This window comes from Ranitomeya imitator, chromosome 7 (genome assembly GCF_032444005.1).
Source record: "Ranitomeya imitator isolate aRanImi1 chromosome 7, aRanImi1.pri, whole genome shotgun sequence".
Taxonomy (NCBI): Eukaryota; Metazoa; Chordata; class Amphibia; order Anura; family Dendrobatidae; genus Ranitomeya; species Ranitomeya imitator.
In genome coordinates, this window is record NC_091288.1 from 70497052 (window position 1) to 70641230 (window position 144179).

The 144179-nt window shown below is 41.7% G+C and overlaps 2 protein-coding genes across 2 annotated transcripts; one reads left to right on the top strand and one right to left on the bottom strand.

Annotated features, from left to right (window-relative positions):
• The first annotated feature begins 1415 nt into the window (after nt 1-1415).
• Nucleotides 1416-2874, top strand: LOC138645863 (uncharacterized). The gene is made up of 3 exons (XM_069735369.1): nt 1416-1634; nt 1917-2076; nt 2155-2874. The coding sequence occupies exons 1-3, from the start codon at nt 1601-1603 to the stop codon at nt 2735-2737; spliced, it is 777 nt and encodes a 258-aa protein (XP_069591470.1). The 5' UTR covers nt 1416-1600; the 3' UTR covers nt 2738-2874.
• A 3577-nt stretch (nt 2875-6451) lies between these two features.
• On the bottom strand, nt 6452-117673 carry CPS1 (carbamoyl-phosphate synthase 1). The gene is made up of 38 exons (XM_069735370.1): nt 117458-117673; nt 113589-113698; nt 109111-109255; nt 108758-108847; nt 102769-102825; nt 101121-101213; nt 96435-96524; nt 94461-94589; nt 94257-94363; nt 93100-93241; nt 92944-93021; nt 92740-92838; nt 92391-92486; nt 88904-89093; nt 85300-85457; nt 83177-83305; nt 82176-82320; nt 80925-81135; nt 80636-80834; nt 80217-80393; nt 79990-80108; nt 68813-68954; nt 56071-56136; nt 55562-55625; nt 46356-46537; nt 37955-38149; nt 37765-37832; nt 37608-37683; nt 33821-33898; nt 31926-32033; nt 26175-26264; nt 22705-22875; nt 22557-22631; nt 20362-20460; nt 18439-18498; nt 15446-15555; nt 14677-14806; nt 6452-7971 (listed from the first exon to the last, which is right to left on the bottom strand). Exons 1-38 carry the CDS (start codon nt 117566-117568, stop codon nt 7873-7875), a joined length of 4488 nt encoding a protein of 1495 aa, XP_069591471.1. The 5' UTR covers nt 117569-117673; the 3' UTR covers nt 6452-7872.
• Between the last annotated feature and the right edge of the window lie 26506 nt (nt 117674-144179).

Consider the following 144179-nt stretch of genomic DNA (forward strand, 5'->3'; position numbering starts at 1 on the left):
AACGCGCCCATAGACTTGCATTGTCTAACGCATCGTGACACATCCCTAAATTGGTATGCGTTTGTCACATAACGTTTTTTTTCTGACGGACCTTCAACGCGGCTTGCAGCGTTCTCGGGTCCGGCCAAGCTAACGCACTACTAACGGAAGCGTTCATTCTGCCATAGAAGGCTATGGCAAACGCAGTCAGACGCAAATCATGAAAAATTTCCAAATAGGACCACACGTTTTAATAGCGTTTGAGGGTGGTCACATGTGTCATGTGACAGGAAATGTGATTTCGGCCATTAAAGGAGGAATATACCACTCACACATTTACTGCACGTGACAGAGTGTTGCAATAGCTCTCCTGAAATGTAAGTATATTTCTATATATATATCTCAGTATACATCATGGGAGTCTGTAATGTCCGTCGGATGTGTGTGTACTAAACATGTATTGCTTTGTTGCACACAGATGTCAGATACAGATGTCAGCAGCAGCAGCAGCGTGTCTGCGATTTTTTCGTCACAGTCGGTAGGCTTGCACTTTAAAAAACCACAATAATGTTGTGTGAAACTCCATTGTATTGAGCTAGGCATAACAATCCCGTTTATTGTTTTATTGTGAATAGGAGTCTTCTGAGCCCGAGGCTGCTAGACCACCCCCCAAAAAACATGCTAAAAGCACAAAGGTACATAGCACACATGTTGAATTTTTCATGCATAAATTTATTGATCCAATGAATACATTATTTAATGTTAATTTTTTTTTTTTTACATTTTACATACACAATAGGTTGTGGCACACGGAGGACACAAAAGAAAAAAGGTCCCTAGCCGTCTGTCATCGCCACAACTGCCAGTGGTAAATATAAAATTAGAAATATTCTATCCAATATTTATCAACAATCTATCTATTCACTTTCTATCTACTATACCTATAAACTATCTATCAACTATCTATCGCTCCATCTATTTGTCTATCTATATCTATGTATCTATCTATCTATATCTATGTATCTATCTATTTATCTATCTATCAATATCTATGTATCTATATATCTATCTATATCTATCTATCTATCTATCTATCTATATTTATGTATCTATCAATCTATCTATATTTATCCATCTATATTTATGTATCTATCTATGTATCTATCTATCTATATCTATGTATCTATCTATCTATATCTATCTATATCTATGTATCTATATATCTATATCTATCTATATCTATGTATCTATCTATATCTATGTATCTATATATCTATCTATATCTATCTATCTATCTATATCTATGTATCTATCTATCTATATCTATGTATCTATCTATTGCTATATCTATGTATCTATCTATCTCTGTATATATGAATATGGGCATCCAGTGAAATTGACACTATCAACATAACTTTTTGTGTTTACATAGTCCAAGTCAGCGGCCAAAAAAAAAAGGATTGTCGTTGACGAAGAGCCATTGACTATCCACAACGAGACACTGATCAACCTTGTGGAAGCCAACCCCTCCATATGGGACCAGAGCGACAGCTCCCACCATGACATCGTGAAGAACCGGAAGTTGTGGGATCAAATAATCTGTCACTTTGATCCCCGATACATGGAGAAGTCGACAACCTCAAAGAAAAAAATTGGTAAATATTGGTGCCGTAACATCGGAAAATGTTAACCAAAAAAAAAATAATAAAAAATTCTATCCTATCAACCTATCCACTTGTTGTCTATCTCTCAATTATCAACTATCTGTACACTATATATCTATCTATCTATACACTATTTCTAAACTATTTCTTAACTATCTATCTACTATTTATATGTCAACTATCCTAGCAAACTATGAAAAATATTTCCTATATCTTAAAACTATCTATCTACTATTTTTATATATATATATATTTTTTTTTTTAAATTTAAAGCCGATGCTGTCCATACCCGTTGGAAGTCCATCCGCGATCGCTTTGTCCGTGACTACCGGAACAGTCAGAATGCACCAAGCGGATCCAGTGGTAAACGGGTGACCCCGTATGTGCATTACGACCAACTGCTCTTTCTTCAAAAAACATTGTCTCAGCGCTCGTAAGTACAAATAGGTCTGTGTGCGAGACAAAATTGTTTAAAGGAAACTAATTTACTTTTTTTTTGGGGGGGTTACAGCACGATATGCAGTACCGCTGCTCCTAGACCGACAGAGGAACTGGAGCCTTCTCCAGTGGAACCAACGCAACCTGAAGATGTGTCTGGCATCAGCGAGCCACGATCTGCGGATAGAAGCACTGTTGCTGCAGGTGTGAGTGCCCGGTTGCAATCACAGCGTGGACGCAAGCGAGCATCACAAAAAGATGAAGCTGATGCAATTATCGTGGATGGACTCCAACGGGTAGAGGACATGTGTCGCAGTGAGCTCAAAGACCTGAGGCGAGAAATTACCGAGCTGCAAGCACGCGAGTCTGTATACTCTGCTAATGAGTGGAAGCTACTTTTCTTGTCCTATGTGCCTGTAGCACAAAATATCCCGGCACATAGAAACCTTATGTTTAGACAAAGACTGAACGAGCTTCTAGAGGAATTTGTGGGCCCCCAGGAACCCGCTCCATCGGGAACAAGAAGACTGGACATGCCGCCCTACAACCCTCAATATAGAGGCCGGGGTGAAACGAGCGTGGAACCTCAAAGACAATGTAGCAGTCCATCATATAGTTGGGCAGACAATACTCCCGTGCAGTACCAAAGTCTTTAGTACCGTTCACTGTCCCCAGCCAGGTGCAATTACCGCGTTACAAGTTTTCTTTTTTTTTTTTTTGTTATGTTTTTTGTTGTAAATTTCTATTTTCCTTTTTTTTCATCCCTATGGGATATCATATGTTAAACCTGTGTACCAACAGTTTGTTGGAAAAATCCATAAACATTTAGTAAACTGTTTCAAATTTAAGATTATTGTATGACTAACTTTTAACACAACATAACTTTTTACACGACATAAGGTAACTTTTTACACGACATCAGGTTAAACAACTTTTTACACGACATAAGGTAACTTTTTACACGACATCAGGTTAAACAACATAACTTTTTACACGACATCAGGAAGACTTTACAATATTTTCACACGTATCTGTCTTGCCATGGAACTTGGCCTTCATGTGTGAAATAATGTGCAAATTGATCACGAATCCTCATTATTTGTGCTGTTGACCGAACTGCATTCGATTCAATGCTACTGAGGTTCGACTCGCAATCATCGGGGTCTACCACCTGGGGTTCATGTCTCGCCACAAAATTATGCAGACAGATGCACGCCTTCACAACACGGTCCACATTTTCAGGTTGCAGTTGCATGCAGGTTAGTAAAATCCGCCATTTTAATGTCAAAATCCCAAAGGCACACTCCACATAACGTCTGGCCCGGCTCAAGCGATAATTAAAAATGTGCCTGCTGGAGTCTAGACTACGGCTTGAGTAGGGCTTGAGGAGATTTTGTGCTAGTTGGAAGGCCTCGTCACCAACTAAAACATAGGGCAAACTTGGGCCTTCGGTCCCCGGAAGAGGTCGTGATGAGGGTATGTTGAAACGTTGGCTGTACAAACATCGGCCCATGTTGGAGTCTCTGAATACTCTGGAATCGTTAGTCCGGCCATAAGCACCAATATCCACAGCAACAAAACGGTACCTGGCATCCGCAATCGCCATCAATACTATAGAAAAGTATTTCTTATAGTTATAGTAGAGGGAACCACTATGCGCAGGTTTCTGAATCCGAATGTGCTTTCCGTCCACGGCACCAATACAATTGGGGAAATTAGCCACATCCTCGAACTGTTGGGAAATCGCTAGCCACATTTCTGATGTTGGTGTTGGTAGCACAAGTGGTTGCAAGTTGTTCCAAATGGCATCACAAGTTTCCCGAACCAGTTGACAAATTGTTGACTTCCCAAGTCTAAACTGATAATGCAGTGACGCAAAAGTTTCTCCGGTAGCCAGATATCTGTCGACATTCAAAAACAAAAAGCAAAAAAAAATTAGGATTTTAATGATCATCTAATGGCTAGTTACAATAGAATATACAATTGCTAAATGAACATTAGGCCACACGATACCGAGATCTAGTCTTTGTCAATATAATGATAAAAAAAATGTATAATTACCTCACAGTCACTACTAAACGTTGCTCCGCACTGATGCTTTCACGAAAAGTGCTGCGATGATGATGTATCTCATCCTTCACATGCGAGAGCAGAACATCAAAGGTCTCAATAGACATCCGTAGATAGCGTTGGAATTTGAAGGGATGATCCCGAAGCTGCACATACAGGGTGTGAAAGGCACCATATGTACTCCGCAAGAAATTCACTTCGTGGATCCAATATCTCCTTTGCGAACTACGCTTTCTCTGCTGAAGTCGCAACCGCATCAAGCGAAATCTGACGAGCTCACACAAACATCTTGCTAGCAGAAGTTCACTCAATGCTTTCAAAATGGAGAATGAGTCTGTGCCCACACCCGACAATGACAAAAGGGAAAAAAAAAAAAAGAACAACTTTATTGACAGTGACAAACGCAGACAAACGGATACTTCGTAAACGGACATCAAAATGAAAAAACGCGATCACATGCGTTAACGCTAGCGTTACCGTGACGACGAATTTCACATATTTTTGCTCCTTTTCTGTACATGCGTTTAACGCATCCGTTTAACGCCATGTACTTGACGCAATGTGAACCTAGCCTTACAAAAACTGATGGAAAATCCTGACCAAATCCTGATGCAATCCTGAATGTGGACACATACCCTTAGAGGAAAAGTATAATAGAAACATATTTACCACTTCTGCATTTATCACCCACTCCTGGTTTTGGCTTACAAATACTGATGTAAAATACTGACCAAATAGTGCTAGTGTGACGGCAGCCTTACACTGATGCACCCTGAGCCTGGAGGACAGCTTGAATTTTGGGGGAATTTGATTGGGGCTGCTTATCCACCATCCAGACTATTCTGTGACGTAAACTTCCATCAATTTTTCTCTGCCGTTCACATCCATTGAGATTAGCTACAGTGACATGGGCTGTAAACATCTTGATTAAGTTATAAAAAATGTATCTAGTGGTGCTTGTGTATGTAAACTAGCTAACAGCATTATGATTATGTTGTGCACTGTGGACAAAAGAACATCAAGATCTCTGGACATGGACTTGTAACCTTGAGATTGTTGATATTTTTCAACAATTTTGGTTCTCAAGTCCTCAGACAGTTCTCTTCTTTTCTTTCTGCTCTCTGTGCTTAGTGTGGCACACACAAACATAAACGAAGCAAAGATTGAGTCAACTTCTCCCCTTTCCATATTGTTTCAGGTGTGATTTTCATATAACTCACACCTGTTACTTCCCACAAGTGAGTGTAAACAATTATCACCTGTTTGAAACAAAATTGTTCATTCACAATTTTGTAAAGGTGCCAACAATTTTGTTTGACCCACTTTTTAGGTTTTGTGTGAAATTATTTTTTTTTTTCAGTTTTTTTTTTGTATTATTCCAATTCACACAAAGGAAAAAAACGTGTTTTACAAAACATGTAAATTCAATAATTTTCTGGGAGAAAAACTAAATTTTCTGGAACAATATCAAGGGTGCCAACACTTTCAGCAAAGATTGTGCAAGCAGCAGATAAAACAGGGTACTTTTTATCAAAACTTCAGTGGGCAGCCCAGAAAGTGACACATTGCTGGGATTAGACGCTCAGACTCTGCATTATGCTGCTCTCAGATAGGACAGAAAAAAAACTGCTAACAAATTCCCTTTAAAGGAGACAGTACATATTACTCATTAAAAGCTCTTCTATCTAGATTTTTGAGGATGGGCCCTACTGGAAAGATATTGGACATCTGGACTTTTGCAGTAATCCAGCACCAAGATTCCTGAGAAGCAATCCTAGTTAGATAGATATTTAGATAGATGGATAGATAGGCTTCACTTTAAATAAAATGTACTTTTTTGGATGTGACGGTCAGTTTTTTTAAATTTGTATTCACTAACCTTCTGACTGAGCACTCCGTCTCTTAGCCACAGGTGTTTTAATCGCAGCAGGTCCATTACCCCTCCACAGAGAGAGAGAAATTTAGCCTCAGAAGAGGTTTCACAGGTACCCATTCAAATGAAGACGTTTATTCTCAGCGAGGAAAGGAAAGTGTAGGACCTGGTATACAAGAGATGCCCTAAGGTGGCAACTAGGTACACATGAATTGGCCAATTTATGCGCTAAACGCTCTCATTTGTTCATATTTCTAGTGCAGTAATGCAGTTCAATTTTCATGTTTTAGCACCGCAGTGTGCTTCCTTATTTTTTTGACTGTATATGAGTTGGCGACTCTAGGTTCAGCACCTGTTCACACTTAGTCTGTGTTTGGATGTGGCGGTCAGTTTTTGAAATTTAAATAAAATGACATGAGACTTGAGATGAAAAAGACTCGGCTTTATTTCTTCACATTATTAGAATCCTTCATCATTTACTATTTATTTTTTTTATAGCAGTTGTGTTTAAAAAGTTGGTTTACAACATATCCAATGTCTCACATCACAATTTCAATGCTTCCAGTTCAGTACAACCATTTTCCAGAGTTTTTACTGTAACTGTATGTGATCTTTATATTACAAGCTCCAGACTTGTGTTACTCCCTGATTCTAGACAATTAGCATTAGTCACATTTTTGGAGTTAGGTAGAACTTACTTTTGTTGTACTCTCCTTCTGAATTAGATAGTCTTTGTAACTTGAGCGCTTTACTTTTATTTCTAGGGGTTGCATGATAGAATTATTTACTGATGGTGTCCTACATTGGGCAGGTTTGGGCCAGGAAGACTTAACCAATGATAAATATCATTTAGATTTCCACCATTCATACTTCAGTTTTTTGGACAAACTTGCCATACTCATATACAATTGGATTTGGTCAATTTCAGGCAAAGAATGAGAAGCTTTATACTGAGAACACTGTATGTAAAGTGGTCGTGGTACCATACAGTCTCATTAATGGTGTACCAAACAAGCTGTCATGTGCTGTAATGGTGGTGTGTCTTTTACTAACTGTTTGTGGGGAAGCTTTGTATCTATTCTTTACCTGTTTATTATTTTTTACATCGGAGATGCTAAGTAATTTAATTTTTGTCCATTGAAAAACAGACTTGGGTTATAAAATCCTGAACTAATGTAATCACAAAAGATACCAATAAATCCATAATTATAATAATGTAAATAAATACAAATTAGCAATATACTGGATTAGCTGTGATTAATTAAAAGTTGCAGGATCGGTACTGGCATCTGTTTTAATCATGTATAATATTTAGTTTTTACTTTGGTGGCAATATAATTTATTACGCCTCTCGTAGTTTTATGCTTTTTTTTCTCTCAATTGGAAATCTGTTTGTTATCTTGTCTATTTCTTTCTGGTTTTCAAAAGATATAGTTTTAATTATTCATGATTTGGCATTTTTTTGCGATTATATTATTGGTTCAGCATGTGACTCTGTGGTTCTTCTGATCATTTACATCCTTCATTTTGATTGCTCAGGTTGTTTTTTGTTGTATTCATTAGGTAATAACTGCATTAAATATGCGATGGCCTTAGTTATGTTTTTATGTTTTAATATTTCATGGTGGCATAGAAAATGTAGAGGCGATTCTAACTTGTAATTCCTGCTGTATACTAAGAGTTACAGATTTCACATGTTCAACACCACAAAGACATTATCAAATTGACATTTGCCTCCTTCTAATAAAGTAAAATACAATTGAAAGTAAACAAGTGACCAACAAAAATCTTCATTCAGTAAGATGGTCCTATGGGTCAGAAGAGCGGGTTCAGAAACGTTAAGGCTTCTTATGTAGGCCTTGCCCCTCCAAATTGTCTGTAGTGGAAAAGACTCTTAGCATCCAGGTCTCCAGAATATTTCATAGCTTCAGCAAACATTTTCACCACCTAGAAAATATATTCAAAATTTATGTAAAAAACATGATTTATAGTTATGTAATCTTTACAGAATTGTGAATGTGCCGGTCTGATGACCTGACCCCATTTATTTGCTGCTTCTCAATTGTTAGCAGCACAGTAACTTATATTGATTAAATGTTAATTTACTCGAGTATGAGAGAGAACATTTTACGCAGTCTCCATTATGTGAGAAATGAATGGTTGATGCAACGACGGAAGTAGGTGTTCATATTGAATGTAAGCGAGGAGTGAATGACATGCGAAACACCAGATTACCGTTCTATAGCTGTCCACATTATAATACTGTTACATAACAGACACGCTATTGACAAGTCATATACAAGCATATGCACTAAAAGCAAAGGTATATTAAATTAAATTAGAAGTAGCTGTTAAAAAATGATTTGGTCCTGCATAAAGCTTATGTCTAGCAGGAGGCTGCCTTTAACCCCTTCCCGACCTTTGACGCATACGCTGCGTCATGAAAGTCGGTGCCATTCCGACCCATGACGCAGCATATGCGTCATGGAAAGATCGCGTCCCAGCAGATCAGGTGAAAGGGTTAACTCCCATTTCACCCGATCTGCAGGGACGGGGGAAGTGGTAGTTTAGCCCAGGGGGGGTGGCTTCACCCCCCCGTGGCTACGATCGCTCTGATTGGCTGTTGAAAGTGAAACTGCCAATCAGAGCGATTTGTAATATTTCACCTAAAAAAAATGGTGAAATATTACAATCCAGCCATGGCCGATGCTGCAATATCATCGGCCATGGCTGGAAACACTAATGTGCATCCTGTCCGCTCCCCCCGTGCTCCAATCACAGCCCCCGTGCTCCAATCAAACCCCCCCGCACTCCGATCCCCCCGCCCCCGCACAGCGATCCCCCCGCACAGCGATCCCCCCCGTGCTCCGATCCACCTGCCCGCACAGCGATCCCCCACTCCGTGCTCCAATCCACCCCCCCGTGTTCCGATCCACCCCCCCATGCTCCGATCCACCCCCCCCGTGCTCCGACGCCCCCCCCGTGCCCTGATCTCCCCCCCTTATACTTACCTGGCCTCCCGGGGTCCGTCCGTCTTCTTTCCTGGGCGCCGCCATCTTCCAAAATGGCGGGCGCATGTGCAGTGCGCCCGCCGAATCTGCCGGCTGGCAGATTCGTTCCAGAGTGAATTTTGATCACTGAGATATAACCTATCTCAGTGATCAAAATAAAAAAAAAGTAAATGACCCCCCCCCTTTGTCACCCCCATAGGTAGGGACAATAAAAAAAATAAATATATCTTTTTTTTTCCACTAAGGTTGGGGTAAGAACTAGGGTTAGGGTTAGGGGTAGGGTTGGGGTTAGGGTTAGGGGTAGGGTTAGGGGTAGGGGTAGGGTCAGGGTTAGGGTTCGGGATGTGCACACGTATTCTGGTCCTATGCGGATTTTTCTGCAGAGGATTTGATAAATCCGCAGTGCTAAACCGCTGCGGATTTATGGCGGATTTACCGCGGTCTTTCTGCGCATTTCACTGCGGTTTTACAACTGCGATTTTCTATTTGAGCAGTTGTAAAACCGCTGCGGAATCCGCACAAAGAAGTGACATGCTGCGGAATGTAAACCGCTGCGTTTCCGTGCAGTTTTTCCGCAGCATGTGTACAGCGATTTTTGTTTCCCATAGGTTTACATTGAACTGTAAGCTCATGGGAAACTGCTGCGGATCCGCAACGTTTTCCGCAGCGTGTGCACATACCTTTAGAATTAGGCTATGTGCACACGGTGCGGATTTGGCTGCGGATCCGCAGCAGTGTTCCATCAGGTTTACAGTACCATGTAAACATATGGAAAGCCAAATCCGCTCTGCCCATGGTGCGGAAAATACCGCGCGGGAGCGCTGCGTTGTATTTTCCGCAGCATGTCAATTCTTTGTGCGGATTCCGCAGCGTTTTACACCTGTTCCTCAATAGGAATCCGCAGGTGAAATCCGCACAAAAAACACTGGCAATCCATGGTAAATCCGCAGGTAAAACGCAGTGCCTTTTACCCGCGTATTTTTCAAAAATGGTGCTGAAAAATCTCATACGAATCCGCAACGTTGGCACATAGCCTTAGGGTTGGGTTGGAATTAGGGTTGTGGTTAGGGTTAGAGGTGTGTTGGGGTTACGGGTGTGTTGGGGTTAGGGTTGTGATTAGGGTTACGGCTACAGTTGGGATAAGGTTTACGGGTGTGTTGGAGTTAGAATTGAGGGGTTTCCACTGTTTAGGCACATCAGGGGGTCTCCAAACGCAACATGGCGCCACCATTGATTCCAGCCAATCTTGTATTCAAAAAGTCAAATGGTGCTCCCTCACTTCCGAGCCCCGACGTGTGCCCAAACAGTGGTTTACCCCCACATATGGGGTACCAGCATACTCAGGACAAACTGCGCAACAATTACTGGGGTCCAATTTCTCCTGTTACCCTTGAGAAAATAAAAAATTGCTTGCTAAAACATCATTTTTGAGGAAAGAAAAATGATTTTTTATTTTCACGGCTCTGCATTGTAAACGTCTGTGAAGCACTTGGGGGTTCAAAGTGCTCACCACATATCTAGATAAGTTCCTTTGGGGGTCTAGTTTCCAAAATGGGGTCACTTGTGTGGGGTTTCTACTGTTTAGGCACACCAGGGGCTCTGCAAACGCAACTTGACGCCTGCAGACCATTCCATCAAAGTCTGCATTTCAAAAGTCACTACTTACCTTCTGAGCCCCCACGTGTGCCCAAACAATGGTTTACCCCCACACATGGGGTATCAGCTTACTCAGGAGAAACTGGACAACAACTTTTGTGGTCCAATTTCTCCTGTAACCCTTGGGAAAATAAAAAATTCTGGGCTAAAAAATTATTTTTGAGGAAAGAAAACGTAATTATTATTTTCACTGCTCTGTGTTATGAACTTCTGTGAAGCACTTGGGGGTTCAAAGTGCTCACCTCACATCTAGATAAGTTCCTTTCGGGGTCTAGTTTCCAAAATGGGGTCACTTGTGGGGGGTTTCTACTGTTTAGCCACATCAGGGGCTCTGCAAACGCAACGTGACGCCCGCAGAGCATTCCATCAAAGTCTGCATTTCAAAACGTCACTACTTCACTTCCGAGCCCCAGCATGTGCCTAAACAGTGGTTTACCCCCACATATTGGGTATCAGCGTACTCAGGAGAAACTGGACAACAACTTTTGGGGTCAAATTTCTCCTGTTACCCTTGGGAAAATAAAAAATTGCGGGCTAAAAAATCGTTTTTGAGAAAAGAATTTTATTTTTTTTTTCATGGCTCTGCGTTATAAACTTCTGTGAAGCACTTGAGGGTTCAAAGTGCTCACCACACATCTAGATTAGTTCCTTTGGGGGTCTAGTTTCCAAAATGGGGTCATTTGTGGGGGATCTCCAATGTTTAGGCACACAGGGGCTCTCCAAACGCGACATGGTGTCCGCTCAAGAGTGCAGCCAATTTTTCATTCAAAAAGTCAAATGGCGCTCCTTCCCTTCCAAGCCCTGCCGTGCGCCCAAACAGTGGTTTACCCCCACATATGAGGTATCAGCGTACTCAGGACAAATTGGACAACAACTTTCGTTGTTCAGTTTCTCCTTTTACCATTGGGAAAATACAAAAATTGTTGCTGAAAAATCATTTTTGTGACTAAAAAGTTAAATGTTCATTTTTTCCTTCCATGTTGCTTCTGCTGCTGTGAAGCACCTGAAGGGTTAATAAACTTCTGGAATGTGGTTTTGTGCACCTTGAGGAGTGCAGTTTTTAGAATGGTGTCACTTTTGGGTATTTTCAGCCATATAGACCCCTCAAACTGACTTCAAATGTGAGGTGGTCCCTAAAAAAAATGGTTTTGTAAATTTCGTTGTAAAAATGAGAAATCGCTGGTCAAATTTTAACCCTTATAACTTCCTAGTAAAAAAAAATTTTGTTTCCAAAATTGTGCTGATGTAAAGTAGACGTGTGGGAAATGTTATTTATTAACTATTTTGTGTCACATACCTCTCTGGTTTAACAGAATAAAAATTCAAAATGTGAAAATTGCGAAATTTTCAAAATTTTCGCCAAATTTCCGTTTTTATCACAAATAAACACAGAATTCATTGACCTAAATTTACCACTAACATAAAGCCCAATATGTCACGAAAAAACAGTCTCAGAACCGCTAGGATCCGTTGAAGCGTTCCTGAGTTATTACCTCATAAAGGGACACTGGTCAGAATTGCAAAAAACGGCAAGGTCTTTAAGGTCAAAATAGGCTGGGTCATGAAGGGGTTAAAAGGAATTTGCACTGCAACAGTGTGTTAGGCTACTTTCACACTAGCGTCGGAATCTGCCCGTCGCAATGCGTCGTGCCGAGATTCCGACGCTAGCGTTTGATGCGCCGCACTACGGGTGCAGCGGATGTATTTCTCCGGCGCATCCACTGCCCCATTGTGAGGTGCGGGGAGGTGGGGGCGGAGTTCCGGCCACGCATGTGCGGTCGGAAAAAGCGGTCCGTCGGCAGCAAAAAACGTTACATTTAAAGTTTTTTGCTCCCGGCGGTCCGCCACAACACGGCGCAACCGTCGCACGATGGTTGCTATGTGTGGCAATGCGTTGCAGTGCGTCGCTAATGTTAATCTATGGGGCAAAAACACATCCTGCAAACAACTTTGCAGGATGCGTTTTTTGCCATAAATGACGCATTGCGACGTATTGCAAAAAACGCCAGTGTGAAAGTAGCCTTAGCTGTAGATAGGGTTAATTTTTGGAGCCAGCCCAGTATGGGAAGAGTTATGTATGCACAAGGAAATGCTGTTTCCTGTTGTTAGGGAGATAGGAAAAACTATTGAGAAGTGAAAAGACCTATGGGCTTGTTCCTCGTAGACCTGCATTGAAACAGGTATTTGTGTTCCAAGAAAGGAGGACATATCGGATAGCATGTTCTGAAGGAAATAAGCACTAAGTGGGTGATGGATTCACAATCTCAGACAAAGGGGCCTAGCAAGTACTACACTGAATGAAGGATTCCTTATCTCGGGCAAGTGGGTCTAAGGCAAATGATTATCTCAACTATGTAAGAAGCTACGGTATAACCAGACCTGAGGGTCGTAAAGGAGAAGTTGGCCAAGCTGGAACACATGTTCTCCTATAGGGAATTGAAGATGCAGTGGCACAACAAGGAGCCTGTGATCTACATCAAATGGACTCAGAGTAGTGGTGTCGAGACATACCTCAGTCAGTGAGGTCCTCCTGAATCATCTGGGAGTTGAGATCAGCTGTGAGGGGCCTGACCTTCTCAACTGTTACATCATTGGGCTCCGTGAATTTGGTACAATACATCCCTTAATATATGAACTACACATGTCTGCTACATCACAAGACTCTGCTACGTCATTGATCAGTGCCACTCAGAACCCTGGTGCATATTCTGCCTTGCCACATCATCAAGTCTACTCAGCTGTGCCATTGACTCATCTCCACTTAACCGGTCTCTTTGTTGAGCTTCCTACTTTCTTCTCAATTCATATACAAGCATACGCACTAAAAGCAAAGGTATATTAAATTAAATTAGAAGTAGCTGTTAAAAAATGATTTGGTCCTGCATAAAGCTTATGTCTAGCAGGAGGCTGCCTTTAAAAGGAATTTGCACTGCAACAGTGTGTTAGGCTACTTTCACACTAGCGTCGGAATCTGCCCGTCTACTCCACATCTCCTGTTGCTGTCCAGCCATTACAGTCTCCCTTGCTTCCACCTGTTCACTTCACTGCATCAACATCATTTCTTCTTTCTGCACAAAAACTGCTCACCCAAACTGAGGGCTTCAAGAATGTGACTCACCATAACATGTAGCATGACTGCCTCATCTGTAACTCTAGTAAAATCTGTCTCTAGGCAGCAAGAACATCCTTCCTACGAGCTGCCATTGCAAAGTCTACCCCTGAGGCGAGAGACTGGTTGGAGCAGTTACATGTTCATCCAGCTGTATCAGGGAGTATGGACACTGGCAGATGACCATGAAACCATTATAAGATAGGTGGCAGTGAATTGTAAAGGTGAGTATACTTTATTTAGTTATTTTAGAACATACTGGATAGTTTTTTTTATTTAAAATATGCAGGTGGATTGCCACTCTAATTCTGATTCTGAGTTCTGTACCCCTGCATTTATTTCACAGCTATTACTTTTTTCAAGATGGTTAGGTACATTATTTTACCAAATTTTCTACTGAAAAAGCCCAAGCCAGAGTGAAGGGGTTGGGTTTACATTGAAATCTGCTGTATCTAATTGATGCAAATTTGTTCAGCCAGCAGCTACTCTAAAGTCCCCCATATACAAAAGACTAACGTCAGTTGAATCCACTGATATCGACGAGTTTGGCTGACAGTCAAGTGTATGGAAGTGTATGGAAGCCCTAGACAATTTGTTATCGGGGGGGAGAATTAATCTGGCATTTTGGATTTTGAACTGTTGATCTTATTGTCTCCTGGAGATAAGCTGCTGCCGGACATTTTTGGCAATGGCTCTGTGATAAAGAACACAGGGGCACTCGGCTGATCAAGCGCTCCTCTGTATAAAGGAGGGATGGCCAAGATGGCTTATCAGATGAACCATCGTTCGGCTAACAACCATCAAGTGTGTACATGGGGCTTAAGTGTGTGGTCAGTTCTGCTTTTATACATGTTTATAAAGATAACTGTCACTGACCTGGAAATTGGTGAGTAATGCAAGTCCACTGTCCACTGCAGCCCTCCTTATTATAAAGTTGTCGCGCACGTACTTTGTGTTGCTGTTTGGTAAGTTAATTACCATGTCAATGTTGCCTTCCTTGATCAACCTGAAAAAAGAAGAGTATTATGAGCTATGGCAGAAAATTACTTTGCATCCCAAATTTGAATGTTAACGCAGCAATTATTTATTTTTCTAGCCAAAATAAAGTTTGCCTTAAAATATATTTTGCCTTAAAATATATTTTAAAGCACTCCAATACATTGTATCAGTAAATTCAGTGCTAAATCATCCAGGTAAAGTAGATTAGACATAAAAGAAATCTGTATATTAGCTATAAAGTAACACTGGTAGGGATAAAGCCAAGCTACAACATATTTTATCAATCTATTTAGTTTAGTTGTGTTTTTTAGACTTTTGCTTAAACACAACGCCATAGTAGAGACGGCGGATTAACTGCACAATAGGACCCACTATAATAGATTGCTGTTGTTCAGGCAATCATGAAAACAGACTCAAATGCCAATATTTATTATCCAGGTCTCATCCACAACATATTACTTTGTTTTCATTTTCCCTGTTTCATTGCATTAGAATTGACCACACTATTCCAGCCACAATGCAGTGTTTGTATAGTAATTATGTTTTACATTTACTGTACATAGTGTTCCAGTCGTGTTAACCAGTTACTGTGACACAACATGCACTCTCATATATAAATTACAATTATTGGGATTTTAGAACATACTTGGAGATTGAGGGAGAACTGGACTGTCCCTCCTGGGAAGGCCAAGCAACAGCTGTAGCGGGAACATCGTTTGCATTGAGCCAGTCTGCAGTGGCCTCAGTAGCATACAGCTGTATAAAAGGTGAGAAAAAGAAACAAATATAAAGTTTAGACTATGCCTGGTATCTGTGGCATCAAGTATGACTTGCAAATATGTTAAAATGGTCAATAAAGATGAAATAACTATTAGTACATGTATAATATACATGTCTGTCTTTCTACAATGGATATAAAAAGTCTACAAAAATTGTAAAAATTGCCAGGTTTTTGTCATATAAAAGCATACCAAGAAGAAGAATCATTTCTGAACTTTTTCCATTTTTAATGTCAATAAACTGAAATTATTTTGAGGGGGAAAAGAAAAACAACAAATCTAGAATAATGTGGTTACATAAGTGTGAACATCTTATAATTGGGGAAGTGGTTGCCTTCAGAATTAGAAAATCACTTTAAACACGTTATATAGTAGTATGTACACAGCTGTCATCATTTAAGGCAATTTTTATTAACTCCATATAAAGTTTAAATGTTCTAATAGTATTTTCCTGATGTTTTCTTAGTTGCATTTTATATAAAAAAAAGGCCCATAAACAGCTTACAACACAGCAAAGGGATCTCAATGCTGAAAGTTATCAGTCAGGAGAAGGGTATAAAAATGTTTTCAAGGCAATAGATATATCATAGAACAATGAGAAGGCAGTTATCAAGAAGTAGCATAAATTTTGCACAAATATGTCATTACTTAGAATGGATGTCCCTCACAAATTTATGAAAATACAAAAATCCTTTTTCTTCTTCGAGACTACCAAGAGGCCTACAGCAACATAACAGGAGCTGCAGGAATATCTGACAAGTACTGGTTGTGCACTGTATGTGATGACAATCTCACATATTTTTCATATATATGACCTATTTTATACATGACTGACCTGTGGGTTAGGGCGGCAATACAAAAGCATTTTCTAACAAAGAAAAACTACCAGGTTTGCTATGTTTGGGAAAACATGGTATATTGAGACCAAGGCTGAATGTTTTAGCCAAAATTCCAAAAGGTATGTTTGGTGCAAATCCAACATTGCACATTACCAAAAGAGCACCATACCCACAGTGAAGCATGGTGGAGGCAGCATTATGCTTTGGGGCTGTTTATCAGCATCTGTAACTAGGGTTTTGGTCAAAGTGGAGGGAATTATCAACAGTTCTAAATATCAATCAATTTCTTCATGCCTCTGCTAAAATTAGGAGGTTGAAAAGGAATGTTACTTTTCAGCACAAATAACAACCCTAAGTATGAAATCTGACAGACTTGGAGCTACTAAAGAGTGGTCAATGGTTCCTTATTCTAGTTGTGCCATGCCGATAGACTCCTACCCAAAAAGACTCAATGTCGTCATAAATTCAATGAGTACTTTCGTAATGTATTAGTTTAAGGGAGTACATTTTTATGCAAACATAATACTTTTTATTTTTATTTTTTTCACCTGAAAATATTTGTTTATTTTTCAATTGGATTGTACAGATTATGGGTGACATTAAAGATGCTATATAGCAAATAAACACTAGATAATAAAAACAGGGGGTGATCAGTGACCAGTGTCCAAATTCCCAAAAATCTCACTAAATCAATTATTTTACAGCGAGGTGAGTACCAATATTATGGCAAGCAAGTAGTGTTTTTGTTGGGCATTTTTCCACTTGGGTGAGTTGTGGATTGCCCTTGTAAGGGTGGGAGTCTTGAGGGCAAAGGACCGTTAACTGCTGATTAGGACACAATAGGGCCAGGTCCGGATCCCCCTACCCATCTATACAAGAAAGTGAGCTGCTGGTTGGATATTTAGCTGAATGATATAGTCGCTAACAAAATATTGGTGAGAGCATTCCACTTATATATTATATTGTATTTTCCATTCAGTAAGCATTCATATAGAGGCATGGAAAAGATTCTGATTACTGAAGTATAAACCCTGGGTTTAAAAAATGCCTTTGATCTGATGACCACTGTCATAGTAGCCCCTGGAGATGGGGCCCTCACTATCCCTGTCCTAAAGGTACTCTTAAAGGTGGAGAGGCCTGAGTCGCTCACTTTACTATGCTCCTGAACGCACATTGAAACTATTCCCTCTCCCACCCAGGGAGGTATGGGACAGCTGTGAAATGGATAGCACAAACCAGACAGGCAGGGAAATGAAAGGAAACTGCAATCAAACAAATATGCTCATGAAACACCAAAATGGAATACAAGGGCACAATAGGAATGACCAACCATATGGGAGAGGATAAGGAAATACACACACAACCAAAATCACACAGATAACTCGTAGACTACTCCTTCACTACCAAAAAGGGTAGTTGTAAGCTATCACCAGCAGAGAACAGAGGATGTAGTGAGGTTTGCAGAAGTAGAAATAGAAGAAGCAGAGTGATAGGAGAGGCCAAATAGCAGAAGGAAAACACCTGCTGTAAGAAAGGAGTGGACGAACAAACAGCAACCAGATCTCCAGCGGATAGAGACGCCGGCAGACAAACACAAGACTGCCTGATTGAATCCTGAGGCATGACAGTTAGCATAATTCTTACTTGATTCATTTTTTCCTCCACTACTGTGGTCTAAATAGAATCCAAAACTGTGAATAGGAGCTTTTAGTGTTTTTAGAAATGTGTGTTTTAGTTATATATTTTTTTCATATTCAGTTTGATTTAAAGTCATGTTTTAACATTGGTGACATTAAAGAAGGAAAACATTTTAAAATGACTATTCTTCATGTGATTTTTTACATTTATTTATATAATTCTTGTTTGAATATTTAAATATCAAAAAACAAGATTTACTGTAAAAATACATGAATTCACGTATCTTCTGCTATTTAGTAGTCAGTCACACTTTGAAAAACTGCTCCATAGACAATGGCGTATTTTTCTTGGCTAATGATTAGTAAAAGAAAATGTTTTTCTACCTTGAATCCTTCATCTTTCAGTTGCTGGGCAGTGCCAAGGAAGTGGGGACGGAATGAATGCTACAATACATCAATGAAAGGAAAGAAAAGTTAAACTAAAACATAAGTTTTATTCTACTTTTTAAGCATTGATTATATAGCACACAAATTATATGGAAAAGTTGTGTAGACGACAGCATTATAATCCAATTATTATATTATGAGCACAATTATACAGCAATTATCAAGCTTCATACCGGAAAACATGTACATTATTTTGTCGTGAAATTACCTTTTATCTTAACCATAAAAATATTTATATTGTTTCTATTTTTTTTTTTAAAGGACTTGTTTTATAAATACAGCCTCTACTATGTAGATCGGCGGATTACTGCAGGTCGGACTTCTGGAAGACTACTTCACACTAGGTTTTGTGATAACCATTGGATGCATACACCGGGAAGATTCCCTTACGCAGTTTCTCCTCCAATGTCACAATATAGGAAAGCAGCAGCATCTGTAACTCATAGTCTCCCAAACTTTAAAAAATTTAGGAGTACGATTTCCTTGTTAGGACTCGTGATTAAATCAGGCGAATGCTATTCGATTAAAAATTGGATTGCATTCGTACCAATTTAATCCTATGGTTCTGTTCTCGGTGGCGTTTTTTTTCCTGCTCGCTATTGGACAGGCAAAATTCGGCAGCATGCTCAGATTGCATGCCAAATTTGGATAGCACCCAAAAAAGTCTATGGGAAGGTGTGAAACATCGCACTGCACTCGGATATCAACCAAGAGCAGTAGGATTCCCGCCGACCCGGGCAGCAGAGGAGATGGAGAAATTACTTTCTCCATCTCCTCTGCACCTGCAAGAGGATTGGAGCATAGTAGCACTGATACTCGGCGCACACTCGTAGCAGAACAGGAGCCAAGTGTCAGTAGCATATCGGATGATCTCACAACAGATGTGATGCGCTAGTGTGTCTACGGCAGGGCTGTCAAACTGCATTCCTCGAGGGCTGCAAACAGGTCATGTTTTCAGGAATTCCTTGTACTGCACAGGTGATAATTTAATCACCTACACAAATAATGAGTTGGTGATTAAATTATCACCTGTGCAGTACAAGGAAATCCTGAAAACATGACCTGTTTGCAGCCCTCGAGGAATGCAGTTGGACACCCCTGGTCTACGGCCTTTTATTAAATGCCTCAGTACATTTGCTAAACTATTCCATATAGCAAGAAAAGTATTGGGACACATATTAGCCCAACAACGGCCACTTGTTTGGCCTCCATCAGTACAATATGGGTCTATAGATATGTATGATACATGCGCCAAGAGCTTTCTCATCATGTATGGCAGAAACATTACCAGAAACACTATGTAGCAGCCTATCAGTCCTTGTTTAGTTGTTATTTCTGAGGAAATCTAAATATGACCGTACATTTTCCCACCAGAGAGGAACTGCAGTATGACATGCAGGCCATTTAAATGAATGGATGACTACGTAAATTAAGTGCATGCCCAGATTATGTCCACCAAAGAGACTTTCTTTGCATGTGCATCTCACTCTCCCTCTCTGATGCTTTATCGGAGCATATGAAAATGTTTTATCCCTACAGATTACCCCTTTTAAGAATATTTTTCGTGCTATTTATATTCTGAAGGGGATTAAGTGCAAATATAAAAATAATGTTAAAATATAATTTCTATTCAACTGCAGTTCATTACTTTATACTATTTTTCATTATTTTTGTTGCATCGCTGGCCAGCTATACAGTTTTCAATTTTGCCCATTACCGGTACTTACTATAAATCATTAACAAATGTTGCAACCCTTGTGCGTAAACTGGTACATATTCCACTGTGGAGCGGTCATGCTGGTTTTTACTTACAATATAGTTATGCTACAGAGTTAGTATATCAAGTTCTGTTGTACTGACCTGGATTCCAATCAGAATTCCCTTTTGGGGCAGTTTAAAACCAGTAGAGATCATGGCCTTCAGGAAGGCAGAGTAGATGTTTTGTCCATAGCAAGCCACCTGAAAAGAAAAAAATGCTTGTTAATCAGGTGAAAAGATCTTTTGGTCTGGATAAAAGATCATCGTTCTCGGCAGCACATCACTCAGTGCTAACAGGATCTGCGCTGCCGAGAACAATGGTAGCCCATGTGCACAGAACCAGGTATTAGAGATCGTTGATCGCTCATCATTGCTGCAGTGGTGCTTTAAATTAATTTTAATACATTATTGTGGTGTACAATACCAAATTCTGAAAAAATGATATTAGAGTACCGTGTTAGCTTGAAATATCTGTGTAAATACTTTTATGCTCAAAAGCGACAAAAGTATTCAAGGAATTACACCTTTAAAATAAATCAGACAGCAGTTTTTTGCTGTGTAATCTGAGATCAGCACGAGATAGTTGCTGAGACACTGATTTCAGTGATGAGTACCTTATTAGGCTGTGTGCTCTTATTTAAATAAGATGAGTGTTTTATCATCAGCAGAGTAACGCTAGAGGACTGGACGCTCTCATGCATCCTGGTCCAACCAAGCCCCCCAGTACTAATTAGCATATGACTGTCACTATACAATGTGCACAGAAAGCTGTGTTGTGGGCGAGTGCAGCTTTCTGAGCTCTGCTAACTGCTATATCTGAAATATGTGATCGTATCACAACTGCTGCACCCAGTAAACTAAATGACATATCGCTGGAACCAGGGTCTCAGTCTCCACATTATGTTGTTTTCAGATAGCAAAAACTAATAACAATAACTAACTAGAAACAATATTAAAATGTTTTTCTATCATATAGAAAAATATTTAGAATTGAGAGTCCTCAGTGGTTGATGCCTTTTAATGGCTAACTGAAAAGATGGTAACAAATTGCAAGCTTTCGAGACTACACAGGTCTCTTCATCAGGCAAAGACTAAAGCAAATTCTGAAGAATCACATATTTATACACAACACTGCACAGAACTGTCATTATGGGAGAGTGATAAGTGATAAACAGTTGTGTCCATAAATATTGGAAAGTATAAATATGTGATTCCTCAGAATTTGCTTAAGTCTGTGCCTGATGAAGAGACCTGTGTAGTCTTGAAAGCTTGCAATTTGTTACCATCTTTTCAGTTAGCCATTAAAAGGTATCAACCACTGAGGACTCTCAATTCTAAATATTTTTCTATCTATTGGCTAACACGGTACCAAGATATTTATCTTTCCTGTTTCTATCATATAAGAACCAATTATTTACCAATTTTAGCTGTTCCTTTTTTATTCTAGCTCTGTCTTCTAATATCAACCAAATTAAACGTCACTTTTCTACCTTTCAGTCTCGTACATCCCATTTAGGAGTCACTTATCCCTTATTTGCCAACTTCTTCCATATCTACTGCTCCTCTTATCTGAGTTTATCTAGTTGTTTACTAGAGTTCCATGTGACGGAGCTGCCGTGCTTTACTGTTCGTTGTTGTTTATTCTGAATGCTTATTTGATCAAATTCATTTTGTGCTTCAAACTTTTTCATGTGTTTGTCTTTTTTCAAATACGATAAAATTAGGAGAACTCAAATAGGATCTCACCTTAAATTTGGTATTATTTATTGTTAAAAGGAACCCATCAGAAAACTCTACAACACCAGAATCATTTCAGGAGTGAAATTGAAAACGCATCCATGCTCGGGTGACGTAGGTATCTGACGATTGAACGCCATGCTAACCGCTATCATATGTATATGGCAAATATGGCCAGCTTAAAACAGGAGTTTTTTATTTTTTTTATTGTTTAGGCCAATAGTAGAGTTGAGCGAATATGTTCAGAATCGGTCTCCGAATCTGAATTTGCCATATTTGTGCCATATTGGCACCCTATTTGTGCCGAATTTATGTTTGATCGATTCTGATCATATTCGTTCATTTCTCCAATTGACTCCATTGACGTTCGGCTGTGTTCGGCAAATATTGCAAATACAATATTTGCCGCCGATCGTAATCGGAACTGATTTGTGAAATATTAGCTCAACTCTAGCCAAGAGATCACAAATTAATATCTTTTTTGATTGTAATACCTAGATAGTTCAATAACAGCCATCAGAACTTCCAAGTATGGAAATTATTTAGGATGTGAAACTTACCTCACCAGTAGACGCCATCTCACAACGCAGAACTGGATCAGCTCCTCTCAAGCGTGGCCAGGAGAACATTGGTGCCTGTGTAAAGATGGTGATCATTAGCATGAACATGGTATTGTGTTGCCATATAATGTTCCTCTATGATGCTCACCTTGATGCCAACATAATCTGCAGGGACGATGGGTCTCTCTAATGTTGGGAGAGGACTCTCATCAATTTTTTCTCCAATCATGACTTTGGTGGCCACATCGATAAAGTCAACTCCCAAAGTCTTGGACACAAATGGGAATGAACGGGAAGCTCTCAGGTTGCATTCAATCACCTAGTCGGGAAGAGACTGTGCAAATTAACTGATCAAATAAATACATTTCTCAGCGTATAGGTATTTATTATGGTAATGATAAAGGTTTAAAGGTTTCTACGAGTAATGAGTGTTCTTAGAAAAGCGTCTAACTTGCAAAAAATGAATATCTTGCAGGTGGGTCAATATGTTCTTAGGATGATGAGTCTATGACTCAGAAAAAAACATGATCACGTGGGGTCTATACACAAGAACCCTTCTGGCTGTCATTTTGACTATCCAATCCAATTTCATACAGATTGATACTTTTGATTCACAGAAACTACTACAACCTTTTGAGTCTGTAATTTTGGTGGCCCTTCGCTTCCACTTCACTGTGCAGTAAATGTATTCCCTAAAATAAAAAAGTATCCCTAATCTAGTGCTGGAGTAGGAGTTAAAGTCTGCAATTTTCTATCCATTCTCAACCACTAATGGATACTACTATCTGAAATTGAACGATCTGTAAAATGTTGCGGTGACTTTTATGAAACAAAAGCTCTATTGCCATCAAATTTATGGACTGTTATGTTTTATAGTCCTGATTTCTGTTTGTTTTTTTCACTCAAGATGGGGTGCAGAGTGTACATTAATGAGAAAAAAATGAAGTTTTTTGAATTTACCAAATGTCTGCAATGAAACAAAGAGTGAAAAATGTAAAGGGGTCTGAATACTTTCCGTACCCACTGTATGTCTAGTTCATAAAGGCAATAAACAGGGTGTTGGCTTTGTTTAAAAGTGTTGTCGCATTGAGAGCTTTTTTTATGTTATTTTTTTGGGGTAGCTAGCTTAATCCATGGTTTGCAGCCTTTTCTCTTGAAGATTACACATTCTTTTTAGGTAATGTACTAAGTTATTCCCTTTTTTTTCCTGTAGGTGTAATAAAAACTGGTGTCTTGGTAGCTTAGAGCAGACAAGCCTTGTACACTGACAAATACTGGTTGTGTGTGTTCTTGTCCCCGATGACTCTCCAAATTGGACCAACACTGGAAAATCTAGAGACCCTTTTAGTCCCACCCCAAATTAGCTCTCCAAAGAAAGGGGTTTCCACGACACTTTTCTAAGAGCTTACAAATAAATGAACCTGCTAAGTAGAACCTAGAGTACGCAGTGTGTAAGTTCAGGGGTCTAATCTACAAATAAGTTTTAGGTGGACCACTGGGGATTGTGCTGATGGGGATTTATTTTACTTACAATGCCACCCAGTGGAAAATAAGCCGCTAAGAGCAATTTCTCCAAAAACAGATGTAAGGAGTTGTCAGCAGCGAGACGACCAATGATAAGCCTATAAAGCTGGCATCTGTTTGCAGGAGAGCATATCATGTAAGTATGTGAGTGTTAGTATGTACACATATGTTTTTAATGCACTGCCACTTTAAACAGAACATTTTGCAAAAAACAAACAAGCACCTATAGGATTCTTATCTGTATCTAACACCAACGCACATAGTGACAGGTGACACGTTCTCTTTTGTGACAGCACCCTGGTATTACTGTATTATACAGTCTGATAGGGGCTCTTTACTTATCAATGCCTTGTCAAGCTCCTCACAGAATGGTGATTGACAGATCAATAGTGTAGTGACGGAGCGCAGAGAAGCTGGTATTATGCAGGCAGCCCACATACATCTGTCTGCAGACGAAGGAGAAGGAAGCAACATGGAACTAGATTGCTTTAGAAATTGAGATTATCCCAAAAGACTTGCAGAACTCACTACTGAATGTTTCATAGTATGAATATTACTTGGCTACCCAGCCTTAATAAATCAGAGTGGCAATTGAAAAATGAGGATTGTAATCATTCTTAAGAAATTATGTCTGATTACTAGTGAAGATTAGTCAATTTCTGCAATTTCTGAATCATCCCGAAAAGAGGATGTGAATTTTTTCGCAGACACAACAATTTGATTGAAAGCTATTTTCCTTTCTCATCTGCAAAAAAAAAATCCAAAAAATATTTCTCTTTCAATCAAAAAACTGCAGAAAAGTATGACTTCTTATAGTTCAGTGGTTTCCAACCTTTCTTAGTCGTGAGACACATCCAGGGCCCCCCACCGCAGTAATCGTGACACTCAGAGCCCACCATTACTGGAAAGAAGACATCCAAATATTCCCCACAGAAAGCACACTGAAACCATATACCCCTTCCCATATAGGCAGTATAATTACATCCAAGGGTCCCCACTGTGCCCCCACTCGGTGTTCTCATACCAAGGACGTCCTCCACACTGTCTCATCCAATTTCAAGCTCCCCTCTAACAGTATCATCCTATGTTTAGCTTAATATTTATTTCTCTCCTCCTTCCACCAACACCCCACAAATATATGTACATACAGATCTGCTCCTCTTTGCAGGACTAGTCATAAATGTCACCATCCGGAGTCCTTCACTTCATAACTGTTTGTTAAACCAGGTGCTAATGCACCAAGGTGTCAGACTGCCGCGAGCCGCACATTTAGGGTCCACGATCCACATGTTGCTCCAGACCCATAGGTTGGAGACCCATCTTATGAGTGAAGCATTAGCTTTCATATTTGTCGCTTTATTTGTCATATTCGTTTCCAATCCATGCCAACATTAAAGCATTAAGAGACCGTTTATGTGTGAGGTTGTGTTTCATCTAAAGGAGCGGGCTCACGCACAGTTTTGCCTAAGAGCAATGCCGTGAATAATGAGTGGGATCTCTACATCCTCCAAGAGCAACTTGTCCCAAAGATACAGAAGAAAGTTAGTAATGAATAATACTTTTTCCATATAGAACAAAGTCAGAAAACAAAAGCAATTACTAAGTGGCTTGGTGAGCATAACATTAAAAATTGTGGGTCCATCACAGGACACTCCCAAGATTTTGTGCACGGTGCCCAAACTTGGATGACTTAACCATTGTCTTAGGTCTTTTCTCACAACTTTTGAATCGTTCTTTTTCTCTCTAGCCTACCATATACAGTATCCTCTGATTATCACATAGTGTTCTCCAATAAGAATTGCAGTGGGGTCTTCATGTTTTGATTTGTTTGTCTTTTACACTTTAATTTGAGGATTAGATTAAGCCTGGCTAACTGCAAACAATCCTGTCAATATCCAGCCAGTTGAATTGAATCATTAATTAAATTTGGACCAATGGTTAATTGTAAAGAGATAATAGTATTTTCTAATTAATTCAAGTGGCTTCATTCACAATGTATCGGTACATTCACTGTTGGTATTTTGTTATTTATTGCTCTAACAATCAGCCCGCATTGCGTAGAATGCAATGTGTCTCATGACTTTATTTACTCACCAGAACATCATTTCCTCTCACAAGGAACTGCACATTGAATGGTCCAGAAATTTCAAAAGCATTTGCAATTTTCTTGGTCGCAATTTTCACCTGCAAATGACAGAAAATGTATACAGTATGTTCTGAAGTTCTACATTCCAGTACCGTACATAGAGATAAATGTGATGTGATGCAACCAGATAGCTTTATCGATGTCTTAGATGTTAGATTTAAAAGGGGTTTTAGTAGGCTAAAATATTTGCGTAAATTACTTACCAGACAAATCTGTTAGTGCTCCAGTCATGTGGGTAGGAGTGGTCAGGTGGACACATGACTGATGTGGCTAATCACAGGCCTGGGGCTGTACAGCATGACATTGCAGCAGCCAGTGATTGGCTACACGAGTCACAGAGGATAACGGCATGTGACTGCAGCCGGTGAACAGCAATCGAAGCCATTGTACTGGAGTGGCAGGGGACTTAATAGGGACGTAATGGTTCTTTTGATATATATATATATATATATATATATATACACACAGTATATATATGCGCTATTTATTTTCTTTAGTCTAATTTTTATCAATCATAGAGAACTCCTTTAATCACTAGATTCCAACTCATGCCGTTTAGTCCTCGTGCACACATCCATAATATAGCTCCATTTTGGACAAAGCTGTAATCAAGCTTATGTATACTTATACTTATATATGCCCTCTAATGTTCTTCTAGATGCATTTGATTTCACAAATACACATAAGGAGCTTTTTTTGTACAATTCGAAACACATTTGACAGAACTACAATTTTGTCATACTACTTGTGTTTAACTATTCTCAACTAGAAGCATTGCCACAAGATTTAAAAAAAAAACTGCACTTACGATGCCTAAAGCTACATTCCCATGATGAGCATTTGGTGCATTTTTGATGATTTTCTGAATTCCTGCACCTAGTAGGTTGCTTGCGTTTTTTTTTAATGCATTTTTTTTTGCTTGTGTTCTTATCACATTATTTATGCATTTTTTTTTATATATCAGTTTAAATTCAGCTGCTATGTTTTTGATATTTTATGGGATTAGGCATTGACAAAATTTTAGTCGTGTGTGCATTACACATACTGTGAAACCTTACTAAATCTGAATGTGTATTTTTTTACCTGCGGATTTTCCGCATCTAATGCAGCAATTCTATTGGGAAAATTTGCACATAAACCTCAGCATAACCGCAAGAGAAATTGAAATGTTATGGATTTAAAACACACACAGGTCAGTACACGAAGCATAAGATAAGGAACAGTGGCCAATAGATTTCTATTAATTCCATCCACTTTTCTGCAACTGGAAGACGCTGCACAAGAAGCAGTGAAAATACACAGCATTGAAAACACACTGAAAACTAATCATGGGAAGTTAACTCAAGGGTATGTGCACATGGAGTCACTTTTTGGAGTGGAAACTCGGCAGAAATTCATTGTTTTTAGGGAGGATTTAGAGTTTTTGCTTAGTTCCTGCTCCAAATCTTTGTAGTGTGCATATAGCTTTTAGTATGTGTTGTTTTTTTTTGAGGTTTTTAGAGCAAAAACTGAGCAGAGAGTCTCCAAATCCTTCCCCAAATGCCTCAAAAACATGGAGGTTCTGCTCAGTTTCTCCTCCAAAATTTCTGCAAAAAGACTTTGCATGCACATAGCCTTACAGAACAAGCACAGTTTAGCATGGGAACATGTATAGACGCCTGCAAATGATTCTGTCTTTAAAATTATTGTAGAGTTATGAAGACATAAGGGGTAATTCCTAGCTATAGAGGACATCGACTTTCTCCAGTAGCCCCATGGACAACGTATAAAGTAGAGGTTGAGCATTTGCACCTACACTTCATTCAGAATGGGATGGCAGAGCCCCATTCTTAGGATCACTGGGGTCTCAGTGGTAAGACCTCCAGCGATCAGCAAATTATCCCTTATCATAGGGGATGGATTACTTTTTTAGAAATAACCCTTTAAGATGCCATAAAAGACTAGAAGAAGATCTGTACAGACACTGAACATGCAGGACTTGGGATTGACGCTCAACAGCCTGTGTATTTATAAGTGTAGCTATGCTTTAAAAAAAGCTCTTGTGATGTGATGTTGCTATTGGCGAACATTATTAATTCTTGCTCTAAATATAAATTATGTATAAAGAAAGTTGGTGTATTTTGGAACCTAATCTCCAAAAAACACAGTTTAGTTTTTATCATTTCCTGATGATAACTATAATTTATATTGGCACGATTGTGTGCATTTCACATTTTTAAGAGGTTGGTTTACAAGTGCCAAGTAGCTCTACCATGGGTAAAGTCCAGAACATCTGTTAAAGTCACTATACATCTGTTGGCTTCCTCAGTATGTAATCTAAATGTCATTATTTCTGCCATCACTGTGTGTCTAGGGGAGGTAAATAAACGGTGATTGTGACATGACAAGCAGAGTAATATTCTACAGGTTTCTACTGACCATAACACAGGAGCAAATGAAGACACGAAACAGCATCACTCAGTGTGGGAAAGTAATTGAGCCGTAGTGTTGAGATTGCTCACTGAATCCATAATGACTTGGAAATTAGCACTGGGGGAAATGTGCTCAGTTTATGTTTTTTTATATTATTGTGATATCAATGTACTGTATATTCTATTGAATTATCTTTATTTATTAACATTTATTTTTAAGATGCAGGTTTAGTAATCTGAATCAAATTACTAAACCTGCTTCCTTAAATTACTTGACCTGGTATTACATTACTAAAAAGGGTAGGTTTGTGTCCATAACCCTGTAAATTTTTTGCCCCCTTCCTCTATGTTTGCTATTGTGGTCGTGCTTCCGGTTTTAGAACAGTGCCCTATACATTATTCACTTATGAGAAAGGGGAACGTGTCTACTTGGAGCTGAGCTCGACTCCCCAGTCACATTTGCGAGTAGATTACTCTACCGCTATAAAGACAGATTCTTCTAAAGGTACCTTCACACTCAGCGACGCTGCAGCGATACCGACAACGATGTCGATCGCTGCAGCGTCGCTGTTTGGTCGCTGGAGAGCTGTCACACAGACAGCTCTCCAGCGACCAACGATGCCGGTAACCAGGGTAAACATCGGGTTACTAAGCGCAGGGCTGCGCTTAGTAACCCGATGTTTACCCTGGTTACAGCGTAAAAGTAAAAAAAAAAAAAAAAAAACACTACATACTTACCTTCCGCTGTCTGTCCCCGGCGCTGTGCTTTCCTGCACTGACTGTGAGCACAGCGGCCGGAAAGCAGAGCGGTGACGTCACCGCTGTGCTTTCCGGCTGGCCGGCGCTCACAGCCAGTGCAGAGAAGCACAGCGCCGGGGACAGACAGCGGAAGGTAAGTATGTAGTGTTTTTTTTTTTTTTACTTTTACGCTAGTAACCAGGGTAAACATCGGGTTACTAAGCGCGGCCCTGCGCTTAGTAATCCGATGTTTACCCTGGTTACCAGCGAAGACATCGCTGAATCGGCGTCACAAACGCCGATTCAGCGATGTCTGCAGGAAGTCCAGCGACGAAATAAAATGCTGGACTTTCTGCAGCGACCAACGACATCACAGCAGGATTCTGATCGCTGCTGCGTGTCAAACTGAACGATATCGCTAGCCAGGACGCTGCAACGTCACGGATCGCTAGCGATATCGTTCAGTGTGACGGTACCTTTAAAAGGGAGCCTGCCAACAGAAAATGACTGTATAAACCAAGCACTGGGGCTCGGCACACCCTTAGCATGGCTGAACAGCACAATGAACCTTCACACCTACTTGTTTTTTATATTTCTTCTTCCTTAGTTGACAGTTCTGGATTTACAGGAGCTAAAGGAGGGCAGAGATAGCTGGAAATCAAGTGGGTGTGGAGGTGTACTGAACTGTTTGGCCACACATAGGGCTCGTGCACATGACTGATTTTCTCAGAGAAGTGCTATCCATGGTTTTCATGGATAGTACTCCTACCTATGACATTCTATTGGGCTGTGCGCAAGTCCAATTTTTTTCTTGGATCAAGTGATCCATGGAAGAAATGTGGCACATGTCCGATTTTGATCCTAGTGTCTAACGGTGACATCCAAGTGCAGTCTGGTTTTCACAAACTGGCGGAATCGAGAAGGTGGAGAAACTCTTTTTTTCCTGTTTCCACATCTGAGAAAATTCAATGCCACTCTGATCAAAGTCTGACTGTTTTTCTTGGATGTGGGAGAAAATGGGCTTTGACCCTACCCTAAGGGTGGACCGAGCACATGCGCTTTGTATGGACAGTCATTTTGTGCTGATAGATTCCCTTGAAGGCCGGGGTCACACAAATAGTATATTCTCTATGCAAGAGTTGGATTGATTGTGTTAATGACACTCTGATCAATCTCCGATCTGAGCTTGAGCAGAGTGTCAGTTTCGTTTGATCCGATTTTGTCATGTGAGAAAATCAGAGCACAGGTGTGGAGAACTTAATTTCTACATATTCTCCATTGTTTGAGTCTGCATAAATCAGACTGCATCTGAGCGCAGTCTGATGTTTTACATGCACCCATAGGCTTGAATGGGTGAGTGTCTTCTGATTTGCGTATCCACTCGTAGATCTGCACTACCGCAAGCTATAACATTAGTCCAAGTGCTATCCTATAAAACATCAGATAGCGCTCATCTGATTTATACGCTTGTGTGAGCGAGCCCTGAGAGTGTGCTCACATTGAGATTTTTACTGATTTGTTGGAGCGGAAACTGAGTGGAAACTCAATGTTTTTGAGTAGTTTTGATATTCTTAGAAAGATTTTGTAAAGTTTCCACTAAGTTTCTTCTCCAAAACCTCAACACAAGACTCAATGTAAGAATACCTTAAGCCTTACTTCTAACTTTATTTTGTCAGGCAGGGTTGAGGAGAATGGACAAACGTAAAAAAAAAGTCAAATGGGAACTAATAATGCTATGCTATGGATACATGTGAAAGGGGAGGACAAAGTTAAATGAATGGTTTTTCATACAAAATGAATGATCATTGCCCATTGTAAATGGGCCCAGCAATCAAGTGACAAATTGTAAACCATTTTTATTTATTACATCTTTTCTGTTGACCCACAAGCCTTTATTTGTCGTCAGCACATCCTCTAATGTACACAGAGGATGTACTGCCAACAATAATGCAAAAAGCTTTGTATGAATGAACGTATGAATGATTGTTCATATAAACCCTCTTGACTCATCGAAGGATAATACTAATCGAGCACCTACCCACTTGCCATATCAACAGCCGGCACTCATTGTGGCAATGCCGTTGTATGTGACCCGTAGATAGAGATGAACAAATTTGTTCGGAAAATGATCACCAAATCCAAATATGCCATATTCGTGCCATATTTGTACCATATTCGTGCCGAATTTATGTTTGATGATCAGTTCCAAACATATTAGTAAATTTCTGCTTCCATAGACTCCAATGACGTTCGGCGAATATTGCAAAAACAAAATTTGGCGCTGATCAGAATCGCAACTGGATTTTGAAAAATTTGCTCAACTCTTCCCTGGGGTAATGGGGCACATTCTGAATTCTCTACTATGGGATTAAAAAATTTGTCCAAGTCCAAATAGTAGTTGAATAAGCAAAGCCACATTGCATAAATACAGAGGTATGTGGACACTGCCAGATGCACAAATGAGTATATTTGGAGCTGGACTAAGTTTGCTTTATAGTTATTAGATTGTCAATTTTTCTTTCAATCACAAGGAAATAAATGCCACTTTACCTTTTCAAGTGCCCCTTGGCTGATAGTCTGTGTGGGAATCATAAGAGTAGCATCTCCCGAGTGGACTCCGGCATCCTCCACATGCTCTGAAATAGCATTACAAATGACCTATACAAATGAAAATAATTCATGTTACAACTGACTTTCTGGCTCATCATGTGCACGGTTGTCCAACTTGCAATCTGGAAGCCACGTTTTGCCTCTCAAACTACATTCCCTAATGAAGCTTTCACAACTGTAAGAAACCTTGTAATTACAAAACTGAAAATCTAACAGTTCCAATTGGATAACAGAACGCGATGCCCGGCCAGCAGTTAGTGATCTGCAATGAGAGAGCTCCTCCAGACGACATGAATAACATTACCACGAGCCATCGGAGATGTTCCAACATGCTCCAGGTTCCAACTTTTAATAAAAGCGATGGTAGGAACTACACATATAGGTTGGACATAAGACCTTTAAAATATTTTATGGGTAATTAGAGCTACATCTTTCTTGTCTATGACTCTTGGGTTGATTCAAACATTAATGATATTAGGGCAATATCCAAATTATTTTGCATTAATTACTACTTGCGTTGTCCAATCATTTTTTATTTCTACTGAATATTTTTTTGAATTTAACAACTGAATTTTACCATTTCACTACTTGATGGTCGTGTCTCTGCACAGCCTGAGACTGTTTGCGCTGATTGGATAGTGTCATTGTGTTACCTAATGAGTAACATCCAGTTGTCAATTTATTAATATATTTCTAACAGGAATAAAATAAAGTAGAATTCTAAGATAAGGGGTTTACAAAGAGTCAGAATTGGTTTCATGTCATTAACACTGACATGATCTCTTGGATTTAGGTTGGTAGAGCCCTCATCCTACTTCTGTGATCCATATCTTGCATCAAGAGTTGCAGCAGATACGTGCCGCATAGAAGCATTAGCTGATCATGGACATGGCCCTCTCCTCTGAAGAATATAGGAGGTTAGAAAACAGACAAGCCAGTGATTCCTTTAGACTTCAAAACTGAAAGCCACATGGATTCACTTCCAACTCTCTACCATGTACTGGCTGGATGGAGAGGATTACCAAATGTCCATCCCTGATTGTTGGCGTGGTATTTTTGGTTCTTAACCCTGCTGTTGTCTTCGGTCTGGGGAGACCGATTTTGACGTTTGGTATTTTTGGGGGTATTCAAGATGTGGTTCTGAAACTTGTGGTTGGTTGATTGACTTAAATGAGGATGGGTCGGTCGGCCACGGGTTTCAGAGCCGCATCTTGAATATTTTAAAGAATATTGAAGTTCAAGGTCGGTCGTTTTTGACCGAAGACAACAGCAGGGTTAAGGTGCTTGGATGTCCTAAAGTATCTGCTGTAATCTGGCCCTGAGTAGGAATGAAATGTTTGATTCCTACTTTAGATACACAGTCCACTTTCGGCTGGTGATTACCACGTCATAATTATAGCTTTGTAGTAGATTTGTAGTATGACCCGAGAGTTGCTCTGCTACTATAACTGGACACAGGAAGATGCAACTATTATAAGACATTATGACAACTATACCAATGAATTAATAGTAGTCGTAATCTCTATTTGGTATAGTTTCTCCTTTCAGAGAGTGCCAAGTTGGCATAGGGAGACTTCTACGTCATGCATTGCTCCCATGGAAATTTAAACATGCAAATGGACTCTTCATAGAGGAAAAGAGCAGGAACATAGGATCCAAAGTCATTGCATCTCTTTAGAAGGTTGATATTGACTTTTATGATAGCTACTTCCAAATGATGCTATCTTCCTATGAGAAGAAGATACTTCCATATTTAACTCCTATGTGTCCCATTAATGTCTTGCAGAAAAAAAAGCTTTTACACTATACTCTATAACATTAGCATAACTACTTACACGGCCTTCTTTTGCAACAGCATCCATCTCCACTTCTCGTGCTCCTTCAATGAACTTGGTGATCACCACTGGGTGCGCCTGCAAAGATAATATTCCAACAAAGTTTAGTTTTTGCCCCAAATATATGCAGGATCTGTGATATAAGAAAATCTAACACTCTTGCCTAAAAAAAATGGCTGAAAAATAAAGTACCCAGATGTTACTGGGAAAGCTGCCATCTCCTTTCTCAGATCTTCTGATAGTTGATCTTAGTCTCCAGTTGCGGAGAGCTTACATCACTCAATATAAGTCTCAGATCAAACCTGCTTCCACAAAAATACTTTTCTTCCTACAAACCACCCTGAGAGTGTTTAAAGACACTTTCATCTTCTGAGTTACAACTACACAGGATGTTCTTTAAATGCATAAAAACCCCTCACTCGTACCAAAAAAGTGTAATAAGAAGATAAGATACATTACGTTAAGAGCTGGCAAGATGTGAACATTTTGCTGCCAGTCAAGTATGAATTATATATAAGAGTTTAAGTCATTGATATATCAGTACAAACCATTCACACGTGGGTATTTCAATAGGTACTTTCCAGTAATATTTCTCGGTGTATTTTGATTGAAATATTTCTCCAAAAAACAAGTGTGTGTGCATGTGATAGATATATGTTATTATATATATTATATTATATATACAGTACAGACCAAAAGTTTGGACACACCTTCTCATTTAAAGATTTTTCTGTATTTTCATGACTATGAAAATTGTACATTCACACTGAAGGCATCAAAACTATGAATTAACACATGTGGAATTATATACTTAATAAAAAAGTGTGAAACAACTGAAAATATGTCTTATATTCTAGGTTCTTCAGAGTAGCCACCTTTTGCTTTGATGACTACTTTGCACACTCTTGGCATTCTCTTGATGAGCTTCAAGAGGTAGTCACCGGAAATGGTCTTCCAACAATCTTGAAGGCGTTCCCAGAGATGCTTAGCACTTGTTGGCCCTTTTGCGTTCACTCTGCGGTCCAGCTCACCCCAAACCATCTCGATTGGGTTAATAATCTTTATTTTATTTTTATATAGCGCTAACATATTCCGCAGCGCTTTACATTTTGCACACATTATCATCACTGTCCCCGATAGGGCTCACAATCTAAATTCCCTATCAGTATGTCTTTGGAATGTGGGAGGAAACCGGAGTGCCCGGAGGAAACCCACGCAAACACGGAGAGAACATACAAACTCTTTGCAGATGTTGTCCTTGGTGGGGTTTGAACCCAGGACTCCAGCGCTGCAAGGCTGCAGTGCTATCCACTGAGCCACCGTGCCGCCCTGGGTTCAGGTCTGGTGACTGTGGAGGCCAGGTCATCTGGCATAGCACCCCATCACTCTCCCTCTTGGTCAAATAGCCCTTACACAACCTGGAGGTGTGTTTGGGGTCATTGTCCTGTTGAAAAATAAATGATGGTCCAACTAAACGCAAACCGGATGGAATAGCATGCCGCTCCAAGATGCTGTGGTAGCCATGCTGGTTCAGTATGCCTTCAATTTTGAATAAATCCCCAACAGTATCACCAGAAAAGCACCACCACACCATCATACCTCCTCCTCCTCCATGCTTCACGGTGGGAACCAGGCATGTAGAGCAGGGGTGTCAAACTGCATTCCTCGAGGGCCTCAGACCATGCGTGTTTTCAAGATTTCCATTGCCTTACACAAGGTGCTGGAATCATTCTGTGCAGGTGATTAAATTATCACCTGTGCAATACAAGGAAATCCTGAAAACATGACCTGTTTGCGGCCCTCGAGGAATGCAGTTTGACATCCCTGATGTAGAGTCCATCCGTTCACTTTTTCTGCGTCGCACAAAGACACGGTGGTTGGAACCAAAGATCTCAAATTTGGACTCATTAGACCAAAGCACATATTTCCACTGGTCTAATGTCCATTCCTTGTGTTCTTTAGCCCAAACAAGTCTCTTCTGCTTGTTACCTGTTCTTAGCAGTGCTTTCCTAGCAGCTATTTTACCATGAAGGCCTGCTGCACAAAGTCTCCTCTTAACAGTTGTTGTAGAGATGTGTCTGCTGCTAGAACTCTGTGTGGCATTGACCTGGTCTCTAATCTGAGCTGCTGTTAACCTGCGATTTCTGAGGCTGGTGACTCAGATAAACTTATTCTCAGAAGCAGAGGTGACTCTTGGTCTTCCTTTCCTGGGGCGGTCCTCATGTGAGCCAGTTTCTTTGTAGCACTTGATGGTTTTTGCAACTGCACTTGGGGACACTTTCAAAGCTTTCCCAATTTTTCGGACTGACTGACCTTCATTTCTTAAAGTAATGATGGCCACTCTTTTTTCTTTACTTAGCAGCTTTTTTCTTGCCATAATACAAATTCTAACAGTCTATTCAGTAGGACTGTAGGACTATCAGCTGTGTATCCACCAGACTTCTGCTCCACACATCTGATGGTCCCAACCCCATTTATTAGGCAAGAAAACCCACTTATTAAACCTGACAGGGCACACCTGTGAAGTGAAAACCATTTCCGGTGACTACCTCTTGAAGCTCATCAAGAGAATGCCAAGAGTGTGCAAAGCAGTCATCAAAGCAAAAGGTGGCTACTTTGAAGAACGTAGAATATAAGACATAATTTCAGTTGTTTCACACTTTTTTGTTAAGTATATAATTCGACATGTGTTAATTCATAGTTTTGATGCTTTCAGTGTGAATGTACTGTATATATACATTCTTATATAATGTTTTATATATAGAATATTGTATATATATATATTTTTTTTTTTTTATTATTTACAGGCAGCATGTTGTGAGTATTTTATTAAATATATATATTATTTTTTGTATACTTTATGTATACATTTTATTATATATACAGTATATGTGTGTGTGTGTGTGTATGTGTGTGTGTACATGCATACATCTAGATATCTAAAATACAAATATATATTATTTTTTTTAATATATATGTATACATACAGTCAAATGCATATGTACACACACATATATATTTATACATATATATATTGTATTTATATAATTACATGTGTATATATATATATATATTTATATATATATATATATATATAGCTTATATGGACAGTATATGTCACAAATGTTCGGTAGAATGACAGAAGTCCAACTCTCAGAACTACATCTATCTCAAGAACAGATGTGGGACTCTCCATCCATTTGTATTGGAGTTTTTGAAAAGTCCCCAGCATACTTAGAAGTCAGAAATAAAATGAATGTTTAATGAAAGTACCGTAAATCATATATAATTTCATTTTATGTAGATATATATATATATATATATATATATTAAAATATATCATATATATCAAATAAAATTATACAGTGTATATATTTTTCAAAGCTCCAATACAAATGGATGGAGAATCCCACATCTGTTTTTTCGAGATAGATGTGGTTCTGAGAGGTTGGACTTCTATCATTCTACCGAACATTTATGACACACACTGTCGATAAGACCCAAATGTCCAAGACAGGATAACGGATTCAACATTTAAAATAGCCAATTACCAGGATAAGAAAAGATTATAGACACTAATTTCATTATTTTGTTCCTCTTAAATAAATGCAGGCTTGGCAGAGCTACGAGCAATCTATGTGCCATCCCTTGCACAGTATATTACAGCAATGCTTCTAGGGGAAAATACTGTATCTGTGATGACCCAGACGGAAAGACGGAACCCTCCACAAGAAATCAGTGTCAGGCAGAAAAATGTAAAGGACTGACTGTATCAGAGGAATCTTACCTGCGACACACGAGTGGCCTCAGCTAGGAAGTTCTTCAGTTCTTCATCTCCATATACCACATTCATTGCTGAACCACTAGAAGCACATGAGAAATATACATTAAAGTGATTCATTATAGCAGAAAAACTACACAGTATTTCAGGATTACAAGGTTACCTGAGCACGTAGGAAGGACGCAGTAAGCATGGGTAACCAACGGTCTTTGTAAACTGCAGAGCATCGTCCTATGAAGGCAAAATAATTATTGAATCATGAATATTACAGGATTAATTTCACAAAAGTATTAGCTCTTCCGAACCTTAATAATTAGTCAATCTGTACAATATATTAGAAATATGGTGGTTACCAGAGAATTAACAGCTTTCCATGGTGCCTGGGCAATCTTGAGCTCGTCCAGGATAGCAGAAAATATGGAACGATCTTCAGCCCTATCAATTTGCAGTGGGCTGGTGCCCATGATCTTCACTCCATTCTTGTGTAAAGGTACTGCCAAATTATTGGGGATCTGCCCTCCTACTGAGATGATGCAGCCATCACATTGCTAAATATAAAGAAAATAACCATTTTTCATGTATCCTTTTAAACGTTTTTAACATATACACACAACGACTTTTACACCATTTAAATGCTTGATGAAGGTTAAAGTACAGCTGAAATGTTACATTTTGGATTTGGCATATAGTGTTTGAAACGTTCTTTTGGATCACTGCTTCCAATTTTATTTTTGAATCCATATTTGTGTGTACCTGGGACTGAGTTCACCAGGTATTGTGCACCCGCTCACCAATTGATACTGAGAGGGCTGCCCAATAGTGATGAGCGAGTACACTCGTTGCTCGGGTTTTCCCGAGCACGCTCGGGTGATCTCCAAGTATTTGTTAGTGCTCGGAGATTTAGTTTTCCTCACCTCAGCTGCATGATTTACAGCTGATAGACAGCTTGAATACATGTGGGGATCCCCTAGCAACTAGGCAACCCCCACATGTACTTAGGCTGGGTAGTAGTCGTAAATCATGCTGCTGCATCAACAAAAACTAAATCTCCAAGCAGTTACAAATACTCAGAGACCACCCGAGCAACGAGTACACTCGCTCATCACCACTGCTCAACCAATTGCTATATCTACATTAAAATGCTCCTGTCATCGATGGACAGCGGGTGGCATCTAAATGGTTAATATCAGCAAATGTATCTCAATGTTAGAGAGACATGTCAGCTATGACTCATAGTGGGCATATGTTGCGTATGAAGCCACTCCATACAGCCCTCAGTGACCTGTAATAAAAATGTATGTCACAGTACATTACATTGTTAAAGAGGTTGTCCACTACTGAACAGCCTCTTTAAGAATGTGCAGATTTATGGAGCTGGTTTCTAGTTTTGTATTTATGTTATCATCTTGGTTTTGATACTGAATTTATGTACTGAGCTTTGTTCTGGTAATATGTTTATACATTTATATTACGAGCTTGGTTCTTGTACTATATGTATGCTATGAGCTTATATTTTTATGTATGCTATGAGCTTATGTTATGAGCTGGGTTCTTGTACTACTGTATATGTATGCTATGAGCTTGGTTCTTGCACTATATTTGTGCTGTTAGCTTGGTTTTGGTACTATAGTTATGTTTTTGATTCAAGCACTCTACTATTATGTGCTTGATTCTGTGTTATAGTGTGCTATCAGGCAACACAGTGTGCAGTAATCAGCGCACATACAGTGATATGGCAATAACCCAAAAACAATAGAACAAGCTCTGAGACGTGGAATCTCTGCAGACTGCAATACCTGAACCTATCCTCACACAACTAAAAGCAGCAGTGGATTGCGCCTAACACTACCTATGCAACTCGGCACTGCCTGAGGAGCTGACTAGCCTGAAGATAGAAATACAAGCCTGACTTGCCTCAGAGAAATACCCCAAAGGAATAGGCAGCCCCCCACATATAATGACTGTTAGCAAGATGAAAAGACAAAACGTAGGAATGAAATAGATTCAGCAAAGTGAGGCCCGATATTCTAGACAGAGCGAGGATAGCAAAGAGAACTATGCAGTCTACAAAAAACCCTAAAGCAAAACCACGCAAAGGGAGGCAAAAAGACCCACCGTGCCGAACTAACGGCCCGGCGGTGCACCCTTTGCGTCTCAGAGCTTCCAGCAAAAGAGAATAGCAAAGCTGGACAGAGAAAACGGAAACAAAAACAAAGTAACACTTATCTAGCAGAGCAGCAGGCCACAGGAAAGATGCAGTAGCTCAGATCCAACACTGGAACATTGACAAGGAGCAAGGAAGACAGACTCAGGTGGAGTTAAATAGCAAGGCAGCCAACGAGCTCACCAGAACACCTGAGGGAGGAAGCCCAGAGGCTGCAATACCACTTGTGACCACAGGAGTGAATTCAGCCACAGAATTCACAACAGTACCCCCCCCTTGAGGAGGGGTCACCGAACCCTCACCAGAACCCCCAGGCCGACCAGGATGAGCCACATGAAAGGCACGAACAAGATCTGGGGCATGGACATCAGAGGCAAAAACCCAGGAATTATCCTCCTGAGCATAACCCTTCCATTTGACCAGATACTGGAGTTTCCGTCTAGAGACACGAGAATCCAAAATTTTCTCCACAATATACTCCAATTCCCCCTCCACCAAAACAGGGGCAGGAGGCTCCACAGATGGAACCATAGGTGCCACGTATCTTCTCAACAACGACCTATGGAATACATTATGTATGGAAAAGGAGTCTGGGAGGGTCAGACGAAAAGACACCGGATTGAGAATCTCAGAAATCCTATACGGACCAATAAAACGAGGTTTAAATTTAGGAGAGGAAACCTTCATAGGAATATGACGAGAAGATAACCAAACCAGATCCCCAACACGAAGTCGGGGACCCACACGGCGTCTACGATTAGCGAAAAGCTGAGCCTTCTCCTGGGACAAGGTCAGATTGTCCACTACCTGAGTCCAGATCTGCTGCAACCTGTCCACCACAGAATCCACACCAGGACAGTCCGAAGACTCAACCTGTCCTGAAGAGAAACGAGGATGGAACCCAGAATTGCAAAAAAATGGAGGGACCAAGGTAGCCGAGCTGGCCCGATTATTAAGGGCGAACTCAGCCAACGGCAAAAATGACACCCAATCATCCTGGTCAGCAGAAACAAAACATCTCAGATATGTTTCCAAGGTCTGATTGGTTCGTTCGGTCTGGCCATTAGTCTGAGGATGGAAGGCCGAGGAAAAAGATAGGTCAATGCCCATCCTACCACAAAAGGCTCGCCAGAACCTCGAGACAAACTGGGAACCTCTGTCAGAAACAATATTCTCAGGAATGCCATGCAAACGAACCACATGCTGGAAGAACAAAGGCACCAAATCAGAGGAGGAAGGCAATTTAACCAAGGGCACCAGATGGACCATTTCAGAAAAGCGATCACAGACCACCCAAATGACCGACATCTTTTGAGAAACGGGAAGGTCAGAAATGAAATCCATCGAAATATGTGTCCAAGGCCTCTTCGGGACCGGCAAGGGCAAAAGCAACCCACTGGCACGTGAACAGCAGGGCTTAGCCCTAGCACAAATCCCACAGGACTGCACAAAAGCACGCACATCCTGTGACAGAGATGGCCACCAGAAGGATCTAGCCACTAACTCTCTGGTACCAAAGATTCCTGGATGACCAGCCAGCACCGAACAATGAAGTTCAGAGATAACTTTACTAGTCCACCTATCAGGGACGAACAGTTTCTCGGCCGGACAACGATCAGGTTTATTAGCCTGAAATTTCTGCAACACTCTCCGCAAATCAGGAGAGATGGCAGACACAATGACTCCTTCCTTGAGGATACTCGCCGGCTCAGATAACCCCGGAGAGTCGGGCACAAAACTCCTAGACAAAGCATCCGCCTTCACATTTTTAGAGCCCGGACGGTACGAAATCACAAAATCAAAACGAGCAAAAAATAACGACCAACGGGCCTGTCTAGGATTCAAGCGCTTGGCAGACTTGAGATAAGTAAGATTCTTATGATCAGTCAATACCACCACGCGATGCTTAGCTCCCTCAAGCCAATGACGCCACTCCTCGAATGCCCACTTCATGGCCAGCAACTCTCGGTTACCCACATCATAATTACGCTCAGCAGCAGAAAATTTCCTGGAAAAGAAAGCACATGGTTTCAACACTGAGCAAACAGAACCTCTCTGTGACAAAACCGCCCCTGCTCCAATCTCAGAAGCATCAACCTCGACCTGGAACGGAAGAGAAACATCTGGTTGACACAACACAGGGGCACAGCAAAAACGACGCTTCAACTCCTGAAAAGCTTCCACGGCAGCAGAAGACCAATTAACCAAATCAGCACCCTTCTTGGTCAAATCGGTCAATGGTTTGGCAATACTAGAAAAATTGCAGATGAAGCGACGATAAAAATTAGCAAAGCCCAGGAATTTCTGCAGACTTTTCAGAGATGTCGGCTGAGTCCAATCCTGGATGGCCTGGACCTTAACCGGATCCATCTCGATAGTAGAAGGGGAAAAGATGAACCCCAAAAATGAAACTTTCTGCACACCGAAGAGACACTTTGATCCCTTCACGAACAAGGAATTAGCACGCAGTACCTGGAAAACCATTCTGACTTGCTTCACATGAGACTCCCAATCATCAGAGAAGATCAAAATGTCATCCAAGTAAACAATCAGGAATTTATCCAGATACTCACGGAAAATGTCATGCATAAAAGACTGAAAAACAGATGGAGCATTGGCAAGTCCGAACGGCATCACCAGATACTCAAAATGACCCTCGGGCGTATTAAATGCCGTTTTCCATTCATCTCCCTGCCTGATTCTCACCAGATTATACGCACCACGAAGATCAATCTTAGTAAACCAACTAGCCCCCTTAATCCGAGCAAACAAGTCAGATATCAATGGCAAGGGACACTGAAACTTAACAGTGATCTTATTAAGAAGGCGGTAATCAATACACGGTCTTAGCGAACCATCCTTTTTGGCTACAAAAAAGAACCCTGCTCCCAATGGTGATGACGATGGGCGAATATGTCCCTTCTCCAGGGATTCTTTCACATAACTGCGCATAGCGGTGTGTTCAGGCACGGACAAATTAAATAAACGACCCTTAGGGAATTTACTACCAGGAATCAAATTGATAGCACAATCACAATTCCTATGCGGAGGTAGGGCATCAGACTTGGGCTCTTCAAATACATCCTGAAAGTCAGACAAGAACTCTGGGATGTCAGAAGGAATGGATGACGAAATAGACAAAAATGGAACATCACCATGTACTCCCTGACAACACCAGCTGGTTACCGACATAGAGTTCCAATCTAATACTGGATTATGGGTTTGTAGCCATGGCAACCCCAACACGACCACATCATGCAGATTATGCAGTACCAGAAAGCGAATAACTTCCTGATGTGCAGGAGCCATGCACATGGTCAGCTGGGCCCAGTACTGAGGCTTATTCTTGGCCAAAGGTGTAGCATCAATTCCTCTCAACGGAATAGGACACCGCAAAGGCTCCAAGAAAAATCCACAACTTTTAGCATAATCCAAATCCATCAGATTCAGGGCAGCGCCTGAATCCACAAACGCCATGACAGAATACGATGACAAAGAGCATATCAAGGTAATGGACAGAAGGAATTTGGACTGTACAGTACCAATGACGGCAGAGCTATCGAACCGCCTAGTGCGCTTAGGACAATTAGAAATAGCATGAGTGGAATCACCACAGTAGAAACACAGCCTGTTCAGACGTCTGTGTTCTTGCCGTTCAACTTTAGTCATAGTCCTGTCGCACTGCATAGGCTCAGGTTTACTCTCAGACAATACCGCCAGATGGTGCACAGATTTACGCTCGCGCAAGCGACGACCGATCTGAATGGCCAAGGACATAGACTCATTCAAACCAGCAGGCATTGGAAATCCTACCATGACATCCTTAAGAGCTTCAGAGAGACCCTTTCTGAACCAAGCCGCCAGTGCAGATTCATTCCACAGAGTGAGTACTGACCACTTCCTAAATTTCTGACAATATACTTCTACATCATCCTGACCCTGGCATAAAGCCAGCAAATTTTTCTCAGCCTGATCCACTGAATTAGGCTCATCGTAAAGCAATCCAAGCGCCTGGAAAAACGCATCAACATTACTCAATGCAGGGTCTCCTGGCGCAAGAGAAAACGCCCAGTCCTGTGGGTCGCCGCGCAAAAAAGAAATAATAATCAAAACCTGTTGAATAGGATTACCAGAAGAATGAGGTTTCAAGGCCAGAAATAGCTTACAATTATTTTTGAAGCTCAGGAACTTAGTTCTGTCACCAAAAAACAAATCAGGAATAGGAATTCTTGGTTCTAGCATAGATTTCTGATCAATTGTATCTTGAATCTTTTGTACATTTATAACGAGATTATCCATTGAGGAGCACAGAGCCTGAATATCCATGTCCACAGCTGTGTCCTGAAGCACTCTAATGTCTAGGGGAAAAAAAAAAAAAAAAAACTGAAGACAGAGCTGAGGGAAAAAAAAAAAAAAAAAAAATGATGTCCGGACTTCTTTTTTTCCCTCTATTGAGAATCATTGGTCTGGCTCCTTGTACTGTTAAGTTGCTATCAGGCAACACAGTGTGCAGTAATCAGCGCACATACAGTGATATGGCAATAACCCAAAAACAATAGAACAAGCTCTGAGACGTGGAATCTCTGCAGACTGCAATACCTGAACCTATCCTCACACAACTAAAACCAGCAGTGGATTGCGCCTAACACTACCTATGCAACTCGGCACTGCCTGAGGAGCTGACTAGCCTGAAGATAGAAATACAAGCCTGACTTGCCTCAGAAAAATACCCCAAAGGAATAGGCAGCCCCCCACATATAATGACTGTTAGCAAGATGAAAAGACAAAACGTAGGAATGAAATAGATTCAGCAAAGTGAGGCCCGATATTCTAGACAGAGCGAGGATAGCAAAGAGAACTATGCAGTCTACAAAAAACCCTAAAGCAAAACCACGCAAAGGGAGGCAAAAAGACCCACCGTGCCGAACTAACGGCCCGGCGGTGCACCCTTTGCGTCTCAGAGCTTCCAGCAAAAGAGAATAGCACAGCTGGACAGAAAAAACGGAAACAAAAACAAAGTAACACTTATCTAGCAGAGCAGCAGGCCACAGGAAAGATGCAGTAGCTCAGATCCAACACTGGAACATTGACAAGGAGCAAGGAAGACAGACTCAGGTGGAGTTAAATAGCAAGGCAGCCAACGAGCTCACCAAAACACCTGAGGGAGGAAGCCCAGAGGCTGCAATACCACTTGTGACCACAGGAGTGAATTCAGCCACAGAATTCACAACAATTCTGGTACTATATTTATGTCTGGAGCTTTGTTCTGGCACTGTGTTCATGTTATATGCTTAATTCTGATGCTCCTTTCATGTTATGAGCGTGGTCCTGGTATTATATTTATGCACTGAGCTTGGTTCTAGTGCTATATTTATGCACTCATCTTATGTTCTGTATTGTTGTTATGAACTAGATTCTGGTGCTCCTTCTGTGTTATGAGCTTGGTTCAGATGCTGTATTTACGTCATAAACTTGGTTCCAGAGATGTATTAACATTTTTAGCTTGGTTCTAGTGCTCGTTTTGTGGTATGACTTGGATACTGGATCAGTTTATAAGAATTTTCAGAAGAGAAGAAATAATGACCACATACATAAGCCATCAGTCAAGCTAACTGACATAATTCTCTGTGAATGATATTCTGCAGCTGGCTATGTACTGTGATACATAGAAGCAGCAAAAGTCAAAATAAGCTATATTTTAATAAATCCATATTGAAAAAGACAGTACTTTTCAGCAAAAAATGCATTTAATTAAACAAAAAGCCCCATAGGTATTTATAATACTATGTTTACATTTTGAGTATGAAAAAAGTCTGAGCTTTAATGTTTTGTGTGCAATGCATAACTTTTATCCATTTGTCGTAGTCCACATGCTATATGAATGGGCTACACACACTTATGGATGCGCTCATATCTGTGTAATAATAGGTAATAGGTAGTGATGAGCGAGTGTGCTCGTTACTTGAGTTTTCCAAACATGCTCGGGTGTTCTCCGAGTATCTTGGGCTTGCTTGGAGATTATGTTTGAGTCGCCGCAGGTGCATGCTTTGCGGCTGCTAGACAGCTTAATACATGTGGGGGTTGCCTGTTTGTTAGGCAATCCCCACATATATTCAGGCTGTCTAGCCGCCACAAATCATGCAGCTGCGGGAACTCAAACATAATCTACAAGCACGCCCAAGTTACTCGTAGAACACCTGAGCATGCTCGTAAAATTCGAGTAACGATCACACTCGCTCATCAATAGTAATAGGTTAAATTATCAATGCAAGTCTAGTAGGATGATATGCATATGTTATTATATCAAATGTGTGGCAAATGAGTTTTTTAACTTCTAGACTGGGAAGGCAGAGAAGTTTGGATAATGTATTAAATATTATGGTTATGTACAAGTACATAGATATATATTTGCTGACATTTAAAAGTGGTCTTATTCTGCTTAAAGTTATATAATTTTATTTTTTCAACTTTGAACTCTAAACACAAACTACAGATATAATTACCCTAACCTAGTTATTATGACATTACAGTTACCAGAAATCTGAGGCTACATCATACATTTTCAAGACAACGGAAGCTGGATCACTCACTTCTTGTTGGTAAACATCCAAAATTCTTTCCTGTGACAGCTCCTCAAAGTAAAGTTTGTCACATTCATCAAAATCTGTGCTGACGGTCTCAGGGTTGCAGTTCACTACCACAGTCTTCTTGCCAACCTCGCGTAGGGAACGGATGCTGGAAACTGCACACCAGTCAAACTCAACACTGCTGCCTAAACGATAGAGGATGCGAGTGTAAATGAAGAAATCAAACAAATAGAAGAAAATATATCGGTTTAAGCATTTGCAAATATTCTGCGGTTTTCACCATCAGACTGCAAGGTGACTCCTGTAACGGTGCTATACTTTACGTGGCTGGTAAGGTGGTGATATTAACAGAATGGAGATTTCAAAGTAGAGGTCAAGAAGTAACGTCCATTATTCAGGCTAACATTTCGTTCTTACAATGGACATAGATATAGTATCCAAATAAGATTAGGATCAGCAGAGTTGGTTTCCAGTTACATGATGGCCCAATTATAGAAGGTGCTCCAGTGTAGCTACAAGATGGCAGAGAAGCAGTCACTCCAAACCCACTCTTACGATGAGGCCCACTTTCAGCTTTATTGGTGTCCACGGGACACCGGTATTATTAAATCCTGAGCACTCTAAGCTGCAGGCCACTTTAGGTCCGAGGTCCTCAAGACAGAGTGGTTTTACAAAAAGTCAGTGTCTTGCCAAAGGTGGTACTAAGACATAACCGCACATGCCACCAGTGCTCGGATGCTGATTGCGCAGAGGAGGACTGCTGCGAGGTCGGAGAATCAAAGTTTGATTTGAGACCTTACTACTTGTAATAAAGAACTAATTAAGAGGGTACTTTGGGCAGTGTTATCATAGAATAAGGGGGAAACCTTGGCATTATTAATATTGATTAAAGTGGCGATTATTACTATGCATTAAGGGCGCACTGGGGGCATTTTCATTCATTCAGGGGGTAGATTATCATCTGATAAAGAGTCACTCTTGGTATTATTGGGCATTGGTACATATTATTAAGTGGGCATTATTACTTTTCCAGTTGGCAAAGCAACAACAGGCTCAGAACAAAGTGGGTATCATAAGGATGGGGAAATGTGAGAAGGGACATCAAGGCAGTTTGGGCAAGATGGAAAAGACAGAAAAATTGTACTCATCAGAAAGGACATCAACATTAAGTCACTATATATCTCCCCTATAATCAACTATAGGGTCTGCAGAGCTGGTGTCTTACACTATACGGACACTGAAGAGTATAGTCTATTTTATATGTAACAGCTTTGTCATCTGCTGAGACTCCCCATGCGCTACTCAGATTGAGGGCCTACTCGGAAGTGTTTCACTCCTTCGGACCCTCACCCCTCTCCCCAGCTATGCCTCTATTCAGGGCCCCAAGAACTTTGAGCTGTACTAATTAGATAGACTTAATATTAAAATATGTAAATTTCCCACTATAAAGAATTTGGTTTGTCTTAACTGAAAGGGTTAATCTGCCCAAATGCTACCACCACCTGTGCATGCAGAGTTGGTATATTTAGCCAGATGTCTGTTCATAACTGTATCTCACCAGTTCTGGAAATGTGTCTCATTAAAGGTTGAGGAGCCCTAGACAATTATCCATATAAATGGGAAATAAAACCCAAGGAGGGAAGCCGTTCATGAATCAGTAAGGTTAAAACTCTTTTATCCGCTAGCGCAGATTAGTGTGAGAGCTCTCTCTTTCTTATTAAAAGTTAATGACATTTTTTTTTTCCTGGAATCCTTAGAATGTTTTGCATTATAATGTATTTCTTTTGAACTTACATTGCGGGCATTAGGTATATTATTATACAAATTCGCATAAATTAAAATGCAGTTTATTAATTTGCTAGGTATCAATGACTATGTTGTAGACCCCATGGCTTAACTATATCACCACTTTTCAAATAAATCATTTCCTATATTTTCGCACTTCAAAGCAGTAACACACTTAGGGAAGGGTTGGTTTTGCCCAATGTGGTCCTAAAAACTCCTCCAAGTACATAGGGGATGATTAACGGTAATCAGTTTGTGCCAGAACTGCTTGAAATGTTGCAAAAACATTTTTACGCCAGCTCGTGGTATGGCCAACCCTGTTACAATAAATTCATCATAATTTACGCCACAAAAGTGAGCTGGCAGACATGATGCCGGCACTCTACAACTGAAAGATGTGCCAAATTCATTAGGACGGACACACGTGCTAATGACTTTGGTGCCTCTTACTTCATTGCACCCAGTATCAAAACTAACATACCAAAACGCCAGTCTTAATGACTCATGCCCTTTATATGTGTGGTAAGAAATACAGAACTCCTAGGTTTCCTTTTCGAGTGATCGCGTAGGGTCTAACCCTTAGTGTCCAGTAATGAAAAATATTGAGATCTGTATCTCCAGAATAGAGTGAATGAGGATACATTTTATTTAATACATGTGATCCATCTTGGGTACTGACCGAAATGTCACGTTAAGCTACCAAGATGGATCACATGTATTAAATAACATTTATCCTAATTTGCTGTATTCTGGATGCCCGGTCTCTATATTTTTCAACCCCTATAGTTCCTAGTTCTCAGAAATCAGAACCATTATTTCCATTGCTATATTTAAAAAAAAAGGAATAACTTTGGATTAGCTTAGTGAGTACCCTCAGCATAGAAGTCTTACAACAATCTTGTTTTGTTAAGGCTACGTTCACACATTGAGCTTTTGCTGCGTTTTTTCTTTGCAGGCAAAACCTGCTCTCTGCTGCTAACAAAAAACAGGTTTCGCTGCTTTTTTTCTGCATTTTTTGCTGAGTTTTTTTTTTTTGCTGTGACTTATGTGTCATTTGTCTACAGTACATGTTTAATAAAGTATGTTTTATTCACCAAAAAAAGCATCAAAAATGCATCATTGCGTAGTCTTGCAGTTTCTCATTGTTTTCTATGGTGAAAAATGTTGCAAAAACAATTAAAGAATTGACATGCCTCAGTTTTCAAAAACGCAGCAGTTTTCCAATTTCAGTGAGAAAAAGAAACAAGCGTGTGCATGAGATTTCTGAAATCCCATAGCTTTTACCAGTACTGTGAAAAGCAACTTTTAATTTGCTTTAAAAAAATGCAGCAAAAAAAAGTTGCAAAAATGCAACGTATGAACATAGCCTAATGGCATTAATATCCTCCTATAATATAAAAAGCCAATATGCTCCATCAGTCACTATGAATATAGCTTTACACACTTGAGATTAAGGCCACGTTCACATGTTCATTATATGGTGAGTATTTTACATCATTATTTGTAAGCCTGAACAAGGGGTGGGTGAAAAATACAGAAGTGGTGACGTGTTTCTATTATACTTTTCCATTTTTGGTTTTGGCTTACAAATAGTGATGTAAAATACTGACCAGATACTGAACATGTGACCGTGGCGTTACACCCCTGCTCCTCAGCTACTGTAACTAACAGATTATGCTATGGTAAAGATGTCAACTGCTGGTCACAAATAGATGGTGACGTTCATCGCAGGATTTTTTTAATTTATGCATTACAACATATATCATAAATTTTATATATTTTATATGTGACTCTAATGACTGATCTCAAATCAATGTGGTTTACTGCATCACACCTCCGATAATTACAGAATACGAAAAAAAATAGGAACTTTCCAACCCTAAGTCCTAAATCACTAATAAATCCAATCCAGAACACCCATATTTCAAAATGGCCTTCCTTTTTACAAAGCCTATCAATTTCTTCATTTAATTTTTTTTAATAGAGTTGTGGAAATCCAGAGGGTACTGAAAGTGCTCTACTATGTGGACTTTCATATTTGATTATTCTAAAGGAATTGATTCTATGTATTTTGTTGTAAGGTTAAGTGCAGACGACCACGTATTCTCTCATCCGATAGAATCGGGTCGATTATGCTATTCACACTTTGATCAGAGTGTGATCATAGTGTGATCGTAGTGGGATCCGATTTTTTTGGAGGAAGAAAAGATGGAGAAAAAAAAACTCTCCATCTTCTCCATTGTGTTAGTCTGTGGAAATGAGACAGCACTCAGATGTCAACTGAGTGCAGTCTGATAATTTCCAAATTCTCATTGACTTGTACGACCACATAGAATAGCATTGTTCTGAAAGGGATTCAATGCTTTTTCAGATCCCTCTTGGGCCAAAAATACAGCCGTGTGCACAAGCCCTAAGATTTAGGGTGACTTCCTATGCAGCTTCAGTTTGGTGTAGTTTTCACACTGATTGCTAATCGCAGTTTCAGAAGTAAATAGCAGTTTAAGGCCTTATTTTTGGATGGAAATAACTGACCGATTTTCATCAGCATTTTTAATCAGCCTTCATGGGTGTTTAGTCGGTGTGTTAGTTTTTATCATGAGAGTTTTATCAGGTTATTTTCATACTAGATGTTTTACCTATCTTCTTCTATGATACAATCATAAAAATTGTACAACACATGGATGGCTGATGGATGGCATCCAAGTGCTGCTAGATTTTTTTTTAGGCCCATAGACCAGCATTGGTGAATTCTATCAGTGACTCCTATCAAAATGAATGTAGAGGAGCTGCGGAGACACCATCACGTGTTTCTCAACGCAGGCAGTGAATAGCCAGGCCTTTCCCCGGGAAGGAACAACCAAGGGAAGGGCAGCATCCAATAAAGGAAAACATCCAATAAAGGAAAACCACCTATGCCAAGCATGGTATCCATCCACAGACAGCTGTTTCAGGTATTTGCCCCTCATCAGTGTGGAGTAGGAAACTGGCTATCAGGAGCAGTGCCTAGTAGAAAGTCTATAAAGGCACGGATGATTGAGCTCGTGGAGACCAAAACATCCAACACCGCGGAGACACCATCACGTGTTTCTCAATGCAGTGATCCAGAACACTGCCCCCGAAACAGCTGTCTGTGGATGGATACCATGCTTGGCATAGGTGGTTTTCCTTTATTGGATGTTTTCCTTTATTGGATGCTGCCCTTCCCTTGGTTGTTCCTTCCCAGGGAAAGGCCTGGCTATTCACTGCCTGCGTTGAGAAACACGTGATGGTGTCTCCGCAGCTCCTCTACATGCATTTGCATATTTGGGGGCAGTGTTCTGGATCACTGCATTGATGGTGTCTCCGCGGTGTTGGATGTTTTGGTCTCCACGAGGTCAATCATCCGTGCCTCCTATCAAAATGAGACATGTCTTCATGTTTTGGTGTGGACCGCTTGGTCCACAAAAATACAGGGGCAAGTGACCAACATCATAGACTATAATGGTTACAAGCTCCATCAATTAAAAACATAGATAGAAGTTGTATGTGGAAATCGGACATCTAAATACTTGCAAACCCATTTAGCCATTAGCAATCAATGTGAAAACTATGCCAATCTACCGCAAAATCAATTTGTGGCGCTCACCCAATCTTGGACTTCCATCTGTCCTTACACCAGGGCCATATTTTTTAAAATGGAGGAGGTTCAGAACTACTCTACATACAGGTTGGAATTGCAAAAGTAATTTATATTTTGCTAGAGCTATAACAGCCAGTTTTATTTTACTGCATTGAAACGCTACAACAACATGATTAATGATCACATTTACAAGAAGCAGTAATACAGAACTGGTGGTGTAATATTCTACTTTCCATTTAGTTTCTTTTATATTCTTTTTTTTTTTTAAATATTCTAACGTTATGCAACAAGTAAAGTCAGAATAAAAGGTGATCTCAGCTGATACACGCTGCCTCATCTGCAAGCAGCCTGGATCAGACACACGGCTGTATGATTCCAGCCAGGTATGTTCAACTCTAAATCGCTGCAGTGTTTCAGACAAAAATATGCTTTAAAAGCCACCGGGGACCGAACAGTACGGCAGACTAATCATACAATAGGGTCCTGAATAGTGATGAGCGATTAAACTCGTTATTCAAAATTTCTCGAGCACGCTCGGGGGTCCTCCGAGTATTTTTTAGTGCTCGGAGATTTAGTTTTTCTTGCCGCAGCTGAATGATTTACATCTGTTAGCCAGCATAAGTACATGTGGGGGATTCACTAGCAACCAGGCAACCCCCACATGTACTTATGCTGGCTAACAGATGTAAATCATTCAGCTGCGGCAAGAAAAACTAAATCTCCAAGCACTAATAAATACTCAGAGGACACCCGAGCACGCTCGAGAAATCTCGAGTAACGAGTATATTTGCTCATCACTAGTCTAGTCCTGAACTACTCCGTCCCTGGAGTGACAGATCTCTGCCTATGCCCGGGATCACACATGCAAGAAATACGGCCGTGTCTTGCATGTTAATACCCGGCAGGTACGGACTGGGGCTGAAATTAAGCTCTGGCATTTGAAATCACACAGGCCCATGTTGTCCCCGTCCCCATGAACCAGATGGGATATATTACCTCGGATGGAGGAAGGCAAGATTTACTACAAGACCAATATTTCTAATGATACTTGTGACCTGCTGGGGTAAGTGACGGAGTCAGCGACTTTGTGCTCCATCACAACTCTTAACAGTATGGGTGTCTTTAGAACACCAATTCTGCTAACAACGTAGCAGACAAGGCAGCCCATGACCAAACAGGCCCTTCTGGCATTTGCCAGAATTGCCAGATGGCCAGTCCGGCCCTGATACCCGGCATTGCCGTCATCACTCAGGAGCGGAGCGTGCTGAGCATGTATTGCTATGCGGCCGCAGGCTCCGCTCCTGAGTGACGGCGGCAATGCCAGGTATTAACATACTAGACTCGGCCGTATTTCTCACATGTGTGATCCCGGCTTATGTGCGTGTAGAGCCAGAGACTTGTCACTCAATGGGATTCAGAAGGGAGAAGCCACTGGAGACCCACATGTCTGATTAGTCTTCAATGCATCTTGGTCAACAGTGGTGATTAAGGGTATGTGCATACACTGCGGATAACTCTAATGGTAAATCCACAGGTAAACCGCACTGCGGATTTCCTGCGGAATTACCGTGGATTTACCGCGTTTTTTGAGGTTTTTGTGTGGATTTCACCTGCGGTTTTACACCTGCGGATTCCTATTATGGAGCAGGTGTAAACCGCTGCGGAATCCACACAAAGAAGTGACATGCTGCGGAATAAACAACACTGCGTTTCTGCACGTTTTTTTCCACAGCATATGCACTGCGGATTTTGTTTTCCATAGGTTTACATGGTACTGCAAACTCAGGGTAAACTGCTGCGAATGTGCAGCGGCCAATCCGCTGCGGATCCGCAGCAAAATCCGCAACATGTGCATATAGCCTAAAGTATGTTTTTCTCTGAAACCCCACAGTGATTAAAAGCCAAACATGGCAGAGATCATACAGCCAATGTCTGGTACATGCTACAGAAAAAAAAGAAAATTAACGAATATAAATTACAGAACTGTGACGGAAACCCAACAATCAAAAGATTAAAGGAATTTTCCTATGAAGATAACCCCTTCCATATAGCAAATTAGGGCATAGGACATCATAGACAGATATTTCCTCCTCAAAATCCAGTTGCCCACAGCAGAAAACTGCTGCATAACACGACTTTCTTTGGCATTGGGGAATTTAGCTGCACATCAGCAGGTCCTTATTTAGAATCAGCTATTATATATAGGGGGAATATATAGCATCTCCAAGGAAGTTTTTTTTTGCGCTTTTTTTTCTTCAATTAATGTGATTATTTTTACCACTTGGTCAGACATTTATCATCCTATTGAAGCACCTTGTTGGTTTCCACCTCTTCATGGGATTATCTTTCAGATAAACATAATAACAGTGACCTTGTTTGATCATCAGTGAAAATGGGGCTCATATTACAATGGTTACTCTCTTAGATGTGTTCATGCAAAGTGATTTTTTGTTTAAGTTTTTCAAATTTTCTAGTTCTGTAGTTTTCAAGTTTTGTGCTTTTATAATGAATGTACAATTAATAAATCAGGGTGGGGCCTTTAATTACTCCTTGTAGTGCGAGCATGTGAATGCAGCATGACTACTCAATGCTGCGGCGCATGCAATAAAGGATTATGTCCTCATGCTGCCCTGTGCTAGCCTGAGAGCGAACGATGATAGCCCCAGCCTTTCATGTAATGTATTTGGCCCAAGACCATCCCTAGACCCTCCCGTGATGTATATGCCTCCAGCCTTTACTGTGATTCGTGTTCTCCCAGCCCCTCCTGTGATGTATAAGCACCAGCCCCTCCTGTGATTTATAAGCACCAGCCCCTCCTGTGATGTATATGCCCCCAGCCCTTCCTGTGATATATATGTCCCAGCCCCTCCTCTGATGTATATGCCCCCAGCCCTTCCTGTGATATATATGTCTCAGCCCCTCCTCTGATGTATATGCCCCCAGCCCTTCCAATGATATATCATATATATGCACCAGCCCCTCCTGTGATGTATATGCACCAGCTCCTCCTGTGATGTTTATGCACCAGCTCCTCCTGTGATGTATATGCACCAGCTCCTCCTGTGATGTATAAGCACCAGCCCCTCCTGTGATGTATATGCACCAGCCCCTCCTGTGATGTATATGCACCAGCTCCTCCTGTGATGTATAAGCACCAGCCCCTCCTGTGATGTATATGCACCAGCTCCTCCTGTGATGTATATGCACCAGCTCCTCCTGTGATGTATATGCACCAGCTCCTCCTGTGATGTATATGCACCAGCTCCTCCTGTGATGTATAAGCACCAGCTCCTCCTGTGATGTATATGCACCAGCTCCTCCTGTGATGTATAAGCACCAGCCCCTCCTGTGATGTATATGCCCCCAGCTCCTCCTGTGATATATATGTCCCCAGCCCCTCTTGTGATGTTTATGCCCCCAGCCCCTCCTCTTATGTATATGACCCCACCATCTTCTGCGCTCCAGAGCTGCACAAATCTATAAAATCAATTGCGAGCAGCACCATCAATACCACCTAACATCACAGCCGCACCATAGAGAAGCAGCTCCATTAGGGGTGAGACAATTACAATATATCTTTATAGAGCAGGATAAATATCAATTTTCTATGCCCCCCTAATGATGGTATAAATTAACTATATAAATGGCCCTTGGCAGAAAAAAAGGTTCTCCACCCCAGGTCAGTATAAATAATGGCATTATCTTATGTGTCTGCTCTTGTCCCTATTTGAAGTCCCATTTATCTGCTTGCTTTATATTAACTGTTTATTATAGACATGAGGGGATGACGGGACTCAGACAGTACCTATATGATACGGGCCACAGCCAAGAACCATCATTCCATGGTCATCAAACTTTATGTCATGCTCCTGGGGAAGAAATGAGTAAAGGCATTAACCATAGCAAAGATATATAGATCATAAAAAGTCATATTAAAGGGTACTCGCTACAGCTGTTAGGAAATGTCTCATCAAACCTTATCATTGTATCACATTTCTAATGGACAACACAAAAGTGTGTAACCATTATTCTTCTGGGAAGATTACTCTGTGTTTTGGGGGGTTTTACGCAATTTTCCTTCAATATTTCCATCAAGAAATTCTAGAAGAGGGTTACTAAATATAAGACTGGCCAATACTGTTCTTACAGGTTAGGGCGATTTCGACTTTGGCCTATTTGGCTACAATTGACAGTGTAAAAAAGTTTATCTTTGTACTAACTTTGAAATAATGTGGATAACTAGTGTTTTTGTAAAACTGATCACTAGAGCTAAAGATATTTCACCCCTGGCGTTCAATAAGTAAAACATAGTACCTGTCCATTGTAGGTAAGGTAGAGGTAGTTAGTTATTGCAGGATATTCAGCAGCCAACGTATCAATCTGTAGAATGAAAAAATGTGCAATTTCAATTAATCCTGAAATATTAAACTCTAATATTCTCCCGTTCACACAGGGGCAATGATGTTAAAAAATGGTAACAACCACCAACTCCTAAAAATAATTAAAAAAAAATGTTTTTAACAAAATTTGGACTCAATTGATTACATTTGATGAGTTTTTAGTGTTATACGACATTTTTCTTTGCACCAAATTCATCTTTCCATTTGCACCTTTTTTGAAATCTGTTTTTTTAGCTCCCCATTGTGGGTGTAGTTTAGGATTTCCTGATATTTTTGCCTAATTCATTATTTACACCCTAACATGACAAGCATGACTAAACCCGTAGATAAATGCAAAAGTGAAGAAAGAAAAATAGATAAAAAATAATAATATAAATAATACAGTACACGGCATCCATACAAGGTTAAGAACCAGAGAAAAGGAAAAATGCCGGACACTAGAAGCCCGAAGTGATGGCACATTACATAGGGGCATTCATGAGGAACTGATGAGTGGGCAAAAGATACCAGTAATAATAATAAGGTACAATTACATATATGTATAAATATATATATATATATATATATATATATATATATATACTGTATATATATATCCATTGGGCCATCCCTTAGAGCTATCCTGTCCTGTCCATTTTTCTATTTTCCTGGTTCTTAACCTTGTATTGATTCCTTGTAATGTATTTTTTTATATGTTTTCCTTGTTTTATATGTTTTTATCTATTTTTCAACAAAATTGTTCACTTACGTTCTTAGTCATGCTTCCCATGTTAGGGTCTTTATGATGTGATCTATACGGTACTTATACGTAGGCCTATATTGGTAGCCTAAGTCATAATTTGCTACTTTTCGGTAAGTCCAACATTTGTTGTAAATGTATTCTAGCCTCCCATCCCCCGCAGTGATTTTATGTACGCTAGATATTTCGGTGTAATTTTTTTTTCACCTAAAATATGACAAAGAAATAAAGACCATTTTTTTTACTCTGTACACCTCATGCGTCATTTTGAAGAATTTGGTGCAAAAAAAAAAACCTAGGCTTTTTGTGTCCAGATGAAGAAGCCTGGTACTGCGAAACGCGTTGAGTGAATGAAGAAATACCGATCTTTTGGTCTGGATTTGGATTTATTATATGGGATACCAGAAGTGCAGATTATCCGCGAATCCTCCTTCCTTATCTCTGCAAAGACCATTTTTGGACTCGGCACAAAACGTATTCACCTCCTGCATCATTTTGAAGAACGTGGTGCAAAAAGAAAACGTCATTGAATATCACAAGACAAAAAAAACAAGGAAAAGTGACAATTGACGAATCGGGGCTTATAGTTTATAGAATCGGTGAACCAGCATTCTCGATTATCAGCCGGTGTAAAAGTGCAATATGGCTACAAAACTATATGAGACATTTCTGTAAAATTTCATGTCTACAATCTGCAAAGCATTGGACACAAATTCTATTTTATTGTGAATATTTTATAAGAAATAGCGGAGATGCAGCCGCCATAAAATCCGTTTACAGCGCGGATATACGGTGTCGAGGACACAATAATATCGCAGGACATTCGCAGTGATTTTTATAGAAACACTTTGGAGTTTAAATAACAATACGAGGCTGTAATTTATATGTCCATCCACTCCAATTATAGAAGAGTCACTTTTTTTTAATGCTGTTTTGAAAAGAACAGAATATGTTAGCGCTATGTAAATAACGAGTTATTAATGATAATGACGATAATAATGTCCTTATCCATAGTTTATTAATATGCATGGCTCAGCTACTGCGGTGATGTACTATATTGTACGGCCTGTGAGTGATCATAGACTGCACAACCTCGTTTGTGGCTAGCCACCCAGCAATGAAAGGGTGCCGCATTAATTAGCTCAAACCAGGATTCTATTGCTTCATGGCAAATGACGGGATCAAGCGTACAAATGCATCTGTGTCACAACGGCGCATACCAAGTAACTTCATTAAAACAGAGGCGCTCGCCATGAATGCAGAATTACTTTGGTAATGATGGGGCACTTAAAATAAAGTATTAGCCCATAAAACAATGTTAGCACCTCGGGAGATGGCTGTGAGGCTAGTTTTTTTTTTCGAGCCAGATGCTGCACGTTTAAACCAGGTCTGCTCCTGATGTTTCGTGATTACAGGTTTTTATATACTGTTTAATTGCCACTTCAGCGGAACGCCGCCGCCGCAGTTTCAACGGGAGCTCTCAAAGAGCAAGCGTCGAAATTGCTTTGTGGGTGAAATAAGAAATGATGAAAATGGAAAATGAAACTGCCTGACAAAGAGCAGGTTAATCTGTCAGATGATATAACAAATATCAAGATTTTAATAGCAATATCGTCTGAGCCAATCAGAATTTTCCATTCGTGCTTTTGCTTAAAAAAGATCCAATTGGCTCAGATAGGAAGAGGATTCTAGGCGGAAGACTTTCATGGATTTACAAAGTAAAATAAAACATCACGTAACTTTCAAGGAGGAAAAAAAAAACTCGGTATATTTTTACCTTTGGACCACGTTCACACTAGCAGTATTTGGTCAGTATTTTACATCAGTATTTGTAAGCCAAAACCAGGAGTGGGTGATAAATGCAGAAGTGATGCGTATGTTTCTATTCTACTTCTTCTCTGATTGTTCCACTAGTATCTTGGCTTACAAATACTGATGTAAAATACTGAATGTGTGAACTTGGCCTTAGGGCTCGCTGGCGTATAATATGGAGGAATACAATGTGAGAAAATCTTGCATTACACTCTGACCAGTGTTATTTAATGAGGCAGAACAGATCTGCAATTTTTTTCTCATGTCGATTCGTCATGAGTTAAAAAAAAATCGCAGCATGCTGCTACTGCTGTTGGCAGCGCATCTTGCACGGCGTGTACCCAATCAAGTCACTGGGTGCGTACAAAAGATCGGACCGCACTCGAATGTCATCAGAGTGCAGTCCGATATACACTAAGACATCCAATGGAGAAGAAGGAGAGATTAATTTCCCCTTCTCACTTGTGATCTGTTTCTCGCATAGGAGAGGATCGGATCACAGTAGGGCGTTGATCCAGGGAACTAGTCTGATTGCCGTATGTGGAGTCGGGAAGGAATTTTTTCCCCAATGTGGAGCTTACTCTTTGCCACATGGTTTTTTTTTTGCCTTCCTCTGGATCAACATGTTAGGGCATGTTATGTTAGGCTATGGGTTGAACTAGATGGACTTAAAGTCTTCCTTCAACCTTGATAACTATGCAGAGTTTGAGTCAAGTGTCATTAGTATATCACATTGGATGCTCTCACATACTCACATATGATGCTATATACTAATGTGACCCCAGCCTCAGGGCTCACACTGGCGTATAAGGCTACTTTCACACTAGCATCGTACGACGCACGTCGCAATGCGTCGTTTTGGAGAAAAAAAACGCATCCTGCAAAGTTGTCTGCAGGATGCGTTTTTTCCCCATAGACTAACATTAGCGATGCATTGCGACGCATTGCCACACATCGCAACCATCGTAAAACGGTTGCATTGTGTTGTGGCGGACCAAAAAAAGTTACGCGTTGTAAAGCTGCATGCGCAGCCCCCGTTGTGCTGCGTTTTCACAGGATGCGTCGGTACGTCGGCCTGACGCACTGCGACAGGCCAATGCTAGTGTGAAAGTAGCCTAAAAGGGATGAGTGCAATCCCTTTGAACCAATGTTGTTCTATGAAGCGGTGCAGATATGCAGATTTTTTCTCAGTTGTATTCGGACTGAGTAAAAAATCTCAGGCTGCGATTTCACTCCGAAATCTGATGGGTATGAGAAAAAAAATTGGATGCCTTAAGGACCATCAGTTTAGCATCTGATTTTTATGGCTACATTACAATTCTGTATCATAGGAAACTGTAAATGATTGATAGCCGCTGAGTGCAAAAATGGATCGTACACGGATGAGAAGTGAGAAAAAAATCGTCCGACTCTCCTGGATGAGAATGGGACCGATTTTTTTATACACTAGTGTGAGCGAACCCTTATTCTGAAAGGAAAAAATCCAGAAGAGACTTTGTAACCTCATGATATTCCGTGATATTCATGGATTACCGTGATGTATCAACCTTGACGGGTGGAGAGATATAGAGCCCAGTGCAGCCCTACTGTGCCATATAAAGGAACGGTCATCATAAGATAACCTACTGTTTAAAGAGTAATCTTCAATTAAATTTTTAGATCATAAATCAATAGTAAATATAAAAAAAAAGAAAATTGACAATATATTTTTTCAGAGAAATCTGCTTCTTTCATCTTTTGGATTGATCACACACTGTCAATTCATGGATAAAATCTGTGTTCAGTGCAAACAGATGTTCCCATTACTTAGATAGGAGATGAAAGTCGGGATTGTTAAAATTGTACCAAAAAGGAGGAGGAACTAGAGACTGACACAGACACTCTGCTGCAGTTCTCCATAGAACTTTATGAGCACCAACTGTCATCTCCTATCCAGGTAATGGGGAAATGTGTATATTTATAATATACAATAATTATAATAATAATAATAATAATAAAATGTGTATTAATTGAGGACAAGATTTAGCCATAAATTGAGAATTTTGAGAGTGAAAGATGATTCCAAGATGAGAAAGTAACAGATTTCTCTAAAAATTAAAACAAGGCTAGCCTGTCTATGGTGTATATGTACAGTACAGACCAAAAGTTTGGACACACCTTCTCATTTAAAGATTTTTCTGTATTTTCATGACTATGAAAATTGTACATTCACCCTGAAGGCATCAAAACTATGAATTAACACATGTGGAATTATATACTTAACAAAAAAGTGTGATACAACTGAAATTATGTCTTATATTCTAGGTTCTTCAAAGGAGCCAACTTTTGCTTTGATGACTGCTTTACACACTCTTGGCATTTTCTTGATGAGCTTCAAGAGGTAGTCACCAGGAATGGTTTTCACTTCACAGGTGTGCCCTGTCAGGTTTAATAAGTGAGATTTCTTGCCTTATAAATGGTGTTGGGACCATCAGTTGTGTTGTGCAGAAGTCTGGTGGAACACAGCTGATAGTCCTACTGAATAGACTGTTAGAATTTGTATTATGGCAAGAAAAAAGCAGCTAAGTAAAGAAAAACGAGTGGCCATCATTACTTTAAGAAATGAAGGTCAGTCAGTCCGAAAAATTGGGAAAACTTTGAAAGTGTCCCCAAGTGCAGTGGCAAAAACCATCAAGCGCTACAAAAAAACTGGCTCACATGAGGACCGCCCCAGGAAAGGAAGACCAAGAGTCACCTCTGCTTCTGAGGATAAGTTTATCCGAGTCACCAGCCTCAGAAATCGCAGGTTAACAGCAGCTCAGATTAGAGACCAGGTCAATGCCACACAGAGTTCTAGCAGCAGACACATCTCTACAACTGTTAAGAGGAGACTTTGTGCAGCACGACTTCATGGTAAAATAGCTGCTAGGAAACCACTGCTAAGGACAGGCAACAAGCAGAAGAGACTTGTTTGGGCTAAAGAACACAAGGAATGGACATTAGACCAGTGGAAATCTGTGCTGGTCTGATGAGTCCAAATTTGAGATCTTTGGTTCCAACCACCGTGTCTTTGTGCGACGCAGAAAAGGTGAACGGATGGACTCTACATGCCTGGTTCCCACCGTGAAGCATGGAGGAGGAGGTGTGATGGTGTGGGGGTGCTTTGCTGGTGACACTGTTGGGTATTTATTCAAAATTGAAGGCTTACTGAACCAGCATGGCTACCACAGCATCTTGCAGCAGCATGCTATTCCATCCGGTTTGCATTTAGTTGGACCATCATTTATTTTTCAACAGGACAATGACCCCAAACACACCTCCAGGCTGCGTAAGGGCTATTTGACCAAGAACGAGAGTGATGGGGTGCTACACCAGATGACCTGGCATCTATAGATGGTTGGGGTGAGCTGGACCGCAGAGTGAAGGCAAAAGGGCCAACAAGGGCTAAGCATCTCTGAGAACTCCTTCAAGATTGTTGGAAGACCATTCCTGGTGACTACCTCTTGAAGCTCATCAAGAGAATGCCAAGAGTGTGCAAAGCAGTCATCAAAGCAAAAGATGACTACTTTGAAGAACCTAGAATATAAGACATAATTTCAGTTGTTTCACACTTTTTGCGAAGTATATAATTCCACATGTGTTAATTCATAGTTTCGATGCCTTCAGTGTGAATGTACAATTTTCATAGTCATGAAAATACAGAAAAATCTTTAAATGAGAAGGTGTGTCCAAACTTTTGGTCTGTACTGTATATATTCGTATTTACCTTCTCTATCTCTGCATACATAGTGCCGAATCAGTGCCTTTGTATACAGTTTAGAAAGTAATGTCAGTGCTTTCTCTGGACCCAGGGGTCATGTGATCACAGACTATAGAAAAGAAACAGGAGCTGCTGGGTCCAGTTCTGTTCTGGATTGGAGACAGGAAGTTGAAATTCACCTGTAACTAGGGCTAACAAATAAGCCCCGGTTACAGGGTAACAAAAAGAAAATAAAGCAATAAAAAGAATGGAACTATTTGTTAAAGTTCCCCCAAAGGTCTTATAAGACTTTATAGACAGTACAGAGTGTAAAATAAAATAAAATAAAAATGAAAATAGCAAAAATAAAATAGAAAAAAAAGCATAAGTTAAAAGAAAAATTAAACAAGTAAGAAAGAGACACTGCCGGTATGATTCGATGTTCCTAGCCATGCCCCAATCAAAAAAATATGTCAAATGTGTAAAATTAATTTTTAGTGAAAGGGGAAAACTATGTAAAATATTTTTAGTTTTCCTTTATAGTGTAAAAAAATTAAAAATGACTTAAAAATTAGGCCCAATGTGTCTAAAAAAAAGAGGCAAAAGTAACTAGTAATTTTTTTAGAGCCATTAAAAGCACATGTACGATAGCATGAAATGTTCTAGTCAGGAAGGGGGGAAAATGATCCAGTCATAAACTGGCAAATCAGGTTTGTATTGTTCATTTGTCTGTTTTGACATTCCATTGGTCTGTACTATTTTAGAAGCAGACAAATGGAATAATTTATCCATTGCATCAGATATGCAAATGGAAGCATAGGGATCTGATTGATTATTATGGGACTCATTTGGTTTCCATTTTTAAAGGGAACTACTCATCAGTTTTTTCATGTATGAACCAATACCACCACCTTCCTTTGCATCTGTGCTGCATTCCAGAAAGCTATACATTATGTCCTCACTCCTCTGTATATTCCCAAATAACCTTTTGAAGTGCTCCAACGAGGTATATAAATTAGGATGGTCCGGTCTGATGGGCATCAATGCAGCTTGTCCCTCTTCCCCCCTTGCTAAATGCCGTCCTCCCACTCTGATTGATGTGGATGATGCATCCTGAATCATCCATATAGCCAAACGGAACCTCACGCCTGTGTCTGGACAGGTGCACTTTGCTCAGCCCTACAGCCTAAAACTTAATTGCGCATGCGCCGGCACACAACATTCCATCTCTTGCTTACCGGAACCATTTCACCCATATTGTCTTGTTCCCTGCTGCTGGGATTAAACTCAATTCTGGCAGCAGGGAGCAAAGCAATATGGGAGAAATGGCTCTGATAGATGAGCCGGAAAGATGTGCGCCGGCGCATGCGCAGTTAGATTTGAGGCTCTTTCCACATTAACCATATGTGTGGGGTTTTAGGTTGCTGCATCTGTCCACAGTAGGGCAGATCAAAGTGCACCTAAGTGAGCCTCCAAAGTCCCTGAACAGGCTAGAGATTTTGTTTGGCTATGTGGATGACACATCTAACATCACAGGACGGCAGTTAGCAGGGGAAAGGAGGAACAGGCGCCACTTCAATGATGCCCATTGGACCCGACCGTCTGGATTTACATACCTCGCTGATGCACTTCAAAAGGTTTTTTGAGGGATATGGTAGTTATATTGGTTCAAACATGAAAAAAACTAGTGACAGAATTCCCTTTAAGAATGGAAGAGAAAGTTCTGGCTGCAGGGTTTGTTTCCATTCTAAAAATTGGTCACTAAATTGATAATAATGAGAGCTAAATAACAACTTAAATTATAAATAAATGGTAACTGATGCAACAGATGAATTAATCCATTTGTTTCTCAAAAACATTGAATGTCCGAATGGGCATGCGATCAGAGCCTTAAACATATTTTTTTAAAGAAAGTTTTGTGATTTTCATTTTTTTTCATTTCCCATATCATTATATATTAAAAAGAAATCCCAAAATATTGTAGTTTTCACTCAGATCACTGATCCGAATTATAGTTTGACATTTTCGGTGCTTTAAAGATCACTTTCCAGTAGTCAAATTATCATCACAGATAGGATGACAATGACAGATAACACCTAAGTTTAGATGAAAAAAGATCACACTGTTCAGCTCAGCTCACCTTCTCCCCTCCCTGGACAATGACCTCTATATGGATCACAAAATATCCAAAAAGATATTTTAAAGAAATCAATTAACATTTTCTTTCAATTGCTTCCTATGGTGAATCTAGTTGCTGTAAAGCAATATCTCTGTATTCTGGTAATAATAGCTCGGGCAAAAGTGCTGCAACACATACAGGAAAATGGAATTAAGAAATCTATCATCAGAAAATATAAATGGATTGGAAAAAAATAATATGTAGCAGCATCTGGTTTTAATGACAAAAAAATGTGATTTATTCAATTAACACCTTAAGGCTAGGTTCACATTGTGTTAATAGCAGCCCGTTTAACACATGCATTAATGGGCTGCTGTTAACGCAAGTGCCGGCATGACATCGCGCTAGCGCAGATAGAGCTAGCAGATGCTCTATCTGCGCTAGCAGTGACGGACCCGGAAATGCTGCAGCCCGCGTCCCAGGGTCCGTCACTCAATGACGGCACATCGCTAGTGCACTCCCATTGTGGGCGTGCGCTAGCGATGCGTCCGGCATAGGAAGTAATGGCGGCATTAACGGACTGCGTTACACCGCGTTATGCCACGGTGTAACGTAGTTTGTATAACGGACGACCAAAACGTAATGTGAACCCGGCCTAAGGCTTGAAGGATTTTTTTTGCTTTTGTGCTTTCAGTTTTTTTTGCTCCCAATACTCATTGAGCCATAACTTTTTTTATTTTTCTGTGGACATAGCCATTTGAGAACTTATTTTTTGTGGGACAAGTTGTACTTTTCAATGACGTCACCCATTTTATCATATGATGTACTAGAAAGCGTGAAAATATGTCAACTTTGTCCAAATAGCTAATAAAAAGTAATGCCACAATTATTATTTGATTATTTGAACTTTTATATTTTTTTTTATTTTTTAAGACTTTTTAAAATCTTTTTACTGAATTTGTTATTGCCTTTAGGCACTTGAGACTGCGATCATCTGATTGCTTCTGCTATACACAGCAATAAAAAAAATCACTATGAACGCGAGCCACAAGCTGGCGTTCACTGTAGTACCGTAATAACAGAAACAGGGGTCTTCACCAGCCCCCTGACTGTCATGGCAACTCCTGAAGAACACACAAAAGAGTGTGCCCCCTGCTGGCGTGCTGTAAATGACACTGTCACAGATTGACAGCTGTATTTGACAGGTTAACAGCCACATGTGGAGCTTTAATCCACCTGCAGCAGTTACAGACAGATGATAGTTGATTATTACAACCATCATCTGCCGGGAAAGATGTGGGCTCTGCGTGTATAAACCCCAGTGTAATATGTTCTGAAACCTATTTCACCAATCAGAGATTGACATTTTCTCATTTTTAAACTGCCCTTTTCTTTGGCTTTGATGGATTTTGAGTCATAAATTGTTGCAAAAAAAAACATTTTGATCCTTGAATTTTATGTCCTGTAGATATTGAAGGAATGTTAATATTTGGAAAATAAAGGAAATAAAGGGCTCTTCTTACTGATAAATTGCAGAGTTTCTGAAGCCTCTTGTTTTACTACTGTCAAGAAGCTGTATTGACAGGTTCAGAACGATTAAAAAATAATTTATAAGAAATCTCTGCTCTTTTTTTCTTTTTTTCTTGATGTGACAACCAGTAGCTTCAAAGTATGACCGCGGTGCCATGGTTCTTGTTTCATGCTGAAATCTTCCTCCCTTGCATTTTAATATGGGAATGGAGATCATTGAAATTCTTGTCCACGTCCAATTTTCCCTATTCAATTCCAGTGTGTAAATATTGTGTTAATGTAATCTGTCTTCACAGGGTTGTAAATGTAAGCCATTTGTTATTGTTTTTCGGGATGCCTTGAATGTCCTACAGGGCACATCACCCTTGACCTTGCCTTTGGACCCTTGATGCAGCCATAATACTTTTGTGTAATTGATTAATGCAGTACACGTTGGTGAATAATACTTTGCTTCTGTTTTTTTTTGTATTATCTCTTCAATTTTGTTCCAAATGTTGTACATTTCCAAAAATGGAAAAAGGTAGCCTCTTCAAGACTAATCTGCATATACCCTCCTCTCCATTGGACTCTTAGCCATGCCATGACCTTATTCTGTCATGTAGCTTGTGGGCCTCAATGAAAAATCTCAAACATTGCCTCCAACTATCAGGTCTTTAATAAAGTTACTCTTCTCAAATGTCCAAAAGGATTTCTTGGGCCACCTAGGATCCAGAGCACAAATGTGACTGTAATCCCTGCACCCACTATGGCTTCGCCCCTATCAACATGTCCTACTGTATAGTATAAAAGATGAGGAAAGGCCTGAGGACATGTCCCCAGGTAGCCAGACATTTTTTAATGGAGCACTCCCACCAAAGTTTTCTTCTTAATGTATTGCAGTCATCAAATCATATCGCACTGTGTACTTACAATTGCTCATTTTGCTTTTTTACCCAGTAAAATCTTCTCTGCTCTATCTAGAAACAGGAAGTCTCTTTTCCCTGCAGAAATCATCCCCCTCTTCAACTTCTGTCCCAGCTGTTCCCTCCTCCCACCTGCCAGGGACTTTTGCAGTGATGGCTCATACAGGGAAATTGACCTCCTGTTTCTACATAGAACTTAGAAGGATTCAGCTAGTCAGTGTCATGGTTTGGTCAAGGTTAATTGTTGTGGCCTCCTTTTGTATCTGGGAGGGATATTTATACCCACACTGGACTGGGATTCTTTGTCAGTTATACTTTCATTTTGTCTGTGTGCCTGACCCCCTGTTGTGCGTGTGCATACTATGTTGTTTGTTTGCTCTCCATAATCTGGTCTGTTTGATCCTCTCGACTTCCCTGCTTTGTGTTTCTATCCATTCGCTTACTCAGCTTTCTGACCTCTGGCTTCCACCTGACTATCCTCCTGTCTCACCCTCCGGTACCTCGCATATCCCCTGGTTATTGACCTCGGCACGTTTGACTACTCTCTGGCGCCATTCACCTCCTTTGCACCCCAGCGCCTGGCTCCGCCCCTGGCCACTCCCTTTTGGTCACATGGTTCAGGTTCTGCTTGCTACCTGGTGAGTTCTCCGCTGTTCTGCTCTGGGCTCTTTTACTGCAGCAAGTAGCCTACCAGCAATAATTACACCCGGGAGCCCTGACAGTCAGTTTTTTTATCATGTGATATCATAGACCTAATGAAAAAGTGAAAAATTAGCTGGGTAGAAAGGCAAAATGGGCAATTGTGAAGACACAGTGCTATACAATAAGATTGTAATATATTAAGATAAAAACATTGATGGAAGGAGTGCTTCTTTAACTATTTTATCATCGAAAATATGCACAACCAATTCCGATAGATTTTTATCTACTCATTTTTGTTTTGTTCAAATTTTGGTTTTGTAAGTGTAATATTATACCTTCAGTAAATGAATTACTATGCTTCTCTACATTTTTAATGTTGGTAAGCCAGGACTATTGTAACCAACCATTAATCATTAAAAAAAAAGTATCATTGGGATCACTATATGTTGACCAATCTTTATAGGATAAATCAATGTATGATACAGCTATCTAGTGGGCATATAGGATCTGTCCCTTCTCCCACCCACAGTTTTATCAACTTATCTTTTTAGTCAATACTGAGACAATTAATCACTATTAAAATGTTATTCTCATTGTCTGTCTTCAGGGGCATGTGCTCTCTTGTCAGCCGCCTTCCTGGTTGCGTTGTTGGCCGATATTCCTTCTTTAGCAACTGCTCAGGCCTACAGCATTGTTGTACTTCTGTCCTGATCTGTACAAACACTTATTCACAGTAGCTTAAGGGGATAAAGAGTAAGTGAGTAGCAATGTAGGACTGCTCCTGGGCTACTATGTATGCCCAAGAGCCATTATGTACAAGTTGATGGAGCTAGAGAGAGCAAGCCATTAGGAAATCCCAAACAACCTCTTTAAAAATTACATTAAATTTAATTTCTTGTTTCTCTTTGTTTTCCCAATATCTCTCATTTTCTATTTTATTTTTTACAGCTTGTTACCAAGGGGTTTTCTTGCTGCCTTGGAGAGGTGGTCGATCCCCTTGTCAATAAGCTGTACACAATGACACAGAAAAGGGAAGGCATTGGGAAAATGGAAGAAGGTAATTGCATAAATGTCTCAATGACTGCCATGACATGACCAATTGAGATTGGAATATCCCTTATCTGCCTCATTTACTTACAACAACCAGTCTCTGACCGTTTTACACCAGCAGTTTGCTGCGGAAAGTCTACGTACCTGCTTGACCCAAGGCTTAACGTTCTTGTTTATCCTGAACTCTCTGGTTTGCGCTTCATTCAGCCCCAGACATTTCCCAATATACCGGTCGGAGAAGCCAATTTGCTTGGCACGACGTAAAGTCTCTTCTGGTAAAGACTCACTAAAGTAAAAGATAAATCAAATCTTCAGACTACATTCCATAAGATCAACCACAATTCACCACACAATGTTCTTAACACTCTCTAGATTATGAAAGATTATTTATAAATATTGAAGCAAATTTGATATTATTAGATAGCATTTGATATCTTATATATTAGGGATATTTTTACTGTTTTATTCAGGGAGTCGGCTTTTATTCATATATTTCAAGCATGCTTGATGTTTGCTTAAGATTTCATCCTGCTCTTCTTTGAAAGTTCCTGCACTCCTCACATGCCGTGTTCAATAATACATGATAAAAGGAGGATGAATAAAATCCCTCTTAATGAGTAAGTTTTCACCTGTCAAAAGGAGCAGCAGAGGGAACGAAAGGAGATGCTGGACGAATGCTTGATGCATCCCAATCACCCAGACACAATTCAGTGTCCCTTACGCCTCCTTGTCCTTTTCATTGCCTGGATTTGTGACATGGCTAATCATCCAAAAAGGGTACACGGGCCGTGGTACAATGTACGCCTGGCGACATCCAACTGAGACTTTTTTCAGATTTAAACAAACACTGAAGACATTTTATACCCAGTCTTAAATGCTAAGAAATGTATCAATTATACATCTTATGCAGATACATCTCTGCATGGTGCGAGAAACAATCTTTGATATTGCAGAACGTGCGTAGACTGCGTTTAGACTACACAATTCTGGCTCATGTAAATGGCTGTCATATCAATGGAAAACATTAGATCAGAGATCATCGTCCCGTAGCAAAGGTCCTGATTTGTTCAATATGATTAATTGTTCTTTTTTTTCAAAAAAGAATGCCTTTGTGAAGAATGACTGGGAAAGATCAATGAAAATATGAAAATACAATTGTGCACCATAATATTCTGTAGTTTTATTTTTTTGAAGCTCTAATACAAATGTATGATAAGAGACACAACATTATGTCACTTATACATTCCCAGGCATGAAATGGGACCCCATTTTCAGGAGTGGGTTCCAGATGTGTGACCCGCATCTATATGGACATCTCAGGATATGCCACAAAAGCATAAATGTCTGAGATGGGAATACCCCATCTCAGACATTTATGTCTCTGTTTGTTTTCACTTTCACCCCTATAATCCTTCACTTTCTGCTAACTCCCCTGATCCCTACACCAAGTAAGGAACTGTTCATCTCCTCTTCAATCCTCCCCATCCACCTCACCTCCTCCACAGAACTGTTCCTTAACATACAATCTTCTGTCTCCAAGCACAGACAGCCCCCTCATTCCCTCTCCTGCTCCCACCTGCTAACACTTTCTCTGCTCCATCTCACTGCTGGTGATATCTCTCCAAATCCTGGTCCTCCTCACCATATTCCCACAATCAGTTCTACCTCCCATCCACGCTCTATCACAAACTTCCGTAACCTCTCTAACCTTATACCCATTTGCCCAGCCCCCGCCTCCCCAGTCCCACTAACAGGAGCTCTGTGGAACGCTCGCTCTGTCTGCAACAAGCTTTCCTACATCCATGATCTTTTTGTTACTACCAAACTTTCCTTCCTTGCCATCACCGAAACCTGGCTCACCCCTTCTGACACAGCCTCCCCTGCTGCACTCTCTTACGGTGGCTTCCACCTTTCCCACACACCCCGCCCCAGCAGCAAGCATGGTGGAGGAGTTGGTTTTCTCCTGTCAGATAACTGCTCCTTCACCCCAATCCCACTGCCACCCTCTGTTACCCTCCCTTCCTTTGAGGTGCACTCTGTGCGCATCTACTCCCCCTCCAACTTCCAACTGGCTGTCATTTATCGCCCCCCAGGGCCAGCCACCACCTTCTTTGACCACTTCACCACCTGGCTACTTCATTTCCTTTCTGCGGACATCCCCACTATCATCATGGGCGACTTCAACATACCCATTGACACTTCCTTCTCAGCTGCCACTAAACTTCTAACTCTCACTTCCTCCTTCGGCCTCACTCAATGGTCTTCTGCAGCCACTCACAAAGATGGTCACACACTGGACCTCATCTTCACCCGCCTCTGCTCCCTATCTAACCTTTCTAACTCACCTCTTCCTCTTTCTGACCACAATCTACTCACATTCTCTTCCCTCTCCACTCCTTGTCTACAATCCCCACCCCACAAACTTTCACACCCTCGCAGAAATCTTAAACATCTTGACCTACATTCATTCTCTGAATCCCTCCTCCCTCTCACAGACATAAGTTCCCTACACAATGCAGATGATGCTGCCGCTCTATATAACACCACAATAGCTGTAGCTTTGGAATCTGCTGCCCCACTTACACATACCAAAGCTCACAAAATCAACAGACAGCCCTGGCACACCAGCCTGACCAAAGAACTGAGGCGAGCTTCCAGGGCTGCTGAGCACAGATGGAAAAGATCCCACTCTAACGAGCACTTCATCGCATTCAAACAGTCCCTCACTACTTTCAAGACCACACTCACCACCGCTAAACAAACCTACTTCTCATCTCTCATATCCTCTCTGTCTCACAACCCTAAACAGTTATTCAACACCTTCAATTCTCTCCTCCGTCCCCCAGCACCTCCTCCCTCCCCACTTATCTCCGCTGTAGACTGTGCCTCATTTTTCAAGCAGAAGATTGATAGCATTAGAGACAGTTTTGATCAACAACCCCCAGAGCCCTTTCTCCCGACTTCCCAGCCCTCCGCCTCCAAAACCAACTTCTCCAACATTACAGAAGATCAACTCTCTACTCTACTCTCAAGATCGCATCTCACCACCTGTGCACTTAACCCGCTCCCATCCCACCTTATCCCAAACCTCACCACAGTCTTCATCCCAACCCTAACCCATCTCTTCAACCTATCACTAACAACTGGTGTTTTCCCCTCAAGCTTTAAACATGCCTCCATCACACCTATCCTCAAAAAGCCCTCTCTTGACCCATCCTCTGTATCTAGCTATCGCCTTATATCACTTCTCCCCTATGCCTCCAAACTACTGGAACAACACGTTTACCTTGAACTGTCCTCTCATCTCTCTTCTTGCTCCCTCTTCAACCGCCTACAATCTGGCTTCCGGTCACACCATTCCACTGAAACTGCCCTAACTAAAGTCATCAATGACCTCTTAACCGCCAAGAGCAAGCGACACTACTCTGTCCTCCTCCTCCTCGACCTGTCGGCTGCCTTTGACAGAGTGGACCATTCCCTATTATTACAGACCCTCTCATCCCTTGGCATCACAGACTTGGCCCTATCCTGGATCTCATCATACCTAACAGACCGGACATTCAGCGTCTCCCACTCACACACCACCTCCTCACCTCGCCCTCTATCTGTCGGAGTCCCACAAGGTTCAGTCCTTGGGCCCCTGCTCTTCTCCATTTACACCTTTGGCCTGGGACAGCTCATAGAATCTCATGGCTTTCAGTATCACCTCTATGCTGACGACACAAAGATCTACATCTCTGGACCAGATATCACCTTCCTACTAACCAGAATCCCTCAATGTCTGTCCACTATTTCATCCTTCTTCTCCGCTAGATTTCTGAAACTTAACATGGACAAAACAGAATTCATCATCTTTCCCCCATCTCACGCGACCCACCCAACGAACCTATCCATTACAGTAAATGGCTGCCCACTCTCCCCAGTCCCACAAGCTCGCTGCCTCGGGGTAATCCTTGACGCTGATCTCTCCTTCAAACCACATATCCAAGCCCTTTGCACTTCCTGCCGACTTCATCTCAAAAAAATTTCACGAATCCGTTCATTCCTCAACCATGAATCTGCAAAAACCCTAGTCCATGCCCTCATCATCTCCCGCCTTGACTACTGTAACCTCCTGCTCTGTGGCCTCCCCTCTAACACTCTCGCACCCCTCCAATCTATTCTAAACGCTGCTGCCCGACTAATCCACCTGTGCCCCCGCTATTCCCCGGCCTCTCCCCTCTGTCAATCCCTTCACGGGCTCCCCATTGCCCAGAGACTCCAGGACAAAACCCTAAACATGATGTACAAAGCCATCCACAACCTGTCTCCTCCATACATCTGTGACCTCGTCTCCCGGTACTTACCTACATGCAACCTCCGATCCTCACAAGATCTCCTGCTCTACTTCCCTCTTATCTCCTCTTCCCACAATCGTATACAAGATTTCTCTCGCGTATCACCCCTACTCTGGAACTCTCTACCACAACACATCAGACTCTTGCCTACCATCGAAACCTTCAAAAAGAACCTGAAGACCCACCTCTTCCGACAAGCCTACAACCTGCAGTAACCACCGATCGACCAAACCGCTGCATGACCAGCTCTATCCTCGCCTACTGTATCCTCACCCATCCCTTGTAGATTGTGAGCCTTCGCAGGCAGGGTCCTCACTCCTCCTGTTCCAGTTATGTCTTGTATTGTTTAAGATTATTGTACTTGTTTTTATTATGTATACCCCTCCTCACATGTAAAGCGCCATGGAATAAATGGCGCTATAACAATAAATAATAATAATAATATCCCTCAAAATCTACAAAGCATTCATTGATTTTGTGGCTCATGTTTTTTTTTTCTAGAAAATCGATGAATGTTTTGGAAATAATATTCTACGTGTATTTTTTTATTCAAAAAGGTTATCCACTTTGGACAGTCCTTGTTTGTTAGAAGGGTGTCCCAATTGTAGCCTGATCATGGGGTGTCCTTCTTATTGTGTCCCTGGCAATCAGCGGTAATCTCATGTTGGAGAACTTCCCTACAACACCACTGCAGAGTAAAATTAAAGGGGTTGTCTGGCCTTAGGTTACAAGTCTGAAGTCACTCTATGTGACTGCAGACTGCTGATTCCTTACATTGCGCGTATGTGATTTGCATACATGTGGTCACATGCCGACTACATGAATGTGGCCTGGCTCAATGCAAGTGCATCGATGGAGGCCAGACACAATCACATATTCCGCTCTTGATGCTGGCACTCAAGAATCCTCTGAGCACACAATGCACAAAATGTGAGGATTCACAAGTCTGCAGTCACACAGAATAACTGCAGACTAGTGATGAGCGAGTATGCTCATTACTCGAGTTTTCCGAGCATGCTCAGGTGTTCTCTGAGTATCTTGGGAGTTCTAGTATATTGGGAGTCCCCGCAGCTGCATGATTTGCAGCTGCTAGACAGCCTGAATACATGTGGGGATTCCCTAACAAACAGGCAATCCCTGCATGTATTCAGGCTGTCTAACAGTCGCAAATCATGCAGCTGCAGGGATACAAACATAATCCACGAGCACGCCCAAGATACTCGGAGAACACCCGAACATGCTCAGAAAACCCAAGTAACGAGCACACTTGCTCATCACTACTGCAGACCTGTACCATAAGGCCAGAAACCACTTCAAGTGTTAAATATTTGGGTTGTCAATGTAAGGCATGAGCATCCAGAATCCTCCATGGCAAGAGAAATAATTTTTTTGGAGCCACTTTATGCACTGGTAAATAGAGGAGGGTCATGAACAAGGGACACCCAGGTATTATCTCAAAGCTGTCTGTATTAATTCAGTGTTGTTTCACATGGACTTTAGAAGCTGCTTTCAACTGCAGCTCAGCAAAGATCCATATTGTATTTACAGATAATCAGTAGGGTAGTGAAATAGTGGAATCCCCTTTCTGAGTACAGAATGTGGAGTGAATTCTTGTACTCTGTTTTTTGAATAGAGAACGGATCTTGGCTGGGCAGCAGATGAAAGCCACTTCTAAAGAATCATGAACGGGCCGTGTGAAAGAACATGGTGTTTAGGAGAGAAGAAAGCAAAATAATGCAGTGAATTATATTATAAATATTTATACATTTGCATTGCCTGAAGGAGAACTAAAGAACACAAAAAAGTTTAGTTACTCTTTAAGACAATCAGTTTACTAAGCTAAAGAACAAACTACTAATCTAAAGGGAGCATTATAGCCATATAGAAGTTTATGCTAGGTAGCTATACCTGCATTTTCGTTTGCATTCTCTCTATTAACCCTCAAGATAAGTGCAGCACCAGCATCTTCCCAAGTACTGTATGTAACTTAACATTGAGCTATTAAATATAAATTCTAGACCCTTACTATCTACTGTTCAAGAAAGATTTTGATCCCAATTACCAAAAATCATGAGACTCAGCAATGCTTTTTTTTTTTTGCAAATTCCCAAACTGATCATATGCATAAAATATGTTTCATCCAAGCAATACGATCACAAATGATTCCTCTTTCCCATTAATTCCTAACATAAGGCTGTGATGAGGACTACTCACACCAACAAAGCATTTTTACTCTCAGAATCACTGCGTAGCTAATAATTTCTTGCAAACTATAGTTTTTTGGCTATTACATTTCATTATGTCTGGCAACAGAGCTCATTTCTCAATGATGTTTCTTTCCTATTCTTGTTTTGCCTCAACAATTGAATTTCATTCTTATCCACAAATTTTCAGGCTTGGCAATTTCCGAAGCCTTCAAGCATACTCTGATTTTAAACTACAAGGTTTATTGATGGCCTTTATGAATAGTATAATAAAACCGCTAAGTGAGAAAGGACACTGACATTAGTCTTTAAAGATTCTTTTTACTGTAAATAATCTGTTGACAATTCTACTGTACAGAAGAATATATGGAAGAAGAAATTCTTAAATAATTGTAGTCAACCATGTAATTGATTACCATATACACAATAAAAGTCCGACTCTTTATTTCACTCTTCAAATATAGGTTTTTCAATTGTTTACCGTTATCTGAGTCTGTACTGCCCCCTTGTGGTCTAAGAAAAACTGAAGCGACCAGTCAAGAACTCCTGATCATTGCCAAAGCAACAAGGGAAGCTCAACAAGACCTCGTAAACCGGGAAAGGTCAAAGTGAGTCGGCAAGCCGCTAAGAATATTATACAGCCAGGCGTCCAGATTTACTGCTATCTATTCCTCTGCTTTTATATGGACACTAAAAGACACCCTCAGATTTATGAACAAATTATCATCACCTTAAATGGAGGAAGAAGAGAAAAATGCAGAGCTGGAAGGACATAAAGAGAGAACAATGTACAAGCTGCTGTATTGGATTTCTGACTTTATATAATAAAATACAATGCGCCACACAGAAAGTGGTTACGGGTATCATCCTGAATCCCAAATTGCAATGTTCTCATCACTCCAATCTTACACGGCAGTGAAGTTTGAGTTTAGTGCCCCACCGCAATGTATCGAGATTCAGAATTTGGGGACTATAAAAAAAAACGGCATAAACTGCAATTACTTCATTTATTGAGATGCTATTCTGTATTTCAGGGCTGCAGATTTTCGGCTTTTTTTTATTTCTTTTTTGGAAGCAGAATTAGACATTGCATTCACATTGGTATGACGTAGCTTCAATCTACAATGTGGTTGTAATCCTAGCTCATAAATAGTTAACTTACTGTGTTAGGACCCCCATACGACTCTCAAAGACAGGCAGACCACCTGATATTTATAGAGGCCTCCCAAGCTGTATCCCAAAAGATGAGGTCAGGGGCGAGACAAATCAAGAACGTTGAATTGGAACGTTCAACCCTGCTCTCACCAGTGCCTTACTCTCCTATCACCATACCGAGCTCATGCATGCTCAGCTGGACCGAGTGTGCATGTGTATGAAGTATCTGGAAGACACAAGCTTTCTGCTGACGGCTACAATATTTAATATGTATGTCAACTAGTAACTGTTACTTGTTTTTTTTCCTTGAGAAGGGTGCCAATTTGGTGCCGAAATGAGTTGGAACAATAAAAAAAACCACCATTTTGGAACACAAAAGGCTTCTTATTTTCTGCGCCGCAGACCACTCAATGGGATATCGTGCTCCTTTAATTGGGGACAAACTATATTGGTATCGGTATATTTGTTGTCTGGATCAACAATCTATTATAGTAATAGCAAGCACTTGGAAGGTGCCATTGGTTCACGCATGGTAAAAGTATAGCTAAAAAAAAAGTGAGCACAGGCGTAGGCCCAAAAACTAACCATGACTGTTCATCATGTTTGAATCAAAGAAAATAGTAGGGCCACACCCTATAATCACATCGTCTCTATGGACATCAGGGCGCACGTCCTCACCAGGGGGTCCATCCCAGATAAAGGTCCAGATCCAAATTGAAGAAGGGGACAGCGCCACACCAGGAAGTGAAAAAGCAGCTCGCATTTTATTCTGCCTCCTGTGGCAACGTTTCGGTCAGAAGACCTTTGTCAAGCACAGTACAAAGCATACGTGAGCTGCTTTTTCACTTCCTGGTGTGGCGCTGTCCCCTTCTTCAATTTGTATCTGTTCATCATGTTTGTCTCCACAAGCTTTTGATAGGAGCTTCACAATTGTCCAAATAGGAATCTTGTGCAGTAGATAAGGTAGAACTGTGCTAACTTGGGAGTGGGTTCCATCTCGATCCACCACAAAAGTCTAAGGCACACCAGGCACGTTTTCAAGACTTTATTATGGAAAACTAACGCACATAATGCCAATGGTTTGTCACACAGGCCAACGTCAAGCTGTATATTACCTACAGCTTGAGAAAGAACGATGTGCCAAAACTTTAAGTTCCATAATAAATAATTTAAAAAAAATGTAAAAAACATTTCTTGCAGTACTTCGGACCCTTCGTGAATAATTTGCGAAACCTACACTGCATCTAGGTGAAGTAATATAGGAATTCGTGAGATGGATGTCTCACTTTGAGTGGTGTGTATTCCCATTTCTGTTGCCCTCATCCTTGGCACATGGTAATGCACAGCAATAATGGCAGATTGTTTTATACTGTTGCAACGACTTTAGCAATAACAACTAGGAATCGCCTGTAGCAAAATCGTAATCGCTCTCTGTAAAAACATGACTTTATTGTCCATGAGCATGTGCCATTTGACATGCTGCTTAGATCTGATTTCTGGACAGTAGATGCTAGATGTGTCTATAGCACAATACCTTTCGAAGCTTTTTATGTTCATGCATTGAAATGTAATAAAATGATACTCAGAACACTGGGCATTCAAGAACTTCCACAGCTCGCTCGGTGGCTGTACTGCCTACTTATCTGGTTTTTGACTTACTGGCCAGTATTAATCTTCCAGTCTGCCAAGCACTGATGAGGTTAAGTGAATTATTTGTGCTTTTGCAGTAAATCAGTGGCGGTTTTGTCTACTGCCACCAGTTCTAAAGACTCTGCCACCTGTTCCTGCATCTGCTTATTGTATCCAGCGCATGAAAAACGGATTTTAACAGCATTAGGATTTTGGAGGGCTGTCGTCCATCTATCATATTCTAGCCTTGCCTTCAGTGACATAGTCTAGTCCTCTATCATCTGCTTCCAGCGTGACGTATAAACAGACGCATTTTTGTGCAATATCTTACTTGGCTTCACATTAAGCTAATTATCACTAATTTACATAGAATGGTCTCTACACATTTGGCTTTATTTATGGTTGTCCGTCAGCAAATCACAACTTTTTGATTTTAATGCACCAAATAGCTATGAAAATTAACCTGTTCCTGGGCTTATTCTGGACTCTGAAGCAAGATTAAAGAGAACCTGTCCTGTGAAAAAAATATATTATCCTGTAGTTATAGCGTTAATCTGCAGGTTAATAAGCATTCTGGCTTAGACCCCTGCTGCCGGGAGGAAATTAATTTGAATCCTCCCGGTAGCGTTTGGGTTTCAGTCACCGAGGCAGCACTGGTGCAGTTTCGTTCACAGCTCTGAGCATAGAGAGCGACGGCTGTAACCACGCCCCCAGCACTGACTGACAGCCGCCGCTCTTTATACACTGATCAATGACTGAAACCGTGCTGCCCCCATACACTGAAACATGAACACTAGCTGCAGGAATAGAGTTAATTTACTGCCAGCAACGAGGGTCTAAGTGCTGGTGCCGGTCAGATTCAGAATGCTATTAACCTGCAAATTAACCCCATTTATGCAGGTTAATAGCATTTTTTTTCACGTGACACTTTAAAGGGATTGTCCAATTAAAACAAGTAGGATAGGTAATAAATTGGTGTTCAGTGGGGATCCGACCAATAGACCAGCAGAAGATGGAACTTTTATCCATATTACAATGGAGCAACAGTGCTCATACTCAACTTGTCGATCCATTCATTCCCAAAGGGGTCTACCAAGCACTGTGCTTGGCTTTTTACGACAGCCCTTTAGAAAATGAATAGTGTGGCGATCAAACACCACACCATCTTTTAACGAGGATAAACATTTCTCGCAGGGGATAAAATTTCCCCGAAATTACTGATTGGTTAATGTCCCAGCAGACACCCAACCGATCAGCAAATTATCTCTTATCCCATGGATAGGCGATAACTTTCTTTAACCAGACAACCCCTTTAAATGAAGTAGTATCAAACATCTCTGTAGGAAATTAGCTGCTGACAGAGTCTCTTGTCTGCCACCATTTTCTATTTTTTGCATGGTGGACTCTTATGATAAAGCCATTGTGAACAGCTGAAGAGGAGCAGGATGGGCATGTGGCTTTGCTCCTCACTTGTGCATGAGAAGCTGGCAGAGTTGTTAGCGGGGGCTTAATTGTAGAGGATGCATAGGTTGAAGCTGCATCTGGGCCTTGAAGCCACACCTCTAAAAGGTCCTTCAACACGTAAGACAAAGCCAATATTATTAAGGACACAATTGTTGGTTGTGTTGTTGGAGATCTTGCATTGACCACTCACGATTGATGGTCAGCACTGAATCTTTTCCAAAGTGAAAGTATGCTTAGATATCCTTCTGTCCTCTGGTATTATAGAACCCACTTTGAGGTATACTGATCTAGCATTGAATACTTGGTAGTAAACATTAGCAAGCATAATTGAAACCATGAATTATTGCTTAGCACTTGCACCCATTTGATTTTAATAAACATCACTTTTTTATATAGACCTGGAGCATAGACAGAAAATAGTATTTTATATGGTGAAAGTTGAGAAAAACATAAATAGGGACGTTTCCTTATACATAGATAATATTTTCCCTTTCGTGATAGCTATGTCATGACAAAACTGCATTGATTTTACCTCTTGCTGCCTTTCAAGGTCTTCTCCATGTTCAGAATACCTTGCATCTTGTACAAGAACCACTTGTCAATGGCCGTAAGTTTGTTGATTTCATCTATAGGAATTCCTGATTCCAGTGCCTAGTAGAAATCATATGTTGATGTTTCAATAACCCATGTTCATATAAATGATGTACTATCTCTTGTTATTATCGCACAGCTCCCTCAATTATATCCCTCCTTTATTACCTTGGCCATGCTGAACATACGGGTGCTGGTGGGCTCGGCCATCTCTTTCTTTAGGTTGACATCTGATGGCCATGATTTGTTCATTGGAAGGTTTGCGGTGAAGCCATCTACTGATGGATGACACATTCTTAGTGCCTTTTGGAAACTTTCTTCAAATGTGCGACCAATAGCCATGACCTAAAAAGAGACAACACAAGATGTGAAGATAATATACAAGACAGAAAGTCAATGGATCTTTTTATTACTTAAACAGATACAACATATTTGGTCTTGAGTAATTTAATCATGAATGATGCTAGTTTACTAATAATTTTATCACTTCGAGAATTTGACAGATAGAAGTATAGATTACGTAATGGAGAAGATTATGGATATATAATAGCAAGCATATAATATGAATACATATATAGTAGACTAACCTCTCCAACACTCTTCATGGAGCTGCCAATCAATCCCGAGGCACCATGAAACCGATCCAAATCAAATCGGGGTATCTTAGTCACCATGTAATCCAGACTGGGCTCAAAGCAAGCTGTGGTTTTTCCAGAGACAACATTCCTAATTTCTGGCAGGGGTATACCCAAAGCAATTTTGGCAGCAATAAAGGCCAGTGGGTACCTAAAGAGATAAGGGTTTCAATATCCTCATAATATGAGACACAATTGTCCTACTTATGTTTATATGGATTGATTTTGGGATAAATCTTACCCGGTGGCTTTAGAAGCTAATGCAGAACTACGGGAGAGTCGGGCATTGACTTCAATGATGACATACTCCAGTGAAGTGGGATGTAAAGCAAACTGGATATTGCATTCACCAACAATGCCCAAGTGGCGCACAACTTTGATAGAAACGGCCCTCAACATCTGACACTCTTCATTGGAAAGAGTCTGACAAGGAGCTACAACAATTGAATCCCCTGTTCGGCAAAAAAAGAAAAGATAAGTATGTTAGTGATGTATCATTTATCAAAGTCAGGCATTTTCTGAAATTTGCAGGAACATTATTCATATTGTGTGATCTGAATATTGCTGAGAGGATAGAACTACAATTCAGAAGCAACGAAGATGCCATGTGCACGAAACAAAGAGTCCATCAGATCACCCTAGAAAGCAGGGTCGGACTTATCATTGGTAAAATCTACGCAGCCTCACAGGGGCCCAATAGGTAAGGGGACCAAAATCTGCCTAAAAAGCAGGAGGAATTGTGCATTATGATTAGATTTCACAGGGGCTTATTCTGTCAGTGTACGCCACTGTTAGATAGCCATTGTTAATCTTCGGCACAGATAGAGGGCCAATGCCTAGCTTCAAGTGCAATCATGCCAAACGAATATCTCCAGCTGATTCAGATTAAAACTTCTTCACTATATTTTGGCCATTTTGAAATACCATGTACATTAAAACATGGCATCTAGACATAAACCAATGCGTTTCGGATGTGATGCTGTCTTTAGTCTGTCCATACACCATGACTAAGGACAGCGTTGCATCCGAAATGCATCGGTTTATGTTTTTATACGTCATGCTTTAATGTACCTTAGAAATTGAAAACTGCCAAAATAAATATAATGAACAAATTTTAATCCAAATAAGCTGGAAATCTTCGCTTGTCATGAGTAAGTAAGCTCCCCAATATAATATAAGCAATGCAACGCGCAACTGATTATTTACTCAGAAATGCAGCTAAGTTCTCCTTTGCTAAAAACAAAATGGACTGCCAGCTCACTCAGAGATTAGATTACAACTGCCTATGGAAGTTTATGAAAAGGAAAAAAGGTTTGTAAGAGGAAGGGGCTGCGCTGTCATCGGATCCCGCTGATCAGAAAGTGATGGTATATCCTAGCAATGTGCAATCACCAATCACATTCTGTGATGGGAATATACCTTTAAGTCATATCAAAAATATATTTTTATATTAATAAGTCACTTTTTCAATATCACAAAACATAGCTGTTACCTGTGTGGACTCCCATGGCATCCACATTTTCCATGTTGCAGACGGTGACACAATTATCTCCTGCGTCTCTCACAACCTCGTACTCAATCTCTTTCCAACCCACAACTGAACGTTCTACCAAAATTTGATTTGTCATTGCCAAAGCCTTGAAAGGAAAAATAAATAGTAATGTGTAAGGATTAGTGATGAGCGAGCGTGGTATGATAAGGTGTTATCCGAGCACGTTCGTGTCCTAATCGCCGCGGCTCCATGTCTCAAGGCTTTTCGACAGCCATAACACATGCAGGGATGGCCTGTTTGATAGGTAATCCCTGCATGTCCTGCGACTGTCGAACAGCCTTTAGACAAGCAGCCGCAGCAACTAGAGCATTTTTTCAAGCACGCTGAAAATGCTCGATAAGAACACAAGCGTGCTCTGATAACACCTTATCTAGGACACAATTAATTTTAATCATAAAAACACGCCTAATCAAACCTAATCAAATCTCGCCTAATCAAATCAATTATCTTTTTTACCCATCTAACGGACCTACTGTATATAGCTAAAAAAAATAATCTGCACAAATGATTATCATTGTCCCAAAATAAATCTATCTATATGTTCTCGACTTAAAATGTCCCACGTGCTTAGCATCAATCATATATGATCTTCAACTAACCCAAGCTGTGAATGGAAGGCACATCATCTGCGGTCACACACTAAACTCTGATAATCACAATAAATCCTATTTTTTGTTGCTGTTGAACTTCTCTTTAGAATTCTCTTCAAGGTTTTTTTTTCAGAAGATCTTATTATGTCGTCCTAAAAAAAAAAGCTTTATCCTATTCTATTCCATTCCTTTTTTCCGCTATGGTTCGTCATTGAGTATCTGCCGTCTGCACCAATTCATTGGTCCATTAAGTCGGTACACTGAGTACTCCGGATATTCTGTAGCTTTCAGAGATTTTAATGGAACACTTCCCAGTTAATTTCCTCTACCGTGAAGAGCCCACTTTCTTACCTTTGTTGCCAAGTCTGTGAGTGTTTCCTTATCAGGACAAAGACCTGACCCTAGACCACCCAAAGCATAAGCAGATCGAATCATGACGGGATAGTGAATTTTGTCAGCTGCATCCAGGGCATCTTTCACCTAAAAGCACAAATGTATTTTCTTGTTATTGTTTTCTTTTACGTTTCTAAGATTTAGCACATGCATAGAATAAAAAGAATGATGCAATACGGCTACGAAAAATCCTATATGACCACCATATGTCTCCATATGAATATTTCTTCTATCATTACTATTCGGTAGCTGTTATTGAAGTCTATTCCTCTTTGTATTTTCAGGGAGTAATCGGGAATTGATTGACCAGGAAATATGGCTCTCCGGTAGGACGCCATGCATCAGGCATCCAGACTGCCAGCTCAATAAGGCAGCCTGTTTCTCCACATTACTGAAGGAAGGCAGACATCTGTTTTCCATGGAGGTCAATGATATCTTGGAAAGCTGATTTTCTTGGCTGAATGATTGGCTCAGACCCAAAATATGACCTATAAGTATGGCTGGTGATGCATAAACACGAGAGCATGGGTCCTAATCAGATTTGTCAACCATCTGTAAATTCCTGGACAGTCAGCAAAAAGAAGCACATTTTGTTTATTTTTTTTAATTTGGAGGAAGTTATACAAAATATTAAAATCATAAATATAATTTTACTGGTAAAATGTGTTGATGGGAATATCCTTACTAAAGACATTAATCTACATGATTAATCAAGGTTTTCAATTTGTCGGTAAACAATGTTGACTGTCAACGACGATGATGTTTGGAGAAATTGTCCAGAAAAATAGTACAAAAATTAGTTGAGTAACCCTGAACCTAAAGCATCATTTAGTTTTAAGGTAACTCCCAAAAACTATGTCTATAAATAATACTGAGCTTCAGGAGAATAAAAATAAGAAATAATATTCAATCTGTATTTTCTTTCATAAATTAGAGATAATGAAGATATTGCAGATTTTATTGATGTGTTAATTAAATACACTGCTCCAAATGTCATGCTTTGCTTCAAACAGCCATAATGATAAGTGAAAAATTAAGTTCTAGGGGAAGTTTAATGTAGATGGATTTATATAGCTATTATTAAAGGGAATTTGTCAGTAAGATCACTTTCCACCCTCTTTTTCCCCACTGATCTCCACTTATGAGCATGCAGGTCTTTAAAATCAAATCTATGGAAACTTTATGCTTTATATCTGTTGCTGCAATCTCGAGCAATTAGCATTTTTATTTATATGCAAATTATGTATTAAGTGCTCTAGGCATGACAGAGCACCTAACAATCTTCTGTCGCCCAAGGTTGTTTCCTCCTCTTGCACCAGCCTCTTTAGCTTCATTGATAGTTCATTGTTTGTGTGACCTAGCAAGGAGGTCAGACAATGATCTAGCAATGAAGCTAAAGAGCTTGGTGCTAGGTGGAGAAGTAACCTCAGGAGACAATGGTTTGCTAAGTGTTCTGTCACACTCAGAAGACATAACACCTCATTTGCGCTTGAATGAAACTGATTATTACATGGGTATGCAGCAACAGATAGAAGACAAAAAGATGTCTATGGATTTACATTTCAAAGACTTGTGTACTCATATATGTAGATTGAAGTGTCATTATATTATGGACAGATTTATGTAAATCTCACATAGTAAAAGTTATTAGTTCTTCACAATTACAGAAAAGGAGACAAAGGACCATGGCAGTAAAGTGGGTGCTAGGCCCAGGATCTAAGCTCAGCCCTCTTTAATATGATATATGAACAAAAACAATTGCTGCACACAACAAATATAAAAAATGTAAAGCGGGGTTATTTTTTTGTCCATGTAAGAATGTAACATTTCGGGTCCCATATGGTAACTTGAGCAAGGTTCCATATGGGACCAAAACAATGTGGTGATACATGGGTTGCTAAAATACCAATAACTGTATTTTTTATATTTGTGACATGCTACCATTCATTTTCCTGATAGTTATTGGCATACCTAGACAAAAAAAATAAATCAGATCAAAATTGAGAAAGTATTTAGATATTTACTTTTAATTTTGTTTAACTTAGTTATATTGATTCCCTAAAAAACTTAACCAATCTTACCGATTCCACGGCAAAACTTGGGGCAATGGGTTCATTAATCTCATTGAGTTTGTCAGAGAAAAGCTGCCTGTCTTCTGTAAACATGATGGATTCCACTGAAGTCCCCAATACTTTAACGCCATACTCCTTAAGCACGCCACGTTTGAAGAGTTCCACACCTGGTATAGGAGCAAAATAGTATAAGATTTGTGTTCATTTATATGCTTGTCTTCTGGGTAGTAGTTGTGTGTGAAAATAATGTAAACTACCGTTCAAAAGTTTAGGGTCACTTGGATATTGCTTTATTTTTGAAAGAAAAGCACAGTTTATTCCAATGAAGCTAACATTACATGATTCAGAAATATGCTCTATACATTGTTAATGTGGTAAATGACTATTCTAGTTGTAAACGTCTGGTTTGTTATGCAATATCTTCATAGGTGTATAGAGGCCCATTTCCAACAACCATCACTCCAGTGTTCTTATGTTACTTTGTGTTTGCTAACTGTGTAAGGAGACTAATGGATGGTTAGAAAACCCTTGTGCAAGTATATTAGCACAGCTGAAAATAGTTTGGCTGATTAGAGAACCTATAAACCTGACCTTCCTTTTAGTTAATTGAGAATCTGGGGCACTACATTTGTTGGTTCCATTAAACTCTCAAAATGGCCAGAAAAAAAGAACTTTCATGTGAAACTCCACAGTTTATTCTTGTTCTTAGAAATGAAGGCTATTCCATGTGAGAAATTGCCAAGAAACTGAAGATTTCCTACAATGCTGTGTACTACTCCCTTCAGAGGAGAGCACAAAAAGAGTCTAACCAAAGTAGAAAGAGAAGTGGGAGGCCCCGCTGCACAACTGAGCAACAAGACAAGTACATTAGTCTGTAGTTTGAGAAATCGACGCCTTACAGGTCCTCAACTGGCAGCTTCATTAAATAGTGCAAACAAAACGCCAGTGAAGAGGCGACTCCGGGATGCTGGCCTTCAGGGCAGAGTGGCAAAGAAAAAGCCATATCTGAGACTGGCTAATAAAAGGAAAATATTAATATGAGCAAAAGAACACAGACATTGGACAGAGGAAGATTGGAAAAAAGTGTTATGGACAGACTAATCCAAGTTTGAGGTGCTTGGATCACACAGAAGAACATTTGTGAGATGCAGAACAACTGAAAAGATGCTGGAAGAATGTCTGACGCCATCTGTCAAGCATGGTGGAGGTAATGTGATGGTCTGGGGTTGCTTTGGTGCTGGTAAAGGGGGAGATTTGTACAAGGTAAAGGAAGGCTATTACTCCATTTTGCAATGCCATGCCATACCCTGTGGACAGCGCTCGATTGAAGCCAATTTCATCCTACAACAGAACAATGACCCAAAGCACATCTACAAATTATGCAAGAACTATTTAGGGAAGAAGCAGGCAGCTGGTATTCCATCTGTAATGGAGTGGCCAGCGCAGTCACCAGATCTCAACCCCATTGAGCTGTTGTGGGAGCGGCTTGAACGTATAGTATGCAAAAACTGCCCATCAAGCCAAAGCAACTTGTGGGAGAAGCTTCTGGAAGCATGGGGTGACATTTCTCCAGATTACCTCAGCAAATTAACTGCTAGAATTCCAAAGGTCTGCAATGCTGTAATTGCTGTAAAGGGAGAATTCTTTGACGAAAGGAAAGTTTGTAGGAGAAAATTATTATTTCAAATAAAAATCTTTTTTTCGAACCTTGTCAATGTCTGGACTAGATTTTCAATTCATTTAGCAACTCATTTGATTAATAAAAGTATGTGTTTTCATGGAAAACACAAAATTGTCTGGGTGACCCTAAACTTTTGAACGGTAGTGTAAGTACAGGAAAAAAATATCAGAGTTATTAAATGATAGCATATAAATCATGTGCAATTGCCTTATGTTTTAGCAAAGTGGTCCCTAGTGATGAGAGAACCCCTGGATGTTTGGGTTCTTTGGGTGCACCTGCTCACGTGAGCACATGTCCATATACTCAAGAAATTACACAACAAATTTTGAGGTTGATTTTCTCCTGTTACTGTTTTGAATATAAAAAATTTGGGGCTAAATTTAAATTTTTGTCAAAGAAAAGTAAAATGTTAATTTTTTCCTTCCACACTGCATTAATCCATGTGAAGCACTTGAAGAGTTAATACACTTCTTGATTGTGGTTTTGAGGATTTTTAGGGGTGCAGGTTTTAGAACGATGTCACTTTTGGGTATTTTCTGTCACATAGGTTCCCCAAAGTCACTTCAAATGTGATATGGTCCATAAAAAATGGTTTTGTAAATTTTGTTGGAAAAATTTGAAATTGCTTACCAACTTTTAACTCATCTAACTTCCTTACAAAAACAATATGTTTCAAACATTTTGCTGATGTAAAGTAGACATGTGGGAAATGTTATTAACTATTTTGTGTGACAGATCTCTCTGGTTTAAGGGCATAAGAATTAAAAGTTTGAAAATTGTGACATTTTCGAACTTTTTGCTAAATTTCTGATATTTTCACAAATAAATGCAAGTCATACTGAACAAAGTTTAGGACAATCTTTAAGTACAATATGTCACGAAAAAAACTGTTTCTGAATCACTGGGATTTGAAGCGTTCCAGACTTATTACATCATAAAATGACAGTGGTAAGATTTAAAAAATGAGGCTTGGTCATTAACGTACAAAGTGGCTTGGTCCTTAAAGGGAACCTGTCAGCAGTTTTGGCCAATATGAGATGCAGTCATCACCTTTCGGGGCTGATATACAGCATTCTATATTGCTGTATATCTGCCCCTAACCTGACCTGGATGAACTAATAATAACTTTTATTATATTCACCTGCGGGGCGGTCAGGTCCAAGGGGTGTCACATGTCTTGGTCCAGCGGCTCCCATCTTATGATTGCTGTTCCTGCATCATCCACACAGTCTGCTCAGCATTGCACTCCTGCGCAGGCGTACTTTATCTGTCCTATTGAGGGTAGCGCAAAGTACTGCAGTGCGCAGGTACCAGAAAAGGTCAGAGAGGCCCAGCGCCTGCAGGACTTTGCTGTGCCCTCAACAGGGCAGAGAAGTACGACTGCGCAGGAGCGCAATGCTGAGCAGACTGTGTGGATGATGCAGACAGGACGCGTCATCCACATGAACCAAGAAGGGGGGCGGCAATCATAAGAAAATGGGAGGCACCAGATCAAGAAGAGCAACACCCCTCTGACCTGACCGTCCCGCGGGTGAGTATACTAAAAGTTATTTTTCTTCTCCTTCAGGTCGGACTGGGGCTTGTCTACAGCTTTAAAGAATGCTGTATTTAAGCCCTGAAAGGTGGTGACCGCATCTCATAGCGGATTAACCTGGTGACAGGTTCCCTTTAAGGGGTCTAAACTGAGTACAAGTGTACCTATAAGAATTGATGCAGTTTTAAAGAAAAAGGGCGGACAAGCCAAATATTGATTTGATTCGGGTTTGTCTGTTTTTTTAATTTGCATTTTGTTATAAAAAATAAACTCCGAACACTTAACACTTTAACATTTTATACATATCTGCCAAAAACCTTTGCGCAGTACTGTACATCCATACTGTACTGTCTATATCTCACAAACAGGCCTAACAATTCTTTACAAGGTCTACTTACCGCAGTTCAGTGCAGTTTGTCCACCCATCCCCAGAATGATGCCGTCTGGTCTCTCCGCTTTAATAACTTCTGTGACGAATTGTGGTGTGATGGGTAAGAAATAGACGGTGTCAGCCTGCTTGATGCCCACCTCATTAGTCTGGACAGAGGCGATGTTGGGGTTCATGAGTACTGTTTTCACACTCTCTTCCTATGGATCATGTAGGATGTCAATATTAGAAGTAATATAACGTAATAGAACACTTGCAATCTATAACAGCAGATATGGCCTAGATTTCACATGAAGAGGGCTACATTTCTCTATCATGGGTGTAGAAGAAATTATTTTCAAAAGTGTGGAGGGAAAAACATACCAACATGGTACCTGGATTATAATAATATGTGCCATGGAATCTGTACACAACTACTTACTGCAAGTGTGTAAAGCTGACGTAGGCCTAAGTTCTGACCATCATTGTCCAAGGTTTCCACATCATGCATTAATGAGGTCTGAAACAGCTCTATGCAAGTTGGAACAAATAGCTCTATACTTCATGGAGGTTTTTGGTCTATACAACACAGCCATTAAATTGTTGACAGGTAGAAATAACTAGCATGGTTTTATCATTTTATTTTTGGAATTTGTGATTGAGAAGATACCATGCAAATACATACTATTTTAAGAATGTAGTGGGGCATTTCGGTCTTACAGGGGATCTGCCAGCAGCATTTCACACACCAAGCTATTTATATGCGCATGTAGCTCTTTCAAAGACAATTTCAGCAATATCTTTACATAGCTAGTCCATTCCTTTATTACCGATAAATCAGTGTTTGAATTAAAATGCAAATTAGGCTGAAGAACTATGGTAGATCTGAAGCCTTTGTCACTCCAGTTTTATTCCATGCCCAGCATCATCCCCTAGCGCTTCTCTGATGCCTCCTTTGCCTGGAGTCACAAAACATAGAGACAGAAGCAGAAAGATGTGGTGCTGGGTGGGGAATAGAGCTGGAGTGACAGAGGCTTCAGATCTACAATGCTGATTTTTCAGTAGCGGAGGAATGGACTGGCCATGGAAAAGTATTACTGGAATTGTCTTTGAAAGAACTACATTCACATATACAGTGCCTTGCGAAAGTATTCGGCCCCCTGGAACTTTTCAACCTTTTCCCACATACCATGCTTCAAACATAAAGATACCAAATGTAAATTTTTGGTGAAGAATCAACAAGTGGAACACAATTGTGAAGTTGAACGGAATTTATTGGTTATTTTAAATTTTTGTGGAAATTCAAAAACTAAAAAGTGGGGCGTGCAATATTATTCGGCCCCTTTAACTTAATACTCTGTTGCGCCACCTTTAGCTGCGCTTACAGGTGCAAGTCGCTTGGGCTATGTCTCTATCAGTTTTGTACATTGAGAGACTGAAATTCTTGCCCATTCTTCCTTGGCAAACAGCTCGAGCTCAGTGAGGTTTGATGGAGATCGTTTGTGAACAGCAGTTTTCAGCTCTTTCCACAGATTCTCGATTGGATCGATGTCTGGACTTTGACTTGGCCATTCTAACATCTGGATACATTTATTTGTGAACCATTCCATTGTAGATTTTGCTTTATGTTTGGGATCATTATCTTGTTGGAAGACAAATCTCCGTCTCAGTCTCAGGTCTTTTGCAGACTTCAACAGGTTTTATTCAAGAATGGTCCTGTATTTGGCTCCATCCATCTTCCCATCAATTTTAACCATCTTCCCTGTCCCTGCTGAAGAAAAGCAGGTCCAAACCATGATGCTGCCACCACCATGTTTGAAAGTGAGGATGGTGTGTTCAGGGTGATGAGCTATGTTACCTTTCACAAGGTGGTGCCTTGCGCAGGCATGTACTATGGAGGACAGAGAATGAACTTCAATCCAATATTGCAGCCAGCATGCAACCAGCGGGTAAGGAAAGGGTGAATCAAACACCCGAAAACCCCGCCCCTATGGCTGAAGATTGTTCCCTCCAAATTCAGGTGACAGAGTCCCTTTAAACTTCTCCACAACAGTATCACGGACGTGCTTGTTGTGTACCTTGGTCTTCATGATGCTCTCTGTGCTTCAAACAGAACCCTGAGACTATCACAGAGCAGGTGCATTTATACGGAGACTTGATTACACACAGGTGGATTATATTTATCATCATTAGGCATTTAGGACAACATTGGATCATTCAGAGATCCACAATGAACTTCTGGAGTGAGTTTCCTGCACTGAAAGTAAAGGGGCCGAATAATATTGCATGCCCCACTTTTTAGTTTTTGAATTTCCACAAAATTTTAAAATAACCAATAATTTACATTTGGTATCTTTATGTTTGAAGCATGATATGTGGAAAAAGATTGACCAGTTCCAGGGGGCCATATACTTTCGCAAGGCACTGTAAATATTTTGAGGGGTGAAATCCTGCGGACAGATTCCCTTTAGAGAAGATCTGTCAACCAGCTATTCTCCACTTGAGAATGGCTGTAAAATCCACAAATTGAAATGAACATTTATTAAATGTATCTAAAGTGTAAGAGAGCTCATGAATCTAAGAGTATTTAATCTCTGTCCATTCAGCCAGACTGACAGCTGCAGCTTGTACTGAGCAGTGAGAGATCTCAGAAACAGCATGGAGGAGAATCACTGAGGAGCTGTAAATCTGGCTAGGTGAGCAGAGATTAACGTTATCATTTTAAAAAGGATTACATATAGTGTTGAGCGAATATACTCGTTACTCGAGATTTCTCGAACATGCTCGGGGGTCCTCCGAGTATTTTTTAGTGCTCGGAGATTTAGTTTTTCTTGCCGCAGCTGAATGATTTACATCTGTTAGCCATCATAAGTACGATGGGGGTTGTCTGGTTGCTAGGGAACACCCACATGTACTTATGCTGGCTATCAGATGTAAATCATTCAGCTGCGGCAAGGAAAACTAAATCTCCGAGCACTAAAAAATACTCGGAGGACCCCCGAGCATGTTCGAGAAATCTCGAGTAACGAGTATATTCGCTCATCACTAATTACATAGCCATTCTGTCATGGATTTACATATCAAGTACACCTGGTCTAAGAGGTCTAATAATACATTCCTTTTTTATTGTGAAATGTGGTAAAAGATCCATTTTAAGGTGAAATAGGAAGTAAGTAAGTAGACAAACGTATATAGAAATTAATCACAAGCAGTGGCATAACTTAACACTTGTAGTCCCCAATGGAAAATCTCCAAAATATCATGGGGCTTAACACTAGGACTACTGGTATAGTCATTTTGACTACTTACTTGCAGTAGTTCTAGTCAGGGTTCACGAGTCCAGTAGTCCTAGTGTTAAATAGTATTGGTCTTCTCATACGGGCTGAAAGGACCTTTTTGGTCCCCCTAAGTTTTATGTCTTGGGTGGAACCGCAGCCCCTACACCCACTATTATTACCCACCTGAACACAAGTTTTGTTACTATGCTGTAATGATGGAAACTAAAGTAGGTCACTTACTTTCATTGCTTTGACAGCCTGAGATCCAGAATAATCAAATTCTCCTGCTTGTCCAATAGACAGACCTCCAGAACCCAAGATGAGGACTTTAGATACCTACAAGCCAGAGAATGGAAAATAAACAGCATGACATTAAAAAGTGCTTTCATGCTCGCACTGAGACACAGTAGTTAATTAAGAAGCCTTTAATTCAGAATAGATTGAAATATGATTTCTTGTAATGATGCCCAATTCATAAAAGTTTAAATAGCAAGAAATGAAAATCGAAGATAACTCAGGCATGTAATGATTTTACTAAAACATATTATTTCTGGCGGTGATATTGTACAGAGATGCTTTTCTCCAATACCTCAATTCTTTTAGACTGGAGAGCAGGTTTGGGCATTACAGATGCTAGGGTGGTGCCTTTACCCTTCTTGATCATTGACAGGAAGACATCAAACAGGAACTGAAACCATAAGAGAGACAGTCATGAGCATACAAGTCTATTGTACATTACGTGTAGTAACTAACATCCAAGTTCACGTTACTCTTCAGCTATCAGTTACTATACCTCTGTGTCAACAGGTCCAGGATTGGCTTCAGGGTGGAATTGGGCCGTAAAGATTGGCTTGGTCTCATGCATGATGCCCTGTAACATGAGAGATGAGTCTAAAATTCTTACCAAATTCTTATTAATAAACATTATAGACTTTTAAACATTGCTCACTTCATTGCTCTGGTCATTTATGTTCACAAAGAGTGGTTTCCAGCCGGCCGGTAGAGATTTGCTGTCTACCCCATAAGCATGATTCTGAGCAGTGATGAATGCCTGCCCATTCATTGTGTTCATAACAGGCTGGTTCTGTCCTCTGAAAAGTAGAGATATAGACCACATGCAGTTATATTATTTTTTATTTATATATAGTGCCGAAATACTCCACAGTACATTACTGTGAGTACTTGTAATTAAATAATTCAGACAGTAGTGACACCCTCAAAAGCTTACAAACTATGAGGTAGGGGTGAGAGAGAAGTTAAAGGCCTCAATCTATCAAATAGTTTTTGCCAGAACTTTGGCGTACAGCTACTAGACATTTGAATACTTTGGGTATTGTTAGACAACCCAGCTACAACAAGTTTTAGAAAAGTCTCTGGAGGTGGGGCAAGATGGAATGGGGCGGAAACCGCCTGGCAGTTGTAAGATTCGCCACACTCTTTAAGAAAATAAATTTGGAAGATCTTGTTCCGATGCTGCTTTCATTAAGACTGATGTACATGGGGCCAAAATGTGCTAGCTCTGTGGGGGTTCAGTTATCTTAAACATACAAAGTGGTACTGTCCGTTAAGCCAGTCATAAGCTACTAACGTTAGAGGACAGATATAAAAGCATTTCAGCACATGGGATATGGAGTTTACGGTCAGGTGAAGAGTCAGATTTTAAGGAATAATTTAGAAAGGGGATCTATTAGGGAATGTAAATTTAGATGAAAAAAAAATGGAATGTGATAAAGCAGAAATACGTTTAAAAGTGTGGATGTTGGCAAGCAAAATGTCCCGTATAGCACATTCCAGAGAAATGGTGCAGCTCAAAAATAGCCTAGGAGTCAGAAGAAGAAGGTTCGAATTATGGAGGATGCTATCCATAGATGAAGATAAATGATAGTGAGATACAGTAATAGAGAGGACAATGAATAATAGTGACAATAAGATTTTTGCTGTTGACACAATAAGAAAAGGGCAGATTCTCATTTATTGTGTGTATTCTACATTAAATTCATATGTTTAGTATAACTTCTTTGTAACACAACAAGTAGGAAAAATTACTGTTTTGGTAAGTATTATGACGACTGTAAATCTTCATCCCATTGTTAACAAACTTCTTACCTGTTAGCCATCGGCAACCTGTAGGTCTTGGCACCAGCTGCCAATGCGGCAATCTCATTCCCCATACAGATGCCAAACACTGGTTCATTGCGGTCGCTGTTGAAGACCTAGAGAAACAGAAGGCAATTAACTACCTATTAAAAATATATTATATGGTAGATTGGTTTATTGAGGGTTTCTGTACAATGCAAAATATTCACCAACCTTCCTCAGATTTTGTATTAGAGGCTGGGCCAATTCTGGGTTCCCAGGTCCACTTGTAAGTAAGAGACCGTCATATTCCATTTTTGTGAAGTCATGATTCCAAGGTACCAGGTTCACCTCCGCTCCTCTCTGAGGTCAGAAAATAGAATTTACATTGTTTGGGGTTCCGATTTTTTATTTGTATGTGCTATTCGGTGGCACAAAACATTTTTCAAAATATAGACTTAAGGGGAACTTGTCAGCTGCAAAAATTGGGTATTTTGTCATAAGGTTTGCTTTCCTTTATGGAAACTCCTGTGGTTAATTTACACCATTAGGTTTGCTTGTATGGCAAGATAAGAATTATATCTTTAACCTTCGTCAGGCTGCATAATTTTACAACGTTAACAGGCTGCAGAGGTACAATTGTACCTTCATGTATATTTTATTGAAAGTTGGCCAATATATTCTGGACCAAAACTGCAGAGATGTCACGAAATTAAAGCCCTCTACGGCTTTTCGAAAAAAAAAAGTTATTGCAATTTTAAAACGGAATAGTTACAATTGTACCTACTCAGCCGGACGAAGGTTAAGGCTGCCTTCACACTAGCAGTATTTGCTCAGTATTTTACCTCAGTATTTGTAAGCCAAAACCAAGAGTGGAACAATTAGAGGAAAAGTATAATAGAAACATAAGCACCACTTCTGTATTTATCACCCACTCCTAGTTTTGGTTGAGAAAGCATGGTTACAAAGAGAAAATGAAGTCATATTCTCCCTGCAGCCACTCTTTTCCAGTCATTGGGGCGGTGCAGAGGGATATAACAACCACCACTCACCACACATTGAGTGCACTGTGATCACTTTTCAGCACTTTCACTGTCATCCTGCTCTGCAGTATACATATGCTAAGCGAGCTGTCAGTCAGGGAGCAGGGGGCGTGATTACAATATGTTCACCGTATAGTAAGCAGTGACTGTCCCTTGCACCATCCCTTTCATTGGAAGCAAGTGGCTGCAGGGAGAATATATCTTAATTTTTTCCCTGTAGCTGTGCTTCCAGTAAACCTGCCTGGCATGATTTAACCAGTATTTACCTGCAGATTACCACTATATCAGCAGGTAAAGAGCATTTTGTAGATAACAGGTTTACCTTAGAAATACTATTGTTATTTTACCTCACAAGGATACAGTCAGCCTTATAAATCGGACCAAAATCGGAATGTAATGCACGGACTGTCAAGCTTGGGTCTAGAGAGCCGCTTGCCAGTCCAGACACTGCGTTTCGATCTCAGTCCAATTTATACGGCCATCTACCTGTGTCCTAATCGTGGAAAGAAACCGCAAGTTAGTTTTCTTCTATAAGATTGTAGGTTATAGTTAAATTAGTGACAAAATGTACAATTGGTGGAGAAAGGTTGAACTTGATGGACCTAGGTCTTTTTTCAACCTATGTATCTATGTAATAATATGTACAGGTCATCACTGAGGCTTTTCCACTGAGGAAGGTACAAACTTGGGGGCTGATTAATTAAGACTGGCATTGCGCATTCCAATCTTAATGATTGGCTTGCTGGAGTACGATACACCAAGTTCATTAAGAGGCGAACTTAATGTATTTAGTGCATCTTGTCATAGGCATGCACCTACATGGGCCCAGCCAGAAAGGCTACTCCAGACAGGGACTGGAATAACATTTCTGGCATAATAAACACTGGCACTTTTGCGGAGTTTGACAATTGGACGTAGTCACGCATTGTGTCGTCTCCTATCTAGCTCCACCCATTTTGGCAGAACTGTTTTAACACTAGAAGTCCCAGAGAGGGGTCATTTAACATTTCTACCTTTGGAACCTTTGGAGCTCGAAATTTCTGGGATTTCTAGAGTTAAACTGGCGTGAAAAAGACAAAAGTTGCAACATTTTGGGGCAACTACATGTCGCGCAAAGATTTTGCTACTTTTTACAGCGTTCGATGTATATTTTCCTGTGTCTTACCTTTACCAGCTGACGGATGATGTTGTGTTTTACTCCACAGTCCACGGCTACAATTCTAACAGGATTTCCTTTGCCATACACTTTCACCTCCTGAAATGAATTGCAAGAAAATTATTTTATTCTTCTCATCTGTGGTTGGGTTGCTTTTCTCTAGATTGTTGTACACACTTAGAATCTATCAGAAAGCTGCCAGGTGCATCTACAGTGCTTCACATAAACACTGAGCATAGATCTGTCTCTTCCACTGGAGCCTTTAAATTGTCTTAAATGTTAATCTTCACAGACCAGGTGTGAGTTTGTCTCGCCATGAATATAAAGCATTCTCTTTAACTAGGAGGGATGAGTGGGATGAATTGCAATGTCTCAATTACATAGTTAAAAAGAATACTTTATTGACACATGTAAGTTTACTTTTCCAAAACTTTACTGTGTGTCGGTAATATGAATTTAGTGCACAAGTTGGTCAATTCATAATGTCATCAGTGCCCCTAACTGGTAAAAAAAAATAACGTAAAAACCCCAAATTTTGCAGACCTTCTGGTCATCACTTAATTGCTCTGAGTTAAGGAGATAAAACGTTCAGTTGTCAGCTATTAGGGGTGGAACACGGCTACTTCTGAAGATACTTACATGATGTATATTTAAAGAGATTCTCAAATAATGTAATAAAATTACCCCTATTACATTATTCAAACGGCAATCTTTCAGCCATGAAAAGACATATGGTATTTCTTTTCCTGTCAAGGACTTCTCCATCTCCTCACGGGTATGTGTGCTTACGATTTTTCTTTTGTCAGTAGAGACACTGGTCTTTCAAGATGTGTTTTTCCTGACGTGTGACAAGAATGGGTTGCTGTTTGAATTATGTGATGGGGAAATTTTATTACATTCTTGGAGAACCCTTTTAAATGAGTATGCAAACCCTCCAGAACAGAAACTACACTTTGCAGGGCAACGCGGTGGCTTAGTTGGTTTCCTCCAGGTGCTCTGGTTTCCTCCTACATTCTGAAGACATACCGATAGAGAATTTAGATAGTGAACCCCAATGATGATGTCTGTTAGGTACTGTGGAATTAATGATGCTGTATAACTAAAAAAATAAAGTTTCCATAACAGTGGGAAATCCTTTCTAAGGAAAGCCCTGCATGATATTTTAATAGGACATTTCATAAGTAGTTATTGTGATACTCATGTCATAACCTTACATGATGGCCCAATAGCAGGTCTATAGTTGAATCAATGAAATTGATCACAACAAATGATATGGGCAAATGCTGACACACAACTAAAGAAGTTTACTTAGATTTTATGACGTTGTTTATTACATTTACATTTGTTTAACAATGTTTAATCTGGTAAGCGCTCGAAATGTCTCCAGCAATGTTGCAACTTTTCTATACCTCCTTTTGGCCACCATATATAATATGCACGACGCATTATAACCAACACTGTAGACTTGGGCTTTCTAACAGGGCAGCAGAAATTTTCTTTTGATTTTCTCATTTGCGCTTAAAAATAATTGGTTATTGATTAAAATGTGCATTCAATTTCAGAAAAGTGTTTAACAAGATCTTTGAAGAATGTTTTGTCTTCAATATCTAATAAATAATTCAGCATCACTTAATCCATTTGATTATGGATCGCCAACTAAAACGGGTTGGGGACCTCTTCTACATAGAAGATCTACTGGTGACATCTAATAAGCTCCTACATCAGCGCTCATCTCCGAAGACATTCCCAGATTATTTTATTGGTGTGAACAGAGTGTTAATGAAGGAGGCAGAAGCAGATGTTAAGAAATCAATTTTTGGCTCTAGCTGAAAAGAAATGTACCTCACGCTGGTTCATATTAAGCGGCTGTTTATCACTGAAGCAGACAGATTACTGTGTTCACTAATTATTGCCAATGGTAAATTTCATTATTGTCAACTTTTATTTTACGAGATGGCTTTTAAAGCCTTCAAATTGGAGTTATGAAATATTCCTCCTGTTGTGTCCCAGATCATCTGGAAATGTGTCAGATTCTTAACTTATTCTGACAGCTAAATTCCCTAATAGACCATTAAATTACATGACCTGGCACTTTTATTAGGGGGATGGTAGCATAGAGATAATTGGATGGACAGCCTTCAAGAAAACCCAACACAAGTAAATACAAGCATTAGCAGCATCATTGGGGAATATATTACAGGATCATACATTTAATTGGATTTTTTGGTGTCTTTTTATGATGACTTATATGGATAACGAGTTAACCATTAACTATTCATTTCTTGCCTTGTAACTTTATGAATAGTATACTTTATGATCAAACCAGAGTATATTTTCTCATATGAGATAATTGGGTCAATTATGCTAATTACACTCTGATCAGAGTTTGACCAGAGTGTAATCATACTGTGATCTGATTCTCTCGGATAGGGAGAAGATGGAGAAAAACATTTCTCCATCTTCTCCATTCTGTCATTCAGTGGAAATAGCACTGCACTCAGATGTCATCCAACACCGGAGTGCAGTCCAATGTTTTCCACAGACTTATCGACTGGCCGAGTGCGATCTGAATATTGGATAAAACTCAGACATGCTGTGACTTTTTCCTTGGAACGTCTTGGTCCAAGGAAAATGTTGGACTTGTCCATGGCACTATAGGATAACATTGGCCCTTAGGCTGTGTTCACACGTTGTGGCCAATGTGCATTTTTTTGCTGCAATCGTGATAAAACCATCAATACTTTGCCACAATATTCAAGCACCGTGGCATAACGATTCTTTTTTTTTCCCTCAGTCGCAGCTTTAAGGAGAAGGCAATCTTAAGAATTAAGACGTTTAGTAATTTCTGGGAAGTTTTATCACTTGATAAATTTGAATATAATTTCATTATGAAATGGTTTAATAGGCTAAAAAGCGGTGATTGCAAATCTGTCTTATGATTACTTAGACTGGATTCAGATGAGTGTATGAAAAATGATTAGTGATGAGTGATTATACTCGTTACTCGAGATTTCTCGAGCACGCTCGGGGGTCCTCCGAGTATTTTTTAGTGCTCGGAGATTTAGTTTTTCTTGACGCAGCTAAATGATTTACATCTGATAGCCAACATAAGTACATGTGGGGATTCCCTAGCAACCAGGCAACCCCCACATGTACTTATGCTGGCTAACAGATGTAAATCATTCAGCTGAGGCGATGAAAACTTAATGTCTGAGCAGTCATAAATACTCAGAGGTCACCCAAGCATGCTCGGGAAATCTCGAGTAACGAGTATATTCGCTCATCACTAAAAATGATACTTTTTTTTTCTTCTTTTTTTCTTTTCCAGATGATTTTTCATCCCTTCTCGATGTCCATTTTTGATCTGTTTTGTCACCTGTATGTGAATGCGCTGCAGCCTGCGATATCTTGCGACTGCGACATGGATTCGCAACGGTTTTCAAATGAGTTGAACCTTCTGTCGGAAGTCGCAAGCAACTCAGTTGCCATACACCTCAACGCAAGACGCAACTGACATGCGATAAATTGCAGGCGACATGCGACTTATTGTAACTCTGCAGTACAATCACAGCTCTAAAATAGTCACAGGGCAGCAAGCCACAGACACGTTGCACAGATGCTCTCGCCGTGTGACTTTTTAAGAAATGCCGTTACATGATAAATATCGCGGTGTAGCCTTGGCCTAAAGCTGGCCAGAAACATTAGACTGTGTTCACAGTAAGTTCTGCTTGAAGCATCCATTGTAATAATCCCGCCTACAGTAGTAAATAATGGAAACCTGTATAGAATCCCGATGAACCTTAAAGGCTACGTGCCCACGATCAGGAATAACAGCATTCACAACGCTTCGTTGTACAGTGCAAGCACAGTGGATGGGATGTGTTGAAGCCCCACGCCCACTGGGTGGGTTTTGGAGCCGCAGCATGTCAATTTCTGTAGTGGAAACACTTGTCTCAGCAGCAGAAATTTCCACAGTAGATATGTATTGGATGCGGTAAATCCACATTGTTCAGTGAACACAGTGAACTGCGCATGGACACTGCCACTTCTCTGGAGCAGTACTGAAAAAGCCCAGATCTGATGGTCGGTGAGGGTCCCGGCAGTAAGTCTCCCACCAATCTAGCACTGACCACCTATATAAGCTCTAAATGTTTTAGGCTACGATTCCCCCTAGATTTGCTGTAACAGAGGTGAGTTTTTAAGGGTGCGTTCACATTACATTCCAGTACACGATCGGTGACCCCATCGGGGTTGATGTCTGAACTTCGCTAAATGGGATTTGGATGTCTGCGCCAACGGGGCCGTCATTTTCAAGCTTGTACACCTACTGGAGGTGGACACTCAGACATAGTAGGCATATACACCCCCGAAACCAAACATGATGGGCGCACGTTCACACTGCCGGCACCACGGACCTGTCGGCACATACATCCGAATCCCATTTTGCGGGTGATTTAGTAGTAAGCCCTGAGGAGGCCACCGAACGGGTACAGGAACACGATGTGTATCAACCCTAAGCGTGGGAAGAAGAGTCTGTCATTTGGCATCACTCATTGGGAAATGATAGTGGTTGCCCTAAAGTAAGATATGAATATACTGCACAACTATATTAACCCTTTATAGGCGATATCGCATCTCTCCTATTTTATCAGTGGCCCAGAGGATTCTCAAAGAACAGAGGTTATATTTTCTCACCTTAGTTGATACTTCTGCAATAAGGTTCCTTTTGTTGGGGTCAGTAAACTCCACTGGTTTTCCTTCAAATTCGATTTTACCTAATACATTGCCCTGGATAAAGAAAAAACAATCAGTCATTATTCTGATATCCTATGGTGCCACCATGGATAGCTCGGATTACAGGATATGGACACCTTCCGATTTACCTAAACGCCTGTATTTTGGGCTAAAAATCATTTTTACAATTGGGTGCAAAAAATGTTGCTCTATTTGCCTTCTATAACTTCTGTGTTGCACTGGCTGAAGAATGAGTTAACTAAGGGTTAGTCAGTGAGTTGGCAACTCTATTCTCTACTGGTTAATGAGATTGATGATCACAGTTCAGCTTTCCGTTGATGTTTTCTGTTATCAAAAATCAGCTGTGATGACCTCAGATAAACACAGATAAATGAGTTATAAACTCGCCATCAGAATGAGCTCACTGACAGATCCTTGGTTCATCTTATTCTGCAGCTAGCAGTGTGCAGAATAACAACCCTAAAAAGCCATAAAGGGCAACATTTTTAATGAAACCCATTACAAAAATGAATCCATGTGCAGGAAAGTGACAGTAATTAGGTTTTCTAGTTTAAACCATTTTCAGGTTCCGTATTAATAACCTCAGGATCCCCTCTTTATTTAAGGCCTGTCCCACACGTCCAGATAATTCCGGTACCGGAAAAATTGGTACCGGAATTATCCGTGTCTGTGTGTCCGTGTGCTCACGGGGCACATCAGTGTGGCACATGTGCGGCATCCGTGTGCCTCCCGTGTACCGACAGGGTACCACACGCACCGTGCAGGAGACAGCGCTACAGTTAAGCGCTGTCCCCTGCATCTGGTGCTGAAGCCGCCATTCATTTCTTCTCTCCAGCAGCGTTCGCTGGAGAAAAGATATGAAAAATCTTTTTTTTTTTTTTGGTGTTTAAAAAAAGATCTCTGTCCCCAACCCCCTCCCACCCCCTGTGCGCCCCCCCGCTGTTGATAAAATACTTACCCAGCTCCCTCGCTGCTTCCTCTCCTCGCTGCAGCTTCCCCTGTATGAGCGGTCACGTGGTGCCGCCCATTACAGTGATGAATAAGCGGCTCCACCTCCCATAGGGGATCGTTTTTTTAAACACCAAAAAAAAAAAAAGATTTTTCATATCTTCTCTCCAGCGAACGCTGCTGGAGAGAAGAAATGAATGGCGGCTTCAGCACCAGATGCAGGGGACAGCGCTTAACTGTAGCGCTGTCTCCTGCACGGTGCGTGTGGTACCCAGTCGGCACATGGGTGGCACACGGATGCCGCACGTGTGCCACACTGATGTGCCACGTGAGCACACGGACACACGGACACGGATAATTCCGGTACCGATTTTTCCGGTATCGGAATTATCTGGACGTGTGGGACAGGCCTAAGAGTGGCTACAAAAGTGTCCTGCTTTGGAGGATGGCCCAGATCTATGCAATACATGATCGATCCATTGAAATGAATTATTACCATATAATAATACGTCCTCCCATCGCTATGGCAAAATATTCAACGTCCATTCCCCATCACATGATAATGGATCACTGGGGATCTCAACAGCGCGACGTGTGATCAACTGATCATTACTCCAAGCAGACATTCTGCTATCCTTACCTTATCCCGAATCTTTTTTGCTAACATTCTGGTATCAATTCCACACAGTGCAGGAACCTATGTAGGGTAGAGAAGATACGTCACGTCATATTCAGGAGAATAACGCAATCCTCATATATAATGTCCCCTGTATGTCAGATCCAATGTAATCCCAAAGCAGGTACTTATAACATCAGGGAAGACTTTCTATCCCCCCGCCTCCTCTGGACACATAAAATGTGCATATATTAAATGAGCTATGTTTTCTCAAAATGCAACTCAGGGCTGTTTTCTGTGGTGATGATGATAATAATAATAATGATTATTATTACTATTATTATTGTTATTATTATTACTATTCTAATAATTATTAAAACAACTATTGTAATTGATATTATTAATAATAATATAATAATAATAATAATAAATACTCTTTATTATATAGTGGCAACATATTCTGCAGCACTGCACTTTACAATTTTACAATTCAGATGGGAATATTATTAATATATATATGTGTTTTTATTATTATTATTATTATTATTGCTAAATTAGACACATTATTCTTTCTAATGTCATACAGTAATTAAAAACTTACATATTTTATGTCATACAATTTCAAATAAATAGCTGGTGTGTACAAGTATATATTATTTTATGGTTATTGTATGTACTGTTATTACAAATCATGCTGCTTACTAAAGGATGTCCACTAGATGGCGATATTGTACAGCTGACTGCTAATTTTCTATATCCATCTATCCTTGGATAATCTCCTGGCTTTGGCATATAAAGCACATTGTATGTGTGTGTGTATATATATATATAGTGCTTCATAAATAAGCCAAAGGAAAATCATCCAAAACACAAGAAAATAAGAAATAATAATCTTTATGCTGTTATCAAACAGCTACAATCCAAGGTCTCGTTTATGCACTCATTTTGCATTAATCTTGCGTGCTCCTCATGGATACAGCCTATGGCGCTGTCTATGGGAATAGAGGTAAAACTTAAAGTAGTTAAAACCAACATAAAAATGGTATTAAATGCAAAAATGAACTAACATGTTTTTGATCCAGAACTTGGTTGAAACAGAGGAAGATCCGAGTACTAGACTGATTATGCATTCCTTCATTTTAATATTATACTACCACTAATTTTGGTTGTAACTGCCGTATATAAACCTAGAGGTTTTCCCTCTACCTGTACGGACAGCGCCATGCACTGCATATATTGATACGGACCCGTCCGGTGCTCTGAAAGGAGTGGCAGAAGTCTGACATTGCTGTGCTTGTTTGCATAGCTCACAAGGTGAGCAGTTTGTATTTATTTGACTAAGGATCCGTGCAGACGTCTGTATTTTTGGTCCAAGTGCGATCCAACGAAACATTGGATTGCATCTGGACCAAAGTTATTTTATGGGGTCGTGCACATGCCCGACTGTTTCCTTGGATAAAGTCTGACAGTGGAAAAATATAGCAGCACGCACAATTTTCATCTGATATTAGGACTGCATTTGGGATGCAAAACAATGAGTCCGTGGAAATCATCGGGCTGCACTCGGACGACATCTGAGTGCAGTCTGATTTTCATGGACTGACAAAATAGAGAAGATGGAGAATTTTTTAACTATCTTCTCCTAATCTGAGAAAATTGGATCCCACTATGATCAAAGTCTGATCAGAGTGTCATTTGCATAATCAACTGATTTTCCCAGATGAAAGAAAATATACACACAAGAAAATATACACATATACAAATATACAAATATACAAATATACACACAAGAAAAGCCTGACACACTGGCCAAATACCGATGAAGCTCGGATTCATAATACTGTTCAAAATTGGACCATTATTTTGCATATGGGAAAAGCCACTGCCGACTGAATGACCCTTAGGGTATGTGTCCACGTTCAGGATTGCATCAGGATTTGGTCAGTATTTTACATCAGTATTTGTAAGCCAAAACCAGGAGTGGAACAATCAGAGGAAAAATATAATAGAAACATATGCACCAGTTCTGCATTTATCACCCACTCCTGGTTTTGGCTTACAAATACTGACAGGGCCGCCATCAGGGCATTACAGCCGTGACTGGCGTATGGGGCCCGGTGAGCCCGCACGTCAATAGTTAACAGCCGCCAGCCGCAGCGTGCAGGTCGCCGGCGTCTGACGTCATTGTCAGTCGCCGGCAACTGCACGTGCAGCTGCGTGGAGAGAGCAGGAGCGCGGCAGCCAGGTAAGTAGAACTTTTTTTTTTTTTATCGAGAGCGGCGATCCGGGGCAGAAAGCTGGACACAGGTGGGGGGGTAAAGCTGGACACGGCTGGAGGTAAAGCTGGACACGGCTGGACACAGGGGGGGGTTAAAGCTGGACACGGCTGGACACAGGTGGGGGGGCAAAGCTGGACACGGCTGGACACAGGTGGGGGGGCAAAGCTGGACACGGCTGGACACGGGGTGGGGTAAGGCTGGACACGGCTGGACACAGGGGGGGGTAAAGCTGGACACGGCTGGACACAGGGGGGGGGTTAAAGCTGGACACGGCTGGACACAGGTGGGGGGGCAAAGCTGGACACGGCTGGACACAGGTGGGGGGGCAAAGCTGGACACGGCTGGACACAGGGGGGGGTAAGGCTGGACACGGCTGGACACAGGGGGGGTAAAGCTGGACACGGCTGGACACAGGGGGGGTAAAGCTGGACACGGCTGGACACAGGGGGGGTAAGGCTGGACACGGCTGGACACGGGGGGGGCAAAGCTGGACACGGCTGGACACAGGTGGGGGGGCAAAGCTGGACACAGGGGGGGTAAGGCTGGACACGGCTGGACACAGGGGGGGGTAAAGCTGGACACGGCTGGACACAGGGGGGGTAAGGCTGGACACGGCTGGACACAGGGGGGGTAAAGCTGGACACAGGGGGGGGTAAAGCTGGACACGGCTGGACACGGGGGGGTAAAGCTGGACACAGGTAGGGGGGTAAAGCTGGACACGGCTGGACACAAGGGGGGGTAAAGCTGGACACGGCTGGACACAGGGGGGGTAAAGCTGGACACGGCTGGACACAGGGGGGTAAAGCTGGACACGGGGGGGTAAAGCTGGACACGGGGGGGGCAAAGCTGGACACGGGGGTAAAGCTGGACACGGGGGGGTAAAGCTGGACACGGGGGGGTAAAGCTGGACACGGGGGGGTAAAGCTGGACACGGGGGGGCGGTAAAGCTGGACACGGGGAGGCAAGTAAAGCTGGACACGGGGGGGCAGTAAAGCTGGACACGGGGGGTAAAGCTGGACACGGGGGGGTAAAGCTGGACACGGGGGGGTAAAGCTGGACACGGGGGGGCGGTAAAGCTGGACACGGAGGGGCGGTTAAGCTGGACACAGGGGGGGGGCAAGTAAAGCTGGACACGGGTGGGCAGTAAAGCTGGACACGGGGGGGGCAGTAAAGCTGGACACAGATGGGGCAGAGTGCTGGACACAGATGGGGCAGAGTGCTGGACACAGTGGCAGGGGCAGAGTGCTGGACACAGTGGCAGGGGCAGAGTGCTGGACACAGTGGCAGGGGCAGAGTGCTGGACACAGTGGCAGGGGCAGAGTGCTGGACACAGTGGCAGGGGCAGAGTGCTGGACACAGTGGCAGGGGCAGAGTGCTGGACACAGTGGCAGGGGCAGAGTGCTGGACACAGTGGCAGGGGCAGAGTGCTGGACACAGTGGCAGGGGCAGAATGCTGGACACAGGGGCAGACTGAGACCCGGGGGCAGAATGCTGGACATGGGGCAGAATGGAGATACGGGGCATGATTGGAGACATGGGGGCATGACTGGAGACAGATGGGGAGGATTGGAGACAGATGGGGCAGAATGGAGACAAGTGGCAGGATTGCAGACACGGGGGCATGGTTGGAGACATGGGGCATGATTCGAGACAGATCGTGCAGGATCATGGGGCAGGATGGATATGATGGAGACAGATGGGGCCGGATGGAGAGATCACATGGGGTAGAATGGATACTCATGAGGGCAGGATGGGAGAACATATGGCTGACGCCAGGAATGAGACACACGGTGGCCAGGATGGGGAATATTATTACCATAGGGGCTAATTTAGGGATATTATTACTGCAGTGATGTATTTATTTTATTTTTTGAGTATACTGTTTTAAATGAGGGGGCGGTCCTGCTACTGTATAGAGTGACACTATGTTGCCTCTTTTTCTTCATGTGGTGTAATGTAGAAGTTGTGAAAAGTAAGTAATGTATTCTACAAGCGGAGCTCGAGATAACTGTGTTATTTCCTGCAGAGACGAGCCCTGGCTGGATGAAATGATGGCGGTCTGTGCTGGATGAAGGACTTCACCTAGAGACGTCACTGGTGAGTCAGTGTGTTTCCTATACACTGACACTATACACTGTATACTATATACAGAGCTCCTGTGTATAATTTCACTAGTGATCACTGTATTATCTGTACACATACACTGCATACCAAGTACAGATCTCCTGTGTATAATGGCACTTATGGTGATAGTATGGTACTTTTTTTTTTAATTACTGATCAGAATTGTAGTATTCAGTCACTATGTGGTGGTAATATGTGGTCTGGCCATGGTGTTGTGGTATTTGTTCCTTGTATGTGATATTATTCGATCACTGTGGTGGTAATATGCGGTCTGGTCATGGTGTTGTGGTATTTGTTCCTTGTATGTGATATTATTCGATCACTGTGGTGGTAATATGCGGTCTGGTCATGGTGTTGTGGTATTTGTTCCTTGTATGTGATATTATTCGATCACTGTGGTGGTAATATGTCATCTGGTCATAGTGCGGTGGTATTTGTTCTTTGTATGTGATATTATTGGTCATTTTAAAAATTGAAAAATAAATAAAAATATACCTAAATTGTATTGCATATTTTAACAAATATTTAATAGGTTACAGCAGAGTAGGGCCCGGCCAAAAGTGTCTACCGTGTTATGGTGGCGGCTTAAAAAAATCTTTTGACCAAAACAAAAGCTGCCGGCTATATGTGTGATCTGGTGATGGGAACTGTTAATGTGTGATAGGTGAGAAGTGGAGATTTTCCAAGAGAGAGCGGTGGGACTGTGGACAGTTCGTGGGGTGGAGCCTGGAGGCGGGGCTGGGGTGGAGCCTGGGCGGAGTCTCAAGGGGGCCCCGAAAATTTTGCCAGTATGGGGCCCCGAAATTTCTAGTGGCAGCCCTGAATACTGATGTAAAATACTGACCAAATACTGCTAGTGTGACGGCAGCCTTAAGGCTATGTTCACACTTGGCGTTTTTTCAGCGTTTTTTTCTGCAGAAGAAGCTGCAGAAAAAAAATATAGGTTTTGCTTGTTTTTTCTTGCTTTTTTTTCCTGGCATGCTACAGTTGTCTCTTGTGAATGCTGATAAAGTTTAGCGCAATGAAAAAAAATATCTCATTCTATTTCATCAGCTTATGGCAAAACAATGCTGCAAAATCTGATGCCTGCTTTTTTTGGTGCGGATTTCAGCGTTTATTTCGTCATCCATTACTTTCAATAGGTGAAAAACGCTGGAAAAAAAGCAGAAAAAAATGTAGAAAGAAGTGACATGCTCCATTGTGCAAAAAATATGTAAAGCACAAAATCCTGGTGACAAAAAAAAAAAAACAATGTGTGTGCAGGAGATTTCTGAAATCTCATAGACTTTGCTGGTACTGTAAAACGCAGCTGAAAATTTACATTAAAAAACGCAGCAAAAATAAAATATTGAAAGGTGCCCGGTGTGAACAAAGCGTAAATGTGTTTCTGCATCTGTACTACAGCCACAATACCTAAACACCCTGTAATTAACTGAACCCTATGCTCATCTCAGTCATTATTGTTGATCCATGACAAGTCCTGGGGTTTCAGGTCTGCTATGGTAGGATCCATAGTAAATTTGCTCTGTGGACAGCCATCATCTTCTTTTCACAGAACATTTTTGTCCTACAGGTGATCCTGATATATAAAGAATGGACTGGCGACAAACCTTCTCTTCCTGTAGCCACTCTGACAGTGACTTGACTGCCCCCCAGTGGCTGTATTCATTACTGTAGTCCAAGACCAGTAATCCGGATGCCTGCAAGACAAAGACAGAATCGTTTATTGTCCGTAAAGTAACTGCGATCTCGATAGGACTGGACGCAATATCTGTAAATGATACATTATATGTCCACGTGAGCAGGAGATGAGTGATCTTCAGACAGGGCGAGACGGCTACAGAGCGAGTGACCTATGATAGGGTTCGTCTAGGCACCGTGACAATGCAAAGACATGGAATAAGATCAAGTAGGTCACATGAATAAGAGAGAAAGGTAAAGCGGAGATGATGACTGCGCTCACCTGAATGTTCTCCGACTCAATGTATTTCATCAGCCCATAGGAATCCACTGCCTTAGTGTCCGGTGCGCCGCCGTTTCCTATGATCGGGTTAGTTAGGGTGAGAATTTGTCCACGGTAGCCGGGGTCTGTCAAAGCTTCTACATATCTACAGGTACAAGACACGATAACGTTGTCAGTCAGTATCCTTATATCAATCTCCACATTTAATTCAAATTAAATAAAGTTTTTACATGTCACATTCAGGCATACATACATGATATCAGTTTATTATGTAAGGGTCTTATTGGGCTTGGATTTGTATGAAATAGTGAGTCGGACTTAGCTGCAATACCACATACAGCCTACAGATAAAGGAGGTGCTGTTTTTTATATATATATATATATATATATATATATATATATATATATATATTGAATCCCATACAACTCCGTATTATCATATTGTTTGCTGCTACCCAAACTGCAACATGATGGGGTGTTGTGAGTATAAAAGTTCAGTCATTGGTAAAAAAAAAAAAAAAATGGAAATGAATGTGAGCTGTGATACAGTTACACTGCTGAGCAATGTTATGATAGTGTGGTAGTAACTTCTTAATTAATCAAGATTGATATTGTTAAAGGGATATAAAATAAATACCTAAAGGAAATATCATTATAGCTGAATTAGTAAATGACACTGATATTTTCTGGGGAGGTGCCCAGTATAACATTACAGTACGAACCGTCTTGTTACAACGACAGAAACCTGTCCCAGGATGTTAATAGGAAGCTGCCTGTGGATGTGTGCAGTAGGAAGCTCCGCTACTGAAGGTAGATTGATATTATATGGTACCGGTTATCTCCAGGTCACACTGGCCACTCTCCATTCAGAAACACATGGAGGAGAGCAGTGTGAGCAGCCTCTTCTTACCTCAGCACTCCTGTTATCTCCAGCATTAGCTCAGAAAGACAAGGTTGGACAAACACTCCTGACATCTTTAGTTTTCTGTCATATAGACAGGGTGGATAGTGGTTTATGCAGCCTTTTCTTACCTCAGCTCTCCTGGTATCCCCAGTATTAGATCAGGTAGACAGGGTTAATTGTTGTGTGAGCATCCTCTACTTATCTTAGCAACCCTGGTATCTCCAGTATTAGATAAGAAAGAGAGGTTGAATAATGTGAGCGGCCTCTTCTTACCCTAGAACTTTTGGAATCTGCATTATTAAATCAAAATGACAGGGTGGATAGCAGTGTGAGTAGCCTCTTCTTACTTCAGTGCTCTTGGTTTCTCCAGTATTAGATGAGATATACAGGATGGACAGCAGTGTGAGCAGCCTCTTCTTACCATAGCACTTCTGGTTTCTCCATAGTTAGATGAGATAGACAGGATGGACAACAGTGTGAGCAGCCTCTTCTTACCCTAGCACTTCTGGCTTCTCCATAGTTAGATGAGATAGACAGGGGGGATATCAGTATGAGCCGCTGCTTCTTACCCTAGCACTTCTGGTATCTCCATTATTAGATGAGATAGACAAGACGGACAGCAGTGTGAGCAGCTTCTTCTTACCCTAGCCTTTCTGGTATCTCCATTATTAGGTGAGATAGACATGACGGACAGCAGTGTGCGCAGCCTCTTTTTACCATAGCACTCCTGGAATCTCCATTATTAGAACAGATAGACAGGATGGACAGCCGTGTGAGCAGCCTCTTCTTACCCTAGCACTTCTGGTATCTCCAGTATTAGATGAGATAGACAGGGTGAGCAGCAGTATGAGCAGCTTCTTCTTACCTCAGCACCCCTCATATCTCAGTATCAGATCACAATATGCCCTGGGAGCACATCCTCCTATGCATGAAGAGAGAGGCAGTGCTTCCTACTGCACATGCTCACAGGCATCTGTCCTGTTAACATTCTAGAACAGGTTTCTGGCAATGAAACAATATCCCAACTATTTAAATTCTAGAGTAAATACCTTCCTAGACAACACAAGCATTAATTCTTAATAGAAGGTATTTAGGTATATGTGGCACCCCAGGAGTCCAGGTACCACAGTGGTATTGCCGGCCTGGAGAGTGATGCCAGGCCTGGAAGTGAGGAGGATCCCTTTAACAGGTAACATGTACATTCAACACTTTCTGACTCCAGGCCAGAAGGGGGAGCTCTAGACCCGGTTTCAGGGGGGTTCCCTACATATATTCTGGCTGTGGGGGGGTTAGTAAGTCAGTCAGTAGTGAGTCTGTAAAGAGTGTGAGGGGAAAAGGAGCAGCGGAGAAATGAGGAGCTGGAGGGGAGCTGTGACTGAGCTCCCTCCATGCTGAAGCGCAGGAACCGGACACCGGGAGTCCGAGGCAGTGTGGGACTGTATGCTCCACAGCAGAAACTGGAGGGCAGGAGATTTCAAGTTTCATGTCCACAACTACACTCGAAGGCACAGCAGCATATAGAGCCCGGAGTTGCCACAAGTAGGGACACCTGTAAAAAGGCTCGCGTTGCCTGCCATGCAGGTACTGTCCTACTTTTAGGACAGAGAGAGAGGGAGGACCTTGTGTGAAGCCTCAGGCAGCAAGGAACTCACACTTCAATTTGCTTCCAGGCTGCCCGTATCCCAAGATAACCTGTAACCTGTGTCTTGGACCGTGAATGGATCAGTAAAAGGTAAAAAGACTGCAAAACCTGTGTCTCGTAATTCCTTGCTGCACCCTAACACCCATCATCCTTTACCAACTACACCGGGAGCCCTGGGGACTAAGTTTCACCTGTGCGAAGCCATTCCAACTCTGCTGCAATTCCATCAGCCCCCAGTGGACCCCTCTTCTAAGCAGCGTCGGTCATCCTTGACCGAATACCACAAGTGGCGTCACAAACATTCTCTATTTCTCACAAAACATCCGCTTTAAAGACTTTCCCTTTAACTTGGACGCCAAGGGCCACGGACCTGGTCACCGCCACCATGACTACCTCTCTAATTACCACCGGACCCGGTCCAGTACCCCAAGGTCTGAGCAGGCGTTCCATATACAATTGTATCTGCATTTCTTTTATTTTTTTTACATTCCCGTAGAACCTATTTAATATTACTTTTAAACTCGAGCAAAACAGACTTTCCTATGAATATAGCCTGAGCTGCCTATTGACCCCACAGGGATATTTCACGAGAGTAGGAACATTTTTATAGATTGTTCCTTTCATGGTTATACAAAGATCTACTCTCTCCCATATCTGAGGTACATGATCTAATCACAGCGGAAACATTTCTAGCAGGTCAGATCATTTTTGAGTCTGATGGATCTAATCATTTTGTGGTTATGGTTATAATCTGTCATTGTCACTGGTGAAATTTCATGTTTAGAAGAATCAGATTAACTCAGATGAAACTGTCTGTGCAATGTCTGACAATCTGTGTATAATTAGATAATTAATGTAGAAAAGAGAAAATATTTAGAGAGGAAAAGGGATGGGAAAAATTACTAATATTTCATATGCAACATAGTTCCTTGGTCCTCCACCGGTCACAGCTATGACGTGTCTTATTCTACATGTTATCGAGCAGCCAATCACTGGCCACAGAAGCGATATCATCATGGTTGGCATGTCAATGTTGGCCCATACAAATTGCCTCTTCAGAGAGGAAGAGGACTCTAGCGCCACCTATTGGAAGTAGCAATCCTAACAGTCAATACTAACCCTTTAACAAGCCTTTCCACATGACTTAGGATTAAAACCAAACCGGAATTTCAAATTGTGGACACATGTTTCAGAGTTTTGCTCCTCCTCAGTGCAAAACATGAGACCTGATTTAGCTGTATGAGAGGCTTCTGACTGGGGTCTACCTGGTAACATTTCTCCGTATGGAGAGTGTCATGCCTGACTTGTACTGTCCACATGAAAACCATGGCACATCCTAGCTACAGACATGTAAACAAAGACAAATAGAGAAATCGAAGACCACATAAATGGCGGCATAATAGCCATGGTAAGTCCATAAGGTGAGTATATAATATGTTTTATTCATATACGGCTAAACATGGGTATCATCAAACATGTTATAAACCTCTTAAAAGCATTCTAAAATTCAATGCTTAAAGGGGCTGTCCAGTGAAAACAAATGATGACCTATCCACAGGACTGGTGATAATTTACTGATCAGTGGGGGTCTGACTGCGGAGACCCACTCAGGACGGAGAATTTGTATCCCCAATAGGACAATCCCCACAAAATAGATGCCACGCCATTCATTCTCTATGAGATTGCTGGAAAAAAGCCGTGGACAGCGCTCAACAGCCTTGTAGGGAATGAAGGACTGAATGGAATGTCAGCCGAACATGTCACTCCATCTATTGGCGCAGGTCACCGCAGTCGGACCCCCACCCATCCCGTGGATAGGCCATAACGTCTTATCATCAGACAACCTCTTTAATTACACTTTAGGCTCATTCAGATTACAATGTGATATAATTAAGATATACAAACGATCTTCCTCGAAAAAAAATAACTTACCCGCCCAGTCCAGTGTTAAAGACGACTTCTCCGGCTACTGATGCAGGGTGCCCAAATGAGTATCCTTTGATTTTTGTCCCATCTTCCAGCACTAAATTAGCAGTGTGCGCCTAAATGAAAATCATGATATCCCTGTATTATATGGAGTTATTGTTAATGATCCTTAGGGTTATGTGCTTGAACCAATTGTGCGCTGACCATAACATGGCATCTGATTGAATATTCCACAATGCTAACAGATTTTGGATCAGTGGCATGTGTTCCCAGTGAGAACCAAAGTATATGTGCATCCTACAGATAAACACACATTAGGGAGATCATCCTACCAGTATGTTTTTTGAGCATGAGAACAAACCTTTGTACCTTAGAGGGAATATGTCAGCAGGGTTTTCCTTTGTAATCTGAGAGCAACTCGATGTAGAGGCTGAAAGCCTGGTTACAGCGATGCATCTCTTACTAGGTTATGTGTTGCTGTTTCAATTTAATCAATGTTTTATCAGCAGGAGATTATCACTAGAGGACAAGGTGTCTCATGCCTTCTAGTCCTTCTGCTCTGTGTAACCCCGCCCCCACCAATAATTAGCAGCTTACTGTCGATTTACACTGTGCACGGAAACCTTCCAACTAGTGGTGTGGGCAGGGTTATACAGGGCTCAGCATTTGAGCACTGCTGGATCTGAAATTGAAAAAAACAGGCATTGTAAAAAAAACATAGCACGCAGACTAGCAAGTGACACATCACTGGAATCAGGGTTTCAGCCACTACATCATGCTGCTCACAGATTACACAATAAAATTCTGCAGACAGGTTCCCTTTAAGAAAATACAGACTATCTAAATTCCGCACATATGTTGCCCATGGTTGGATTCCAAATTGAGAGCATAATGCTACAAGACTAGCATCGCAGGCCAGGTAGCAATGCAGGATGGCTCGTGATGAGCAGAAGGAGATTGTCAGAGCAGGAAGAACAGGAGAAGGATCCAGTGGTGACGTGCCGCGTGTCAGAGCAAGCAGTGCCCATCGGAGATAAGTGTGGAATAGGGTTCAGGCATTCAGAAGGTTGCTATGGAGTCCCGACTCTTCTACCTATGCCTCGGACAGTGTGGACACATTTGTGCACCATGACGTACACTCAAAGAAAATCCTTTTACAAATGTTTCTCCTTTAATTAAAAAAAAATGGAACCAATCTTATTAATATAGCTTCCCTTGAAATATTGAATATGTCTCATATTTTGGCTTAGATTTTCTTGTCCACTTTTCTAACTAGAGAGACTCAGTGATCGTTAGGTAAATAATTCTCAATTATTTATTATGCATAAATAATAAAAAAAAAGAAAAGAAAAAGGAGCATATTCAGAATACGAAAAAATAAAATAAATCTGATATGCCATGAACAGCAAATATATATAAACTATTTACAAACATAATGTATCTGTGAGAGTGAATATATTTCATGGTGCATTGTCAGAACGATGGAAAGCTTTGACCTTTTCCCTACTTAGATCAGTGCGCCCTGTCCCGCTTTGGCCTTGGCCTTCTTTTCTGCAGGAATGCTGGGTCAGACAAATTTATAAAAACGCATCTGATATCACTTAGACCTCAACAGTAGGGACTTGGTGGTGAAAGATCTTCAGACGTCTGAGATGTTGGTGGGTGTCTCAGAAGGTGGCTTATTCGGCCAGGGCTTTGTGCACAACATTAAAGAGCACCTGTCAGTAAGATATTTGACCCCTAACTAAATGTAAAGCCCCTTTAATGATTGTTACATTCATAACTTGCTAGTTAGAATTTTGTTAAGGCATCTTTGAGAAATCTGTTCTTGAAGTCCTATGCTCAAGTGCATGGGGGCGGGCACTTCACACCTCAGCTCTGTTGTACTTTGCCGCCCACGGCGGGTCTCTGGTCATTGATTGACAGGTTATTCTTCCCTCAGTGATCTGTCTTTCCTGTGAAGGCACCATAATTGCCCGTTTTTGCAGAATGGGCAGCACCGGCGACTATGTGGGAGCCAGTACATTGATCTCGCAACGTCTTCAGGAGCATAGTACATTGCTGCCATCCCTTCTGATGACATGAACCCGGGCAATGATGACGCCTGTGCAGGGAAGACAGGTCATTGAGGGAAGAGTGACCTGTCCATCAATGTCCAGAGATCGGCGGTGGACGGCAAAGTACAGCAGACCTGGAGTGAAATGCCCGCTCTGCTGCACTTGAGCATAAAAAAAACAGATTTCTCAAAAAAGCCTCAACAAAACTCTACTATCAAGTTATGAATGTAACAAGCCTTAAAGGGGCTTTACACTCATACTTTTAGTTGAGGTCGAATATCCTGCTGACTGGTTCCTTTTAAATGTACGCCACTTGGCTATAGGATTTATAGGATCTAACCTAATGTTGTTGGATGGCGCAGCTTCAGGCAAAGTTCCCACAGTTTTTATTAAGTGTGTTTTTATACTGCAACATTTCTGCACCTGTTATCTGTTTTTTCATTGAATTTTTAATGCATTTTTTACATGTGTTTTTAGAGCCGAAATGTTTTAGCATCTCATTTTAAAAAAAAAATAAAACTGCTTGGTTTTGGATACATGTTGTTATTTAACTTTAATAAAACATTCTTTATAAAGTCATGTGTGGATGACATGCGTTTGATTTGCATTTCCGCTGCACTAATGCAATAAAAAAGTATATATGTGGTTCTAATCTGCATATTTTCCTCATCTCGTTCAAGTATTTGGGGAAAATCTGCAAATAAAATGCATATTTACTGCGAGAAAAATTGATATGTTTCAGATTTCAAAATCATACAGTTTCCAAAGAGCAAAAAAAATTTCACAGTGGATATAAGATTTCTATAAATCGCATCCACTTTGCTGATGAAATTTTAAGATGCTGTATTTTTTGGGTCAGTGAAAATATGCAGCGTCAAATAGACACCGGAGACTCATTGTGGGAACTTAGCCTAAGAGTTCCTTCCCATATCATCCAGTAATAGCAAGTCAGATGCCTACTTGTCAGATGGTGTAAAGATACTCAAGGAGATCTTTTATGACCTCATAGAAATGAGATTAGGTTACAAAACAATGTACAAAATTAAAAGTTATAAGAAAATTTTTTAAAAATACCATCCACCTCAAAACAATTTGTCACCATATGTTTCCCATAATTTAAGTGCATATTATATATACTTTACTTTTGTGTATTTTGCCAACGTAAACTATACCGAGCTAAATATTACTAATAAAAAAATGTAGGTAATTGAACAAAAATTAATAAAACTAATATAAAAACACATGTTATGAAAAAAGAAACACACCACAAACATTTTTGATAGCCCAAGAAATAATAAAGTTAGGACCTTTGTTTTCCCACCACATTTACAAAATCACCAAAAAAATCTAGCCATTTTTGACTGAAACACTCTGATACTCCGATATTAAGGTCGCAGACCTTTCAGAATTAAATGCCTAAGAATTGAGCTAAGAGGTTAGTAAATATAGACTTGCGGAAGGCAAGAGATTTTGTTTCTCATACTGCAAAATCTGGGGCACCATTAAATGATGGATGAGGCATCACTGATTATCAGGAAAGGGTTGAGAGATGATCAAAAAAATAGAGGAGATATTGAACATTACAGCCTAAGACATCTGCCCAATCTTGTAAATTTGACATATCTACGGTGGTTAGGCTACTAGTTTACCAACTCTCAGTATTCCATGATTAGCAGTGAATTGTAATAATACATTGTCCATAATACAAAATGACATCCCACCGTATGAAGGATAAAGCTCCTACATTTCTCTAATATCTAGATGATATTAAACACAATAAATCTAGAAACTCAGACTAGTATCATAATGTATCAATACCTTAACACTCATGAAACGGAGACCGGGTTTTGCAAAGCCGCAGTGACTCTGGGCAGTGCCATTGAGAACTCCTGCCCTAGCAGCCTTAAAAACAGACAAAATCCGAGTCATCTTTAGGGCCTCGTAGAGTGGAATAGCCCTCCCAGAGCAAGTAGAGGTAGATGTTTAGGCTTCAGAGTGGCTTGTAGGAAAGAGGCTTCAACCAGGGTCTCATTTACTGATATTTGCTCCAATGTGGGCATTTAATAAATCGGAGCCAAGCTCCACCTCTTGGTGTCCACCTCCCTCTTTTACATCGAGGATATACCTTGAATTTTAGATGTCTGTGTGACGACGTTGCAACACTGATTAAACATTGTCTCTTGGAGTGATGTTCAAACACATGATACTTTATAAGAAATCTACTTTCCTTTTATCAGCAATGCAATGCTCTGCCGGTGCTAGGAATCGATAGAAAACACAAAAACAGCTATTGCACGGTCCTAAAAGAGCCCTTGTAACATGAAGGTCAAATAAGCTTAAGCTAACAGTGTGTGATGTTAAAGGTGGCCTCGTGTCCGGAATGTGAAATGTATAGGTCACAAGACTTGGTTGACCTGTCTGGGTAAAAGTCTGATTAGCAGGTATTAGATAGTTGAAAATGGTGGTAGGAAATTTTGTCAGGAAGCTTCCATAATAATTCTCAAGCAATATTTAGTATGACAGCTTTGAACATTTCCATAGTGTGGTCACTTGGCACTATGCAGGCTTCTGATATAACCATTTCAGTGCTTACATGTAACACTGTATTATTCCGTAACGATGGTGCTTTGCTATAGAAAGGAACTTCAGCATAATATAATCCAACAAGTGTAAGGATAAAGCGATACTCACCAACTGGAAAAACCATCTTATTCATTCTAAACCAAATAAGTGACAAAAAGGCTGCAAGATTCCCACCACTTTCTCTCTTAGCCTGTTCATCACTTATGGATTGATAAAACTCTAAATTCTGAACATTTATACAGAGTTCTAATATGGGGTCTATATGTCATGAGTGCTTAAAGACTATCTATCACCTGTCTGAGGCTGCTCTTTTTTTGTAATAAAAGAGTTGGCAGCCTCAGACTGGTGAAGTTATTAGTGTCAAAAGCACATATAAGTGCTCCTACTGTCCCCCTAAAAGGCGCAACCTTCCACCAAAGTCAGGACTGAACCTCTGGGTTGTGAGATCCAAGCATGCAGAGTGGGATCCCATTACCTTCGGTTCCCCCTCTTATAGTGAAAGAGCAAGATCATAACAACATCATACTTACAGGGGGTGTCCAGCTTTAGGATACAAGTCTGAAGTCACTCTACATGATTTCAGACTTCAGGGGCAACCACAGCCAATATATAGATATAGAAACCAGAAAAGTACACCAGAGAAGAAGTAGATATAAAATGCCTTTATTAAGTATAGACGGCAAAAACATATAAATAAGATTATATAAAAGTGACAATGTGCGCACAACAGGACAAAAAAAATTATATTTATTTTTTTACATATCGATATAAAAATATAAAAACAAGGGAGATGGAAAGGACTGACCCAAATAAGTCCTTATATTGTAAGGTCGGTGTAACCCCTAGCAACATATAATAGAAAAACTTTTTAAATACAAAGTTAATGGTGGCTAAAAAAATAAAATAAATAATAATAAAGGTAAAAAAAGGCTTGAACATGAATTATATTCTTGAGGTAATATGTGCAAAAAAACGTGTAACCCAAATTATGACGTGACAATACTCAATTAATGCCACTCCATAAAAGCAAAAAAAATTTTTAATAAATATATACTTGTATGTTATGGAGTTATATATATATATATAAAAAAGTGCTACGTGCAAAACCAACATTGAGGGGATGAAGATCACATCCCATAAAGCTCTATAAGGTGCTTATATAAAAGGAAATGTGCAAAGCCGCAAAGTGAACTGAATGCACCTGATGATAGTGTGCACAAAGATGATCAGTCCAGCCACAGTCCGTACACCGGTGTCAGTACAAATTTACTGAGACACCAAGTGTGGCTGCAGGTAGTAATCCAGCAAAGAAAGCCGACAGGGGGGCGCCAGCGGGCCGCCTGATGATGCGTCGGTCCAAGGAGGCTCCTCGTCGGCGGCATCTGCCTCCCCCACAGTCTGAGATAATCCCGATCTCTGAGCCGGCTGTCAAATTGACAGCCGGCTCAGAGAAAGTGCTGCGCATCCTCGTCGAATCCCTAGGTGTACAGCGGCGCCGCTGTCGCTAGTAATACCCTTTGGCTTGCCACTTGCCTGGTCACTGTGAATCTGTGTGACATGAGTCCCTTCTCAGTCAGTTTAAGCCCTGGCCCCTGTCGACCGCTGAGAGGCGCTGACCGCCGCTGGCACTTCCGCATCAGCCTGCAAGCATGATAGGGAGGGTCGGAGCAGCCAGGGGCAATGCAACAGTATGTGTCACTTGTGACTGAGGACTGAAGCAAAGCCTGGGAGGCCTGGATGAAAGACTGAGGAACATATGATATGGGGGGGATGGGGGCGGAAATCAGGACATTATATGGGGGCACAAATCAGGACAGTATGGGCCTGGGGGCACAAATCTGGACATTATATGGGGGCACAAATCAGGACATTATGGGGGCACAAATCAGGACATGGGAGCACAAATCTGGACATTATGGGGGCACAAATTAGGACATGGTGGCACAGATCTTGACATTATGGGGGCACAAATCAGGACATTATGTACCTTGGCTTTGTCATACAGTTTCAATAGGGTTAAGGTTCAAATGGGGGTGGTTTGGAGGGGGTTGCGCCAAACTGATCCTTTGCCCCGGGTGCAGGAAAAGCTAGATACACCTCTGGTAATAAGCAAGTGCTTGTCAAAAGATGGAAAACAACAGGGTATTTAGTTGATACTTTTTTTGCAAAAAAAGTATACTAAGCTGCTCCACCAATCGTCAAGGTATACCCTTATAGAGCAGTCCTATCTAATGTATATAATCCCTATCTGATGTATTTAAAACCTGATCATCTGTATAGTACCTAGACAGAACAGAAGCATCTCTACTGGCCACAGAAGGTGAAAAAAGTGTCAGAGAACCTCCAAAAGCAGATGAGTGGAAGCATGTGACCAAAAGAAGCAAGAAGACCATGGAGAAATCACCAACCACACAACTGAAGAACCGATATCAAATCTTTGTAGAGGATGAAGATGGCACACCTAAGGATGAAGCAATACCAGCAAGCAAAAAAGAAAAGGGCACACAGCAACAAGTGACAGCAAAAAGTACAGCCAAGAAGCAACGAGGAGTGGTGGTGGTGGGAGACTCACTACTGAGAGGCACAGAAGCAGCCATCTGCAGACCGGACATAACCGCAAGAGAAGTATGCTGCCTTCCAGGTGCGATGATCAAGGATGTGACCGATAGGATACCAAAGCTCTTCAGATCCAAGGACATCCACCCATTTCTTCTGATACATGTTGGCACCAATGACACGGCAAAGAAGGACCTACCGACAATCTGCAAGGACTTTGAAGAGTTGGGGAAGAAAGTAAAGGAACTGGATGCACAGGTAGTTTTTTCTTCTATCCTTCCAGTAGACGGGCATGGCACCAGGAGATGGAACAGGATCCTTGATGTGAACAACTGGCTAAGACGATGGTGCAGACAACAAGGATTCGGATTCCTGGACCACGGTGTGAATTACTTGTACGATGGACTCCTCGCCAGAGACGGACTACACCTCAACAAACCTGGGAAACACACATTCGCCAGAAGACTCGCTACACTCATCAGGAGGGCGTTAAACTAGAAGAAGAGGGGACGGGAAGAAAAACATTAGACTCGAAAAAAGAAGACCCAGGAAAACATACTCAGAAGGGAGGTAAGAACATTTCTAAAACAATCAACAGTGAGGAGATTAGAACAAAACAAAATCCTCTAAACTGCATGCTCGCAAACGCCAGAAGCCTGACAAACAAGATGGAAGAACTAGAAGCAGAAATATCTACAGATAACTTTGACATAGTGGGAATAACCGAGACATGGTTAGATGAAAGCTATGACTGGGCAGTTAACTTATAGGGTTACAGTCTGTTTAGAAAGGATCGTAAAAATTGGAGAGGAGGAGGGGTTTGTCTCTATGTAAAGTCTTGTCTAAAGTCCACTTTAAGGGAGGATATTAGCGAAGGGAATGAGGATGTCGAGTCCATATGGGTCGAAATTCATGGAGGGAAAAATGGTAACAAAATTCTCATTGGGGTCTGTTACAAACCCCCAAATATAACAGAAACCATGGAAAGTCTACTTCTAAAGCAGATAGATGAAGCTGCAACCCATAATGAGGTCCTGGTTATGGGGGACTTTAACTACCCGGATATTAACTGGGAAACAGAAACCTGTGAAACCCATAAAGGCAACAGGTTTCTGCTAATAACCAAGAAAAATTATCTTTCACAATTGGTGCAGAATCCAACCAGAGGAGCAGCACTTTTAGACCTAATACTATCTAATAGACCTGACAGAATAACAAATCTTCAGGTGGTCGGGCATCTAGGAAATAGCGACCACAATATTGTACAGTTTCACCTGTCTTTCACTAGGGGGACTTGTCAGGGAGTCACAAAAACACTGAACTTTAGGAAGGCAAAGTTTGACCAGTTTAGAGATGCCCTTAATCTGGTAGACTGGGACAATATCCTCAGAAATAAGAATACAGATAATAATTGGAAAATGTTTAAGAACATCCTAAATAGGCACTGTAAGTGGTTTTATTGTGGGAATAAAAGGAGTAGAAATAGGAAAAACCCAATGTGGCTAAACAAAGAAGTAAGACAGGCAATTAACAGTAAAAAGAAAGCATTTGCACTACTAAAGCAGGATGGTACCATTGAAGCTCTAAAAAACTATAGGGAGAAAAATACTTTATCTAAAAAACTAATTAAAGCTGCCAAAAAGGAAACAGAGAAGCACATTGCTAAGGAGAGTAAAACTAATCCCAAACTGTTCTTCAACTATATCAATAGTAAAAGAATAAAAACTGAAAATGTAGGCCCCTTAAAAAATAGTGAGGAAAGAATGGTTGTAGATGACGAGGAAAAAGCTAACATATTAAACACCTTCTTCTCCACGGTATTCACGGTGGAAAATGAAATGCTAGGTGAAATCCCAAGAAACAATGAAAACCCTATATTAAGGGTCACCAATCTAACCCAAGAAGAGGTGCGAAACCGGCTAAATAAGATTAAAATAGATAAATCTCCGGGTCCGGATGGCATACACCCACGAGTACTAAGAGAACTAAGTAATGTAATAGATAAACCATTATTTCTTATTTTTAGGGACTCTATAGCGACGGGGTCTGTTCCGCAGGACTGGCGCATAGCAAATGTGGTGCCAATATTCAAAAAGGGCTCTAAAAGTGAACCTGGAAATTATAGGCCAGTAAGTCTAACCTCTATTGTTGGTAAAATATTTGAAGGGTTTCTGAGGGATGTTATTCTGGATTATCTCAATGAGAATAACTGTTTAACTCCATATCAGCATGGGTTTATGAGAAATCGCTCCTGTCAAACCAATCTAATCAGTTTTTATGAAGAGGTAAGCTATAGGCTGGACCACGGTGAGTCATTGGACGTGGTATATCTCGATTTTTCCAAAGCGTTTGATACCGTGCCGCACAAGAGGTTGGTACACAAAATGAGAATGCTTGGTCTGGGGAAAAATGTGTGTAAATGGGTTAGTAACTGGCTTAGTGATAGAAAGCAGAGGGTGGTTATAAATGGTATAGTCTCTAACTGGGTCGCTGTGACCAGTGGGGTACCGCAGGGGTCAGTATTGGGACCTGTTCTCTTCAACATATTCATTAATGATCTGGTAGAAGGTTTACACAGTAAAATATCGATATTTGCAGATGATACAAAACTATGTAAAGCAGTTAATACAAGAGAAGATAGTATTCTGCTACAGATGGATCTGGATAAGTTGGAAACTTGGGCTGAAAGGTGGCAGATGAGGTTTAACAATGATAAATGTAAGGTTATACACATGGGAAGAAGGAATCAATATCACCATTACACACTGAACGGGAAACCACTGGGTAAATCTGACAGGGAGAAGGACTTGGGAATCCTAGTTAATGATAAACTTACCTGGAGCAGCCAGTGCCAGGCAGCAGCTGCCAAGGCAAACAGGATCATGGGGTGCATTAAAAGAGGTCTGGATACACATGATGAGAGCATTATACTGCCTCTGTACAAATCCCTAGTTAGACCGTACTGTGTCCAGTTTTGGGCACCGGTGCTCAGGAAGGATATAATGGAACTAGAGAGAGTACAAAGGAGGGCAACAAAATTAATAAAGGGGATGGGAGAACTACAATACCCAGATAGATTAGCGAAATTAGGATTATTTAGTCTAGAAAAAAGACGACTGAGGGGCGATCTAATAACCATGTATAAGTATATAAGGGGACAATACAAATATCTCTCTGAGGATCTGTTTATACCAAGGAAGGTGACGGGCAGAAGGGGGCATTCTTTGCGTCTGGAGGAGAGAAGGTTTTTCCACCAACATAGAAGAGGATTTTTTACTGTTAGGGCAGTGAGAATCTGGAATTGCTTGCCTGAGGAGGTGGTGATGGCGAACTCAGTCGAGGGGTTCAAGAGAGGCCTGGATGTCTTCCTGGAGCAGAACAATATTGTATCATACAATTATTAGGTTCTGTAGAAGGACGTAGATCTGGGGATTTATTATGATGGAATTTAGGCTGAACTGGATGGACAAATGTCTTTTTTCGGCCTTACTAACTATGTTATGTTACCTATATAAGCAGGGTTCAGAGAAGGTATATCCATGTGGACATGCAGGATGGAGCAGCTTAAATGCAAATGACCTACAGAGGAGTGATGGACTCCCCAGTCTTGTAGAAACAAGAGAACAATTATAGAACCAGAAACACAGTTTTTTGGTGGTGTGTGAACAGGTTCCTACAGTCTTGTTCATTTTGCAAGTAGCCCATGTGTTTCTGGTTCTATAATTGTTCCCTTGTTTTTTCAAGATTGGGGAGTCCATCACATGGATATACCTTCTCTGAACCCTGCTTCTCTATAAGGGTATACCTTGACGATTGGTGGAGCAGCTTAGTATACATTTTTTTGCAAAAAAAGTATCAACTAAATACCCTGTTTTTTTCCATCTTTTGACAAGCACTTGCTTATTACTGTGATTTTTTTTTACAACAGAGTATTTTTTACCTCACTGTGCTCTTTTTTGTCTTCATATGTTTGAGTGGGAAGCAAAAGTGCAGCTTTGCCAAGTGGCTCCTGGACTGTGCGCCACTGAGTGGAAGATGAGCTAATAAATTAGCTTATGGTTGGCTTGAGGCTGATGGAGTCTAGCCAGGGCCGGACTGGCCATCTGGCAATTCTGGCAAATGCCAGAAGAGCCTGTCTGGTTGTGGGCTGCCTTGTCTGCTACATTTTGAATAGAATCGGTGTTCTCAAGACATCCGTATTGTTAAGAGTTGTGATGGAGCACAAAGTCACTGACTCCATCACTTACCCAGCAGGCCACGGGAATCATTAGAAAAATTGGTCTTGTAGTAAATCTTGCTTTCCTCCATCCAGGGTAATATTAGTAATATATCTCATCTGGTTCTTGGGGATGGGGACAACATGGGTCTGTGTGATTTCAAATGCCAGGATTGAATTTCCTCCCCAGTCCGTACCCGAGTCTAGCCTTGGAAGGGATTGTCCTGCAGGTGCTGCTATAGAAGCAGGGACGGCAGAGGTGCATTGTGAGCATGAGCAGATAGCTCTGAAAAGTTTTCTGGTGCTCTGAACATATTACATCCAGTGAGGGAACCAGTAATAGGATTATGGTCGCATTCTCATACCTAGGAAATTCTGTAGTTGGGTCTTCTACAGGGGTTGTCAGGATCCTTGTGGGTCACTCGATAACTAACGTTGTCCAGAAAGCCTACAATGCGGCCTTGTAGCACAGTTCTGAACTCTACTGGACAGGCTGTAGAAGTTGCGAGGGAATGTGGCATTTACATGGTGATCTTTTATTTTGTGTTATTTTTGTACTGTGTTATGTGAGCAAGATTGTGATACGGTTACATCACTGTACATTATTCATGTACTGAGACACCAATGTGTATAATACCCTATCCCTCTACAAGTGGGGAGACCAAAATATTTATAAACTTTCCATGATCTGAATTGTTACTAAAAATGGTCATGGTAAAGTTCATCCTGATGCAAATTTTTGTATGAGGTTCAACCCATTGCTCCAAAACTCTTCCCCAATTCATCTGAGGCTAGGCAGAAAGAGAGGAGCATTTTTAATAAAGGATTTCATTTAAAAGAAATTGCCTTGTTGCTGACAAACGGACTCCCGCGCTTTGATCAAAATGTGAGCTAAGAACTTCACATTTTACGTGTGTAACAATAGTGGTAAATTCAAAAGCACCATCAAATGCAATCACGTCTTACCCAATTTATTTTTGGCTGTAAGGAATAGATCTTTGAAATTTCACTAATTTTCTATACTGCAGTAGTAATTACATTTTATCTACCACTGTGACTCTTAAAGGATATGCATCATGAAAAATTGAGAAAATGTTACCAAATCATAAGATAAAGTCATAGAAGTGGCTTATAACAGTTGTAACAGTCGTAGCTGTAAGCTGAATCCCACACATCAGTATTTTGTGGTTAGGGCTAGAGTGGTAGTCACTTACAGTAATGTGTAAAACATGCAAAGCTTGCAACAGTACTACGTATACAATAGATTTAATGAGGAACGATGAAATTTAAAGAGAACCTGTCACTAGGTCTAAAGTGGACAGTTTTTTGTTTTTATTTCATCCCTGCTGCTGCCCTGAATATTCAATTTCTTGTCCTTTTAAAATCTACTCTACGGTCCAGAGATATAGGCCTTTTTACTTAATGCAGTTATTGCCTTTAAATGAGGGCGTGGCTCACAGGATAATGTCGAACAGCCTAAGACACTCCCCCATAAAATACTGCTGGCCACACCCACTGGTAAAACTAAGGAAATTAACATTAAAATAAAAAGGCCCCAAATCCCTGGAATCTCTATTTAAAAATAGATAAAACATGTAATATTCAGGGGAGCAGCGGGAATAGGGATTCAGCAAGATGGAAAGTCACAAAGTTATCCCCATCCATAGGATATTTTACTGATCAGTGGGGTTCCAACTGCTGGTACCCCCCACTGACCACGAGAGCTGGCCTTTGCAGATTTCTGTCTGAATGGAGCAGAGGTCAGTCATGCACACCTCCACAATATGCATTGTCTATGGGACAGCTGGAAATGCCTGAGGTGCGGAGGATCCACTTCAATCCTCTGAAGCTCTACAGAGACCCTTTCCCTTGATGAGTGATCCAGTACTGGATCAGTAAATTATTCCGTATTTATTGGATAGGGGATACATTTCCATCTCTGTAAAACTCCTTTAAGAACTTGTAAATTAAAATAGGAATTTCAGATATTTGAAGACAATTTAATACAAAGTAGCTTTTTAACATTGGGCTTCTTTCGTCATATGCAATGTTGGAAATGCACCAAACTGTTCCACATGTACAGTATATACTGTCCGCTAAAGGTAGTTTTATTTTCAGAAACAAATATGACCTGGGTTGAGGATTAAATGGGCTGTTTGGTCAAAACCAATAAGTCTGCAGCACTCTGTGTGACTGCAGACTTATGAATCCCCCCAGCGCACGCACTGTGCACTGCAGGGACTCTCTGGTTTCAGACCTGAGAACGGAGAGTGTGCATGGAGAGAGGCCCCGTCCTCTTGAAGGATACACCAACTTGCCGTCCACGTCACTGGTTGGGGCGCTACCGCGGCTCAATACTAGTGTATGTAGAGCTGCGCCCGCTGGCCAGGGGTGCGTACAACTCATACATATCCTCCATTCCTCAGTCTGAAACCACCAAATCCCCGCACAGCACAATACGTGCACTGGGGGGATTCATAAGTCTGCAGTCACACAGAGTGACTGTAGACTTATCGGTTTTGACCATATAACCCCTTTAACCAGAAGATGTCAGAGACCAAGACACCAGACAGTTTGATACCTTGAAGAACAACCCTGGCAAAAGAAAGTGTCAAAGGTCACATATTGGTGAAAGTTAACATGATGGGGTGTGCAGAGGAACATTTTGTCAAACTTTCATAAAGAAACACATGAACAGTGGTGCAGAGTACAAGATAAATTCAGAAGGCTGAAGGCAGGGCGTTGTTACTCCTATTTTTCAGTCTGTAATGAATTGTCTTCTGGGAATTCAAATGGAATAAAACAATATTTTTACATGAGTAGGTTATTATCCATAAAATGTGGTACATTTCCCAAGTAGAATTCACCAGGGCTGCCACTAGGAATTTCAGGGGACCCATACTGGCAAAATTTTCGAGCCCCCTTGAAACTCCACAAAGGCTCCACCCCAGCTCCGCCTACACCCTTCAAACCTTCCACAGTCCCACCACTCACTCTTGGAAAAACTCAATTTCTCCACCATGTCCTCATTAATCAGATATTAACAGTTACCATCAAACACCAGATCACATTCATAAACAGCAGCTTTTGTTCTGGCCAAAAGAATTTTTAAGCCACCAAAACTACACGGAAGACTCTTTTGGCCAGGCCTTACTCTACTCTAACCTAGTAACTATAGTTATATTTTCATGTATTTTTCTTTAAGAGAATGAGTCACATTTTTTTTAAATGACCATGAATACAACATACAAGGGACAAATACCATCACACCATGTCCAGACCACATATTACCACCACATAGTGAATGAATACTACAATACTGATCATTAATTTTAAAAAAACAAAACACAATACTAAGTGACATTATACACAGAAGCTCTGTACATTGTGTACAGTGTCAGTGTACAGGTAATACAGTGATCACTGGTGACATTATACACAGGAGCTCTGTGTATAGTGTACAGATAATACAGTGAGTGGTCACCAGCAACATAAAAAACAGGAACTCTGTATACAGTGTCAGTGTACAGATAATATAGTGATCACTGGTGAAATTATACACAGGAGCTCTGCATATAGTATACAGTGTATAGTGTCAGTGTACAGGTAACACACTGACTCACCAGTGACATCTCTAGCTGAAGTCCTTCATCTTTGCTTTTCTTTTTCATACAGCACAGACTGCCTTCACTTCTTCCAGCCAGGAGTCATCTCCTTGGGCAGCACGGTGGCGCAGTGGTTAGCACTGCAGCCTTGCAGCGCTGGAGTCCTGGGTTCAAACCCCATCAAGGACAACATCTGCAAAGAGTTTGTATGTTCTTTGCGTGGGTTTCCTCCGGGTACTCCAGTTTCCTCCCACATTCCAAAGACATACAGATATGGGATTTAGATTGTGAGCCCCGTCGGGGACAGCAATGATAATGGGTGCAAACTGTAAAGCACTGCGGAATATGTTAGCGCTATATAAAAATAAAGATTATTATTATTATCTCTGCATAAAATAACACATAGTTATCTAAAGCACCCCTTCCAGAGCACATTCCCCTCTTTTTCCCTTTCTTCTACACTACACATCTGAATATAGATATGCACCCACCATTAATAGATATTTGGTTATCATGCAACCCACCATTCCAAATATAAATTATAATACGCCACTGAGCCTCTTCTAGCTATACATAGCCACTTTCACCACCTAATAAATATATAAATTAATTAGCACTTGTACTCTTTCCTCCAATTCATTACCAGTCACTGCATACTCAATGCCCCTTCTATGTACCTCTCGCTCCCCTGACTCATTATATTTACATGCCCCTTTTGCCTCAATTCATTGTCATAACTTCCCTCTCCGACCCTCTATTCATTATCAACAGCTCTACCCCCACATTCAATACATCATTTACACCCCCACCCTCAAAATTCATTATTATTTGCTCTCTACCGGTCATTTGCTCTCCCGACCCCCCACCTTCAATTCAATTGCTGTCACTCTTTCCTCACTCTCAATTCATCATTTGCAGTCCCCCTTTAACCCCCACATCATCATGTGTAGTCCCCTTTACGCCATGTCATCCTTTGCAGTTCCTTTTAACCCCCACTTCATGTGCAGTCCCCCTTTAACCCCCTCCCCACATCATGTGCAGTCCCCTTTAACCCCCTCCCCACATCATGTGCAGTCCCCCTTTAACCCCCATCATCATGTGCAATCCCCCTTTAACCCCCTCCCCACATCATCATGTGCAATCCCCCTTTATCGCCCTCCCCATGTCATCATCTGCAATCTCCCTGTAACCCCCTCCCCACATCATCAGGTGCAGTCTCCTTTTAACCCCCCTTCCCACACCATCATGTGCAATCCCCTTTACCCCATGTCATCCTTTGCAGTCCCCTTAAACCCCCACTTCATGTGCACTCCCGTTTAACCACCCCACATTATGTGCAGTCCCCCTTTAACCCCCACCCCACATCATCATGTGCAGTCCCACTTTAACCCCGCCCCCCACATCATCATGCGCAGTCCCCCTTACTCCTCCCCCCATTATTATGTGCAATTCCTCCTCCTCGTCTCCTCACCCATTTAATTCATTTGGTACAGAAAACAAAAAGTTTTGCATACTTACCTCACAGTCGCTCCCCACCAAGGCTCTGCCTCCAGCATCCGGAACATGTCGGGTGGCATTGCGTACACATCGTCACCTGACACAGAAGGCAGAGGGAGCAGGAGCTGCGCAGCCGTCAAGGTAAGACGACCGTGCACAGCTCCAGGAAAGCTCCCGGGCCCCAGTGCCGACGTGTGCGCTGCGACGCGCACCACTTTGCTGCATGATGGGGCCCGATGAACAGTAGCATATAAGTGGAGCCCCAGACCTGCGGGCCCCTCTGTGTGCTGCTGTTCACTTGAACCCCAGACCTGCTGGCCCCATACAGCAGTAAGGGCAGTAATGTCCTGATGGCGGCCCTGGGATTCACTCCCAGATTTAGCTTAAAAAAGTAAATTAAATTAAAACGCGCACCACTTTGCTGCATGATGGGGCCCGATGAACAGTAGCATATAAGTGGAGCCCCAGACCTGCGGGCCCCTCTGTGTGCTGCTGTTCACTGCAGCCCCAGACCTGCTGGCCCCATACAGCAGTAAGGGCAGTAATGTCCTGATGGCGGCCCTGGGATTCACTCCCAGATTTAGCTTAAAAAAGTAAATTAAATTTAAAAAATGCGCAAAAGCTGCCCTGTCAGCCTAGTTTTGCTTCTTTTACAATGTGTCAGACACATTTGTACTGAGGGCAATGCCTTACGCCTTTAATATTTCCTTTCCGATATTACAATTGAAGCTACAAGGTGGACAAACCTTTATCACGTGAGAATATTTGGGGACATATTGTTTAAGATGCCCGCATCAAAGCGAAGAGAAAAGAAAAAGAAAAAAAAAGTTATTTTTAAAAAGTTATTTAAACAGCAAGCTGGGCTTTTGCATAAATTGCTATATTTTGTATGTTCTCTATAAATGTGTATGCAGAACTGTGACAAACAGATGTTGTAATTGCTATAAACTCTGGTTTTCTACTGGTTTATATGGAGGGTGTGTAGATTGCGGAGGGAGTGTGGGGGGGGGGGTAATGGGTGTTACTTTGGATGTGGTCCATAGTAAAGCTCCATGAAAGGGATTAAATAAAAGTTAAAGAATTGTGCAATCCCGTTTGAGGTTGCTGATCATGAGACTCATCACCTCACATGACAGAACTATGGGTACATTTCAAGTAGAAGGACAAAGCACGTTACTGCTCGAATACAAAATAAAAAAAAAGCATTTGAAAATTCCCCCTTTGAATATATTAACTCTATTAATATTACGTGTTTGTTACTTTAATATACAAGAAATGTAGAGACTGAAAGAAGGTGCCGTTGGGAATTTATCTTGCTCAAAAATTAGATGGTAAATATCTATTTAGTTACATTACCTGCAAGTCCTCAGCCATCAATTAATTGCCTCTGGTGTATGTTCTTAGCAGGAACGTCATTACCTGCATGGAAATACAGTGACCCTTCCAAAGGAACCCTTTAATTTTATTTTTTAATACATAAAAAAATCAATTTGAAAACTCTTAGTTTTTACAGAATAAAATGGGGCGCTTGTCACAAGCATTCATTCTAAACATTTACAACCAGCAGGCAGTAATGCGATGGACAAAGGCAAGTTCTCCACAGTTAATGTATAACAGTATGTCCGTGAGCCAGCACTGCCATATACTGCACAAAGGTTGTAGTGTAAGGGGGTGCGCAGTAGATGATGTGGTTCCCCAACGTTGTGCAACACTTGTGACCAAAGTTGCCATCTACTGTTCAAATTGAATCAAGAGGAACTGAAGGATGGGAGAAGTGTTTCTGGAAGGCTGGGTCTAGTGAGAACACCAGGTCAGGTGGTAGCTGTGGCGCAGTTATCCAATATAAAAAGCCGGAGTGGCAAGGCGGGAAAGCAGTTGGCGTCAACAAGCAAGACTAGAGGGACATCTGACCGGAGACACAGAGGCCAGTGTAAGGAGGGCCCATTGTCATGATCCCAATGGCAGGGGATCACAAAAGGACAAGCACAAAAACAAAACAAGCTCTAGGGTGATGGAACCTGAGCTGACCGCGATCCTGAACCTAAACACACAACTAGCAGTAGCCGGGGAACGTGCCTACGATGATTCCTAGACGTCTCGCGCCAGCCGAAGGATTAACTTCCCCTATTAGAAGAAACACAGACCTCACTTGCCTCCAGAGAAACACCCCACAGAAATAGCAGCCCCCCACATGTAATAACGGTGAAATGAGAGGAAAACACATACGTAGTTATGAAAATAGAATCAGCAAAAATGAGGCCCGCTAAAGCTAGATAGCAGAGGATACAAAAGTGAACTGCGCGGTCAGCGAAAAACCCTTCAAAAAACCATCCTGAAATTACTTGAACTCATGTGCCAACTCATGGAACATAAGGAGTAATTTCAGCCCACTAGAGCAACCAGCAGCAAGGAATCACATCTCTGCAAGCTGGACTAAGACAAAAATAAAGCAAAACGTGGAACAGGAAAATCAAAACTTAGCTTGTCCTGAAGATAACAGACGCAGAGAGCAGAGGTAAAAAGACACGCTGATTACATTGATAGCCGGCGAGGAAATGACAAAAAAGCCAGGTTAAATAGGAAACCCCCATAACCTGATGGAACAGGTGGACACCAGAGACCGCAGAGAACACAAGTCACCCAGTACCATCAGTAACCACCAGATGGAGCCCAAAATTAGAACTCACAACAGTACCCCCCCCCCTTGAGGAGGGGTCACCGAACCCTCACGAGAACCACCAGGGCGACCAGGATGAGCCCTATGAAAAGCACGGACCAAATCGGCAGCATGAACATCAGAGGCAATCACCCAAGAATTATCCTCCTGACCATAACCCTTCCACTTGACCAAATACTGGAGTTTCCGTCTGGAAACACGAGAATCCAAGATCTTCTCCACAACATACTCCAATTCACCCTCCACCAGCACCGGAGCAGGAGGCTCAAGCGAAGGAACAACAGGTACCTCATACTTCCGCAACAACGACCGATGGAACACATTATGAATAGCAAACAATGCCGGGAGACCAAACGAAACGACACAGGGTTAAGAATTTCCAAGATCCTATAGGGACCGATGAACCGAGGCTTGAACTTAGGAGAAGAGACCTTCATAGGAACAAAACGAGAAGACAACTACACCAAGTCCCCAACAAGAAGTCGAGGACCCACGCGGCGACGGCGATTAGCAAACTGCTGAGCCCTCTCCTGGGACAACTTCAAATTGTCCACCACATGACTCCAAATCTGATGCAACCTATCCACCACCATGTCCACTCCAGGACAATCAGAAGGCTCCACCTGACCAGAGGAAAAACGAGGATGAAACCCCGAATTACAAAAGAAAGGAGAAACCAAGGTAGCAGAACTAGCCCGATTATTAAAGGCAAACTCGGCAAGCGGCAAAAAGGAAACCCAGTCATCTTGATCAGCAGAAACAAAACACCTTAAATAAGTTTCTAAAGTCTGATTAGTTTGTTCCGTCTGGCCATTCGTCTGGGGATGGAATGCAGACGAAAAGGACAAATCAATGCCCATCTTAGCACAGAACGTCCGCCAAAATCTAGACACAAACTGGGATCCCCTGTCAGAAACGATGTTCTCCGGAATGCCATGCAAACGGACCACGTTTTGAAAAAGCAGAGGGACCAACTCAGAGGAGGAAGGTAACTTAGGCAAGGGTACCAGATGAACCATCTTAGAAAAGCGGTCACACACAACCCATATGACGGACATTTTTTGAGAGACAGGGAGATCCGAAATAAAGTCCATGGAAATGTGCGTCCAAGGCCTCTTCGGGATAGGCAAAGGTGACAACAATCCACTGGCCCGAGAACAGCAAGGCTTAGCCCGAGCACAAACTCCACAAGACTGCACGAAAAAACGCACATCCCTCGACAAGGAAGGCCACCAAAAAGACCTGGCCACCAAGTCTCTAGTACCAAATATTCCAGGATGACCTGCCAACACAGAAGAATGGACCTCGGAGATGACTCTACTGGTCCAATTATCCGGAACAAACAGTCTTTCCGGCGGACAACGATCAGGTTTATCCGCCTGAAACTCCTGCAAAGCACGTCGCAAGTCTGGGTAGACAGCCGACAAAATCACCCCATCCCTAAGGATACCAGTGGGCTCAGAATTTCCAGGGGAGTCAGGCACAAAACTCCTAGAAAGAGCATCCGCCTTCACATTCTTTGAACCTGGCAGGTATGAAACCACAAAATTGAAACGGGAGAAAAACAGTGACCAACGAGCCTGTCTAGGATTCAGACGCTTGGCAGCCTCAAGGTACATCAGATTTTTGTGATCAGTCAAGACCACCACACGATGTCTAGCACCCTCAAGCCAATGACGCCACTCCTCAAATGCCCACTTCATGGCCAAAAGCTCCCGATTACCAACATCATAATTCCGTTCAGCGGGCGAAAATTTTCTAGAAAAGAACGCACATGGCTTCATCACTGAGCCATCGGAGCTTCTCTGTGACAAAACCGCCCCCGCTCCGATCTCGGAAGCATCAACCTCAACCTGAAAAGGAAGCGACGTATCTGGCTGACGCAACACAGGAGCAGAAGAAAACCGGCGCTTAAGTTCCTGAAAGGCCTCCACAGCCGCAGGAGACCAATCAGTAACATCAGCACCCTTCTTAGTCAAATCCGTCAAAGGCTTAACAACACTAGAAAAATTAGTTATGAAGCGACGATAAAAATTAGCAAAGCCCAAGAACTTCTGTAGACTCTTAAGAGATGTAGGCTGCGTCCAGTCACAAATAGCCTGAACCTTGACGGGATCCATCTCAATAGTAGAAGGGGAAAAAATATACCCCAAAAAAGAAATCTTTTGGACTCCAAAGAGACATTTAGAACCCTTTACAAACAAAGAATTGGTCCGCAGGACCTGAAACACCTTCCTGACCTGCTGAACATGAGACTCCCAGTCATCAGAATAAACCAAAACATCATCCAAATACACGATAATAAATTTATCCAGATATTCACGGAAAATATCGTGCATAAAAGACTGGAAGACAGAAGGAGCATTAGAAAGTCCAAAAGGCATCACCAAATACTCGAAATGACCCTCAGGCGTATTAAATGCGGTTTTCCACTCATCACCCTGCCTTATCCGCACAAGATTATACGCACCCCGAAGATCAATCTTAGTGAACCATTTAGCCCCCTTAATGCGAGCGAACAAATCAGTCAACAATGGCAAAGGATACTGATATTTGACTGTAATCTTATTCAAAAGACGATAATCTATGCAAGGCCTCAAGGAACCATCTTTTTTGGCCACGAAAAAAAAACCTGCTCCCAAAGGGGACGAAGATGGACGGATATGTCCCTTTTCCAAGGACTCCTTAACATAATTCCGCATAGCAGTATGCTCTGGCACTGACAGATTGAACAAACGACCTTTAGGGAATTTACTGCCAGGAATCAAATCTATAGCACAATCGCAATCCCTGTGAGGAGGAAGCGAACTGAGCTTAGGCTCCTCAAAAACCTCCCGATAATCAGACAAAAATACCGGAACCTCAGAAGGAGTAGATGAAGCGATAGAAATCGGAGATGCATCATCATGAACCCCCTGACATCCCCAGCTTAACACAGACATTGTTTTCCAGTCCAGGACTGGGTTATGAGTTTGTAACCATGGCAGACCAAACACTAAGACATCATGTAAATTATACAGTACCAGGAAGCGAATCACCTCCTGATGAACGGGAGTCATACGCATGGTCACTTGTGTCCAGTACTGAGGTTTATTCATAGCCAAAGGTGTAGAGTCAATTCCTTTCAAAGGAATAGGAACTTCCAGAGGTTCCAGACTAAATCCACAGCGATTGGCAAATGACCAATCCATGAGACTCAGGGCAGCGCCTGAATCCACATAGGCATCGACGGAAATGGATGATAATTAGTGTTGAGCATTCCGATACCGCAAGTATTGGGTATCGGCCGATATTTGCGGTATCGGAATTCCGATACTGAATTCCGATACTTCCCGCGTATCGGATACCGGAATCGGAAGTTCCCAGAATTCAAATTGAACGCAGCAGCCAATGAGGAATGAATGAAAGTGTGGGCACATCCTGTTTAGCATGGTGGGCATGTAAGTACTGGCAAGGCTTGGATTGGCTGCTGAAATGATGTCACTCTGCACTATAAAAAAGCGCTGCCGCCATTTTGCGCTCACTCTGCTGTGATTTCAGTTAGGGACAGGACGCTGTGTTCTAACTGAGGGCCAGTTGAGCTAGCTAATTGCTTTATTTTCCTTTCCAAAGGCTAATTTAGCAAAACGCTGTGTGTTCTTCACTGTTCACCTTGCTCTTGCCTTGCAGCGCTGTTTTAACAGCGTTCTGCAAGGTCTCTGTGTGTGTGTGTGTGTGTGCAGCTCACTCTGTAGTCTGTGTGCAGCCATATACCCGGTTGTATTCAGCTCAGGGGGGGTTCACACTGCCTCACACAGTTGTTCTTTTTTGCTCTTAGTGCAGCCTGCTGCACATTTTTTCTCAAATTTCCTATTAGTGTTTTTCCACCAGTCTCCAGCTCTATTGTGGAAAAACACTACATAGGATAACCTAGAGGGGGGTTTTTGGGCCTTGCAGCGCCGTTTACGGCTGTCTGCACGGTCTCCGTGTGAGCCCAGCTCGCCCTGTAGTCTGTGTGCAGCCATAGCCGGTTGGATTCAGCTCAGGGTTCGTTACTGGCTCATACCTTGAGAAAAATTTTCCTTTTTTTCAAATAGTGCAGCCTGTTTAAAATTTGAAAAAAAAAATTCCTATTAGTGTCTTTCCACTCGTATCCAGCTAAATAGTGGAAAAACACTATATAGGATAACCTAGAGGAGGGTTTTTTGGCCTTGCAGCGCCGTTTACGGCTGTCTGCACGGTCTCCGTGTGAGCCCAGCTCGCCCTGTAGTCTGTGTGCAGCCATAGCCGGTTGGATTCAGCTCAGGGTTCGTTACTGGCTCATACCTTGAGAAAAATTTTCCTTTTTTTCAAATAGTGCAGCCTGTTTAAAATTTGAAAAAAAAAAAAATTCCTATTAGTGTCTTTCCACCAGTCTCCAGCTCAATTGTGGAAAAACACTACATAGGATAACCTAGAGGTTTTTTTGGGGGCCTTGCAGCGCCGTTTACGGCTGTCTGCACGGTCTCCGTGTGAGCCCAGCTCGCCCTGTAGTCTGTGTGCAGCCATAGCCGGTTGGATTCAGCTCAGGGTGCGTTACTGCCTCATACCTTGAAAAACAATTTCCTTTTTTTCAAATAGTGCAGCCAGTTTAAAATTTGAAAAAAAAAATTCCTATTAGTGTCTTTCCACTTGTATCCAGCTAAATAGTGGAAAAACACTATATAGGATAACCTAGAGGAGGGTTTCTTGGCCTTGCAGCGCCGTTTACGGCTGTCTGCACGGTCTCCGTGTGATTTAAACTAGCTCTGTAGCCCGATCTGCACCAAAAAAAAGGTTAAGTTCACCAAACACAACTTACACTTGTGTAGGCCACATTTGAAAAATAATAAAGTTTAGTCCACAATTTACAACATTAGTGTTTCTTACACCTGTTAGGAGGAGCATTACAGGAATAAGCACACTAAGGCCTTAGTACTTTTCTGCTTATCTTTATCTGTCAACCAAGATGAAGAGGGCAGGGAGTAAGGCACGTGGGCGTGGGCGCGGAGCAGGGAGAGGAGCAGGGAGAGGACGTGGTGATTCTGTGCCTGCTGCGGGCGCCGGTGACTCGTCGTCACTCAGTTTCAGCAGGGAACAGTCCTTCATGCGCAGCTTTGTCGGAGAGCGCCGTGCACCGCTGCTGCGTGAAGACCAAATTGAAGCCGTTGTCGGGTGGATGGCAGCTAACGCCTCGGCATCGACTTCAGTTAGTGCCACATCCTCTCAGGCACAGAGCACTGGAGAGCAGCCATCTGTCTCTTCACCACCTGCCAAATTGGCCAGGCAGTCAGAGAGCCCAGGACAGGAGCCGTCTCTACTTCTGTTCTCTGAATCTCTTGGCTTGGAAACAGGGGGCCAGCCAAGCAGCATTGGAGAAATGGAAGAAGAGGCAGTGTGCAGTGATGCCCAACACCTTTTTCTCTCTGACTCTGAAGAGGCAGGTGGGCCAGTGCCTCCGGTGACCACAGCGCAGTACGCATCTGATGATGAAACTCAGGTGCCGCTTTCTCGTGCGTACTGTGCTGCTGAGACTACCCAGGAGGAGCAGTTGGTGGCAGAGGGTAGTGGAGATGATGAGGTCCTTGACCCATCGTGGCGTGAGGAACAGGAAGGTGGTGGGAGCAGCTCAGAGGAAGAGCTTCCTCTTACGGGCCAAAGAGGGAGAGGGAGGGGGAAGACTGCGGAGCCTGTAGCCTCCACTTTGGCACCCGTTAGGAGCCTGTCTCTTTCCAAAGCCAAAAAGGGCGCTCCCAAGACTTGCAGTGCCTGGTCCTTTTTTGACACAGTTGCAGATGACATTTGTTTTGTCAAATGCAAGCTGTGTCATCATAAAGTAAAAAGAGGGAAAAATGTCAGCAACCTCAATACCACAAATATGTGGAAACATGTGCGGACCAGGCACGCGGTGGAGTTACAGAAACACACTGAAGATGTAGGCCAACCAACAGCGGCAGCTACCACCTCTTCAGCTCGTGTTGCCTCTTCCTCCAGCTCACGCACAGCTGGTTTGGCTTCCTCCCAGAGACCTAGTGTAATTCCACCCACAGCACCACCTTCCCAGTCATCCTCACACTCCCAGTCTACTCTACAGCCATCGGTAGTCCAGGCATGGGAGAAAAGGCGGGCATTCTCGGCCAACCACCCCCGAGCACAGGCTCTGAATGCAGGCATTGCCAAACTGTTGTCCCTGGAAATGCTCTCGTTCAGGCTGGTGGAGACTGACAGCTTCCGTGACTTGATGGCATTGGCAGTCCCACAGTACAAGGTGCCCAGCCGCTTTTACTTCAGCAGGCAGGCTGTCCCTGCCCTGCACAGGCATGTTGAGGCAAACATAAAACATGCGCTACTGAACGCCGTCAGTAGCAAGGTCCACCTCACCACCGATGCGTGGACCAGTCAGCATGGACAGGGGCGATATGTTTCCCTCACTGCCCATTGGGTTAATGTTGTTGAGCCAGGTACAGATCGTGCGAGTGGCGCAGGACGTGTCCTGCCCACTCCAAGGATTGCAGGAATCCAGTCTGTACGCATCGACTCCTCCTCTTACACCAGTTCCTCTGATTCCTCTCTGCAGGATCCGTCACAGTCCACCCCCACATGGACCCGTGAACGTTTACCTATGACCGACATGAGCACAGTCGTGGCCAAACGTCAGCAGGCCGTCTTGAAACTAGTTTCATTGGGGCATCGAAGCCACACAGCGCAGGAGCTCTGGAATGCCATAAAGCAGGAGAGCGATGTGTGGTTACTGCCAGCGAATCTCCAGCCAGGCATGGTAGTGTGTGACAATGGCCGAAATCTGGTGGCAGCTTTGGCCCTTGGCAACCTCACTCACATCCCATGTCTGGCACATGTGCTCAATTTGGTTGTGCAGAGTTTTCTGAGGGACTATCCGGATCTTGATGCCCTGCTGCACAAGGTCCGTCTAGAGTGTGCTCACTTGCGGCGTTCCAGCTTGGCCAGATCCCGCATTGCTGCTCTGCAGCGCCGATTCCGCCTTCCGGAACACCGCATCATATGTGACCTACCTACCCGGTGGAATTCCACGTTACATATGTTGGAGCGGTTGTGTGAGCAGCAGCAAGCAGTTATGGAGTACCAGCTGCATCAGGCGCAAAGAAGTCGCAGTCAGCGCCGATCAGACTTCACAACCACAGAGTGGGCCACTATGAAGGACGTCTGCCAGGTTTTGCGTCCTTTTGATTATTCCACGCGGATGGCAAGTGCAGATGATGCACTAGTCAGCATGACTGTCCCCCTTATCTGCCTGCTTCAGCAAACTTTGCAAGGGTTAAGGGATGATGTGGTGGAAGAGGTGGAGGATGAGGAGTCACCTTTTCCATCAGCTTCTGGAGAGTCAGCGCCACGTGGTTCCTCACAAAGGGGTACGCAGGGGCCAATTTGTGAGGAGGATGAGGAGGAGTCAATGGAGGAGGAAGAGCTCCGTCCAGAGGAGGGAGCGACACAATTGTCCAGTGGTCAGTGTGTACAGCGAGGGTGGGGTGATGACGAGCGGGCAGAGATCATGTCTCAAGCAGGGGACAGCGTTTCTGGGCCGGTTGGCACTCTGCAGCACATGGTGGATTTCATGCTGCAGTGCCTGAGAAACGACCGCCGCATCGACCACATTCTCAACATGCCTGATTATTGGGTGTTCACCCTCCTCGATCCTCGCTACCGGGACAACGTCCAAAACCTCATCCCTGCGTTGACCCGGGAGCGTAAATTGCGGGAGTACCACGACACACTGGTGAATTCCATCATCTTCTCCTGTCCAACTGAGAGGAGTGCTGCTAGTGCTTTACAAAGCAGCTCAGTGCGTCGAGGCAGTGGGGGAGGCTCTGCCCAAAGAGGGAGCAGAAGCAGTGCCTCTGCCCAAGGCAAGCCCAGTATGGCACAACTCTGGCACACTTTTGTGTGCCCGCCCCAAATGTCTACACCATCACCGGCGGCTCCAGTCAGCAGGAGGCAACGGTTCCGTCAGATGGTGACAGACTACATGGCTTGCCCTCTTACTGTACTCCCAGACGGCTCTTCCCCGTTCAAGTTTTGGGTCTCTAAGCTGGATACATGGCCAGAGCTAAGCCAGTATGCATTGGAGGTGCTGGCTTGCCCTGCGGCTAGTGTCTTATCGGAACGTGTCTTTAGTGCCGCAGGTGGTGTACTAACAGACCGTCGCATGCGACTATCCTCCGATAACGTTGACCGGCTTACTTTCCTGAAAATGAACCAGGCCTGGATCTCGCAGGAATTTGCCACTCCTCTGCCTGATTAAGTAATTGGGTGTCATCCAGGTCTCCTGCTGTGTTCATCTTTCTACCACCTGAACTGCTATTCCTGGGCTCCAACACCGCCAGTTGCGGCTCAGAAGTGCAGGCTGCACAGTAAAAACATACGACCCAGTGTTATTGGGTTTCAGTAACGTCAGCTGATCCCCAGCTGTGTAGCCGGCAATGTGTCCTGCGACCGCCACGCTGGCACAACAACCTAAATGTAAGGGAACCTCTCCCCCCCCCCCCCGTCGTTTGTTACTGAAAGAGCCATCTTGTGCAGCAGTAATGCTGCGCAAGGAAAAGGTAGCTCTTTTTTTTTTGCTCTTTGCACACGCAGAACTTAACACTTATAAAATGTGTTCACTGATACCGTTATACCGTCCCGGAGCTGGGACTTTCCTTCGTAATGTGACGCAGCACAGCCGTCATTCCTACCCCCTTGGTGCCATGCGCTGCCTCCTCAGCGTTGTTTTAAGCTGTCACGGAGCCTGCGCTGTTCTGTTATCCCTTGGGCATGCCCTATTTGCGCTGCCTGTCTTCTGACATAATTTGGTGTCAGGCTGGCTGCGCCTGTGCGGCCGCGGTGCCCGAGATCCCGCCTCGCAGTGTCTTCTGATTGAGTCACACTGCGGGCCTGGGATCCATGGGCATGCGCAGTGCATATCTTCCCCTCGGGCTCTCGCTCATTTCCCTCCGCCTTCTTTAGACTGTGCGCCGTCAGCTGATCCCTAGCATGCCACGGCCGTGACACCGCACAGTCTGAAGAAGAGGGAAGGAGGGGAGTGAGAGTCGAGGTTATGCACTGTGCATGCCCATGGTTCCAAGGCCCGCAGTGGGATTACGTTAGATGAGACTGCGAGGTGGGATCTGGAGCAGCGTGGACGCACAGGCACTGACAGCCTGACACCAAATTATGTCAGAAGACAGGCAGCGCTAATTGGGCATGGCCAAGGGCTAACAGAACAGCGCAGGCTCCGTGGCAGCTTAAAACAACGCTGAGGAGGCAGCGCACGGCATCAAGGGGATAGGAATGACAGCTGTGCTGTGTCCCATTACGAAGGAAATTCGCACCTCCGGAACGGTTTAACGGTATAAAGGGACACATTTTTAGTGTTTACTTCGGTGTTTGCAAGGAGCATAATTAAAAGAGCAACCTTTTCCTTTTGCATCCTTAGTGCTGCACAACATGGCTCTTTCAGCTACAAACGTCTTGGGGGGGGGGGTTAAAGGTTTCCTTTCAACTTGCTCCAATCAGGCTTCGGCCTACACTCTGTTCCTCTGCTCCTCCTGCTGTCCCTGGGCTCTAACACCGCCAGTTGGTGCCTGGAAGTGCTGTGTGCACAGTCAACAGTCGCTCCTCTGTTATTGGGGTTCAGTAACGTCAGCTGATCCCCAGCTGTGTGTGCGGCAATACCTCCAATCTGCTCCTCCTGCTGTCCCTGGGCTCTAACACCGCCAGTTGGTGCCTGGAAGTGCTGTGTGCACAGTCAACAGTCGCTCCTCTGTTATTGGGGTTCAGTAACGTCAGCTGATCCCCAGCTGTGTGTGCGGCAATACCTCCAATCTGCTCCTCCTGCTGTCCCTGGGCTCTAACACCGCCAGTTGGTGCCTGGAAGTGCTGTGTGCACAGTCAACAGTCGCTCCTCTGTTATTGGGGTTCAGTAACGTCAGCTGATCCCCAGCTGTGTATCCGGCAACGTGTCATGCGACCGCCACGCTGGCACAACTAAAATGTAAGGGGACCTGTCCCCGCCCCCCCTAGGCGTTTGTTACTGAAAGAGCCACCATGTGCAGCACTAATACTGCACAAGGGAAAGGTCGCTCTTGAAATTATGCTCCTTGCAAACGCTGAACTACACACTCATGTAATGTGTCCCCTCACACCGTCCAACCGTCCCGGAGGTGGGACTTTCCTTTGTAATGTGACGCAGCACAGCCGTCATTGCTACCCCCTTGGCACCGTGCGCTGCCTCCTTAGCGTTGTTTGATTCCGTCATGGACCCTGCGCTGTTATGTTATCCCTTGGCCATGCACAGTTTGCGCTGCCCGTCCTCTGACATCATTTGTTGTCGTCCTGGCTGCGCCTGTGCGTCCACGCTGCCCAAAATCACACCTCGCAGTGTCGTCTAATGTGATCCCACAGTGGGCCTGGTATCCATGGCCATGCGCAGTGCATATACTAGCCTCTCACTCCCCTTCTTCACGCTTCTTCAGACTAGGCGGCGTCAGCTGATCCCTAATAGCATGCCACGGCCGTGACGCCGCACAGTCTGAAGAAGCAGGAAGGAGGTGAGTGAGAGGCGATGATATGCACTGCGCATGCCCATGGATCCCTGGCCCGCAGTGGGACTACATTAGATGACACTGCAAGGTTGGATCTCGGGCAGCTTGGACGCACAGGCACTGCCAGCCTGACACCTACATGATGTCAGAAGACGGGCACCGCTAACTGTGCATGGCCAAGGGATAACATTACAGTGCGGGCTCCGTGACAGAACCAAACAACGTTGAGGAGGTGGTGCCCGGCACCAAGGGGGTTGGAATGACGGCTGTGCTGTGTCACATTACAAAGGAAAGTCCCACTTCCGGGATGGTTTGACGGTGTGAGGGGACACATTATATGAGTGTGTACTTCAGCGTTTGCAAGGAGCATAATTTTCGGAGCCACCATTTTCCATGTGCAGTATTACTGCTGTACAAGATGGCTCTTTCAGCAACAAATGCCTGGGGGGGGGGGTTAAAGGTTCCCTTTCAACTTGCTCCACTGCAGGCTTCGGCCTACACTCTGCTCCTCTTTGATTCCCTGGGTTTCAACACTGTCAGTTGCCACCTGGAAGTGTTGTCTACACAGAAAAAAACACTAGGTGATGTGTCAGTGGGGTTCAGCACCGCCAGCTGTTCCCCTGCTGTGTAGTCGGCAACGTGTCCAGCACAAGCCACGCTGGCACAACAGAACAAAAGCTGCCACCAGTGCAGGCTTCGGCCTACACTCTGCTCCTCTCCTCCTCCTGCTGACCCTGGGCTCAAACACCGCTAGTTTTTGCCCGGAAGTGCTAGCTGCACAGAGAAAAACACCAGCCAATGTGTTAGTGGGGTTCAGCAACGCCAGCTGTTCCCCTGCTGTGTAGCCGGC

Excerpts from the sequence above, each read along its gene's own strand:
- LOC138645863 (XM_069735369.1), top strand. The coding sequence starts at position 1,601 with ATGGAGAAGTCGACAACCTCAAAGAAAAAAATTG. Across the intron at positions 1,635-1,916 it reads AACCTCAAAGAAAAAAATTG|CCGATGCTGTCCATACCCGT; the intron begins GTAAATATTGGT and ends TTAAATTTAAAG. Across the intron at positions 2,077-2,154 it reads AAAACATTGTCTCAGCGCTC|CACGATATGCAGTACCGCTG; the intron begins GTAAGTACAAAT and ends GGGGGGTTACAG.
- CPS1 (XM_069735370.1), bottom strand. The coding sequence starts at position 117,568 with ATGACTCGGATTTTGTCTGTTTTTAAGGCTGCTAGGGCAGGAGTTCTC. Across the intron at positions 37,833-37,954 it reads GGAAAGCTGTTAATTCTCTG|GACGATGCTCTGCAGTTTAC; the intron begins GTAACCACCATA and ends TTGCCTTCATAG. Across the intron at positions 33,899-37,607 it reads AGGCCACTCGTGTGTCGCAG|GCGCACCCAGTGGTGATCAC; the intron begins GTAAGATTCCTC and ends TTATCTTTGCAG.